Source organism: Zonotrichia leucophrys, chromosome 5 (genome assembly GCF_028769735.1).
Source record: "Zonotrichia leucophrys gambelii isolate GWCS_2022_RI chromosome 5, RI_Zleu_2.0, whole genome shotgun sequence".
NCBI lineage: Eukaryota > Metazoa > Chordata > Aves > Passeriformes > Passerellidae > Zonotrichia > Zonotrichia leucophrys.
In genome coordinates, this window is record NC_088175.1 from 4,540,755 (window position 1) to 4,672,596 (window position 131,842).

General features: G+C 43.5%; 1 protein-coding gene across 3 annotated transcripts; it reads right to left on the reverse strand.

The window, feature by feature from the left end:
• Nucleotides 1-5,146: 5,146 nt before the first annotated feature.
• On the reverse strand, nt 5,147-99,941 carry KIF26A (kinesin family member 26A). Of its 3 annotated transcripts, XM_064714063.1 has the most exons (16): nt 99,691-99,941; nt 99,300-99,533; nt 68,286-68,786; nt 51,975-52,132; nt 33,189-33,372; nt 21,139-21,348; nt 19,078-19,171; nt 18,325-18,587; nt 17,892-18,075; nt 17,438-17,597; nt 15,560-15,722; nt 11,619-15,003; nt 8,017-8,207; nt 7,544-7,564; nt 6,994-7,144; nt 5,147-6,484 (listed from the first exon to the last, which is right to left on the reverse strand). In XM_064714063.1, exons 1-16 carry the CDS (start codon nt 99,742-99,744, stop codon nt 6,309-6,311), a joined length of 6,129 nt encoding a protein of 2,042 aa, XP_064570133.1. In that variant the 5' UTR covers nt 99,745-99,941; the 3' UTR covers nt 5,147-6,308. The 3 variants fall into 3 exon arrangements, with proteins under 3 accessions (XP_064570133.1, XP_064570134.1, XP_064570135.1); XM_064714064.1 differs by lacking the exon at nt 7,544-7,564; XM_064714065.1 differs by lacking the exons at nt 33,189-33,372; nt 51,975-52,132; nt 68,286-68,786; nt 99,300-99,533; nt 99,691-99,941 and adding an exon at nt 24,499-24,564.
• Between the last annotated feature and the right edge of the window lie 31,901 nt (nt 99,942-131,842).

Here is a 131,842-nt window from a genome sequence, read left to right on the forward strand (position 1 = left end):
TCTCTGTATTCAGCAAAGGACATTGGAAGAGACATATTTTTAAGAACTTTTATGAGCTCAATTTGAAGGTAAACACAGTAGTCCACTTTGTCCTTCCCTCTCGTTCCCTGTCTATTTAGGCTAAAAAATTGTGTTTGTACAGCATTTAGCCCCATGAGACTGAAGCCTTTAGGTACAAATGCAACTCATTTAAATGGTAATATACAACAAAATGAGTGGCACTCTTCAAAACAAGCAGCATTTGTAAGTGTATCTCTGCCAGGTGCTGACAAATGGAGGGTCATGCTTGCAGGCAAAGGGAAAGGTCTCAGCGAGACAATATTTAAAAGTCAGTTTTTCCAGTCAAAGGCCAAACTCTAAAATGTCTGCTTATTTCTCTACTGCCTATGCCCTGAAGCACTGTGCCTGCCTCCCAGAGAGCAGCAGACCAGGACTCCAAAGGTATTTCCTATACAAGGTCAGATCAATTAAAATGTGCTTTAAATAGAGTCACGAGAGCCGTGTGCAGGAACTCCAAGCCTGATTAGATCCCTGACACACTGAAGGGCAGAGCCTGAGACAATCTGCTGACCTCAGGTAGGAAAGCCAGATAACAAGGAGGCAGGATCTGCTCTTTGCCTACCCTGGGAATAAAGGCTTTGCTCCTTCTGGTCATCTAATATTGCTTTAACACCAGAGATGCCAGGACTTAAATAGTGACCTGGTTCTTTTCCTACTCAGTCAACAGCAGAACTCCAAAACCTAGTCTTTCTAAAGTCAGGGCTGTCTTTTAGCTGTCCCAGCAAGCCCAAGCAAGAAAGGAGTTGCTGCCATCATTTTCCAGACCTAATAGGAAGCTCCCAAAGAAATGTTTACATTAAAGAAATAAATGAGGCAAAACCTTGGCAGAGTGAATTTGCAATGGTTCATGCCTGAGCTGGGCTGTCCACTTGGAAGACAAAGCAAACAAACAAAACCTGTCTGAGAGAGACCTCCTTACAATCAAGATTTGAAAGGTCCTAGTCTCGAGAGAGAATATTACTATAAAAGTGCAGCAAGTGAATTATGCCTCTGCATAAGTGTTGATGCAGTGGAGAGATGGCAGAAATGTTATTTGTGTCTGCTGTAAGAGCATCCCTTTACTCTCCACGCCCCCAGTGAGATGCAGTGTAGGGTTACCTGCCCTATTGTCTCATATGGGGATCTCAGGAAAATACTAAAACCAGGAATGACCTGTCTCAATCTAAATTCAGAAGCAAAAGACATATAAACAAGGTTAAAGACAGGCTGCTGAGGGAGTGCATCACCTGGAGTCCCTGTGTGGGTTGCTCTGAAATATTCCCCTCCTCTTGGCTCCATGCTGCAGCTGTCCCACCCACCCTCTGTGTGTGGGGAGCTCTTGGGAAGGGAAACAAGGAGTGAAGCCATTGGCTTCCCTGCAAGCCACTCTAAGGTCACAGTCATGCCAAACACACCCTGTCATCCAGCAGCTCCCCTCAGGTGTGATCATAAATCTCTGAGCATTTTCACTGTCAAGGGTTATGTCTTATTCTGTGTATTCCACAAGCATATTTCTGCAAGTCAAATTCTGCGTGAAGCCATGAGATGCTGCATACAGGAGCAGCCTGGAAGGCAGTTTCTGCTTTCTAATTTGCACTTGTGATACCATTGCACACCAATATCCTTCCTTTCTCCTAAATACTACTGATAAATAAAATGTTTTTAGCAGGATTTTCATCTGGTGAAAGTCAGGGTAGCTCTGCTGAACCACTGCTAAAGGAATTTACACCATCTGAAGCCCTGGAGCAAAAAAAAATATCCAAGTCAATGGGATATAAGCCAAAATTGGAGTGTTTTGCTGGATACAGACCAGATTTACTTGCTTGCTTAAACAGGTGCCTAAGTGCTGTAGTGAACTGGGTCCCAAATATAAAAGCATTTTTTATTTATGTCCACTTCTGCCAGCTTGGACATCTGATACAGAGGTCATCTTATAGCGAACATTTTTGTCTTAAACCCTGCCTATAGCCACACTATAGAACAGCTGCCTGTGGAGTTATGTTCCACACATAACTTTAAAAATAAAATGCAAGTGACTGGAAAACGTGGGTTTATAACTAGAAAGAGAATACAAGAGTACCTTGAAATAGAAATAAATGCAACATTTTCTGCGTGCTGAGAAAAGAACTCACAATCTTTTATTTCTACTGCATTCTCTTTTAGTACTGATGTTTCAATTTTGCAGTCACAGTGTCCTAGAACTGCCTTAGCTGGAACTGGTTAGACCAGGAGCACTGCATGGGAAAAGGGTTTACGCATAAATTAAACAAGTTTTTGTCTACAGAACATCTTATTTCTCTATAGGGAATCTGTTTGTACTAACTGCAATTCCAAACACTTAAAACAATGTCCCCAGCTGAAATCCCATCTCCCAGGAGTAGCTTTATGCATTGAACCATGGTCATTGAATGGGAAAAGGCAAAAGTAAGCTTGGAGGCCATGTCCAGAACAAGTTCCTCCTCACTTTCTCCAGTCCCTGGTCACCAGATGAGAGTTTTGCCTTCTCACTTGATTTCTGTCCCAGTCCATACCTCATCTCCTCCTGAAACAGGCCTGGCCATGTGGGAACCTCTCCTCTCCTTGTCCCTCACACACAGGCAAGCTCACCTCTGGCCTCCTTGTGAAACCTAGTGAGATGTGAAGTTTGAGGAACAGGGAATTTGTGTCCCTGAAATTTAATCTTTAAGCTTTGAATCACCATTGCAGTGGTTCCAAAAAACCCAGCAGCTGTTAATACTTTTTTTTTCTGTTGCTGAGAAATAGGTGTGATGTGAGCTGCTTGATAAACTGGGCTATCAAGGGACCTAGAAAGTGTTGCCCCAGCAAAGAGAAGGTGAGGGATTTCATGGGAAGAACTGCAGGCAAAGGAGAAAGAATTCCAGTGTGAACTATCCCTGCCAAAAGTTATTCAGGCTGCTCTCCAAAGCCAGTGGGTTTATAAAGTTTTTTTTTGATACCATAACAAGCTAAACACAATCAGGTGTTTGAGTGTGCAATTTAATGGCTATCTTAAACCATCAAATTTAAATAGACAAGGACTGAAATAACGCATCCAGTTTAATTTTGAAATTATTATGTGTAATCTGATATAATTAAGTCTTTGTAAAATAGACTCAAATAATAAACTAAGTTTATGTAAATTTTGGCTGCAACAAACTGAACTGCAACAGCTGAAATAGTAAGCTAAAATATTATCTCAGATCTTGAAATATGAAAGAAAATTTACTACCCTCAACCACCAATAAAGAATTGTATTTGCACAGGGAAAACTTTGTATTTCATCCATCAGTGCCTCACCTTATTTTGCATCTCAGGCTTGCTTTGTGCCACCAAGCCAGAGGCTAAATGCATTCAATTTGCATATTATTGCCATGTTGACGTGGAACTCAGTAGCCCTGAAATGTCTCATTTGTTTCTTTGTGGCAAACATAACCATAGTTAGAAAAGAAGGAGAAAATAGCAAAGGATGCAAGTCTGATCAGCAAGCACTATACAAGGGAATATTTAAACAAATTTTCAGGTTTATCAAAACTAGGATGGATGATTAGCAGCTTGACTTTTATTTCAGAGGATGGTAATATTTTCGGGTAGGGGAGAAGCAATGAAGACACCCAAGGAGAGGATGAGGTGGCTGGAAAATAAATAGAAGAAACAAAACCCCTTGGGTCCATTCAAGATGCTGTTAGAGGCAGCCTTGAAGAGTGTGTGCCCAGCCTTGCTGTGCCCAGGGCTCAGAGGTCCCACAGGTCACCTCATCCTGCCACAGCCCCACTGAGATGTGCATCTCCAGAGGACAGTGCAATGGCACCAGTGCAGAACCAAATGCCATGTGCAGAGCTCCTCATCAATACATTCTCTTTTTGCCATCATGTTTGTGGAGGTTTTCTCTTTTGCTGATAAATATTTGCTCCTCAGCATGCTGTTCTTTTTTTTTTTTTAATTTTGGTTGTTTTTATTTATCTAATCCTTGCTCTGAAAAGCCCACAATGTATTGAATCACTACATGGTTTTGATTCTATATTTGAAGAACTGTGACTTTCTGCCCACAGAAATTAAATTTAGATGGAATTTACAAGTTAGTAAATATAGCTGGTATTCCAGGGTATCAGCAAAGGGATCCTCCAGAAATTCTAGATGCCATATTCCCTTGCATACAACCAGACACAGTGCCAAATATCAGTAAACAAACACGGTGCACTCTTTTCCAGGGATAAATCAGAGGGACTAAGAAGGGCACTCTTTTTAACCCATACAGTCAAAAAGCTATTTAAGCATCAAACTCCTGCTCTGACTCTCCCAGTTCTCCAGCTGCAGAATGAGGAGGAAGGAATTTACCCCATCTCAGAGGCCTCTTGTGAGGGTAAGCAAACAGGGCATGGATGCCACGCTGTTAGGGCTACCTAAGGAGAGAAAAAGAGGAGGGGAAAACTTCCCACAGATCCACCTTTTGGCCAAATGGCTGGAAAACAGAGATGGTGTCACCAGAGGCACAAGGTTTACATTAACCCTGCCTGGAGGCTCCAGGCAGCACCAGGAGCTGAGGACCAGGCACAGCTGCTGTCCAGCAAACACAGAAGTGCCACAAAGAAATGAATGTAGCAGGTTGCCATGATGGACCTGTGGGGCCCAGGGCTTGATTCCACTTCCTAATATTCTTGTGGTTTCAGACCCATTTTTAATTGCTTTTTCTCATCAGGGAAAACAAGTGTGTGAGCTGCAGGTCTTTGTTCTGTAAACTATCAAGTGCTAAGAGAATATAAGTATTATCACTGCTATTTATTTCACCCTTTGGTGTTTTGTCTCTCTTTCCTGATTGGTTTATGATGACGAATGTCAGAGCTCTGTTCCCAGTTACACACCTTCTGGGCAAAGAGACAATGCAATGTGACATTTAACACAGTGTACCAGAGACCATCCTCCCTCTGCTGAATACTAAAATCACATACACAGCAAAAAGCACTTGTAACAATAGATGTATCTTTTATTCACAGATAAAAACTGAAGCAAGCTGTTATAATACATATTTATACAAAGGATTTGAAAAAACCATAAAAAGGAAGATGATTAGAAAATATGATTCATTATGAAATGTGGTATTACATACACTATTAAACCTTTTCAAAAGTATTTGTTTGGCAACAATTTATCAATAGTTTCCACACTTAAGTGGCCTCCTTCAAAAAAGCACAAATCTCATGCAGCATGTATAAACTTGATCCTGAGGGTTTGCCTTCCTTAGAAAAACTGTAAAAAGATATACTATTTGTCTTAAAAGTTCAAAATGCAAATGCTATATTTATAGTCAAAACTATATAAAAATATGGACCTAACTTAACATTTACAAAAACTTTTTGCTCCTTTTTTTTTTTTTTGCTTGTTTTATGGTTTTGGTAATAAACATAATTCTCAATTCCTGCAGTCAGAGAGGAAAAAAGAAAACCAAAACAAACCACAGTGCCCTTTGTAGACTTCCTCACATTAAGTTTACGACTCCAAAAAAGACCAGGTCTGTGAAAAGTGAGGTTAGTAACCAAGGAAGTAGGTAAGCAGTTAATATATATCTATATATGTATATATAAAATGGAAAACAAACATTTATTTTGATCTGGAAAAGTAATAATACAAAACCTGAAGGTAAAACAATCATTTCAAAATGCCATAATACTCCTTCTCAATAGATAAATGTTCATAAAAATATCTTGAACCCTAACCAAGAAAACAATTATAATACAATTTTAATTCTGCTACATAAAACAGCTTTTCTATGAAACAAGAAGGCAAGTTCAGGTATGAAAACATAATTTACTTATTGCTTTTGCTACAATGTCGTTTGTTTTTACATATAGTCATAAATACACTATACAGTATAAAATATTTCGTAGGAATACATTTTGTGGTCTGCTTAGGTTTGCTGGCTTTAATTCTAGCACCAAATACAAAAATGAAAATCAAATGAACTTTAAAGGCACTTCCATTTCATGTTTGTTTGTTTGTTAATTAAAATCAGGGTTTGTACTAAATTTCTTCACTTCCCTCTGGTAGAAGCAATACTTGTTCCTACTTTTACCTTTGTACAGCTCAGGTCACATTGAGGCACCAAATGATTTATGAACATTCCCCCCTCCTCAGCTGTTTCTTTCTCTTACAACATTCATTGTTGCTTTTTAGTCTTCACCTTTCCTCCTTCACTTCCCAGCTACTTTTTCCTTTTACTTCTTCATGTCAGACGTCCCAGCCTCACTTCCCTCAGTCCCTTGAGAAACCTCTCCTCAAACCTCCACCTCCCGCACCGCATCCTGCGCATCGCTTATCCCGATGTCGAAACACGTCACTATCATGATGTGTGACTTGCACAGGTTAACGCACTGCTCCAGCTCCTCTGTCACTTGTTCCAGTGCCTCCAGGTACTCCTGCGACTCCTTATCAAGATCAGGATCCACTTCAACTGTCAGACAAAAAAAGTACTGAGTAAGAGAAACAGCTTATCATAAAACGTTATTCTATCACAAAGCAGCCAACGTGGTAGAGTAAAATTTAGTTTCTCTTGAACTAAGACTTTTTTCCCCCACTTTGTTCAGCAGATACAAAGCTCTATCTTGAGGCTTCAGTTATGCACAACACTCAATCTGGGAACAAATCTCATGCCTCAGTTTCCCAGATATAACATGGATATATGGAAAGACTTTTTCCTTCTTTGGAAAGAAGAATAATAAAAGAATAATAAAAATAACATTTAATATTAATGGCACCATTTAAATGTTCTCTTCTTGTTTGTTTAGATGGGTTTTTTTTGTTCAAATAGCATATTACAGAAACACAGATTGAGTCACAGAGTATTTTAGGACTCAATTCAGCAAAATATCTTAGCAAGTGATTAAGTTCTTCAGTGGGACTGCTGACAGGCTGCAAATCTGTTAGAGGTTGATCATACTCCTGTTTTTGCAAAATACTTACAGTCTTCTTTCCACTTATTTGGATCCATCATCAACCTGCACTTTGTCTCTTCCAACTCTTCCTTCAAAATTTCGTGCTTTGCCTTTATTTCTCTGATTCTCTGCTGGCGCCTCTCCAGGATCTTCAGCTTGGTATGGAAATACATCAGACCCTTTTAAGACACAGAAAGACCATTCCATGAATTTTCCTGTTGTGAGCCAGCCCATAACACTGACAAAAATTGCTCCCAGCTCACTACTCATAAGATTGAGCAGGTGGGTTGTTTTATTTGGTTGTGAGGTTGGTGGTGTTTTTATGGGTTTTTGGGGGGTCTTTTGATTTGAAGTTTACATTAATGGATTCTAATTTTGAGGAACTGCAAGCTACATCACTTGAGCATTTGTTGCACTTCTCTGAATTAGCAAAGATCTCTTAATACATTCTGAAGTTACTACTGTTTGTAGATAATTCTTTTTCCAGCAGTGAAAATGATAAACACAGCCTAATGATAATGTGAGAGTTAAAGTTAATACTAAAACATGAATTCTTATTTTCTAAAAAGTATTCCTACCTTCTCAACATCCTGGAAAGGCTTTACAAAAGAAAGGGGAAAGAGGCATCAGTAGAACATAGAATTCTGGTCTCTAAAATAGAATTAGCTGAAGTGTTTTCCAATTACAAGTAAGTCAAACTCAGTATATCCCTGATTTAATAGAATCCTATCATTTACATAAAGAGTTAATGACCCTATGGTTGAGGGAGGCTGTAAGGTTCCACCAGCCAGGCTGGGATTATGAAGTCTTCTCATAATGTATTCACTGGTAACTTCCATTTACACCATCACTCATGTTAGACACAATTAATTTTAGACAGTAATAATTTTCATTTTCTGTGTTAAGGGTACCCAAACATATGAATTGCAAAATTAATAATTATAGTACTTTAATTGCACTCAATTTCCTGAACACCATTCTGGCATTCAAGCAAGGAGTTTGTCTGTATATTGTAATTTAAGTTGTCTACAGTTGTAAAATATGTGCTGACCTCGGTTTCCTCTTGTCTGTGTCGCTGTAATCGTTCCACATCATCAATCTCATAAACTTTAATTTCAAATGGCTCTTTCAAAGTGCCTGGCAAAGGTGGCAGATCAACCCATTGGCCAGTGACACTGGGTTTTCTTCCTAAGGATGCAGCATCTGGCAATGGTGCAGGAATCAGTCTGCGACGCTGGAGACCTAAAACACAAAAACAAACATTCCTCAGGCTCCAGGAGACTAACACACTGCAGAACATCCTGCAGTGGATTAAAGAAAGATCTAGGTTCTCAGTATACTTAGGAAGAAATGATCTTCTTGATCTTTTCCTTTTAGTAAAATACCCTCAGGCTGCTAATTGAGTTACTGCCTTGACAAAGTAGGTTTCACTTGCTTCCCAGATGGGAGCAACAGCAGTTCCTCTCCCAAAGCAGATGTCTGAACATCAGTTCTTTATTCTCTCCTTGCAGAAATATTTCTCCTGGATTGATTTTTCTTTGGTGGACTACAATGGTATTCATTACCTTGCAAAGGCAGTGAGATAGTGAATAATCTAAAACTAATACTGATAATGACTTACTTATCTGGAAATCTTCTGCTCCGCCACTTAAAGCCAAGCAAGGCTACCTAAGATCCCTGTCACTGCCCTACATCTTTGCAAAGCTCGAACAGTTCCCTCCAGAACCAACTGCTATTTTAGGGTGCTAAATACCATCAGTTTTCAGTGATTTTGTGGGATTGAGAGGCATCCAGAAGGCATTAACCAAGCTGCAACTTGAGCTCCTCTAACGCTGAGACATCTCACACCTTTGCACCAGCACCCAGAAGCTCAGTGCATAACAAAACTCACCAATTCTGGGAGCCTTCAATAGAATGCTCCCAGGATTTTCCAAGAAAATCCTACTGCTCCATTATCCTTCTGCTAGGGTTCAAGTTTCATGAAGCAGAGACTGACATATCCTTCAGAAATGCTGATGCTTTTGATTGCAAGAGTTGGCACTCTAGTGCCCAGCATTTTTTGTGATTATTCTCTTACTGTTCTCTAAAAATCCGACCTTTACAGTACATGACTCAAGCATGAGTACATGCATAGAGCTGCTCAGGCAACATTAACAAGTCTGCAGCCTAATCCTTAAAAGGAGGGCTGAAGGCCACCAGAAACAAGCTGAAATGACACAAGGCAGCAGTAAATTTAAGCTGGCTTTAGGTGACTGGTGACAATAAATTAAGTAGTTAATTGCCTCCTCTTATTAAAAAATAACTCAGAGGTGAAGATTCTTATAAGGGAACACATCAAACAGACAAGGCAGCTCTGCTCAAAGGACAATGCTGCCAAAATAACTTCTGGGCTAAGACCTCTACAGGAGATGTAAGCACAAATCAAGGCTGTCAGATAAGCCCTGTCATGAACTCCAACACGAAATCAAATGAAGACAAAATCCCAGCAGGCACCCCCAAAGCAAAACACCTCCATTGATATCCCAAAAGTTACCTGCTTTACATATTCTTAAGAAAAACATCTCTCATTCTTAATTGTATCCTTGCTGATTTCTAAGTAACAAGAACAAAAGGGGAATGTTTTCAAAAGAGGAAGCCTTGATTCCACTTCTACAAAACTATTCTCACAACCCCAATCTGTTCAGCCTGAAACAGCATTGCAGTCCTGTTGGACAAAGCCACACACTGTAACCCTGACCCTGTAACTGCTGACAGGAGATCCCTCTGAGGAGGACACCAAACAGATGTGGTCAAACATGCAATAAGCAAGCAAACTTTATCTCCTTCCACTGTACAAGCCAGGGTCAACACAATTTCTCCATTACAGGATAAGGAGACAGGTTTACAGCAACATACATGGGAGTAGGATGTGTCCTTAAATCCAGAGACTCCAACATAGTCTGGTGTTACACAAGTCACTCCAAGAATATCTAATAATGAGCTAAGATTACAATTTTTTTAGAACAATAATAGGTCTGAACCAAACATTTCTCGTAAGAAATATCTGATGCACTTCCTGGCAAGCTGCATTTCATGCATAAAACACATTATTTTCTCAAAGTCTACAGCACTCCAAAAAAGTAATACATAATTTACTGATATAGAGCAATTACAACTGGAAAAAGAAATAGTTTGTCATTTTTAAAGACTTTATAAGTATTTCCTGGGGCAAAAACAAATACAAATCCATCAGTGGGTAATGCCTTCTCAATATGTGTGCAACTTACACAGCTGTTAATATTGATTTGTGGGAAAGGTTTAAGAGGCAGATATGCTATGGAAAGAGAAGAGCAGCAAATGTTACACTAAGTTTCCAAAATGATTTATCACTTGCTGAAGCAACTCAGCTTCCTTGACCAGAAATACCCTTGAGATCAACTTCATTCATTTAGTTTTACTGCAGAACTGAGCCTCGTGGGTATCTACAGGGATTGCAGTAATTGCCACGTACCAACCAGAAGTTCAGACCCAGCACATTGCTGATATTAGTTCCTACTGTATTTCCAGCAGTCAGTATGTCCAGGCTGCTGAAGGAGGCTGCTGGTCATGATGTACATGGCACTCGTTGCCATTGGTTCATTACAATACCCCAGGATCTCAACCTAGATCTGAGAAATGAACGCTGTAACACCAACCACATGAGCCAGATTTTGAAGCTGACTACAAATGCACTTGGACTGCAGCTACACTTACATGAGCACCAGCAGTGAGAGCAATAGGAAAAGGCACCAGAGGGAAGGAAAGGGGACCTGGCCCCCATATGCCCAACTTTACATGGTGTGGTCAGACACAGGGAGCCAGAGTTGCCTCTTCCAAGCAACTCTCCCAGTCAGTTTCCTACTGTGTATAGTATCCACACACACAGCCTAAAACTTCTTAATATAAATACTATTAGAGTGCAATACAATAGTGTTGGGCTTAGCTAGTAGCATTCACCTAAGAGTCACTGCATCTTACACACACACCCTACTGCTCTAAGCCTTACCTTTGGGTAATCTAATGCACATTTAGCAATCCTCATTAATTCACAAACACTTTTCTCCCCTCCCAGCCAATTCCTTTGTTTCTAAATTACAGTCCTAGCCTGTCTCCCTGGCATTCTCTCACAGACACCTAGCAGCTGAGCTCCTCCTCTCCTCACTGCCCTCCTCTCACCAGTTTTCCAGGATCACTCACTTGATCCTCACAAAAACTCATCAGCACTCAGCCAGCACCTCACTTTTCCCAGCCCACCTATAACACCCTCCTATTTCGGCCACCCTGGCCCTGCTGAGAGAGGGAGGAAGGAATGTCCCCCACCTGCCGGCAGCCACCTGCTGCCTCCTCCCTTACAGGGAGGCTGCCGGCACCCCGGGGCACCCACACCTCTCCTGCCCTCTGCACCACAGCACCTGTGTCACACCTGCAGCTTTGAAGTAAAATAAATGACAAGTAGCTGCTGTCACAGCAATACACATGCACACACAAGTGCATGCAGCCAGTCCACCTCCCTGCTTTGAGCTCCCTCCAAGCCTCCTCTCCTCTCTGTCAGAGATGCCACAAAACGCCTCCATACTGGGGATGCAATGCAGCACCAACAAACACCTGGCACCAGTAAACGCCTCCATGTCTCACCTGTTGACCGTTTCTTGGGGGATTTAAGGCTCCTCATGCGGCCCGGGGAGGACATCCCGCTCTCGCTCATGGAGTCGTGTGCCGAGGAGGCGCTGCCGGTGGCCTCGCTGTCCCGGATCATGCTCTCGTAGCCGCTGCTGCCCCCGCTGTGGTAGAAGAGAGCCGTCCTGCCCATGGCTGGCGGCAGCTCCCCGCTCAGCACGCTGCTGTTGTCGCTGCCATGCCCGCTGCTGTAGCGCTGCGGCCGCCGCGGTGCCGTGATCTTGCTGTAGGGGGACGGCAGCACCGGCATCTGCGACTTCTCGTCGCTGAGGTTGATGCCGCTGTCATTGCCGCTGTCAGAGTCGGTGGAGCCTCGGAAGTGTCCCGCCTTGGCAGAGCCGCCCGACACCAGCTCGTTCACGCGGCTGTTGGCCGCCCTCATGGCCTGCTTGGTGCCCATGATGGTGCCGCGGCCGGGCTTGCCGCTGACGGGCTGCACGGAACGGGGGGCTGCCTTCCCACCAGGGGCCAGGCCAGAGCCCTTCCCTGCAGGCTGTGCCAGGGACTTCACAGAGGAGCTGAGAGACTTTGACCCACTGGCAGAGAGGCCCCGGGTTTTACTCCCGTTGGCTTGCACCTTCTGGTTAGCTGTGGGTTTGGCCTGGCTGTTTTTACCAGGTGCAGGGGCGGGGAAGGGCAGTGGTAAACCCATACTGGAAGCAACGGGAGGGACCCCCAGCCTGGGGACAGAGCGCCCTGCACGGCTGCTGCCAGTGCTCCCGCTGTCCCTCACCACGCTTGCTTTGGATCCAACTGATGTCAGGCTGTCACACCTCTCCAGAGACATGTGGCTCCCGTATCGGTGCACAGTTTCACTCTTTGACGCCTTCACCTTTAAGCTGGACGTCATCTTGGGCAAAGAGTGGTCACCCTTCAAGTTCATTTTGCAGCTGGTGCTTTCACTAAAGTAAGAGCCAGCTTTCAACCGCAAATCTGCTTCGTCTTCAGCCTTTGGCGTGGCAGCTCTGGCAAAGTCCAGGCCAGAGGCTTTCCCCCCACCGTTACCCAGACCAACAGGTTTCTGCTCCAGGCTCGATTTACGCACAGGAGGTGTTGGAGGTGTTGGCCCACCTGGTCTGGGCAACATGGTTGATTTCTGTGGTGCGTTCTTCTTTCCCAGGGATGATTTCAAGCTGCCAGTGGCCAGGGGAGCATCTGAATTCCCTCGGGTCACACACTCTGGCAAAGTACTGTTAGCGTGTGACACTGGCGTCACTCCCAATGTGGTGGCTCCTCTCTTCAGCTGTGGCATCTTCATCGCAATTTCTGACTTCTTGGCAGCTCCGCTGGAGGATTTGCAGGCCATTTCACAACCATCCACAACCCTCTGAGAGCAGGCAAGCATAGTCTGTGACTTTGTTGGCCTGGATGCTGTGCCAAAACCCTGGGCAGCTTTTTCTGGCTGCTTCTCAGTACCAAACGTGTGAGGTTTTGGAGACAGCAGCGACTCTGCAGGTTTTGCTTCCAAGTGATAATCGGTGCGTAACAGCCAAGGATCTTCAAATATACCATGTGGATTCTGCAGCTCTTTATAGCTGAGGACAGTATTATTGTGGATTGGAGAAGAGGTAGTTTTTGTTTTCCTAGGAAGACTAGAATGTATTGTTTCTATTACAGGCGCATCACGAGAATTACTAAATTTGATTTTTACTGGCTGATCAGTGACACAAAAAGCACTTTTTATCTGAGATGCTTTGGTAGTTTCAGAGGTTTGAGGGCTTTTACTGATGCCTGAGGAAAGCTTGCTGGAACTCAAGCTCTCACTCTCCAGCTCAGAGAAGCAAAATCCACTGTCATTCAGAGCACTTTTCAGGGGGACACATAAATGGGAGGAGTCCAAGTTGAAGGGTTCCTCGGACTTATTACAATTGTAAGATGACTGTGCGACAAAACTGTCACTAGACTGGGCTCCATCACTTTCAATTGTACAAATGCTGACTTCACTAAGCCACGAACTGATGGAGGAACGTCTGCTGCTGGTAAAGGGATCCTTAGCAAAGGGCACAACAATATCAATATTTACACCAGTAGAAGTCTCCTGTGAGGTATAAGCATCAAACTCATCATTTATGCTGCTGATAATACTGACCGGCCTTGAACCCGATGCAAGGGCCTGAAGGGAGCAGTCACTGTTAAAGCTAATGATACTGGAAGGTCTCCCATTATCCATAATTCCACTGATAGAGAGCTCTTCCACCACTGTGAAAACAAGCTCATCCTCTCCATTCAGCTCAACAGGCTGCTGCAAAGTCACTGTGGTGGTCAGTATATCCCGATCAAAACATTTCCCTCTGAATGCTGACCTGAAGCTGTGTACCTCTATCGCACCTGACTGACTCTGGGTGTTGCTACCAACAAGGAATGTGCTTCCTAAAGGGTTTTGCTCAGGTTTGTTTCCCATCTGTTTGCTCATTCCCACAGGAGGAGTCCGAACTGCATTGCTATTGTCTGGCTCCAAATTCTCAGCTTTGGAGCTTGGGGAGTGTTCTCTCTGCTGTGGAGGGGGAGGCGCTGGGCTTGGCAAGGGTCTCTTCACATACAAAGACTTTTCCTTAGTGACACACTCAGCTGTGCCCTTATTCTGCTCTGGATTCCTCAAAGGGCTACACCTTGAAGTCTGCAGGGAATCCGTGATTGTCTCTCTCTCCCCCTCTAGGATAGAGTCTATTATTTTGTTGTCAGCTCTGCTCTGCTGCTTGGAAAGCTCTGCTTTCAAGTGAGGTGTGCTATTTTCTTGACAGTTGCCATTGCCACCCCTTGGTGCAACAGCCTGGAAAGGAAGGTTATATCCTTTTTTGGGAGATGCAGTTTCTTGTGGAATTAGTTTCTTAAATCCTCCAGAAGGAGAGGATACTTTCTCCTTTATCAACTTAGACTGTGCATTTTCTGTACTTCCAGGAACAGGACTACAATTGGACCCAACAGAGATTTCTCCACAAGCAAATTTCATGGGTTCCTCACTTCCATCAATGCACTCTAACCTTTCCTGCAGTTCAGCAAAAGTGTTGCATTTGAAATGGTCCTTGTCAGAACTCCTACTAATAGCAGAATTGTCTTTGTTTCTCTTCTTATTTAGGGATGGGATAATGGGAACAAACTCTGGTGGACCTTCATTATCTGTCAATTCCCTGTCAGACAAAGCTGCACCGTTGGGACCAACATAGATGACAGTATCACAAGACTGTTCACTGCTGGAGGAATAGTCAGGATCACTGGATATGTTCAGGACAGGAAGGTCAGGGTCAAGGGCAACAGTTCGTGGGTGGAATGGTCGCAAATGGGGCGGTCTCCGGACATGTCCTTCTTCACACGAACTCTCTCCTCCAGACGAGCTGGATGCATACTGCAAATGACAAGTAACAGTAAATTTATTAGTAGCAATTTATAGATAAGCATATACATATACAGAAATTGATTAAAAGGTCAGATTGCAATACAATCTGTGCTTTGTGTATACTATCATAACTACATCTAGTGGGAAAATATTAGAGGGGAGGGAAAACTGAAATAACATGCTACATAGATTTTACTGTATTAGTAATAATATAACAATCACACCTTTTCAGATAATTTCCATTAAATATTATGCATTGTCTTTCTCCTCAATTGTTTTCTGTTCCTCCTCTATTGATTTTCAATTAATACTGACAGAAGCTTTTGAGATAGTTCCACATGTAAGCAAAGAAAGAATACGTGTTTGAAACAAAAAGAAGGGAATTTCAGGATTAAGGATGGGGGGCAGGATGATGGCTCAGTGCCAAGTCATTTGTCAGTTCCTCTCCTGAGATTTTATGCATTTTGTATTACTTCCTACCATTGAGAAATCCCATGTTCCCCTACTGAGAGGTTAGGAAAACTCATTTTCAAATGAATTAATTTCTGCTTGTTTGTGAACCAACCTTGGATTTCTTCTTTCTCATGCGGTGGATTCGCGATGCGAGCTGAACAGTTGTGAGTGTCTCTGCATAATTGGCTGGGGAGTCAGAAATGTGTGCAATCATAGTAGTCCTGCAGTTTATATTCCCAAGTGATTCCCTCAACAACATTGTCAACTTGTTGTCCCTGTGCAAAAAAAATAAAAAAAACCTAGATTATTTAGAGAAACCACCACCTTTTTTTTTTGCAGAATTCTACACCACAAGCTGTGCTTTCACTCTCATGTACTCATGGTACGAGTAGATAAGAAATATGCTCCTGTTATTGACCACACTTAGAATGTGTCTAAATGTACACATACCAAGGTACCAATATTTTAATTTATCTGCCTGTGTATTTACAGTATGGTAAGTCATTCTGTTGCTTAGAAAATTGTAAACCAATTGACTGATAATTAGTTTTCTCAGGTTTAGGTCATACTACCCCAAGAGCTCATGACTGCTGTATTTTCAGCTGAACAGACTTAGTACCTGGATAGTTACACTCTGTGAGTTCTATGCAAACACTTTTAACAATAAGAAATATAAGAAGTCAACAGAAATTGTAAGAAATCTCTAACTGGACGTAACAATGTTAGATATCAGAAATACAAGTGTCACCCCAACTAATCTACTTTCCTTTCTGCCACCTGTGGTCTGCTCTGACACAGCAAAAGGGAAGCAGAACTTCTCTCCAAAGGCTTTCCTGGTGATGTAAAGCCTCCACTGTGGACAGTAAAGCTGACAAGACAAGTGACATTTTGTCCTCCACTGGTCTCCAAGACATCTTTCCCCCCAGCTCCTTGGAGTAGGAAGCTCCCTGCTCCCTGAGCAGTTCCAACCTGAGGGAACTCCTGTCATGTCTGGTCACTAAACCACAGTAGGTGACCAAGTTGAGGATCTGCCCTTCCCTCTTCTAACCCATCCATCCTCTTACTCCATACATAAGCCTAGCAAGTAGCCTGAGGAAAATATCTCTCTGTCTAATACAGAGAAAAGAAGAAAAACCACCTGTTTGAGATGCATCACTAGATAAATATGTGAAATGACATGATTGATAATGCATTATAACTTAGTGCTGTTGTTAAGACAAGCAGCAATTAAATTTAAGGACTGAAGGCCAAGTTCTGGTAAGGGCGCTTACAGTGTGGCTGTTGTGTTTAAGCTGGGGCTCCCCACAGGTGTGTTAGACACAAAATTGTTGTCACAGACACTCCACAAAGGAACACACCTAAACATTCACTTCTGCTAAACTAATGTGCAACATGGTGGTCTTTTTTTTTAATTTAAAAGATGTATCATCCAAAAAGACACACAGAAATAACAACCTTTGATGACCATACTTGATCAATACTCAATTATTTTCCAAAATTTCAGTACAATTTTTACAATTCCAAAAAAAGGATAAAATCCTATGAATTTTGGTTTCAATTATTCACTAAGTCCAGCTGGCTGAGATCAGCCAGAAATTCCAAATCTAGGAAACAAAGAGAGAGAAGGAAAGAAAACATCTTAGCCATTTTTCCCTCACTTTTTCAATAATCAAACCCTCCTCAACACTTCACCCAAATTCAGTAGACCAATATATCATTTTTGACCATCTAACTAAGAATTTCATGTTACCTGAACATTTGAAAACCTGTGTGTATGTTGATATGGACAAATAGACAAAAGATATGTGCATCTCTAGGAGTGGCCTTAAAAGAAGGCAGACCCCTCTCTGCCTTCAACTTCATATTAGGTGAACAGTAAATTGTTCAACTTCAACTTCATATTAGGTGAACAGTAAATTGTTGATGCAATCCATTTCTCAGGTAACACCAGCCGCAAATTTAAGATAATGCAGACTTAGAATCCACTTACTTATATGGCACATGCTTAGCACCATTAATTAAGGCCAAAATGACGTTGCCCAGGGCAGAGAGAGACAGACACAGAGAGCCTCCTCCATCTCGGCTCTTGCTCAGCACTTTTTCACAGCTCCCCAGATCAATGAGATGCAAACGACTGCGTCCTCCAGACACTAAAACAAAAAGGGGAAAGACAGTTGTACATCACGTTCTTGCATGGACTCATGCCAAACCTGGCATTCAAAATGCATTCAGATGAGGAGAATAATGAATACAGCATGGGATAATGGCTAAATTAACATTTAATTGTAAGGAAACCAGATATTAGTCACAGCTACAAAAGTTAAAGGTGACTCAACTGGCTTGAGAGTTCATTTTTTTCTTTTTAAGTTAACTGCAAATTATTATTAAAACTAATGCAAAACCACATCATTTAAAAATAAACAGTAAGGTAAGAACATTCATACTTCCTCCTTTGCCACTCTTCTCCATGCGATACTGGTATATGTGAAGAGTAAAGAGCATGTGTGAATTCCTCCTATCTTCCTCCTCACATTCAGGCTTGCTGGTGCTCCTGGCAGCAATTGCAGCATCAAGGAAAAAGGCAGCTTTCTCTGCTGTTGGGGCCCTTAGCTCGCTTTGGTTTTGAAGCTTGAATATAAACAAGAAAATGACTAATTAGCACAGGGGCATTTTTTTATTATTTTTTGCTGAACATGCTAAATCTCCAGGGCACTAAGAAAAACAAATATGTACACCATGGGAGATGAGCTTATAAATTAAAAGCAATAAATTTTTTTTACTGGCTTAAAAGTTGTCATAATTGTTGTCAGATAAAAGGAAATAAAAAGTAGAAGAAAGTCAGGCTCAGAAAAATCTATGTTGTGCTATTCATTATACCTGGGTTCCACATATTGGATCTTCTCTCAGATAAACCCCAGGAGACTGGCCATCCTGAAGGCTGCCAGTGGCTACTTCAGCTAACAAATCCTTAAGGTTTTCATCTTTGCCACTGATCTCTACAGCAGATACTCTAATAGAGAAACGAGTTCCAGTTTTTTCTTTACGTTCATTGATCAATTTGAAGAGCCAAGAAATTGCACAGGGGATGATACCAAGGCTTTGTGTGGAGTTATCTTTCCCAATCATGGTAAAAGATTTTCCTAGAATGAAAAGACAAACATAAACACAATTAACCTTTCTTGTACAAGGCAGTATGTCTTCATATTGCTACCTGATATCATCATGGTACATTACACATAATGCCATGTGCTGCACAGATAAGGGAAAGAACAGATGAAAAAATTCAAAGTATTTAATTAATAATCCATTACTATTTATTCAATTAGGCTTGCAAGTTTTGCAAGCCAGACCCACAGCAAATTAATGTTAAAAACATCTCTGATCTTTTGATTTTCATCACAATGCACCTACATAAACTTGCTCCTGAATAAGCTAATCTGATGCTACATTTTACCTTTTCAAATTAAAACTTACAATCACAGTGTAGAAATAAACCGTGATAAGTTTGCAAAGCTAATTAAAAAGAAATTCTAATCTATTCATATACTCCAGGTTTATTGTTCCAGGAGCTGACAGCATGTAATTACCAGACTGACATAGTAATTAACTGTAACGAATTTGGGAGCTCACCAAGCTTGACATGACCAAAGCAAAATATGCAACCATCTGCACCATTCACAACAGACTGGATTACTTCTGCTACTGTTCCAGAGCATACCTCAGCCTGAAAGAAAAATTGGAGACAAATAAGTGAAAGAGCATATACTGCTGTGGATTTTACTGTTCTTCTGTAATGAAATGAATGACTCAATATTTTTGAGGCGCAATATTCTCCCCATTTTTATGGCATCAGTCCTATTGTTTTAGTAACTATGCTATCTCAAAAAATAATAAAATATGCTACTACAGCCTAAAATAGTTTTCAATTCTATTAAACCTATTCTCTTGGAATATTGATTCTATGACTAATGTAGCAAACTGAATGCTATCCAACCAGGCTTCCTGCTGGTATAATAGCTTAGCCAAGGCTATTCAGTAACAGTAGCAACTCCACTGAAATTAAGCTACTCAGGAGTGCTCAGAGGAATTAAAAAGACATCCATACTGGAGAAAATGCATTAAGATCCCTGAAAAAGATTTCATAGTATTACATTTTCCTCTTCCAGTGGAAACATCATCATCAATAAAGAAAATTTGCTAAAATACTTGATTGTGCTAAAACCAGTTTATCCACGTCAGGGAAGGTTTCAAATACACAATAAGATGATCTATTAAGTACAGCAACTGGGGGCAGGGGAGGGGGCTGCTGTAAATATGTAACTACAGTGAAATGATAAGGCTGTGTTTGCAGGTGCATGGCAGCAAGCTTCCCTCCAGCAATAACACCACCACAGAAGGGGCTGCAGTGGCCAACGTCACCCAAAAACATCACAACAGGCCACCCAACAGGGCTGCCACAAGGAACTGAAAATGCATCCCAAACCAGGGATAAACAGCCTGAAGGACTGGTGCCAAAACCAGCTGACATGCAGGCTGTGACCAGCCACCTTGCAGCAGGGCTGGCAGCACAAGTAAGAAAATCTCACTTCCAGTTCTGGACTTGTGTTGAGATCACTATTGCATACTTCTGCACAATGACCCTGCTTGAACTTATGCAGGATCTAAAAACAGCTTTTGGATGTGGCCACCTGTGCTTTGGGCCCTGATGTGTGGGGGAAGTTATGCCCCATCTTTAGTGCTTATCTAGAATTTAGACTCAATAGATATTTTCTTATCTACTATCTGGGACCAAAAAAATTAAACAAAACCTTAGGAGAAGATCTGAGGAGGGGATTATGAACTAGACCTTATCATATTTTGTCCACACTAATAGACTTTTTTCACCTTACACTATATTTTTCACCCTAATTTTTTTTCCAGCAGTTCAGACTTGGTGTAGTTCTTCAAATGCTGCTGTATTAGTTCTTTTTGAAAGCTGTTCTAGGATTTTATTTTCTGAACCAAAGATTTTTCACAGAAGGACTTATCAGATGTCCATGAGTGCAACCTCACTGAATATACAGCAGACCCCAATCCTCTCAAAGACCAGCCATCCTGTCTGTGTAGTAGATTTCAGATCTGAGGCTACTACTGAATAAACGCTCCCTTTTGCAGGCCAAAAGACAGACATGCACCTCCATCAGCACAACCATCAACATAAAATAATCAGCCAAACCACAGTATAAATAAACTGGAAAAGGTGCAGATAATATTAAAGCTCCCTGTTCCAATATAACAGGATTAGCTTCATCTTTCCTCCTAACAGCATTTAGTTTAACATTAAGCACATGTTTATTTCCCATTGAAAGCTGTGGGGAAGGACTTTATTTCAGTCCCATCAAATGGGTTAAAACCTAGCTGGATGGAAACTGGATTTCAAGCTGGCTGTGTGCCTTTCTCTAACAAGAGAATACACAAGAAGGTAATTTCATCAGCAGACCCATCTCCCCAGGTATGCTTCCTTAATTTTATATCTCAACTAAACAGAAGATGTAAGAATTTACCCACTTGTCTATTAATTACCATGTTTTCTCCAGACATTAAGGCAACTCATTCAAATAAAATTCCTCAGAAACAGAAGGAACTCCTCAGGCAATCAAATGCAGTGGCCAAGAGAAGACTCAAGAGGTTTTACATGAGTGACTCCAGTACCTGTGAAGCATCCTGGGGGAAAACTGCATCAAAGGCAAACATCTTTGGGACAGCAACAACACCTCTTCTGTGACCTGCGTTGGAGGGCCCAGTCGCTGCTGGATCATAAAATGTGATTTGCTTTTTTCGTGGGTCTACCTTTAGGAAGGACATGGATTCAGATGTTTCGTGTGTCCCTTGAGAGGAACAAATCCTCACCATCACTTTCACCTGCAAGGATTCAGAAGAAAGCAACGACTTGAGTTCCCAGCTACAGATAAACATATGCAAAGCATTCCTCCCAAACCCACTCCCCTTCCCATGATGCGTTTGCTTGTCATGTTTAGGTGTGTCAGAACAACCGTGGGACAAAAACAGAGCCAGATTTTCCAGCCTGGGGTCTTCACTGAACTAATTAGGTTTCAAAGGTGCACTTTGTCTCTTCAGTTGACGCTGTTCCAGTTTTACCAATTCAATTTATAAATGTCTGATCTGCAAGTCTGATCCACTGTAGGTGTAACACGATGCCAAAGAAAAGAAAATTCTATTCTCCTGCCTTTCAAGTACTCAATGTGACCGAAGGGACACTTTGAAAACCAGTCTGAATAACACAAGGCTCAGACAGCTACTGCATTTGAAATAAGTCTAGAAACTTTCAATTTCTCATTCATGTTATTCTAATAAAAAGGTGTCTCTCTTACACCTGTCCCAGGCAGTTGCCTTTATGCTGTCATTGCTAGATTCTTCAGTGCTTAGTTGCAGATTTAATGGGGGGAAAAAAAGAAGGGAAAAGAAACCAAACCACAAACCACTAAAAGGTCAAAAAGCTGGAAAAGAAACCTCTCACAAAGGTACATTTCTATTGCAGCACTACAAATTATGATATCCTACACAGAGGTTTTTAAGACAGTATCTTTAGAAAGCTCCAACTTGTTGGCTGTGATTTCCAAAGCACCTTAAGGGAGCCAAGTGACTGAGTCTCAGGAAAATTCAGCAACAGCGGCACACCTGCTTCTTTTAAGCTTCCTGGAAATCATACTTTTACTTTAAAACCTGTGAAATACTGCCTCACACCCACTTACAACCACCTAGCCTTATGAAATGCTCCCATGTCAGAACCAGCATGTTTTATATACCTTGCACTGAAGCAAATTACTATTACAGGTGCAACTTCAACTCTGAACTGCCCTACAGATCAGACTTCAGAGAAAAGCAATGTTCAGTGAGAATTGCTTTTTCCATGGTGTATGAAATGTTTCAGTAAAAATCTGAACAACAGTACAATCTCCTTATTCAACTACCAGCAACTCTCACAGCAACAGAGTTAACAAGGTGGAGGCTGAAATATGCCACAGCTGGAACAATTTACATATGCACTGTCCACAGCACCTTCATCTTCTGCAGCACAGCTACTGAGCTAGGGACATCCACTCCTGTTAAAGCACATGGGTTAGTGGTGGGCCTGGCAGTACTGGGCTAACAGCTAGGCTTGATTTTGAAGATCCTTTCCAACCTAGACAATTCTGTGGTTCTATGGGTCAGGCTCACTTTTAACCCTCAGCTGGATATTGCATGTAGAAGCTGGGTTTAAAAGCACTTGTCTCTCATGAAGAATGATTCTCCATTTCAGTAAGATTTTTGCTAAATGTAACCTTAAATGTGCCAGAACAATTTGACTCCTACTTACTTCGTTTCAAGAATATTATGTCATTAAAACGGTGTGCACTTACTCCATGAACACATTCTTTGTGTCTTTACCAAAAAATGGACTTTGCAGTCAGCACTTCCCCTTCACTTCTGTGTCCACAGAGATACTGGCAAAGGAAGAACCAAAGCTGAAAATCTCCTTCAGCAGAGCACAGCATGTGAAATGCAGGCAACAAGCAGAGACCAGAGCAGGCTGAGCACCCTCAGGGACTGAGGGACACTCGTACCAGACAAGATGACAAGGTGACAGCAGACACATCTGCACCCAGTGTGTGCAGTGAAATGCAGTGGCCAAGCCAGGATGATCCACAGCAGATGTGGGAGCAGCAGGAAGCACCATGCTGAACTGTCCCTGCCTTTACCAGCTGGGGAGGGCAGGTAATTGAAATATTCAAGTTCTCAACTGTCCCATTCTTCCATCTTCTTTTCTCTATGGGGCTAAGCTGCACACAGGCATCCCTGCACAATTCCTCAAGCACCCTCAAAGGAAATATTTTCCACAAAGCAGCTCTAAAAGCTTTTTCCCAACATTTCTTCTAAACAAAGAGGTTAAGAAACAACCAACCCTTCCCATAAACACTGCAGGAGGCTCCATCAAACATAGAAGCAAATTCTTCTACCTATTGACTAAGCTGTCCCCTGATTCAACACTTTCTTTTCTTTCACCTTTCACAGTAATACAAATATGAAAATACAGTCCCAGAAAACAAGCAAACCTTAGAATAAATGAAACAGCTGCCTCAAAAGCAAAGTGCATCAGAGGTGACACACTCAAGGCTGTTCCCCCATAAAAGCTGCATGAAGCCAGCTTTGTGTATTAGCCTGCTAGCTCAACCTTGACATGCTACCAAGGTGCTCATAAAAAACAACCTCCCTCAGGGCAAAAAAAAAAAAAAGAAACAAACTCTAAATATATAAATATATGTAAGTATAAATGCCCACTTGAGGGTCACTTGATTAAAATGAATTTTACAATATATGCTGTTTTCAAAGCACTTATCTAAACAGTCCTTTCTGTTCTCTCTTCCATCTATTATTAGATTATAGCAGCCAGAGCTTGGATAAGAGGAAAATTGGCTTGCTCCTGACCTAAACAGCAAGTTACCTCCATCAGAGCATTGCTCCCCCTAAACACAGTGATGGCTTCACCCACAGAAAATCCCTGTGTGACAAATTAGCTTTTTTAGACCATCTCTCTGAATCAGAAAGATACTAAAATAGCTTCCCATAATGGATCAGATCCCATAATGAATCAGATCCCAAACTTAGCAGGACTCAAGGGTTATCTTCATGTTTACAATGGAAGTGAGCTTTCAAGACAAATGTGAGGGGGAAGAGAAAAGCAGCTTGAGGGACTTCCCCCTTTAGTGTTTTGTGTATAAAAGCTGGTTTTCAGAGTAGAAAAACAGATTTCACATTTAGTTTTTCTGCCCACTAAATATATCTGTATGTGATATGCATCAGTAATTGCAGAGTTACAATGTGCCACACTCATTCATGATGCTGAGCCAGGCTCATTTCACTCAGAAATAAAGCAGAAATGCTCATGGAAGTGCCATCAAGCACAAAGATTACTCAAACATATCCCCTCACAAAAGCAAAAACTGAGAGCAGGCAGATCCTGGGTGCATGCACATGCTTCTGTGTGTATAAAGGAAAGGTTTGGTGTAATACTGTTTATTCTTCTCACACTTCCTGCATGCCTGTGGTTGAGGACCAATTTAAGTGACAGGTTTATATTCTCAGCTCCGAAGTTCATCCCAGTACTCTTCTGGAGTCAATACTGCAGGGAAACAGTACAGTATGAGTGCCAGAGAGCCAGCAAGGCTCTTGCAATTAAACTGCAGCTTCTCCTGGGTCTCTTTATCTACTCCTCATACAAAAGGCATGCTCACCTGTAGAAACAGCAATATGTGGTACAGGAAATCATCTAGAAACAAGGGCTTGCAGGGAGGGAGGATTCAGGATAACACAGGGCCCATAAACTTGAAAGGAACTTTGGCCCATAACTAGGGAGCAAATCAGCAATGACTGCACTCAAATGCTTTTATTTGCTTATGAAAATGAATTATTAGAATTAGGTAAAATTAATTTCAGGCCCACTCAAAAGCACACCTTTTGTGGGCAATTATTTGACAGCATGTCCAGGTTTCTGGAGTCAACTCCAACTGCAATGGTACCAGCTAGTGCTTACATTTGTACAAAGCAAACAAACACAAGAAAAGAAATTTAGAGGAGAATGAATCAAGAAATGGAAGAATAGGACAGGTCTAAAGGAAAAAGAACAGGTCAGGGGGGTGGGAACCGAAGTGAGCTAAAAGGATTGGGGGTGAGGGGAGAGAGAGGGAGCACAAAAAAGGAAAAGACAATACAAATTTGGTGATTTCAGAAAAGTCATCTCAGACACAGGACACCCCACAACTTTTATATTCCGTAAGGAGAGCTAACACAGACATCCATCCTGTGGTGGGAATGACCCTTTTTGCTAAAATTCAGTATTATTACTTCCTTTTCTCCCCCTTTTGTTGTTTCTTCTTCAATGCAGAGAACAACGCAAAGTAAAAAAGAATTACAAGTGAAAGTTTATAAATCTGAAGTATATAGGACTTTGTACATAGACATTCATGCAGGCATTGAATACTGGATAGAGGCTCTATTTTAATGAGGATGTTGATGGAAGAAGAGAGTAGGTTTGTATTTGAGTTCAATTTCTGTAAATAAAAATAAAATAAACATAAATATCACAATATTTGCACATTATTAACATTTTCTCAGTGCCTGAAGACAGCTTAAGTCATGGAAACAACTGAAGTATCTCATTAATTAATTGACTCTAATCTGGTGGGGTTTCTACACTGAGGGTTCACACTCCATTACTGAACTTTTCCAAATTCCTGTATTTGCAGAAACCAGGAGGTCAGCAGAATTGCTGAAGGAAATCCTATTAAAATCAAAAGTACTTGGGAAAAGAAGATGGTAAATATATCTTGAAAATGTCATTACAAGATAAAAAATTCAAAAAATAAATAAACTAGCATCTAATTTGGAAAAACTCTAGAAATGGGTGGCATAAGGTCAGAGGCTCCTCACACAGCCCAACAATTGGTGTTATTTTAACCTTCACTGGCAAGGGTGAGAGAGAGTTTCCAAGCAATCAAAGAATTTTATTTTTTTTAAAGTTTATCTGTCAGCCTACAGTGGAAGCCAGGGCAAAGAAAGGTGACAAAAGAAAACAGCTACTAGAATTCATCTGCTCCAGCTATGCAAGGGCAAATCTAAGGGATGGATGCTGAAGCATAAGAACAACAATCACCATTTTCATTAAAACATATGGGATTTCAAGGAGACAAATTGGCAAAAGGGTGGATTTAAAAAAAAAAAAAAAAAAAAAGAGGGGAAGAAAGAAAAGTCTTCTGTGTGGAAGACAAGGCTATGAGATCACTAGAGAACCACAGATCCACTCAAATATCAGTAACCTGTTGGAGTCCAGAGACAAAACTCTAGATCTTGAGATCTTTAACCTTTATGAAAGTCAAATTTGGATGGATATTTAACAGTTTTCACCTGAACACCAAAATATCTCAGAAACTGAGGGATGTACATCCTGGCTGGCACCAGCCCTTCCTCCCCTTGCAGCACTCCTCCTCCTCTGATACTGGCTACTCCGTTTCACCCCAAAGGATCACAGGGAGAGACTTTCTGCCCCCCGTCATGTGGAGTCAGTGTTCCCATGCTGTGACCTTCTCCAGCATTGCCATGTGATCCGTTGGTGTGAGTTCATGATTTCCAGATCTCCCCAACACCCTGAACCAGCTGGAGTGGAGGAGAACAGGACAGAGGAGTCACACCAGGCAAAACAATGGGCTGGCTTCAGGACAGTGCAGAGCATCAAGAGTATGTCAGTGCCAGAAAGCAGGTCTGGAAAAAGGAAGAGATAGACCAAAAATCTGTGAAACCCAAAATTTGAAGCAACTGATAGCTGAAGGTGAGATGGATGGTCAGAAGCAAGCTGGCAATTTTATCTAGTAAGGCCCATACAGTTTGGATCCAAAGTGAATGGAGGTATCACAAAGCCACACATCAAAGAATACAAAACTCCAAGACCAGGGAGGCATGTGTTGTCCCAGAAGAATTTGCAGAGAAAAGAGCCACCAAACAACAGAGAGAATGACACAATCCTACATAATTCTAGACAGAAACAGACAGGAGATTGTCAATCAGGTTCTCATAGATTATTAACCCATAAGCAAGAGAGACAGAAAGGCTTTAAACTCTGAGATCAGAGAAAGGGGAAGGATCATCTCACACTTTAAGAACCAGAAGATTTGAATTCTGTTCCTAAGACTATCATGGACCTCTACTACATGTTTTAGGCAGCAAATACAAAAAAAAATTATATATGTATACATATATATGTATATCTTAGAAAATTGGTCATTCATCTTTCAGTGGAGGGTGCCAAACACTCTACACAGTTTAATTAGGGAAAGACAAGTAGACAGAGAAGACTCCACTAATTCACTAGGTAATGACTAGATTCCATGGCATTTTGAATGTTGAGGAAATTAAGAGTCCTGACCCAGCCAAGTATGTTAGCACAGGCATAAGTGTAACATATGGTACCTCCTTCAAAATCAATGGATGTGCAGTGTTTATGTTTTTGTAGTGATGCTTTGTTAGCATCTGATGCTTATAGAGTTGTCAAGTTTCATATTAGACATAATGAGAAGGAAAAAATGAAAAGGAATGGATTAAAAAGCATGTAAAATTTTAAAATACATGTGCTCAAGCCTTTTTTATTAGAATCAACTCAGTCTGTATTTTGGGAAGGTGCTGGCACTATACTGGAATCCATTTTAAAAATTCTGGTCAAATTCTGCATTACAGCGGTATCATAATCCCTAAATGAACAAGCAATTTGGTCTTTAGCAATAAATGTCATTATAACAAATTTGAATGGACACTAAATATTCCCTAGAAACATGTATCTTTGACAGGCATTGTGGAGCCAAGGAAGTTAATTTTGTCCAATGTTCACAAAATGGCGTATAACAGCAGGTTAATTAAATAACTACATTAAGACACCCACCCCTCTGAATTAAGATTTCTCAGCAAGAAATTACAAAGAATTCAGATTCTGTTGAATGAAGACCATTTTCCAATGAAATCACTTATTTTTCAACTATAGTGTAAATTACATTACGAAAGTCCAAGTTCAGAGCCAATATTTTTCATGGATTTAATTGTAACTGACAGATATATAACCCCTGCTAAATTGTTTTACTGTGGGTGGTTCTTACAAGCCTTTCATATACTGCCACTACCAATGGATGGCAAATTTCTATGTAAAACTGCCATACTAGCAGAGACCATCTAGCTCCCCTGAGAGAACCGAAAAAATATTTTTAAAAATCGCTTCTATATAGTACTATGCTAAAAAAGAATTTATTCTGGGCTCTCAGAAGACATGAAGGAAAATTATTTCATTTTTTCAAGGTGAAAACAAAGTACAAGAACCTATGTATTTCTATTTCACTTTTCCACATTTTTGTTTGAGCAGTTCAAGGTGTTTTGGCAGGGCTGCAAGTTCCTTGGATGATGCAGTGGTACCTACATGGATAAGTGAGTGTTTACTGTGATCCATGGCTTATATCAGAAATAATGCTTCAGTCATTAGGGAACAAGGAGCATAAAGATGACAAAATTAAGTACCTATTTGTTATCCATCATAAAACCACCATAAGAACCAGTGAATGGGACACACAGCACGCCTAAGACAACCCTGCACGATCAGTAAATCATATTAGCAGTACCTTAGCTATGGCTTAGCAAAGCATAAATGGAAGTAAATGTCTAAAACTCATAAATGGAGAGCAGTATGCATATACCTGTCCAAGAAACATGTCTGACAATTCAGGCTCTCTCTAAATGCTCCACTTCAATTGTCTCACATAGGAGCATTCTGTCATTCTAACATTAAAAAAATTGACAGAATCCTTGGAAGAGACAAGCACTTAAAGTTGCTGTTGTAAGTGATGCAGTATTATAAAGCATGAGCTGAATAGAACCCCAGAAAATAACATTTTGCATGAAAAAGGCTTCCCACCATGCTAAAGAAAAATAGCCCATTAGAATGCTATACGGCAGCCACTGTAAAAAGGATGTCTTTCTTAATACCACAATATGATAAATTATCTTAAGTAGCACATTAATGTCAGAAATTGAGTATAATCTAACTTCTTTCCAGTGACAATATTAAATGGCTTTCAGACGTCTTTCCTACTATTCTGACATTAAATTTAATAACACCCAGAGAGACCACAAAAATGATTCAGTTACAAGAATCATAGTGCACTGGATCATTGCCTTTTAAGTAGGATTCAACTAAATGGTTTGGACTCTGATGCTTTTGGCACATTCAAGAGAAAGGTATGAATTTGCTACATAACATTTATCGGCCAGTGTGCAAAATCCCTTTCAGTATCCAGTTTGAATTGATAGTGGGATCTTCCTTTGTGCAGGAGTTTGATTACTGTTGATTATATGAAACACAGGTCCAAGGCAGACCTCCTGTTCTAAATTGTTGCTTTTTTTTCAACTTTTCCCTGCTTGGTATTCCTGTGTGTTGACAACCCCAGCAAGGACCTGTGAGAGTGTATAACATTTTGCAGTCTTACTAAAAAAAATTAAGCAAAAGGCTTAATTAAAGATTTGTATCACAGGACAAGTCCACACACTGCTGCTGAAATTATTATAAGCAGAAAAAATTGGTATTTCTGAAATATAAAAGAAATTAATAAGACAGTTATTTTCCACCTTCCAGAAGACCACTTGAAACAGTGAGAAATTATAAATACAAATTGCAAAAGATATTTAAGGGCTCTCTGCCGCAGTAAGTCTCTAATAACAAATGTATTCAACCATAAAAGCTGTATAGCAATTTCACCACAGAAGAACTGGATGATAAGCATGGAGATGATGATGTGAAATTAAGAATAAATTTAGATCTTGGGCTCAAATAATCAATAACTGAGTGCAAGTGCAAGAACTGGCCACCACAATCTCTCCACATTCCTGCCTTGCCCAGCAGTGCTCACAATGCATAGTAACTGCACTTGCTGCAGCCATGGAGCTTATAAAAAGCAAGAGCTCAAGTCTCTTCTTTCTCCCAGATGTGTTCTCAGATGTTCAAGACAAGGTCTCACAACCATTGGCAGGACCTGTTCAGCTCTTGACACCACAGCAGAACACAAGACAGTCCAGATGCTGCTTTCAATCAGTTCCTTAGATTCAACTGTCCCATCACCCAGTTCAGAATAACTTTTATTTCTCTGTTGGCCCAAAAATTATACTATATTTTCCATGTTGCTTCTGTGTCTCTTAAAGTGTATTGAACCAACCCTGAGTATCAGTGGATGAAAAAAATGTTAAAATTACTATTGCAGAGACAATACAGAAAGCTAGTCGTATTTGCCATTGTAAATGCTTCAACATGTATTTTACTCTAAGCTTCCAGTGTATTTATGAGAAATGGGACTGCACAGAATGTGTCAGTACAAACAATAATTAGTCACTGCAGTATTCAGGCACTACTCATGTAGAATAAATAGTATTTTGGCACAGTTGGCATATCATTCATCTCCTCATTTTTTCATAAGGGGAGGCACATTCCTCTCATTGAAGCATCCTGGACACTGCAAGGGTTTCCAGCTTGTTACTTGTATTTTTCATTCTCACACAACAACTTCTCCTCAGAGGTGTGGGAGGGAAAGGCTGCCCCACCAGCTGTTTAACCCCTGTAACCACACAGTGATAGTGAGGGACACTGATGACATGATCACCCAAACCACAACTGAGTACCAAACACAGCCACAGATGCTGGGGTAGGAAAAAGTGACTCCAGAATTCATCACTGATTCTGTTCCATATGGGTATCTTATATTCACTATTGGACAGGCTGCAAGAAGAAGGTGAGGAAAATGACAACCAGGAGGAATTTAAAGTAAAAAGCTGTTAGAAGAGAGACTGATGTTATCAGAGGACCGCAGCACAACTGCCAGTGTTTACTGATTGTCCTCTCCATTTCTGGGATAATTAAAGCAGTGAGGAAGAGAACTAATTGCTTTATTCCTGTCACCCTCATCATGAGACACCAGCTGAGTAAATCTTGATCAGCAGAAGCCAATGAGTAGGAAATAATGGAGAGTGCTAATGCGTAGTGAGCTACATGCCATCAAAAGCTGTTTGGCATTGCTCAGAAAAGATGAAACTATGAAATTTTAGTACTAAACAACACCTGTAGAGGAGTGACACTTCTTGGATCACAAGTTCGAAGAATTCAGACACAGATGAATTTCATCTGTGCTGACTCATAATTTTTAGAAAAAGCTGTAGTGCTGGAGGGTTTTTTTTAAGGCAAACAGTGATATTTATAAAGCTGTAAAAGAGGAATGGGTTAAGGGACATTTAGTAGGTCCTGAACTACACTGTGTTTCAGAGATGGCTGAAACACAGTGGGTTTTGAGGAGCATTAAAACTGGAAACTGGACTACTCCATCACCATTTGGATGCTCTAAATCTCAACTCAAGGACTAAAGGGCTGATTCAATTAACAGAGAACTCTTATCCTCTCCAGCAAAGCACAGGATTCTTCCAAATTGTGGTCAACAAGTACTTGGTGAGAAGGACACAGCTGGAACCCTCACAGAATATGCTGAGTTAGAAGGGACTCAAAAGGATGACTGAGTCCAACTCCTGGCCCTGCAGAGGACCATCCCCAAGGATCACAACAAACAGAATCTTCAATATTCTATGATCCTTGTAGATTTCTTCCAACTCAGGATATTCTGTGATTCTATGTTTTTCATGTTTTCAGTCAAGAGCTAAATAACACACAGTTTGAGGGTCAACAGGCAGACATAACCTGTGCTGGAGGAGAAGCTCCCACAGCTGAGCTGATCAGGCTCCTGCCATATCCTTGGAATTCTGGTGCAGCTTTTCCCTTGCAAAGTTCTCTGCTCTACACACTAATGAAAACAGTAGGCAGAGCACATGACCCAAGGCATATCATCTCCTGTCCTCTGCAATCATGCATTTGATCACAGACTTTGTTTGAAGACACCAGATAAACCAGTGCTTTCCATGAGGTACAAAAGTCATGCTGGGAAGTTCCCCCAGCTGCCCTCAAAGCACAGGAAAAAGGCTGTGGGCTCTTGGCTACACACAGCTGCAGGCACAGAATGCAGAGGCAGTTTTATTGAGCTGTAGGCTCCAGGATATACAATCACACTTTAAAGGAGTTCCGAAGGCAAAGTGCCCCAGAAATGCCAACGCTCCCTTGTTATTCCTGGTGCCAAGTACTGAGTCACACAGAAAAAAAAAAAACAAAAAAAAAAAAAACAAAAAAAAAAAAAAAAAAAAAAAAAAAAACAGGGACAAGAAATGGGTTTGTTAAAACTCATACATAGAAAGGACATTCCTTAGCAAACCCTTCTCTACCTGGGCATGTCTAATTTACTGTGCCAGGTTTACTGTATTCCATCATTACATTCTCTTTTCTAAGACACTGGAAAAGCAGGAGAAAAAAAAACCAATCCATTTTCCTCTGTGACTTTTCACCTTCTTAAAATAGCCCAAATTTCTCCTTTATTTTCCATTAAGCACAAACTCAGTTAGGAAATACAGAGTATTCTCTGTGAGCAAGTGTCAGCTCCAGGTATTTAAGCTGACAAACTCTTCACATTAATGCTGATTTGTACAGTTACTCTAGGTGCATATTTTAGCTCTCCTGTGCACACTACATACTTCAATTCTATCTTCAAACACTAATCTCTTGTACCCTATGTAAATAAGTATTCAGACTCTGTTGTGTGAGTGATTAAACAGCTATAAATATGAATAAAGCTCCAAGTAATTGGGTTGTATTTTAATTAATTTTAGATAAACTTAGCCCAAATTTTTCATTTCAAAGGTGCTGCATTTCCTGAGTTGGTGAGACTGCTACTTCATTTCCATGTGAAGCAGAGGGAAACAAAGCCCTCTCAGCATTCCCCTTTAACCTCAGCAGAGAGACAGCACCAGCGCCTGAGTCCTGCTGGCAGCACAGAGACTGCTTCTTCCGCAGCTGAAGCCTGTGTGGGCACTGGGTTTGGACCACTGGGTTTGGATGTCAAAGTAAATTTTGACTGTTACTCTTTGCAAAGTCCACTGGAGGCAACAGCACCCAGGCACATTCAAGTGGATGAGGCTCTCTCTATCCCCAGACCCTTTTCCTGAGTTGATCCAGCTCTGTTCTGGGCTGGAACCTTCCAGCCCAGTTAAAATTTGTCTAGAAAAATATTTTAAAATATTGAAATCAAAGTTACCTTTCCAATGCCAGGGTTGTCCTTGATTTTGGACACAGCTCTCAGAAGGCAGGGTGGTGCTGGGGGAGGACAGAGCTGCAGGATGCCACTAAAGTTAGTGGCATAAATAGAGAAGTCGTGTGTGTGTGGCAGGGGTGGATGGTATTTCTTTCTCTTCGAAGACAGGTTGAGCTTCTGTGCTGCTCTGTATAAAAGTAACAGCAAGAAAGGACAATGTTACTTAGGTGTTAACAGGAAACTGAACCAGACAAACAGATGCTCATTGTCATCACTGCCTGCTTAACAAATCAAGTCATTGCATTCTAATCTGATTTCAGAAGCACAAGCCATCAGGACACTAATAAAGGAAATATGGGTAGAAAAATTACTGGCAAAATATTCAGTTAATTTCTCCACCAACAAAACGTCAATTATAATCTAACTTGTCTTTCTTTCCCCCAACAGCCTGACATCTGAATCCTAAAAAAACTAACATCTCACTGATGTAATAAAAAAAAAAAAAAATCCCCTTGTCACTGGCAGAACCAGATGGACTTTGCTGGTAATAACATTATGAAAGTGGTTCTTTGTACTCTACAAGTTACTCAAGGCAGAGGATAGCACTCCAAGTAAGCCAAGCTCAAGATCCTCTCCTGTTGGCTGCACAGAAAATCCTTGGATAACAGGAAATTTCCTTCAAGACAGATTGGTTTTGCCTCCCCAATTCCATTCTTTTGCATTAAAATGGAAAGCTATTAAAAAGACACGCTTTAATGTGCTGAATGATAATGATCCTGCTTTTGAAATGTAGAATTTCAAAACATAAAAGATGAAGAAGGAGCAAAAATTAGAACATACAATTAAAATTGTAACATTCTTCCTTGTGAGTACAAATAGGAACATAATCTGGTTTTTCTGCTATTCCCCATCAGCAGCACCAAACAATATAGCAAGAAACCAAAACAGAAACTCTTCCCTACATCAAAACCCACATGAGAAAATAAAATTCACCCTGCAGAGTGATTATTTTAAGCAGAATAAAATACATATGTTGGCAAGCGCATGCTGGGCAGCTGGGCATGGCAATGAGGGTGAAACCTCAGTTCTCTCAAAGTCAAGGAGAGCTTTACCACCTGAAAAGGACACTTGTGATCTGACCCTGAGACTGTCAGTAGACAGTCCCTCCACAGATAAATATCATAAAAGCATCCAAATTGTTACCTTATACCATTCCTTTGAATGGCTGTTGGGGCAGCAGAAGCACAGGGTGTCCCCCTGCCACCATCTGGGGACCTGCTGAGACCACACAGCAGGTCTTTTGGGGACAAACCACTATTCTGCTCCATGCTTGCAGGATAAGGGCTTGTCACTTTGAACAAATTAGTAAGTATCTTTATAAAATGACTACTTTATATTTTCATCATGTCTTTCAGCCCAAGATCTCCAAGTACTTTTCAGTGAGATCAAACTGGCACTAACATCTGTGATGTATTCTAAGCACAGACCCATGGAGAAACCAAGGCAGTGTTTGCTGTCATAATGAATTAAGGGTAAATCTAGAACCCCAACCTTGCCATGTATCTTGTCATCACTGTCAGGCAGCCTCAGGCTTAGTCAGCTTAGTAAGCTGATCAGAGAGGGAAACTGCTCCTTTGCTTATATTCATTGTAGGTGAGAAATTAACACTGAGATTAAATGAAAATATTGACACCAAGAGCAGAAGGGCTGCACAGTTTCTTCCAGATGCACTATTGGCTTCAAGTGAGCAACGGTACAAAAAACTGACTGTGTCTGAGGAGCAAAACTGGGCACTTGAGTACTTGAGTTAAAATTAGACAGCTAGTTAGTACAACAGCAGGACTCTCAGTACAGATCTCCAAAATTCCCAGTCCTTTTCTCTATATTCCAAAACTTGTGTGTGTGTTAAACTCCTGAACCTTTTTATTTCAACTTTTGCAGATGCAGACCCCCTACATGCTTCCTTCTCCCTATATAAACACTACAGTATTTAGAAAAAGACAAAGATTCGTGTGATGAAAAAATGAAGCTCTAGTTCCAAACTCAGAGGGAGCCCAAAGCCACTGTCTTTTGAGGAACAAGCTGGACTTTTGCCTTTGAGGAAAGAAGCAGCTTTTAACTCCTACTGCATCCTGAAACCAGCAGGAACTGCATCCCACAGTGAAGCAAAACACCACAAGCATGGGATTATACAGAACCTCAAGAGTTTGGTGGCAATGAGAACTGATTTAACTGACTAAATCTCAAATCTCCTTGCTAATACTTCATTCAGTAGGAAAACATATGCTGAAATAGGACACCAGGAACACAGTTGCACAGCTTCACTGTGGTTGCAGCTGCACATTAAAGCTGTAATGCCTCCTAAATTATATGCAGCTTTACTGTGCAGAAAAGAGTCTCTACCTGTTGGCACTGTCATTGTGGAACTCAAGACAGTCATTAGCATCTATCTCCAAGTACCAATTAACAATCCTGCTTATTATTTAATTGTCTTGTTGATTAATATGAAAGATAATGTTTATTTTCTTGTTTACATGCTATGATCCCTTGTTGAAATTATAAAAACTCCTCAAGAGAATGTCTTCAAAGTGCAATCAAGATATACATTAAATCCTGATGAAATAATTACTCCTGCAACAGATCTGGCTGAAGGAGCTCCTCTGGGAAACATACATGAAAGAGAATGAGATACAAAGGACAAATTTACTCAGGAATTGTGTGTTCAAGCAGCTAACTGCTGTTAAGCACTACACTCAGTGACTAACTGCACCCAAAAAGGCCAAACTAAGCAAGGCATATAAAAAATGAACAGGAAATGCCAGTTTTTAGAAGTACAGCATTTCTCAAAGTACCTCAGCAGCACATTTGTGAGACATTTTGATAAGCAGATCCAAGATACTGAATCTGTTACTAATTGCCTTAACTTGTGCACCAAGACAGAGCCACTTTCAAACTGGTTCACTGACAGTGTGTGTAACCTTCCTGCACCTTCACTGTTCAAAGGACAGTGGCATATGCTACCTAAAGCAATTAACTCCTGTAGTGCTGATAAATCCTCTTCCTGTGAGTCTGGAGGGCGATGATTTTACTAAGAAATTTGGCAAAGGGACTGTTGATGTCCATGTGAGATAACAGGAAACTGAAAGCAGAGGAACTGGAGTAGCTGCAGTAGAAAATAATCAGCGCTTTGATGGGCAACCAGCCAACTGCACTAATAATCATGTGTGTGGTTCACGCTTAAAAAGCATCTCTTGTCAGGTAACAGTGCACAAAGCTTAATTACAACCTCTCTGTGCTTGGATGCAAGAATGGCTTTGTCTGACATTAAAACAAGGTTATTTCTGGAGTTGGAACACCACAGACAACTTGCAAATGCAGTATCAAACAGCTTGCTGGGTTTGATTTTGTTTGTTGTTTTGAGTTTTTTTTCTAAAAGGAAAAGGGTGAGGATCTAATTGAAAGCAAAGGGCAATTTACGAAAAACAAAACATCACTATCAAACTGCGGACTATGAATATGAATTCAAGTACTAGTCATCCTCAGCTCCTATAAAAAGCACAGTCAGTTCTTTACAGAAAGCCAGTTGGGCAGCCCCTTTCACATGCTCTGCTTGGGCTCCTGGACAGGTCCAGGCAAAGAGCACCACAGAAACACTCATCAATCCCTACGTGCTTCTTGCAGAACAAACAATACACTTGGTGGCATGCCAGCCACCTACTCATTAGGCCAAAATATAGGCCAAGCTGGTCTGGACATGGGCCCAAATGAATCAAGCAAAATCCAACTTCAGAAACCTCTTTACTTCAGTAAAATTCACGAGAGGATGCATTTACATGGAGCCAGTCCTGAGACACTCCAGAGTGCCAGACCTTCTGCAGTCCTTATCCAACAACACATTTCTGAATTTACACTTAAGTTTTCAGTTGTGTCTTTTCTCCAGAATTTCCTTTCCTCAGGGGGTATTTGTTCCATGGAGACAGGGCTGGAAAAGCTCTCCTAAACTGAGCCCTTTTTGCCTAGCACCACAAAGAACTCAGGCTGATACCAGATCACTTTCTGTAGGGAGCCTAGTTTGGTGCCACATCCATTGCCTGACCTGCTTCTTTTTCTCAAATTTAATCTTGCACAGGAGGCTCTCACACACACTTTCAGCACCACAATGGGCTGCCTGACGTTGTTCAGTATCAACTTCTGTTTCCTCCCAGGGTAAATTATGATCTTTAGGGAATTCTACACAAAATGTAAGCATTACAATCATTTGTTTCTACGGGCCTGTGCCAAACATTTGTCATAGCTCTGTTAGAGTTTTACACTTTCCACCTATCTTCTCTCTCCCCATTCAGCCCGCACAACCACTGCTCTACAAAACACTCTTACAAGGGAAACTAAATCCCACACTCTCCTGCTTTTCTTCCAATTAAAGCATGAGAGACATCCATGGATATTGCTTTTGCCTCCAGCTGTGAGATCTACAGTCTGCATTTTGCTTAACTCTTTCCCTCTTTAATAGAAGATGTCTTTTAAGACACTCTGGAGAGTTCTTTCCTCATAGCTAGGCGTCATGGTAGAAAATAAAACTAATATATGGCACATGCAGGGGCACTCAAATATCAAATGACAAGGGACAGTCTCTAACCTGCTCTTTCCCCCACACGATTTACAGATTACTAGGTTTTCTGCCATGCATGGATGAGACCAGTGAGGAAAACCACAGCCAGATCAATTACATAATGCTCAGCACCTAGGGAACAAGGCTGTGCAACAACAGTAGCTACAAAGTCTGCTCGCTGAAAGAGCCATGCCATTTTTAATTTTAAATTCTGCCTATGTTGTTAGCATGACATTTCAGATATTCTGATGTACAGCAAGCTGCTTCTAGCTTACACTCCCTGCACACATTCTGCACATTATAGCTGTGAAAGTAAACAGCACAATTTAAATCCCTCAAGCACTCCTTCTGAGCATAATTTCTCCAAAAAAAAAAAAAGGAAAACTAGATTTGAAACTTTCATAACTATGCAAAGTTATAATTTTTTTTCTTAAAACTTTGTGAATTTTATTAACCTTCAGAAGGAAGAGAACTATGAAATATATTTTGGGACCTACTATAAATCAGTTAATTGAGATAAAGGCAGAGGACTTACTGGACACAGTGCATTTATGGACAAACTGCCACAAGTCAGAAATAGAACTGCAACTCCTGCTTCCCATTATTAAGCTCCACTGACAAGAATAATAAAAGAAAACTTCTGCACATTCACTTCAACATGACTCATTAAATATTAACAGTTTTAGTGTTCTTGGCCAGTCTTATCTTTCAGAGATCACTATCATTATTCACATTGTGAAAATGCTGAAGGGCTTCACTGAAAGGGTCAAGGCCAGACAAGTGCAGAGTCCAAGCCTTAAATATCCTGAACTCTGGACTTTACACAAGAGTATGCTTACTCAAGACTTTTGCTTTGACCTTGACAGACATCATGGAAGTGATTTTTATCCTGATTCTGAGCCATCTCCTAAGTTTGGAAAATTATGGATGCAGGCTTACACTGAGAACCAGTCAGCTTCAAAGCAAAGCTTTCCCAAATTTTCCCAGTTCTCAGCACAACAAGGCATAAATCCCCCCACATAACCAATATCCCAATCTTTTCCTGCTGCCAACCAGCTCCAAAGGAAGCAGTGGGAAAGTCACAGCCTGTCATCCTATCTGCAGTTCCAGTTATTGTTTCCTTAATCACTCATCAAAACAGGCAACAAATAGACGGATGTCCTACAATACATCCCCCAGCACCCTGTCCCAAACCTTCCACAACTCGCAGCATAAACTTGGTTGGCATTATTATTTTATTATTGCTATTGCTATTGTTTGATTTGCAGTTCAAAAACTAGAAAGGTAGCACAATGAAAAAAAAAAATGCAGTTGCTACTCAAAACCGCAAGCAAAATTAAAAACCAACAAGGTATCTGTTTCCACTAACAGCATTCACCTTGGAAAACATAATGAGATCTAAGAGAAAACCAGGAATACCTAAATACATCATGAAGGTTTGGAAAGGACAGGCACCATCTATCTGTTTTTCTAGAGTAAATTTTGTCCAAGAAGCCACTTATAAAGGATATGATAAGCTTTGAGGGTTTGGTCTCTTCTCCCCCAAGCTTACTAGGTTCCTGTGATGGATATCCAATTTCTGGAAGACATAACACTTTCCCCACTTCTTACCATTACACAAGTTCCGCACCAAACCTTTGTTCGCTTAGCTGTCCTAACAATGTTGCTGAGAAGCACTGCCAGGAAGAACAAACAATTAATGTTCCTTATTTCAGTGTTGTGACTTCCTCAATAAATAATTAGTTCATCTGGATCACAATGCACAGCCTCAAACAATGGCATTTTTATAATGGGTGAGGGTAATAAAGTTTCAATAGAAACCCATTATTCTGAAACATTCCAAAATGTCAAACCATATTTAATATTTCAAGGATGTTACCTCACCAACAGTGTGAGAGCAAGTATCTCCAATTTGAGACAAAGTTCATGCCTTGCCTCATGCACATAGCATAATCTTGCAATTCAGACTTGAATTTCAGCCTCTCACTTTGACCTTGTAATTTTCTCTTACTATCTCTTATTAAAATCAGCAAGGCAGAAATAGAAATCAGCAATGTTGACATATGAGGAACATCACCGTCTCACAGTTTTTTACATGACAGTTTTTAACTACTCTTAGAAAATTCACATCTCGTGTCTCCCATTCCTTATTTTCCCCCACCTCACCAGCAGACCTGCAGAGGAGCTTATTTCCACCTCCTGCAGCAGCTGTTACCTGGATGAAAACCACTACCACACCAGAGTCAGTCTTCTCTTTCCAAATTAAGAAGTCCCAATCCTTCCAACCTCTCCTAACAGGTCAGGCTTGATTTCTGACCATCCTTGTTGCCTGTCCCCAGCTCTATTCACACTCCATGAAGTATGGAATAAAGGCTTTGTGCATCAGTGAGCAATAATCAAGGCTCACCTGAATTCAGGCACAGTGCAGGCCAAGCAAAGCCACTTTGGGATAAACTCAAAACAATCTCCAGAAGATGAGAACCTAAAACAAACCTGCAAGGTATTCCTGACATCAGAGGAGCTCCCTCATGCTGTAGAGATCCAAGAGATGGTCCCTCCACTCAGCTGTTTATTAACTTAACAGCAGCAACCAATCTAGCTCATCTTCAAGCATTCAAGCAATTTGCATACAGGTAGCCAAGAAGAAAATTTCACCACACTTCTCTGTAATTTTTCCCCAAGTTTAAGAAACACCAAAGGGCAGATCCTCACAAGCACTGACAATTGCACTCCAGCCATTTTTCCTGCTCTCCCAAACCAGTGGCTTCTGAGGTTGTTGCTACAAAATTGTCACTTACTTCCACGTTCTCTTCAGCTTGTAGATTTAAGACATTTTTCTGGCCAAAGAACATTGCTTCAGCAGCCAGAATCAGTGTTCAGGAACTGACTTATATATATATATAGATATATAAATATATCAGAATAACAGCTAGTCACAGCAGCCTGCCACATACCATTTCCAGCTCTGCTCACTAAGGATGTTAAACAAAGCAAGAGCAGATGAACATATTGCTGCACTTCCACACTTGCTGTTTACAACTGTACCATATGACAAACTGCTGAAAACCTGCGTAGGTTAATCTTTAAGTAAGCAAGACTGTCAGCACTTAATACAGAAATATGTCAGTTCCTGGGCTGCACACTGCATGGATAGCTGTGCACTGAAAATACAACTACCTGAATGTCAGCAATATTTCCCCACTCTGTTTCATGAGCTAACTGAGCTAAAGCAGGCAGAGCCACATCAATCTAAGCTCACTCCTTAGGCAAAAGAAAAAGTTGGGCTTATTTGCCAGCAAGACACAGATGCATGAAATAGTCAGGTTGAGCAAAATAGAATTTCAGTCTCATTTGTATTCTGTCAAGAAAAAGTAAGAAAGACATTTTTAAAACTACAAAGTAATGCAATGAACAAGAAACAATGGTGTTAACTAGGCCTTCACTACTGAAGTAACACTGAAATTGATTACTTAAAATTTTGCTTTGCAGTATCAGCTCCTGGTATACAAAAATCATTCTGCTCATTCAAGCTGCTCCAGGGAAGAGGCAGATGTATTTGCAAGTGGAAAAGATGAGAGACTAAATACATGACATGGCTAACAAGGGCTCACCTGAAACACCAGATTCAGACAAATATCTGACAGGAAAGAGAAGAACCAAAAGAGGGGAAATTCAGTATCTCCATGTTCCTGACTGCATATAGTGGTTTGAACACAAGGTACCATCTGTGAATACAATGCCTTCTTTACAATAAATGCTCTGAGGTGGGTTACATTTTCCTGTTACCTACCTTTGACCCAACACACCATCCCCACAGATATACCTTTCTCATCAATTCCAGATCCCTCAGTTCCATATTTTATTGCACATCTAAAAAATCCACAGAGGATCCATTCCCACTTCAGCTGAGTTTTATTTCAGATGCTTAGTCAAAGGCTTGACACCTATACTGCCAGGCAAATAACTTCTCAGGGGGGCTTTTACTTATTCCTACTGTTAGTGAGTTAAATGGTCACTGACAGCACTAAATGATGCAGTGAAAATCATCCAAGTACAGAAGTGGTATGCCTATAAAATGAGTATTTTTAAACAGAGGAGGGACACATGGGCTTCTAAACCCAGGGTTACTATGATTTATTTAACTGACATCAGTTCTGAAGTGATATTTCTCAGAGGTATAACAGGCTGATACTGCAGGGCCCTTTAAAATAGCACTTAGCAGGAAAATTTGAGATGCATATTTTTCCATCACTGCAGATGGAGAGATCTGACTATTTCTGACCCAAAGATGGTAACTTCAAATTTCAGTAAAAATGAGCAACTCCTAAAGACCTGCTTGAGACACATTATCCAACAATATTCTGAAGCTTGCCCTGAAGTCCAGAAAGCTTCACTAATAGCATTTAGATTAGATTTATTATATGCTGATTAACATCCATTGAGTCCTTTCCTCCAGAGGCCAAGTGCTTCTTAATAAGTGAGCTGCAACACTGAGGACACAAAAAGCCAAACAAAGCAGAAAGCAAACCCAACAGCAGCACTAACTAATGATGAGCGAGACACTGGCTAAGCTTTTTGAAATGTCCTGCCAAAAGAAACATCTTCCATATCCAGCAGGAAGGATGAAGGGAGTTTTAGAAAGCCAAAATTCAGTATGTCATAGAATATAAAAAGTAGCATCAGGGTAATCCTGCAGTTGATCAAGCACTGCAGCTATAGTGCTGGTGCATTGTTTTGGCTTGACATTTTATTTTTGCAATAAATGATAATGTGGGATGTCTCGTTTTGTGACAAGCACAAGCAAGCAAAGCAGCTTAGCTCTGAAAAGAGACAGTGATGCTTCAAAGTCCATCTGCCCTGCAAATCACATCCTGCACACCATAAACTGAATGTTAGAGTGACTCAAAGTTAGCCACAAAAACGAAATCTTCAATTAGCTATCAGTCTGATTTAAAACTATTTCACCTGCTAAGTCTCCCTGTCTTAAAAATGGTATTAAAATAGTTAAATATGCTGTTGGAAGAGTCTGAAAGTCACTAATAAAGTTGTAAAAACAGGTGCAAACTGTCAAATTACATCCCCACAGGAAAGTCACCATTATCATTTTACCTATGGAATGCTCCGTTCCCAGTGCAGAAAAACCACCAGTGCAGCTGCCACTGCTGCCAGGCTGAGGAGCCCCAAATAACGGAGTCAGAGCAAGTGCTGGTGTTCAGGAGTCCAGGAACCAAAAAAGCAGCCAGACTGGGAGGGCTGGGCTGAGGGGGAGGCAGGAGAAGTGCTCCTCTTGACAAGCTAGGAAGGGCAGAAAGAAAGGAAAAAATCCAAGGGGGAAGAGAGACGCTGGTAGCTAGGCAGCAGTGAGATTCCACACACTCAAGAAAACAAAATAATCAAGTGCATTCAGCTAGGAAGGAAGGGGAAAATAAAGGGTCATATAGAAAAAAAAGGAAAAAAAAACAAATAAAATTAAGGAAGAAAATATTAAGTCCAGGTGAACAGAAGATCCAAGAGAGGACAAAGTAAGAAGAAATATCTGCGCGACTTCAGTCAAGTACTTCAGATCTTTTCCTAGTTTAAAATCCACTGACCACCATTTATGCTCACAAATAAATGCAAACCTTGGTAGCTCTTAAGGTATAGATTCTCCTGTACGTGTGGGCACATCTGTTTTAAATAAGTCTTCTTTTCTTTTCCTCATGGGCATCAACAATGCCTCAGTATATAGAGCTAATCCAAGACCCAACCACTGCAACCACTGTCTGCACTGAACCATCTACAGCAGCTCAAAAAGTCACAAAAAGTCACCACATTTCCTGGCAGGGCTGCCTCTGCTGCTCCAGAACCTCTTGTATTATCATTCATCAAGGCACTCAGGGCTGACAAAAATCAGGCTTTCTCAGGTGTGGCCTCAAATTATAAAGATCTTTAAGGTTTTTGGTCAGCAGAAAACACTGGAAGTGCTTTGTGCCCCAATTCTGCTTCTGCTCTCAAGCTGTAGTTAAGACCTAGAGCATCCTCTCCAAACTCCTGACCTCATTACATGGTCCCCACATTACTGGATCCATTTTCCCCTCTCTTTTCTACCTCTTCCTTTTTATATTTCTTGCCGATCTGGTTGGCACCAGGTTCCCTCCTTGCTTTATTCTGCCACCTCCTGCCCAGTCCAGCCTGCTCCCACACAAGTCCTAGAGCCTGTGCCATCCAACAGAGGCTTCCACTTCCAAACGTCTCCCTGACACTGCTGTCTTGCATGATCTCTCCCATGATCCCTAACACTCCATACAGGAGCTCTGTCCTCCAAAGCAATGACTCACAGATGCCCAGTCCTGCTTCACCACCCAGTTCCCTCTGAGACTCTGTCAAACCCTCACCCTGGGCTCTCCACCTTGGCTGATCTTCAGTGCCTCCCCCTTCTAAATCAACAGGCATACCCTGACCCCAGATCTGTTGCTCTTTGGGACCCTTTCGTGCTTTGGATAGTGTTCTAACTCAGCACTATTCATGTCCAAACTCTCCTTTCCCCTCTTCTCTCAGCTGCTCCAGGTTCCTCACCTGTCCCTTTGCTGAAGCCCAGCTCAGTGTCTCATCTCACAGCATCACAGCTGAGCTGTTCCTAGCAGGGAGCCTGGCTCACCACACACCAATAGTGCAGTGTGTAAATGCATGATGCTGTATTAGCAGTGATACCAGTAATGATGTTCTGCTGTTAAACACGCTGTCCTGAGAGTCACTTGTGCTTCCAAGAACAAAGCCTAATAAATTCAGGCTTATCTCCTAATTTATCCTCCTCATGGGCTAACGTGAAATGGGATATACCTAAAGCACACACTCTTTGTTTGTCCTTAATTATAGGCACTATTATGCTGCCACAGCAACTAGGAAAGCTTAAGCTGCCCTAAGTGATACAGGATACTGCACAAAGCCTCACACCCTGCCCCATCCCCTGTCCCCACAGCACACTGGGAGACCTGTGGGTCACATTTGCTCTCTGGGGACAGGGAGCAGCCACATTCCAGCAGCGTGGCACAGCACAGGAGAGACAAGGCCAGCCCTGTGACACCTGCTCCCTCTCCGTTTGCACATCTTGCTCTCCCTGGCTCCATGCAGAGAGCAAAAGGGGGACAGGAGGGCATCCCTCTCCAGCCCCACACATCCCCCTGCAGGGATCAGGCTGCTCCAGTCCTCTACTCTAAATCCAGAGTAAGGACTCATTAAGAAGGAAATATTAATTATGTATTTGGTTGCCCCTGAAACAGCTGGATGCTCCATTTCATCTGAACATCCACAGCTCCAAATTTCTCAGCCACCACTCCTGAGCAGTGACCAAATGGTAGCAAGACAAAGTGGAGCTTTTGGGGCATTCAACAAGGAAGGGATGGTGCACTGAGGGGCTGCTGGGCTGCATTAATGCCATCACATCCCTGAGGAGCCCTGCAGCTCCTATGGCACTGTGAAACAGGGACAAACCATGCACAGGGTTTGAGTGTATCTGCCAGCAAAGCAGCCCTAATCAGGAAGGGCTTGTACCCCACTTTCTGAGGTCACTAGTTCAAATTAAATTTTCCCACATCACATCAACACAGGTTTTCTTGGGTGTGGGCTGTGCTTACTAAGGGAGCTTTAACAAGTGGCTCTGCTTCTTCTCTTGACCCATGATTCATCAAGAATTTACTGTGGTTACCTGCAACTACAGCAGAGATTTCTGTTTCAGCCTCACAGACCAGCTTAACTACCACAGGTCAGCATAAAAATCTCTAACTCAGGATCCAATGAATCACAGATTTTCTTCACCTTTTGATGAACTACTACTTATTCATAACCCAGTTATTCATATTATCTGTCAAAGAGGTTTAATTTGTGCCAGTTCTGCACAAAGCCAGTATACCTGTGCACCCAGCAGGGTACTGAGCAGAAGTTTACAGCTATTAAATCCAGGGAACTGTGAACTACATTATGAGCTTAGAAGAAATATAATTCTTGCTTTTAACAGGACAGAGAATGACAGGCTGAAGTGATTTACCTAGAAACATCTTAAACATGGCAACTTATTAAAAAAAAATATGTTCATCTTTTTTTTTTCTTTTTTACCCTGCATTAAATTCTGAAAGTACCGATAGTCATGGAATAATCAGGTTTAACAGGTTAGCAGTAATATATGCCTCAAGTGTTCCTAATACATCATAATCTTCTTTCACAGAATTTGCATCACTGTCAAACTGAACTACTGATTTTCAGTTGATGCTTTTAACATGTTTCTATGGTTACTTTCCAAGGTCGCATCAGAGAAGCCTGAACAGCAGTTCAGGAAGACAAAAGGCATTTTGCATCTTTCACCATATTAAATAATTTATGAAAGTTAAGGCATCCTCAAGGAAAAAAAAATCATAAAAGAATAGGTTCTGAGGTTATTTTCTTTACAACAGTTTGAAGCACAGCAAAATCAATATCTCTACAAAAGCTTTCAAGATGGGACTATTTGACTAATGTTCCATATGGTACAAAATGCTAAAGAACACATTCTAAGTTTAGATCTATAGGCACAAGCCTACATGAACTGCATGAATGGACTTTAAAGCAAAATGTGGACATCTAATTTGCTGCCAGCAGCTTCATCTTTTAAATCAGGCACTGAAGCATTGTCTCAGTATACTACATTTAAAAGATGCAAAAATAAAACTGAAAAAAATGAAGTAAAACTAGTAATGTCAAGGTTTATTATTTCCACCATTTCTTATTCAAAGCCACACAGATTTCATCTGTCCCCTAAATGTTACAAATTTTGACTAGTATAATGAAAGCTTGTACATAAAATATCTGAATTCTCTGCCTACCACTACACTAGATCAGAGTTTATTGGAACTAATTGAAGTGTCTAAGGCTTGGAACAAAAACACATTAGTCATTTAGTGGTTGTGCTAATATTGCTATGCCTTTCCTGCAGTTTCATTAGATACAAACTGCTTCAATACCCTAATCATATGCTCAGTCACAGCACAATCAGGACACAGAGTACTGACAAGCTGTCCCACCATGCCTAAAGCTGATAAGGTGTCTGCTCTATGAGTAACCTCAATTATTGACTGTATTTTATGGTCAATCTAATGACCAAATGCTTATCAGTGAACCATCAGGTGCCTGTAATAGGATAGTGACCCTTAGTTTATATGTACCATTACTGCTCATTAGTGAATAATTAGATTCTTTAATCCAAATTCACAGGCATTAAAATAGGATGGAATATCCTGACTCCAGTAAAAGACAACTATGCTTATTTTAACTCTTCAGATGTTCAATTACATTACTCAGAGATTGTATATTTTGTTAAGAAAATCTGCTTTCAAAAAGCATATCATGTGCAATGTTTTATATCATGCCTAAATTGACACAGCTTTTCCAAACATGCAGGAAGATGATGAGAGAGGAAAGATAATGGGTGTGATTCACCACTGTGATTCTCTGGATTTATTATTTGAAATGGTTTTAATTCTGCAAAGCCCAGCAACATCGCAAATAATTTAGAAACCTGAAAACTAGTGAGTGCTATGTTTGGAAGATTAACTTTTCAAACCAAAGCAGGTGGATACAAGGGAAAGGAGTTTCAACTATACAGTTATTTCCCTATTTCAAAGGCAGCAGTCCCACAGCAGCAAATGCAAACCAGTTTGAAAAGATCAACATCAAACAAGGTGAGAATTTCAGAAGAGGGACTTAATGCAGTTTGTCTTCTGCTCAGTGCTGCTCAGGGTTGCTAGCTTAGATACATATTTTCTTCTAAACAGTTTTGATTCCTCCTCACTGCCTTGTCACTGCTCAAATCCTCCTTCCAGCTTGTGCACTGAGGGCAGGTAAAAACACCACAAACACCACCCCCCAGCCAGCTGCACAGCCACTGCTGCCACCACTGTCACCAGCACGGAAATGGCACGTTAATGGTGACAGCTTCGATTTATTGGGGGTCTGGATTCTTCTCCCAAGGGAGTGGTATTTTCTCTTTTGTCAGAGAGCCCATTAACCTCTTCCCAAGTGCATGCCCATTCTCCTCCTTGCTGCCCTTCTCCTGCCTGATCTTTTACACCATTTCCTGTCTTCCCCCCATGTTCGCGTGACAAGAAACCCCAACTTTGCTATAAAGCTTATTACAGCTTTATAACAAAATATGCCAATATTTACTTAGCTGCAAGCACAGCCCACAGAAGGGTCCTACAACTATCTCACATATTTTCCCTTAGTAATATAAAGTTTGTTCAGGTTCCTTATACAAAAAACCCACCTGGAAACAGGTGTAAAGTGTGGAGCACTAGGCAAGGCACAGTTCATGCCCCACCAAGGGACAAAGCCAGCTGCATTCTTCTTAAATCTGAAGAATGCAAGAATAAACTTCTCTTAAAATGTAAGGGTGAACTGGGAGTCTCCTCACAGCCATCCATGAACATAAGCTGTGCTTTTTGCCCTGTCTTTCTCGTTCTGCCAGTGACCTACTGAGAATCTCCATTTTCTGCTAAATCCTCTGGCAACACAACCACTGAGTAATGTCTGGCAATTTGCTTGCGTGACACAGTCAGATGTTAATCAAAGCTTTCCTCCTTCTGTGACAGATCACAGTGAGGAAAAAAGCTTAAAACTGATTTAATTTCTTAATACGCTTCTGTCTGCTGTCTTTAATATTTGGCTTTGATTTCGAATACTTAGTGCTTCTCTGCATTTCTTGGTAATGAATAAAATACTTTTTTTTTTTAAAGCAGAACATAATTAAGCTTGAAGAAATTAAATATGACATTCAAATGAGAAAGAGCTTTGGATGAATATGTAGATTTGGGCTGCACACATGCTTAAAAAAATCAGTGCATTCCCTGCAAAGAATATCTTAAAGATACTCATTTTAACCATGGGGGCCTCTTATGCCCAGGTATCCTTTTTGTGGCATCTCTTAGCTAAACTTTTCCAAGTGAGGACATGAACTCTCTGTCCTGTCTTCAGAGTTTGTGACCTTACAAATACAAAACTGATTCTCATCAAGGAACAAACTGGAGAAAAAAAACAAACCAACTAACCAAAAAAGTCCAGCATGGATCTCCCTTCCCAGGCACAAAAGAGTCCACAAGCAAGAGCGTAAGGGTGTTATTTCAGCAAACAGAAACTCCAGTTTTAATGTGAAAAAGGCATTTTTATGTGGCCAGGAAACCATGTCACAACCCAAAAGCTAGTTGTGCTAGGACCTGTACAAACACAGTGAATGTTGTTTCATGAAAAATAAGATTGGAATACTTTATTAATGTGGAAAAAAAAAAACGTATCTAGTGTTGCTGTGGCTCAGGAAATCACAGATGCAGTTTCCACAAGCAGCCTATGAAGTCTTTGTCTTCCAAAGTAACTAACCCTGCACTCAAATACACTGGACATTAACATATAGGCGTATTTTTGCCTAGCAATTTTATTCCTAGGCAAAACAGCCCTTTTAACAAGCCAAAGTTTCAACCACAGCTCCCCTTACAAAAGGAGGATGTAAACAGTTGAAGGTCCTCAGAAGACTTGGTCAAAGAGAGGCCAATGGTTTCCAAAAATTAAATATATGCGTGTCTGTGTGATTATCAATATATTAACTGCATTTATTCCAGTAGAGAACAAGAACAAAATCTGCCAGGCTCTGCATAACGTGAGTAACACACTGGCCTTGCTATGAAGTTCAGATTTCAAGTGGCTGAGGAGTTTCAGTACAGAAAAAAAATCAGCAAATACAATGAATGGGAACTACAGCATGACACTTCAGCCATGACTCTTCCTTCATCTCCAGGTGCTTCTTGAGAGAGGATTAGCTGAACAGAGAGATGGGAGAGACAAGTGAATGCTGCTGCAAAAGAGTCAAGGCAGGGATGACCTTCTTCTTCAACAAGCTCAAGGCTGGATGGTGCAAAGGAAGGAGACAGGAGTGGGAGGGTTGAAGCAAAGGAGCCTGAGAGCCCATTTACTGAACAAAAGCCCCCAAAGTGGGGATATCCTAATATCTGTGGTTCCTGGATAAGTCATTTCTGCCAGTATCTGTGTCATCTCTCACTCATCCTTGAGGATTTCTTCCTCTTCCCTTCCCCTCCTGCTGAGAAAAACTGCATGGCTTGAGGGTGGAAGACTCAGTATGGAGACTTTGATCCATTAAGGTTCCAATGGCAGAAGAGTCAAAAGACAAGGAATAATAGGAACCACTCCTGAGGTTACTGCCAAAGCTGGGGGAGCAGCCTGGCCATGCCCTTGTACTCATCTGAGAATCTGCTCAACCTATCTACAAGTGCCAGGGACCAATGATGGATCTCTCTCCCCCACAAAATCATTGTGAGAAATTCTTTTTCTAGTGTTTCAACAAGAACAGAATAAGAAACAAAAGTGCTTTGTGCACAAAAATTTCCATCAGCTCTGTCCATCAGTTGAAAAATTCAAGAGAATCAATTGTGAATATAGGAAACATGGGTAGGGAATAAGCAATGTACTAATGGGGTTTTAAAATGTTTTAGCTAGCACAGAGCTGCTAAAGCTATAAAATTCTGATTCACTCAAGGCAAAGACAGATTCATGAGAAGCAATTAGGGCCTGATCCAACATACAATGATGTCATTTGCAGTCTTGCTGCTGACTTTAAGAATCTTTGAATTAAGTCAATGATACTCACTTCACAATAAAAACAGAACTGAGTTTTGCTGACCAGTGACAAAAGCATCACTGAGAGAAAATATTTTGGGTCTTATTTTATACTATTAGACACTGTTTTCTTTCTCTCTGTTTCAAGGAAGGTATTTTATTTTCTGGCTTCCCCAGTGAAAGGGAAAAATCTTTGCATTTTCTTATGACATACAAATTAACACTGAAATAAATCCAAAGTAGATTAAGCTAAAATCATACCCACAATATGAAATACAGTAACAAAAGCTGTGCTCCATCCCATCTAAATACTTTGGAAAGGATGCATCCGTCCTTGCTTAGGCAACTAAACAAGAAAAGAGATGTCTGAGCTTCTCCCTTTACCTTTCTTTTCCATTCCCACTGATTATTTCAGATACCTGTGCTTGAATGAAACAAATCATCCTCTGCAGCCACCATTGCTCTGTGTTGATTTAAACCCTCAGCACAGAGACAATCCCCTAACTTACACACAGTGCTCTTGGGGCAGTCATTTCCCAACCTCCAGTGTACAGACAGACTGTGACACTCAGGCATTTGACACTTCAAATCATTGTACTACATTCTTTTAAAAAAACAGAACTTGGAAAGTCAAGCTCTTTCTGAGGTTAGATTGCAACTTATAGTAAACATCATTTATTTAATGGTATAAAACATCTTAAAGACCAATGAAAAGGAAACAATACAATTACCATTGTGATTACATTCTACGAGGGATTCTCAATGCATAAATTTTACTTTAATGCCATTCACAGACATACGCTTTTCAATATTGTCTCAAAATATGTTCAGTTCAGAATTAAAAAGGAGTTGGAATGCAAGTACAAAGCCATGAGTTTTGTTGTTCTAAGTACCATCTGCTTGACAGTGTATTACATTTAATCAACATTGCTAATTACAACAAACATCCAAACAAAACTAACATTTTTTTATAAGACACCAGAAAGGGAAAAAAGAAAAGATTGTTGTGGGCTATGGCTAAAAGAAGAATGTCAAACTGCTTTAACTTCTACCAACCATGGAAAAACTTTTATATGGACACATAGGCCATGCTACTGCATAAAAAAATACCTTTTTTAAATCTAGATCTGAGAGAAAAAAACTTGTTACTTCAGCTTTTGCTCCAAGGAAACCTACAGAATAGCAGACTTGTGGTGAAGAGGGCCATTAAGGACTAGACAAAGCCCAACACAGGTTTCCTTGGGTTTTTGGCCATTAAGGAGTAGACAAAGTCCAACACAGGTTTCCTTGGGTTTTGGCCATTAAGGACTAGAAAAAGCCCAACACAGGTTTCCTTGGGTTTTTGGTCAATAGAGGTTCCAGGTCCCCAGAGAGAGAAGCGGGGTGTCCTCATCCCATCCCTGCTCTCCAGCGGCAGCAGAAAGCCACAGCCATGACCAGGGCACCAACTCCACCCCTCAGCAACCAGCACCTTGACAAAGACTGAATAACATTTCCCAGCTGTCTGAGGACCCACGAGCAGTTGTGGAAAGCAGGAAAAGAGGAACTACCTTATGAAGAAGGAAGCAGCAGCCGAGGTACCTGCCGAGACCGCGGCCGGAGCCACCGCGCTCTGGGGCGCCGCCGGGCCCGCGGGGTCGGAGCTGGGCTGCCCTGGGCCGAGCTGAGCACTGGGAACATCTCGGCCACTTTCTGCTGCTGCTTCTCCCTGATAAAAATAAAAACATATGTACAGGTTAGCACGCTTTAATGCATGGCCAGGACAGGGAAAAATTCCACACAGTGACTCTTTGCAATGGTGAAGGCGAAGATCAGCGGAAGGTGGGGAGTGATACAGGTGGACAAGTGTACCACAGGAGGTTCAGCAACAGAGAAAGCAAAAACCATGGCCACAGAGGAGGAGCAGAAAAACAGAGAACCTTTGTGAGGAGTAATGCACAGTTAAACAGTTTGACAGGCATGAAGAAATGGAAAATGATAAGCAGAACCCTTTTGTCTTACAGTGCTATTTGGGAGCTAGCAGAACTGTTTATCTGGCTCAGTTATGACTGTCAAGAATTATTTCTCAGTGGCACATCACCTACAAGACCTATCTGTTTAAGAGGAACTAACCAAACAGTCACACTTGTAATATGTTTCCACATGAATAACCCCAAGAACTAAATAAAGAAAATTGATTTTTTTAGAAAAATATATACAGCCCTCTTTTTCAGTATTATTTTTCTTAGCAGCACAAGTGTACAGCACTTTTCTCCTGTAAACCATTCCAGTGGAAGAACAGGAGAGACTGGAGATGCATCTTCTCCAGCATAGAGCATTTGCAGTGTCTGAGGCACAGTTTGGAAGGAGGTAATTGTTTTGAGATTTTGCCAAAATTTCAGACATCTGTTTTGTGAAATTGTGTCAGGTTTATATCTTTATGTTTAGGCCACCAACTCTTTCAAGTACTGAGTTCAATTAAGCCCCATCAGTCAAATGCTCATTGACAGTGCTGGGAAGGCTCCTTTTCGGAAGAACCTGCTCTCTGTCTGGGAGTCCTGAGGATTTAATTAAAGATGACACCACAATAAATATTTGTCAAAAGAGTTAATTGCTTCATGTATGATAATATATGATGTTTCTGTCATCTGAAATACTACTTTGACATTTCCAACTAATTAGCTAAAATAGATTCCAGGAAAGGAGACAGCCTTGTAATGAAGTGCAAGCACAATTAGGTACTTCCTAGGATGCCACCAAATTTTAAATTTTGAGCTGCCACAGATCATGTTTTACAACTACAGATATGCAGACATGGCAATAGGGCACTCCCAGTTACATACACGCCCTCAATTTTCTCATACACTGACAATACAAATAGAGATTTTCTCATGAGAACTAAGGCAACCCGGTTATTAGGTACCAAGGAAAAAAACTTTGCCAACCAAGTAGTGCTCAACTGGTGCATGAAAGCCTGTCTGGAGTTTCATCTGGACTCATTCCTACAGGTTGAGTGCTGTATTCCCAGTTCCCAACAAAGTCAACAAGAAAAAAGTGTACCCAGCTCTTTTGAAGGTCTGTTCTTTCAAGATCAGTACTACTATCAGTATTATGGAGTGGCTGAGTAATACTTTAGCATAGCGCGCTACACAAAAAAGTACTTTTATAGAACTGACCGCAGAGATCTGAGGCTGAGACACAAAATTCATTCATGCAGATTGACTTAATCCAAGTGAAGCTACTCATGCTAGAAGCCAACCTGGAAACTTTGAACAGTCCTCTGCAAAACCCTTCACTTTGTAATACAGGAATCTCATGAGATCAGATTTCTCTGTGATGAAAACAGAAAGACCAAGCACTGCTAGAGATCAAGACAGGCACAAAAGAAATGGTGTGGAAGGAAAAAGTACTTTAAAAAAGGAGTTTGTCTGTCCATCCTATCCATGATCTACTGGCAATGACAGCCAGGAACAGAGAAGCTTGGAAAAGGATCAGATCCACTCATGTGGTTAATTGCTTATAACTAAGTGATGGAGTAATGAACCTTGAGGGGGTCGATAAAGCAGGTATTTGATCATTAATGCACTGAAGCAACAAATGTGTGGTCTTGACCTGTGCCAGTCACAGAAAGAATATGGCACGTGGAACAACATGCAGGTGGGTAAAATCCAGCGTGGCATCTGAAATTCAGAGTTACGTGAACTGGCACAAAGTGCTGACAGCAAGATGAGCTTATATGGCTTCAGTAATTTACAAAGTAAAAATCTACCCCACAGCCTCTGGAGGCAGCACACGGAGCCCACAGAGGGCACAGCAGGGACTGCCACGCTCAGTGACAGTGGCATGGTGGCCAGCAAGAGGAAGACCCAACCTGCAACCCCTGGCAGGAGAACACCTGTGTCTGAAAAGTCCCCAGGCTCTGTCAGGGACACAACCACAATCCTCTGCCACAGAAACTGCTGTCTCAGATTCAAAATTACAGGCTCAAGTCGAATTCCCAAGACAAATTTTTTCACTCACTTTCAACAAGGCTTATACTAGACAAGAGACCTTGACATAAAGAAAATTGTGTTCAAGCAACATTTTGAAAAAAAGACAGGGAGAGCAACATGTTTCTAACCAATCACACTAATTAATGTATAATCTAAATGATGGCATGATCTAAAGCTAAATATGAAATCTTTAGAGTTAGCACAAAACTTCATTGCATTTTACAGCAAAGTGTAACAGACTTGTAAGAACTGACTGGAATCTGTTAATAGATCAATTCCTGTAAAAGCTATTCACATTTAAAAATATAAGCCACGTGTAACACACATTCCTTTTACATCACTTTTATTTCTATGAGAAGTTAAAAGCCTACATTTCTAAGAGACTGATGATTGTGGACATATCAGGCATGTAACTTGAAATACCCAAATCAAACCTGCTATTTCAGATGGCAGATGGTTAATATGCTTTCCAAACCAACGTATCTAAGTTGGATAAATTGCTATTCCCACATTAAATACATTTGAAAACTCAAACTGTAATTTCTTTTTCTGTAAGTTTTATTCTCAGTTTTCTGTGAACATAAAAAGAGGATGAGGGGGAGCCAGTAAGAAGGCACTGATTCTTGTAAAGGAACAAAAAGTGAAGGTATACAAGATAAAATCATCAGAAGACTACTGCAGAAGACAACCCATATAATTTTTATTGTCTTCAACTACCCAATTAATATTAAACACAGAGGTAACATCAGTTTTGCTGCAGGATGAGAAGCTGAAAAACAACAAAAGTTCTTCCAAAGTTTAGGATTCATTTCAAGGACTGTTTGCACCATCCAAAGGTGACAGGATTTTCCAGCACAGCCACATGCAGCTCACCATGAGAAGTTACCTCCTCAGGTGATGAGGAAGGCTCAGGTGTGAGGAAATTGGTCAGGTCCAGGTCATTTACCCTGAGGCAAGAAAACTAAAGGCAAGTAATGGGACATCCCTGGGCCTGGACACTCCAGTGTGCCTCACCACAAAAAAAGAAAGAGGAATTTTATTTTTTTTTTTAACTAAATGCACCTCCCTCATCTCAACAAATATTTTTCTGAGGACTGTGTGTGGAAAACAGAATTTTTTAGAGGAATCTGAGCAACTTTTGACTTTTCCAAGTGTTCAGTTCAGCACAGAGAGAAGGCTCCAGACTGCAGCTGAGAGGGAGCTGTGCTTCTCCATCTAATGAATTTTCATAAATCATTAATGATCAAATACAGAAAGCACAACCTTGTCACTACAAAATGTTACTGACTGCACTGAATATTTAAAATGTCATAGGGCTCCACATCCAGAGAGTAATGTTTGTTTCAATTCGCTACGAAAATATTTGCTGGACAAAAGCCATTGGAAAAAACCAAAAACCCTTTGGAAAGATGCTAATCTCAAAAGGAAGGTTTTCCAAAACTGCTCTATAGGACCCCTTCCCTCTACTCTGTCCAAAGCCACATGAAAATTGGCACCAGTAAGAGCACAGCAAGGATGACATTTGGAAATGTCACACCAAGCATTCTGCACGTGCAGGAATGAGCAATGTCTTGGTGCTTCATGTCACTGCCTGTGCCATGGACAGGAGGGTTTTGGGACCCAGTCCCAGCACCATCCTGAGGACAAGGGGCAAGTCAGCCACACTGCATTCCCAGCTGGCAGCATCCACACACACAGCTGAAGCTGGCAGGGCCACAACAAGCAGGTACAGCATGAGCTGATCCCAGCTGAGAGGGCCAAAGCTGGGGAAAGGGCAGCATGAGATGGAGGTGACCTGGCATCCCCAGGCTGTGGAGGTGGAAGTGTCCTGGGCACAACAGAGCATCCCCTGTCCCATCCCTGATTCCCAGCACACGAGCTCACTGCTGTGACTAGATGGCAGGAAACATCTGCTCAGGCTGAAGCAAGTCAGACTAGTCCAAAATTACACTATAAAGAAGTTGGCCCCAGATGAAATTTCCAGATCCACAAGACTTTGTCTGGCCATTACCATCCAAAGGACAATTTCAATTCTAACAAGCTCTTTACACATTTGAAGTGCAGAGCCAAAAACTAAGCCATAATGTTTCCAGTTTTCTGAATATTTCCATTCTCTGGACATTGACCTTTGTTCAGAGAATGTCCAGGAATCCAAAAAAGCCAAACAAGGTCTCTGAAATGCATACAAAATATGTGTCTGGTGACAGGAAAGGAAAACACAGGACTATAAAAACCTATAAAAATAGATCAGTCCCAGGATAATACTGTCATGGCAGAAGAAAACCAGAAGGTTGGATAGAGCTGCAAAAGAGTATTGAGAACAGAATCACTAATGAAGGAATGAAGAAAATTACATGAGCCTCTATGAATCTAACACACATCTGTTTATCAGAATCACAACTGAATGTAATTTATTTTAATTCAAAAAATTGGTCCCATAATGAAAGCATTTAACAGGGCAGTGCAGGTGAAGCACTAAATGCTTTGGGACAGCCTGAGCCTGTACTGGTGATTTTTCCCCCTAACTAATTTTTTCTAACTTTTTTTACCCGTTTCTGACTAGCAGGCAGACAGAGGATTTTGAGAATTTGCTCTAACTTCCTATTTTCCCCTTTCTGCCTAGAACATCACAGTCAATTAAACTGTAAAAACTGCCTGATGTAACGATTTTGCAAAATATTAAACCTACTGTTTATATATGATAAAACAATAATTTTCCACCTAAATGATTCATGTAAAAAAAGGCTCTTATGACCTACTAGCACTGACTGGAACAAATGTGACGTAAATCTGGAGCTGGGTAATGCTCACACTATAAACCCTTCTTTCCCATAAGCGTGGGCAAGTCCTGCATGCATCTCCTGTGAGAAAAGTCTCCTCCTGACTGACGAGCACCACATAAAGTTAACAGGGCAGCATATGCCAGGCTGAACTGAAACGTGTTCTGGATAAACTTTTTACTGCCACTTGGCATTGCTTCTGCCAGGGCTCATTACAAAATAAGCAGGGCATTTTATAACTACAATACACTGCTGTAGTCATTTATAACCTGCAGCTGGGATGTGGTAACAGGAATGCCTCAACCTGTAGTTTCAGACTTTTATATTCATCTCGTGTTCAAAGTAAATCAATTGCAAAGCACGATGTCCCTTCTCTCAAACAAGATTTTTCAGCTACAAGAGTTGCTAATGCCTGGCTTATGATCAATCTCTGAAGATGAGACAGAAGGAGAAAAATTGTAGAGAAGTAGAATTAAATAGAAAGAGGAGGCCCATCTGCTGTCATAGACTGGAAAGTAATATAGGCAATCCAAAGGCAACCTTGGAGCGCTTGCTTTTTGAAATAATTAAAGCAGGTTCAAGGTTTGGCTCTTCACCACCAAAAATCATTAGCAGTCAGTGTTCCATGAAGAAAGAAGATAACTCAACATTTTGGGCAGGGCACACACCCAGCTCCATCGAGCACAAGCATCCTTGGCAGTACCAGGATGGAGAATCAGCAGCTTCTCCCTTCTGACAAGGGCTTTTGATTTCAATCTGACCCAGATCTCTCCTAAACCATGCTGTCTGCTCCTTGAAAAACTTATTAGTGTTCTGGGCAGGCCTCAATCTACAAAATGAAACATACTTCTTTCCTTCCTTCCTTCAGATTGAGAATGTGGGCAATCCCTGCAGGCAGGGCTCTGCTAGTGCAAAGATGTCAGCAGCCAGTGACAGACCAATTCCTTCACATTTCAGCCATTCAGGACACCCATACCAAAGACACAGCAAGAAATGCTCTTTTTTCTTTCCCTTTTCACAGAAACCTGACCACCAGTCACATGAACAACACCCTCCTATCTGCACATGCAAACCCACTGCCTGGAAAGTCAGGAGGGCATGAAATGAGCTACCACAAGGACACTGATCCTGCTGCACATTAACACTCTCAAACCAGGACTTTTCATGTGCAGTGCATTTAAAACAGCCAGGCTAGAGGGAACTGTTTCTTCTAATGCCTCTAGGCAAGCATCAGAAAGTGTTGCCCAGAGCCCTCCCTGTTGACTTCTATTACAATAGCTACAGCCTCCAAAGCCAAGAAATCTAGCTGTGTACTTCCCTAGGTATTGCTTCAAATGGACAAATATACAGTAAAAATCCCTGCTTTTTGTCAAAGGCTGATACCAGCAAGCAAAGGAATTCATTAACAGGTTCATAATAATGCAAATTTCTGTCATTTCAGGATTGGGCTTCCTACAACAAGACAAATGCTTTTCCATTAGGACTGACTTCCATGGGCCAGATGTGTTTCTAGCAGCCACTAAACACAGGAGACATGCAGAGCTTTGAAATGGGAGAACTTGTTTCACCTTCCTGACTCCACAACAGCATTTCTCAATGATCTGGGCAACTCAACAAAAATGTCACCATATCTTGATCACTCTCTATTCAGCAAAAGAAATTACCATGTTCCCAATTTCATTAAAATCACTGTATTGTTACAATGATTGACATACAATGTCACCAAATAAAGCAAAGGTGGACGGAGATTGTCATACATAATTTCTATCTCAATCACACTTGAGCTGCTTATATATTAGATGGAGCTGCTTTAAAAAGAACATCCCTTGGGATCAATTTGCCTGACAGCTACCACATGGAAGGCACCCACTGACTAGCAGCTCTCTTGAAGAGGTACAAGCCCTCATTATCTGAAGGGAAAACTGGCTCTTTATTACACCCATATTTAGAGACAAGGCTCAGTTACAGGCAAGCTCATGAGGCAGCATTAAGTTTGCAAAGACAAGGACAGCTGTGATCATTGGGATCATTGCTGAAGGACACCAAGGTCCCAAATTAGGGATAGAGCTGTGCAGATGACACTCGCCTTGTGGGTGGGTGTTCCTGCTGACCCCGCTGTTTGCTCCCAGTGCTGGGGCCATGTAACCCAGACATGATTCACCATGACCAGAGTGAAATCTGCAAGCCTGCAGATGTCCCAAGGCTCTTTCAAGTAACAAAATGCCAATAAGAAGGAATTCCAGAAGGAATTCCCAAGTGTGACTGTGCAAAGCAGCTGCCCCAGGAGGAGAGATAAAAGAGGCTGGGAGTCTTCTCTTGCTTGGAGAAGGGAAGATTGAGGACAGCCTGAGGTTAACAAAGTCATGGAGGTACTGAATAAATGGAATGAAAGCCAATACTTCTTTGCACTGGGGTAGTGAACTCATGGAACCTGCTGGCTACAGAAGGCTGCGGAGCTAGAGAGTGTTTCAGGGTCAGAGAGGGTTTGGATAAATTCCTGAACAGCAACTCCCTAAACAGATCCTAAAGGGAACAGACAGCTATGTGTCCCTGTGAATTGTCCAACTGGGCATGCTGGGGAGTGTGAGCAGACTGCAGAAAGCAGCCAGGCTCCACAGCTCCCCCTAAATACCATTTCCAGCTTCACTGCTGGAGACAGCCCTGGGCTAGACAGGCTGCAGCTGAGACCCAGCAGGATATTACTAGTGTTCTTATCATTCCCATTCTATCTTTTCAAGAGAATCTTAGCATAACTAGCAACAGGAGGTTGTGCTATTCCCACATCCCCCATCAGCACCTCAGAGTCATAGGGAGAGGCTGACGGGACTCAAGGGGATGTCCACACAGCTACCTTGCATTAACAACCTAAACCTAGACTTTCTCAAGGCATCTCAAGGGCCACTCTCCCCTTCTTTATCCTTCCACTGCCACCTGACCCCTAAAATAGACTTGTACAACTTCATCACCTTGCACAACTTCATCACACAACAGAGACAGTTCTGAATGGCAGATCCATTACCTAACACCACCAAAAACACAGCAATAGACTCATGCCTATAGCACCTTTCAAATTCTTCCTTTGCATAAGGTATCACAAAAGAACAAACTCATCCAGATTTGAAATAGCAGCAGCCATGCAAATTCAGAGGAATTAACTCAGTCGTCTCTTTTCCAGGCTAACAGGCCCAGCTCCCTTTTCTCTTAAAAGAGATGTTCCAGTCCCCTCACCATCTTCACAGCCCCGCCACAGACCCTCCCCAGGAGCTCTTTCTGGAACAGAGGAGCCCAGAACTGGACACAGCACTCCAGATGTGGTCTCACCCAGGGCTGAGCAGAGGTCACCCCTCCCTTGATCTGCTGGCAGTGCTCTTCTTGATGCAGCCCTCAATACCATTGGCCTTCTTGTTCACAAGGGCAGTGCTGGCTCGTGGTTAACTTGCTGTCTACCAGGACTCCCAGAGCTGTTTCCTGTGGTCAGCCCCCAGTCTGTATTGGTGCATGGGGTTAAACCTCCCCAGCTGCAGAACCCTGCATTTGCTTTGGTTGAATTTAATTGTATTCCTCTCTATCCACATCTGTCCAGGTTTTGCTGGATGGCACAGCTGGCACTTTGTGGTACCAGCCATTCCTCCTCAGCAAGCTTCCCAAGGCTGAGCACTGTCCCTCCATCCAGGGCACTGATGAATATGACAAACTAAACTGGAATCAGCAGAGATCCCTGGGGAACATCACTGGCTACAGGGCTCCAGGTAGACTCTGCATCACTGATCACAACCAAGGTCCAGCACAGCACCTCTCCTCACCGGCTCTTCTGTCATTTGAAGAAGAAAATTATCATTAACACATTCCAGGAACCCTCTACATTGCTTATGCCCTGCTGTGTTGTCCCGCTTGAGGACCAGGATTTCTGAACATGAGGTTGTTCCTGCCTGTCTTGGGAGGACCTCACCCACTCATTCTTCCTGGTTGGGCAGATTACTCTCTATAATGTCACTGTGAAATTATCTCATCGTAGTTTTAAAGTTCTATTTATAAGTCTAGTAATCCCATCATTGATTATAGTCACTGTATTCAAATTATAAATCCATTAGCTGCTCAACAATGAAATAAAATCAATAATGCACGTAAATGGGAAAAAAAGAATTTAAATGCATACATTAATGTCACTTGAAGTAGTGCTATTTTATGCACCATCTCTAACAAAACTGTGTCACATCATTAGCAATAATGTGAAAAATCTTTTTCAATTAACAGAGCTGATTTGATGCTATGTTCACTAAAGTGGCAATCCATTTCATTTAACACACACATATGAAATGCTTGAAATATCTATGAACTCTATCCATACATCATAAATTCTCTCCTAAGTGCTGAAACACAAAAATAGATACATCATTACATCAATAGATACATTCTATTTATGCTTTTTAAACGTCCTGTCAGAAGCTGCCAGGCAGGGCACCTCAGTGACTCTAGCAAGTAACAAAGAGAACCAATTTTTGCCCCATGCTCAGACACAAAACAAGAGGAGATGCTTTCACCAATGCTTGTACTGTGCACATCTCTCAACCTCTGAAGGTCCACACCCTCAACATGCCATCATTCCAGTAAACAGCCTGCTGAGGAAATGTCAAATTCAAAGCACTTCCCAAAAAAAAAAAAAATAGATGATGTTCAAATACTAATCTACACAAGCAGGACAATCCTACCTGCACACAGCTGTACAAATCAGTTCCTTTCATGTACTATACAGACACCACTGCAAGACTGTCCCCTCCACCCTCCTGCATACTTAACTAAGGTCTGAGCTCAGCCTGAATTTATTTGGTTTCTCTGCTGCATTAACTTCTGAAGCCAAAGGGCATTTATTGTTCATCTGCAGCCCACCCTTAACCCATGTAGCCCAAGCAACACTAGCCTTTTAAAAGCTGCTCTTTCTCAAATCTTGGATGACACCATGTCTGAGCTTCAGCCAAAAAGCATGAACCTTCCCTGTATGGCAGCTTCTAGTGCTGGGGTGGCATGGGATGCACTGATTATCAGTTCACCAGGGGATTTGTAGTGGAGCAAATTCAGAGTATAAATGGACCATCAGGAAGCAAGAGAAGCTGAAGGGAGCAAAGTGAACAGAAAAGGCCCAAGAAACAAGTTGAAGGGCAAGAGCAGAAAATTTAAGTATTTGGGATATTTAGTGTAGCTTATGATACAATTGCCAGATGAGATAATGCACTGTAGGCCAAAGGTAAATCCACTGGATTATCATTTCCACATAATCTCTAAAGTCTGCTTGTCTTACATCTATCTCTGATGAGTTAAGGTGAAGTCTGGGCAAACATTCCTTATTATTGCCTGTTGACTCCAGTTGCCAACAGAGGCAAGTATGGACTTGTTTCCTCATGAGAGCTGTAATAACAACTGCTTAGCCTGGAGGGGTGAAAGATCAAAAGAACTGCTTTCAGGTGGTAATTTGAGCCACAAGAGGGTCTGAGTCCTCAAATAGTTACCCTGTCCCACAACTGTAAAACTAACACTATGGTGGAAGTGTCAAACACAATAAAAAGAAATGCAATCCACACCCTCACCCAAGAAAGGTTATTGGTTACAAGGTGGAAATGAGCCTGTTAACTCTTAGTATTTTTCCTGTATCACTCTGATACCTGGAACTATGTTAAAAAGTAACCTCATTTTCACCTCATCACCCTACACTGGGGACAATCTAGAATAAGAGAGCACAAAGGTGCCATCAACAAAGCAGAGGGCTGTGCCTCCAGCTGCACGTTTGAGGCTGAATTCCCAACCCACTCCTTCCAAGGCAGTCTGCTCCCTGGCTGCTGGGGCAGGGTCTCACTGGCAGTGGCAGCGTGTCCTCACACATCTCCCCTCCCTCCTCTGCATGTGCCAAGGCAGCCAAGCCCAAAGCAAGGCATGACTGCCCCGCTGACATGCAGCAGCCACAGCACAGGTGTTTTCTATGGGAACATAAATTAGGTAAGTATGAGAAAGCATTTAGTAACCTGGACCAAAAGGTTTCCTTCTGCTGCTGAGACTCGTTATGGAGGGTGACCAACACTGACTTTGAAAGTCACTATTTTTTGCCACTCTCTTTTCCTTTATTTATTTACTTCCTCTGCAAAAGCAGTGAGACCAGCACTACTGGAGCTAAAGACAAAACAGGAGAGCCTCTGTGCAGTCCCTGCCTCACCATCTGTCTGACATTGACTTCTTGAGGATCAAGATGTTTTACGTGGAGTCTGAGGAATGTCCCAAAGCTCAAAGACATCCATATGTCTCTCGGACAAGATTTATGGTCAATGCACTGTATTTTAATTGTTTCATTACAAAATATATTTCCCACATTGTATTAATAAAAGGTCACTGAGAAAGCTATCAAGTAGGGTTTTAAAAATTAATTTAAAAATCCATTTGGCATGACATTTATCAAAGTAAAAAAAGTAAATGCTGAAAAGTAAATCTTGTCATTGTTCTGTTTTCCACAGTCAGCTTTTATTGCATCTTTTAAACAAAATGTAAGTCACCCTTGCTATAAACAAACAAAGAGGCTTTAAGGAAAGTCAACAGAGGCTGAACTACTCTCAGACAAAACCATCTGGTTTAGATTAGGGTAAGCAGAAGACTTACTCAAACTACAGGAAAGCTTGAAATGTGACTAAAATAACTCAGAGGTTTTTCAAACAAGACAAATAAACACAACTTCTTTAACTTCAGAGTCTGTGCACCCATTTATATGTGCTGTGTTGTGGGTGAATCCTCCCTCTCTGAACTTCACAGACCCAAGCAATAAGCTCATACCTAAATTTAAATTTTTGAATACTCTCAGGAACATGCATTTGATAATTTGGCATATATATGCTTTAGAAGTTTTACTTAAGGCTCTTCAAATTTTTTAGTGCTCCAACTTTTTCAATTTCTTAATGGTGCCTTTTTTAATATATTTTTAAATCCACTTACAAATTGGTAAGTGTTCAAGGAGCCACAATGCTTTGCCTCATAACCAGTGCCAACTGTACATATTCAAGTAAGAATTACAGTGTGATGAGGATCTCATTTTGTGTAAGATGAAAGAAAAAGCAATTTGCAAATAAGCCCTATTTCACTGAGATGTCTTTATAGCACATGGCATGGCTACTTAAGCACTTTTATGCAGCACATAACACTGCATAATAATAACACAGTCAATTTTAAATATACAGCAAGACTCTTTCTTTCTACAATACACAATAAATGCAGATATTTCTAATAGGCATACAAGGTATTTTCAGAGGTTTTAATGTTCTACCTCTCAGCCAGATTCCAACACATATGGGAAGCCTAAATTCCTCTCAGTCCTCTCCTTTTGCATTAAACTGGGTGGCAGTGCTTAGCACTGCTAATGGGCTTTTTTGATTTGAGTAGTAACCTTATAGTCACTTGTCAGGTCAAGAACTGAAAACATCAATATAAAACTATTTATTAATTACAGTTGTCAGGTGTCCAGCACAAATCAGCTGCTTTACCCAGAGTTATACCAGCTCCCTCCCTGCACTGTGTTCACTGTCTGCTCAGACAACTTATCACTGCTGCTGGTGATTATTTTTTGCAATTTTTCACAACAGGCCACTTGGGTAAAGCAGCTGATTACATCTTCACCTTTTGCACCTTGGTTGCAATCCTAGTCTTCCCCTCCCTGAACCTTCCTCCAGATCCTTAATTACTGTTCCTCTTTACAGCTCCCAAAGCCCATGGTTATTATTTTCATTTGAGCAGCACCCACACTACGCTTCAAACACACGTTCCTGTTCAAAAAATTTATAATCTATATAATGGATTTTTCACACTTGAACTCCAAACACATATTAAAAATTTACGATGTCCTGCACTTCTGACCCCCAGCGTTCAGCCCAGAAGTGTTTTCACAACTGTAAGTGACGTAACAAGGTAATACACGCGAGTCTGGGGAGGGAGATGAGAGGAGAAATCAAATCTTTTTATTTTTCTCTCCACAGACAATTTCACTGCAGCCACTATTAGAACTAACTATGAATAAAAAATACAGATCCTGGAGAAATGTGTGCAGCTGCAAGGTCCCCCTGAGCTTTGGCAGATGTACACTGGGGTGTGTTTGCACACCCAGAAGGCACTGGGGACACAGAAGGCTGTGTCCAAAATAGGATTCACTCCACATGACCTACCTGGGCTCCACCAGCACCAGCTGGAAGCCATAGGCACCCTTGGTGGACAGGGCAGGCCAACACAGACATCCAAGATGAGAAGGACAAAGCATCTCTTTGAAGTGCCTGTTGGTCTTCCACAGCCCCAAAGGAAGCCTCAGTAATTATGTTATAATAAATACCTGGGGTTTTGACAATTAAAAATACTTGAGATGAACCCCAGCCTTTACTTTTGTCTTCCCAGATTTGCAAAATTAATCATGCCCACTTCATATGCAGCAGTGAGTTAAATCACTGGGAGGGTAGGCATTGCGTAGAAGCCTCCCACCAGGGAGTTCAGCACCTGTTTCAAGTACCCTTTGGTAAGGAAAAAAGGTGTAAGTAAATACAGATCTCCCCAGTGAAACAGGACTATTTACAGAGTGGTCAAAATAAATGGTGTCACAACCAAGAGTGGAAACTCCCTGAGAAAAGAGCCATCTTTTACTTCTGCTTTTGTGCAGTATGTTGCCTAAATGGGGGCTGAAGTCTTCAAAATCCAGTCATACTTATTAAAAAGTACATTCAGTGCTGTTCTTTCTACTGCAGGAGTCTTGCTCCAGAATTCCTCTAGCCAGACCAGCTTTGCTCCCCAAGACAGGAAGTATTACTAAAGACAGACATCACTAAAAGTATGTATATGAACAGTTCTCTTTTGGGTTAATCTGAAACTTAAACCCTGCCTCTAACTTTAGAAAAGACAAAATTATCTCTCTAACCAATTAAAAAAAAAGTAAATAAACCAAATAAACTTTTCTAATAGGGAAGGAAGTTCAGATGTGAGAATCCATAGAACTGGGAAAACCCCAGTCTTTGAAAAATTGTGGAATTATGTAACACAAGCATTGGACAAGAATGTCCTGCAGTGGATACTATCCTAGACAAGGGCCAGACTAGCTGTTTCCTGAAATCTCTCCAGTCCTGTTTCCTTCAACACCTGTGATTCCTCAAGGGAAGAGCGTAGGGGAAGCACTTTCTGCCTCACCCACCCAAACAACTTCATCAGACACAAGGCCCTTAACAATACACAAAGCAGTGGAAGAAATTCCAACAGACACAAGAAGCACCATCTGGAAAGAGATGCACTCACAGTCTGCAGTCACTACATTTGGGTTTAAATGAATAAAATAAATAAAGAGAGAGGAGAGATAAAACAACTGAAGACTAGCTTCTCTCCAAAAACTGCTTATAAATCTAAATGATCCTTGCAGATGACTGGATCACATCCAAGCTGCCTCCAACACTCACAGTGTTTGTCCTTTCCTTAAAGGTCACTGTTTTCCAGGCTACTGAGTTTCTTTGCACATTTCTAAATCACACTTAAGCTCTGCTGCATTATACACATTTTTCCTTCACAGGGGTTAAATGAGGCAACAGTTTTATCTTAGAATAGCATAGTGGTTAGGGAAGACCACGTCTATCAGTCAGCATGGTTAAGCAGGAAGAAATCTGCAGCTGGCTGTTACTGAATTATTTAGGACAAGAATAAGGGCAGACAAAGAATGAGTAGACAAATGGAAATACTTCTGCTTTCAGAGTGCTGGCTTCTTAGCCCAGCAGCCTTCCCATTTTTCCTTCCCTATTTCTGTGATATACAATGAACATAGAAGGCAATTTAAAGTTAACATCAGATACCATACATGACCAAATTGATCCCTAATGCATGGAGCAGCATTTTAGAGAAAAGCTCTCATAGCAGAAGTTCCTTATAAACTGTGAAGAGCTGAATGGGCCATTTTCGCTTCTCTTAGTGAGTGACCTGATGTCAGTAGAGATTCACTGGATTTTAGTCCCTCAGAGGTGGAATTTATGTGAATTCATAAATTTCCTTAAGAGAGAAAAGTATGGGAGGGAGGAATCAAGTCTCCAAACCTTTTCTGGAAGGAAACACAAGTCAGCCTGAAAAAGTAATGTTACACAGCAGCACTCAAATATTTATCTGTGATGATCTTGGAGCTCAACCAGCTGAAGCTACCAAGCAATATTAGGTAGTGTTTACATACAACAGCACATAAGGCATCATGTTAAATTTAAAGCTCCTTGGCACCAAAATACCTGATCTCACAAGATCTGTTATGTCATCTTGAAGTGAAAACCTTTACTTCAAATTGTGCACATCTCATTATTACATACACTCCCCCATTCACTACCTGAAAACTGGTCAGGAATAAATCTCAGTCAAAACCAGCCATGCACTGTATCCTTCTTCTTAGCACAGTCCCATAGATAGCCACTAAAGAATTTCCTTTTAAAGGTAATGTGCACCTCTACAAAGCTTTCCCATTTCCCACAAGAGGTCTTACAATGCACAGAGAATACAGGGAAACAACATCAAGGCTGAAAATCCAAGTGCAGTGACATTTACAGGCATGTGGCTCTGAAGCAACCTCCTGAGCCCCTTCCTCAGCAGCAAACTGTTCTGCAACACATCTAAGCTGCAGATTAATGCTGTGCATCACAGTCCATCAACAGCAACTGCTGAACTGCACACAGAGTTAGAAGCTCTGCACTAGACTTGAGGGTCAAGTTCACCTTTGATACAATCCCATGAAGCTCCCAGAGCCTCATGTGTGACAAACTTGGCCTTTTGTGTTTTTCTAAAGAAGTTACCAGGTATGTGACAGACAAATAACATCACCTGCATACATGAAGCTGAAATAGGTGCAAAAACATCTGAGGAAAGGATCCCACCATGTGAGATAAGAAAGCAAATTCCTTGTGACATGTGATAGAACATCTTCCAAAGCTCTTTAACTCTTCAGCTCTTGAAAAAAATGGATTAGAATATCATGAGCTGATCTCCACAAAGATAAATATGTATAGATCTCAAATTTTATCTGGATCTCTCTGTATGTCCACACACATGCAAACAAAACCCAAGCAGCTGAATTATCAGTACTTACTAGACAAGCCTGAGGCAGGAAGCTGTTCACTCTGGAGATACTCCACATGCCCTCGAGGTACTGCTGAGCTTGGATGGTGACAGAGCTCAGGGCACCACTGAGGCCGCTGGGGGCCACCGTCACTTGAACGCTGGAGTTGGGAAAGCCGCCCACGCCTTGAGACCATCCCAGTCCTTTCTTCCTCTCTGCCGCAGAGAAGAGACTGGGAGACTTCCCAGGCTGCCTGCCCACCTGCCCAGCAAGGAGGGGCAGGTCCCTCTGGGAAGAGACAGTGACCATCCTGGGTACCATGCTGGTCACCGCCGCGGCGCCAGGCGGGAGGTCGGGCATCTCCGGGTAGCTGGCTTGGCTGAGGGTGTGCATCATCTGGATGGCTTCCTGCTTCAGCTGGTTCAAGTGAGTGGCACAGGTTTCACATCTGCTCTCTCCCTCATTCCTGTTCTTCTGTAAGTAGTCAGGCACTTGAAGCTTGTCAAAAATTAAAGCTGATAATCGTGGGTCCTAAAGAAGTGAAGAAACGGGGGGAAAACATGGTCAGTTAAAGATAAAAATGAGAGGAAAAAACAAAGTTCTCTGATTTGCTCTCCACTCACGGAAGTACTTTAAATCTGTTCTGTAACTCTCAGCATTTTTCCTGCTGAATACCCTAACAGGCCCACAGTGGATTAATAAACCAAAAGTGAATTCATTTGTATTAGACCCAGCATGAAAATTATCATCAGAATTAAACAGTGGAGCTGCGGTGTTCCTGATAACTGCTCATTCTTCTAATTAACTCTCCTTTGGAGACATCTATAGCACCCGTGTTTCCCATGCTCAGGAACAATGTTAGTTGAGATGCTGAACCTACAAATATCATAACTTGATTCAAAGGCATATCACCATCAGAAACCAAGGGAAATTAGACTTGAAAGTATTTTGAAAAATTAATGTGTGACCTGGTAAATGTCCTGCTGCCCTTACCTATGGAAATGATGAATCAAGGGGCATAAAAGCCAGTTTACATGGTGCTGCCCACAGGACTGTTATTTCTGATCTTTGCAACCCAGATGGTTGCAATATTCCCTTCTGCTACAGTTGCTTTAATGAGAAATAGATTTGAGCCTACAGCCATGTGTGAAGGTGTGACAATGTGCACACTAAGACGCTGATTTAAAAGCAGCACCTATTTTGTTTGAACAGAGCAATTCCCCACCAGCCCTTGGCTAGTTCATTTTAAGGCTGCTAAGACATTTTAAAACCCAGCACTGTGTTTCCACTTCAGAGATAGAGTTACCTATCTCCTGCAACACACAAACGCCCTCCCATCCCAGGCCTGCTACTGTAAAGATTAGTCAAGAGATTAAATCCAGCCCTGTCGTAAATCTGCTATCGAGCCTAACACCAGGCAGTAAAACTGACCCAACTTCACACACCCTCACAGAGCTCTCTAAACAATTAAGGTTTTAATGAAATCACAGCACAGCCAAAGGTTTATTTGTATAATTATTTCAAATGAAAATATTTAATTTTCTTGTTAATAAGTAGGACACACATAGCTGGTAAATCAGCCATCCAACATATGCTGGGGATATCCCCAGATTGGCACTTGTTTTTAAAAATGTATTACTTTATGCCAAGCTGCAATTGCTCTCTAGGAAATGAATGTCCTATTAGAAAACTCATTCTGGTTTTAATTACAATGCACATCAATAAAACTCTTTAAAGAAGTCTTGGCACTGGTACTTTGGCTTTGCTCTGAATTCAGAAAGCACTAAAATACTGCTTAACTTCTGCAGCAGTAGCACAGAATTTATCTTGTGTTCAGCTGTTGGACTACTCCTGCAATGGTTTTAATCTCTCACAAGACACAGTGCTGTGTGGATAGAAACCACTGTAAGTATATCTAGCATCACATTATTCCACAGCCAAAACCCATTGATCAAAGTTGCTCTCTCTGCAATAATCTAAATTATTGTTTATTGACTTAAAATTAAAAATACTTCTGAGGCTAAGAAAAGCTTCTCCTGCCACTGGCTGAACAATAAATTGATTCACAACAGTGAATCAGCATAAAAAGGGAAGTGAAAGACACTGTTTCATTTTTGTCTCTTCTCTTTATTGAGGTTTAGATCCTGCTAAAAATGCCTTTGAAGTTGCACCATTTGCTTACCCTCACGAGGAGCAAATTCTTTCCCACCAAATTTCCCAGAAGATAGTAATACTAAATTAAAACACATTAGTCAGAAAAAAAAAGTAATTAATATTTTACAAACTTTTTTCTATCCCTTCAGCAGAAAGTGCTATTGGTTAGATCTAAAAAAAAAAAAAAAAAAAAAAACCAAAAAAAAACGGAGACTGAGTGCTGCAAGCTCTATTTAGCCTCGGGTAAAACAAAGGCCATGCAGTCTATCTCCCAAGAAAAACAAACAGCACCGTGCTCAGTGCTCCTCAGAAACTTCTCCAAGGGAGGAGAGCCCTCTGAGCAAATACTTGCTGAGGCTGACACACAGCATCTATTCACAGAGCCCCAAAACACAGCACCTTCCAGCACTGGGTGCCCCATCTGCAGCAGGCACATCCCTGGGCTCACTCCTTTGATCCAAGCTGGGCACACAAGGAAGCACCTGCACGTCCCAACTGCAGGAGCCTCATCTGGCAATGTTTAAATTGCTATCAAATGTCAAAAGTTTCAAATAAGCAATTAAAGCGAATTACTAGGTGAAACAGGCTTCTCATTTAAAAGAAATTACTTCTTTTGATGTAAAGAAAATTAATGACCCCAATTCTAGCTCCATAAACACAGTTTACAGCATAAGGCAGATCAGAGTCAGGCCTGTCTCGCAGTTACAAAGAAATCAAGTCGATGTCATATTAAAGGGGGGAACAAAAATAAATTTTAAAAATATATATTTAGAAAATTACACAGAGCAAAGCTGATAGGCACATAGCATGCCAAATTTAAACCTCTTAAGTTATTTATAGTAAAAGAAAAAGGCCTCTCATTTCCAATGCTTATATTCTGCCAAGCTTTACAAGGAGCCTCTTAACCCACCCATCCAGCCTCTGTGACCCCCAGCTGGCATTGTGGCCAACCTTCTCCAGTTGGGGAGAACCTTCTCCACCTCAGAAAGGGCCCAGCTGGACAGTTAGATTACTTTTATTTTTCCACTCTGAGAGACAAAAACACCTGGCTAATGGTTGGGCGTGAAGGCCAGAGGAAACACAAGTTACTGTTAAAAACATTAACCATGACTTAAAAGTTTAGCCAGCCTCATTAAAGAGGTTTTCCTGCCTGGTGACAACGCCTGGTCCTGGGGAGCCCCTGCTCCAGCAGCTCACACCCTAACAAGGCTGGGCTGGGAGTTACACTCTCGTGTTTAACAGAGGGAAGAAATAAAACCTGAGTGACCAAATGTGTGACACACACGTGGGAGGGGTGAGGCAGCCAAAGCCATCCTTGCTGCAGCTCCACCAGCACACAGGCCAACCAAACAAAGGGGGTGTGCAAACTGCTGAGGGCAATGGCACAAAAATTAAACACACAAAACACAAGCCTCTGTTCCAAACACTGCTCCAAAACCTCTTTAGTCTGCTGTGCTACAAAGAACATGACTCTTTTGTTCCTCCACACCATAAATAAACTATGCTGTCTTTGTCACACCTACTTTCCAAATGCTCTTCTTTCCCCTGAACAAGCAGGATAAGCAGAACACTGTGATGCTGTAACATTCACAGCTTCCCCTCCCAAAACCCTCATTTCAGACTCAGGTTGTTAACTTTTACATACAAATTTTAGATATTCAAACATCACAGACTGTTAGAACTGTAAAATAAATGGTCCCACTAGGAACTGAGGAGCCCAGCAGCCCCCAGCAAGGTGAGGGCATGAGATAATTACATGTCCTTATATGAGGACAAATTTCCTGAATGCTTGAACTTGCCACTGCTTTTCAGCAAGCAGTTCTTACAGACACAAGCCAGCTGCCAACTGCTGCTGGGAGCTTAGAGACACACAGGCAAACTGCCCACAGGAGAGGGGCTCACAGAAATGGGCTGCAAATTCAGGATGACAAATTTGGAAAACCAGGATTGTGCTCCCGCTAGAACACACTGGCAAAACACCCATTTCCTTCAGCACTGGAACATTCAGCCCAAAGCCTGCCTTCAGGCTTTACCTCTGAAACCAGGAGCAGGGAAAAGCAGCACAGACTTGAAAGCACATCAGAAGTTGCTACTTGCAACAGTGAGAAGGGAACAGTCTGTGTAATTGAGGTTTCCCTGTCTGATGTAAGAGCTCAGCCCTGCTGCCTCCACATGAGAGCAAGGAGGACCCAGCAGGGTCTCAGCTGTGGGGTAACACCACGTGCTGCATGTGGGGCACACAAACAAAACCCACATTTCACAACTGTAAAACACCACATCCCCAGACCACTGCCCTTGAAACTGCAGACATAACTCACAGCAACTGGGACATGGCCAGAGGCCAATATCACCAAAAATCCCTGCTACAGCTTAGACACCAAAGTCACAGCCAGGTTTTCAAAGCATGAAACACCAAATTACCTTCCTGGACCTGAACTATTCTGAGAACTTGAAGCAGTTTGTAAGTGATAACTGCACTTAAATTGAATTATTTTGAAATTATAGCTCAAGCTGTAATTTCCCATGTACTCCAAGTTAGCAGTTAGATATTCTGTTCAACTAACAAGAAAGAATGGAGGTTTTTCCCACTGAAAAAGAGAAACAAAGATACAAGCTTTGAATCTTACCTGCAGCTACTGACTTCTAACTCCCAAACTAAGCAAGAGAAGAGGAGGCAGCACAGCATCTGGATTCTCACTTAAGAAGTCCCTGCAGTAATACCCACCCATCTGTAACCTAATCCTTTCAGAGAGGAACTATGCACAGAGTGTGAACAAACGATGACGAACAAATGATGAAAAGTCAAATTGCCAACAACCACCCTCAGTAATTACCCACAATTTGCCTGGCACTGCTTTCTGCAGTGAGAGTGTATCCAGAGCAGTATTCTGAATTGAATTAAATTAAAGTCTTGATATAAATATAATTTAAGAGAAAGAAGAATCATTGAATGTCACATTGAAATATATAATTAAATACAGATTGAGGTGAACAACATTTTTAAAAGATGCTTTTGGAGAAAGGAATGTACTATCCCAGTGCACAAGAATCAATGTTAATGATTTTTTGTCTTAATTGTCCTTCCAGATCTCTGCCGTGCTGCTTACAAATTAGTTTTTATCTTACAAGACATTGTGAAATATTCCCTTGTATCTTCTATATTGACAAATACCTTGAAGGCTGATGCCTGCTTTCAACTATATAGCAGTCATTGTGAAAACAAACAAACAAAAAAAAGCAAGCACTATATTCAGCAAACCCAGAGAGTGTTCCATGCAATCAAGGGAAAAAAAAAACAACTCTAATGATTTTTTTTAGAGAAGTTTCCAACTATCTGACTAATCTCAAGGGAGTGAAAATATGAGCTTTAAGTCTCCAAGTAACCCGTGTTGTTAATTCATTCAGTCACTGACCTCATCTTATCAGAATATAAACAATCAAGGAAAAACAAACACATGAAGCTTTCACAAAAACAGAATTCACCTGAAGTCCCATCTCCTGGGAGTTAAGGGTATCTGGAACCTGCAGTGTAACTTCACTGTCCTTGAAAGCATTCCTCTGAACAAGCAGGAAAGCAATCCACATTTCCAAAGGGAGCAATATGTGCAGGAATTAGGAAAAACGTAGATACATTTTTAAGGCCTAATTCCATTTGGCCTCTTTGCAGTAATGTCTCACTACCTTTAGGTGGAAGGTTAATTTAAGCCAGTGGGCTGTGGCCCTCCTCCCATTCTATCTCCTAGCAGGATTTCTTCAAATCTCACTCCCATTATTCTGTTTCCAGCCACAACCTGAGGTTGTGCACACAGACATATCCCCCTGACTCTACCCAACTGAGACTCAACCCAATTTCTCTTCATCTCTGCCATCCCAAAGAGTTTGGAAGAAAAATTAAAAAATCCAAGCACATTTTTTTACTTATGTAAAAAAATCACAGGGTATCTCTTGTAAACAGGGCCCATCTTTCTAACAAAAGCCAGGCAATAGGATAAATCTGCTCCAAACCACGTGACCCCGCACTAAAAACGACTGCACCGTGTTCAGATATTGGGCAGTTCCACTGAACTCTATTTATTTCCATTTCCTGCCCACTTTAATGTACTTCAGTGGCCTGCAGTAAAGTTAAAGCAATAGGTGTCTGTCATAAAGATGAATGGTGCTATTGGAATGCATAATACAGTGGAAAGAGGAAATGAGAGCAATCTGGTTTATTTACATCTCAGGCTCCCATCAGCACCTCAGCCCACCTCCCAGTGGCCTCAGCTGCCTTTCCTGTTATCTTGCTGGATAGTCCCCTGCAATGAGCTGGCTTTTAACCTCTCAGAACCAGAGGGGATGAGCTGATCTCCCAGATTTGCTTTCATGAGCTGGCAGAGTGGTGGAGCAAACAGCCATGCAGTGTGTTCAGTGCAAAGAAAACAAAATAAAGGTAGTGGTTGCCATTTAAATTAATTAAAAGACACAAGCAAAACAAAAGACCCCAAAGAGATCTGCTATCACCGGTAAATTTAGATCAACACACAGGAACCTGACTACTTCTGAAAAACAGTAATTACTGTTACACAAAATATTACTTTTAATCTTCTTTCTTTACAATCTAATTAAACAGATATTTTACTTGCCTTTGCAAAATGTTTTTCTTAATTTCATCCAATTTTAACATTTGGTGTGTTCTATAAACTACACATCCAAACTAGTATGCAATTTTATGCTTATTTTTAATAGTGTATGGCTTCATTTAAAATTTATGACTTTTAATTTGCATGTTTATTGTTGGTTTTAAGTAATCTTTTAATTTTCCCTCTTGGCTCTGAGGCTTACTATAACTTCACAATGTAAATTCTGTACTAATTTTGTTCATGTGAAAACACCATCTTCCAACACACGTTGTGTCTTTTTTAACTTCCCTCTTATTTCTTTTATAAACCTTCAGAAAGGTATTATCACTTGGAACAGCAGCAAGTATGTGTAGAAACAGTTGCATATCTATCACCACACAATACTTGGTGTCTAAAAGCCTTTGTTTGATTCTACTTTCAGAAATAACCACTTGGATGAAGCTGACTTTCAGAAATTCAGACAAAATCCTCTTACAGAAATTAGACACTTTAGTTTAAAAGATAGAGGTTTCCATCCCTAATTATTTTTTCTTTGAAACCAGGGAATAAATTTTGGTCAGCCTATGAGCACAGTAAATCAGATTATAAAAACTCTGCTTATTAGAGTCACAACTGCATAAAAAGTCACAGTTTCTCTTTCCTCTTCAAAGCAAGCCAAGGGCTCATGGGTTAGAACAGCTACTTGGGAAAATGATGCTGATTTCATCACACTGAATGCCACCAACCCCCACATACAGTTTGAGTTCAGTGAGGCTGCCCAGATAATAGAATAGCTCTGAATTTCAGCATAGGGATGAAAATCAGAGCACAGCACCACTACACAGAAACATGCTGCCTTGTCAAAATGCCTCAGAAACACCAACTCTTAATATCATTTTATGGGAAACAAAAGGCTCTTCCCGCTATTAGAATTCAGTCAACACATTCTGTGTTTCCAGAATTACAAATTGCACTGTGAGCCTGGTGAAGAGAATTCCCTCGCTGATGAACTCTGACCAGCAACGCAGCCCAGCCAGCCCAATGCCCTGGGAGAGGAGTCACGCCCCAGATGAGATCTTCAGCATCTCTAAATGATCATAACTTCATTTGTCCCAGGAGAACCATGCCCATTTGTATCAGACAGACCTCTGACGAGGGAGGTCGAGAACAGCTGGACACCAGCCACAGTGAAAGCAACTCTAACTTAGAAAGACTGCATAGGAAAAAGAAAAAATTGCTTGGAACACCCCTCTGTGTACGAACCCTACCACTGCTTCAGCCCAACCATCTGAATCCAATTAACAGAACACTGAGCGGCAGAAGTTAGGGAGTGGACACATTTTCCAAATGAACATCATTAGCATAATGGAGATTTAAAATCAACTATGGAAACCAGCACTTGGCATTGGATCACACTCTCTTAGTGTCTCATTCACTTGCTCATTTTATCAATTATTTGGTAAATGAATACTTGAAGACCATACAGAAACGATTTAGCCTTCACAACCAAAAGGCTGCCTCATTGTGCACTCCTTGCAAGCTACAAATTACTGCACACAGTGCACAGTTAGCACACCAGGCAGTTTTTATTATTACAAAATTGGATTGCACTTATTCTTCACCTTAATTAAGTTTCACTGCCTCAGTCTGACTGCTTCACAAAAAAAAAATTCTTGCTGAAAAATTTTGGGTCTACATTTTGAATTTAGGAAGTACAGCAGTGGAGTTGAGTTTTAACTTTTTCTCCTTGACTGGAATTAAGCAAGGGAAAAAAAGGAAAAAAAAAAAACCTAACAGTAATGAATAGTTAAGGAATGATGAAGAGCATCTGTAACTCCTCAACCACAAGTTGGCCACACTGTGCCTGAAGAGTCTGCTTCAGTTCCTTTGCTTACTAGGTGGCATGTATGAGACACTACTTCCCTGTCCAAGTTGTTCATCCAGCCTGGTAAAAAATTGCCTTCTAGATTCACTTGGGTAAGAAATACAGGAAATCATTCTACTTTTAAGCAAAGGTAACTGAAAAATTATCAAAGGTGAGTGAGCACTGGCAATTGCTACAGAATGGTGTTGAGAAATCTTCTTTTGAGAATTTCTAAAGAGCAGGGACAAAACATCTATAGGAGGTGATCAAGAGATAGATGAGCCCATTCCAGTGGAGAAAGCTGGACTACTTTTTAAAGATCTGAAGATCATTCCCCAGCCCTGTGATACTAGTTTTGGAAAGATGGGCGACATATCTGTGCACAGACTTGCTGCTTGGGTCCAAGTGCCACGGAGTTCAAACTACTGCTCTACTTAGATGACTGTTAGTTACTATTAGTAACCTACACTATCTTTCTTACAGCAAGTTTTCCAACTTGCATCATTCCTACATTAATTTCATACCTCTTGTCCTAGTTGTGACCCTCTATACACTTTGAAAAATTCTTCTGTCAAATACAGCGCACCATCACCACACCCAAAACCATCTTTTATCATTAATTATGCTACATTTATATCCCACTTTCAATCTTCCTTTACAAACTATAGTATTGCTACATTTTGTTCCCTACAATTTCAGGGAGCAGCTTTCTAGAGCTGCTTAAATGAGATGCCCAAATTAGAAGGTGCAAGCCCAGCTACTCCCATCTGTCAGGTGCAATTGGGTGTCCCTCAAGGTCTGTATTGGGACCAGTGTTCTTTAACATCATTAAGGCTGGTTGAGGGCAGCCTCAGAGGTTTGCAGATGACACCAAGCTGAGTGGTGCAGCTGACACACCTGAAGGATGGGATGCCATCCAGAGAGAGCTCCACAAGCTCCATTCAATGGGAATCTCACAAGATTTAACAAGACCAAGTGCTGGCGCTGCACCTGGGTCAGGATAAGCCCCAGTGCCAATCCAGGCGGGGATGAACAGACTGAGGGCAGCTCTCAGAAGGGCTTGGGTAAGAATTGCCTCTATCAGCCCAACAAATCACACTCACGTGAGTGGAATGACAACGGTCTGGTGATCAATATCCACCTGTAACCCTCTTGTCAGGAAGTCTTGCAGTGGTCCTGTGAACACTGCAAGATGTGGAACCTCTCACCATGCACAGGACTGGTGTAATCAAAGAGGAGCAGCTCCCTTTGCCCAAGGTCTGTATTCTACAAACATCAATCCATGGGGCTATGCCCCCAGGCAGACAAAAACCCACTCTGCCCATGCTCAAAGCATCTCAAAAGCCTTGGTAATAGGGTTTATAAACTCTGCTAAGGCACGGGATATAAACATATTAAACCCAAGGGCAAAGTGAGCTTATGTCTGCCTGTAACACATGCACACGTAGACATGCCTACGGATGATTGGCAAAAACACCTCTGCAAACTCTCTCAGGCTCTTCACACACACACACAAAACAAGCCTTGTCTCCTGAGACACAAAAGCAATCAAATACCTGGCAACAACTTTCAAAACCCTTCAAGCCAGATCCTATTAAAACCAGCAGCTAAGAGATGAAAGGCTCTAGCTCTCCTACCAGTCACACTTAACAAGGCTCTTAAACATTTACGGTATCTTACATTACCTCTATAGAAATTCCACAACTGTAGACAATGCCTAACATCATAGGATACATTTATGTTTCCGTTCAATTGAAGGTACAACATAAAAGGATGTTTTTATTTTAATTTGTGTTCTGGGACCTTGGAAAAGAAGCTGCCTCATCACCTGCTGGAAAAGGCCAAGTACAGAGGAAGAAAGGGTTCTTTTAAGAATAGAAATTACAGCCCCAGAGTGAGACCTGGGCCCTAAAGAAATCCATGGCAACATTCACACTGAATGCAAAGTCATTAAATCTCCCTCTAAATTGAAACATCCCCATTCCTAATTTCAAATTAGCAGTGAACTCTTTCACCAGCCTGCCTCTCTATTTCATAAAATGCCCATGAAATGCGTGTTTATAGTTGATGGGTGATGACTTAAGTTAAATCTTGGTGTGAAAACTTCCCCATTCTTTTTAAAAGAAGGTTTTCTGGCATTTCTAAACCATTAAAAAAACCCTGCCACCCAAGTTGCCTTAGTATTATCATTACAGATGTAAATACACATTTAAAACCAGGTGTGTAATCTTTGCTAACATCCTTGTAAAATCTTGCAGTTTGTCAAATAGCCCCCATAGTGGACAGCACTGAAGCAGTTCTAGAGATCACCAGAGTTAAAGGGCAGTGAAGAAAAGTACCTTGTCCCACCTCCTGCACATCATAGCTTTGCTAATTTCAATCATGAGAAGTAGTGAACCTGATAGGCTTCTTTAATGAAAATAGATGCTTTAATATTTTAAGAAACACTCACTTTTATTTAAGCCCATGTGTCTTTCAGACCCACAGTACTTCTGAAAAAAATAATGTTTTTAAAGTACATGGTACATGAATAAAAAACACAATCAAGCAGGTGGGGACAGCAATTGAGGATATAAATCCAGAACTGACACACACTACTCTTTGCTCCTGTGACAGTTTATATCAGCCAGGCCAGAAACCCTGCTCCCAATGGTCAGCTTGAAAAATCCAAGTGGCTGATTCCAGGACTCTCAGCACCATTCCAGGCACTGACTGTGCTCTGTTAATATTTGATGTATGCTTGCAGCTCCAGTCTCAGAGAAAGCCATTATGCAGGATATGCTCAAAGATGTGTGTTTTACACCACATGCCTGATGCTGCGATTCGCAGGAAAAACCTGCACAAAAGGCACAGGCTGGGATGTTACTGCTCCAAGCTCCATCAGCAAAGAGTCACTGAAATAAATTAACATCAGCATCTCATAGAAGTTCCTGCATGAGAGTGTTAGGCAAGATTTATTCAAGACTACAGTCTCAGGAGCAATTCATCAGAATCAAAGGAAAGCCAAAAACTAAATAAATGAAAATGGGACCAGCTAGAATAACAAAGAAGCCCAGCCAAAGCAGCAGCCACGTGACAGCCAGAGGCATCTCCAGAGTGGTCAAAACAACTGTCCACAGAGCTTGCCAATGAGCCAGATGCTGCTGCTGGAAGAAGGGTAGTGCTGATATAAACTCAGATATACGAGATGCTTAACACCAAGAGTAATCAATCTTGATGATTCCCACACGGCTGCCAAGCTTTGCTTTTATGCCACAAGGAGATGAAACCAAACTTCATAAAGCACATGTAGATCCTACATGAGAAACTCCCTCCACCCTCCCCTTACTACTCAGAAACAAACCCACAATTTGGGTGTAGCTGTAAATGACCTGATGCTTTTCCTGAGTTAACAACAGAACGAGGAAAGAATATGGTTGGCTAAACAGAGCACTGTACACACCCTGCCAGAGAACCAATGAACTTATCATACTTTATAGGAAATTCCTATCTTCCACATCAATTAGTGACCCAAGAGTGATTGATTTTATAATCCCAAACTTGACTTACAAAGTGGCTTCCTCTGGGGCCAGTTTTCCATTACCCAGCATGTGGAAAATTGCATATGGTCAGTGCACTATGAAAACCAAGGAAAAATAAGTGCTATTTAAACCCCAATTCCACCATGCCTCCACATTCTTGCTTTCCTGAGGGAGATGCACTTTTGACAGTTACTTCCTTTCCCTGCCCCAACATCCTATCTGCACCACACACCAGCTGGGCACTCAATCAAAACAGAAACAACAACAGGAACTAGCAGCTATTCATTACAATAGGATCAAAACATTTCTAGGCACTAGTGCTTTGCCAAGTTACCAGCCTTGAAGACCTGCCACAATCCTCCTCCTCCTCCCTCCCATCACAGACACCATAGCTGAAAGTGGCGCCACTTTAACATGAAGCACCACATTTTGAAGATCACAGCTTTTGAGTCAGAAGCCACATCTCAGAACTGCAGGAGGCAATGGAACTGGGCAGCAGAAAGGTGAGAAAATTACCTGGTCAACAGCACAGGACTCTGTTTGCCCTTTATTCCAATCAAGTTAGCATTAGCTCCATCTCTAAAACCAGGATTGCACTGCACACCAACTACCAGGCTAATCACAATCACAGAAACAGCACCACAACATGATTACTGGTGCTAATTATATCTTATAAAGAGTTAAAGACAATCAAGTGCATGTAATAAAGATTTATATGCAGGTTTTCACTGACCTGAAACAGCTTCATACATTAGTAGGTTAACATTATTGCAGGAACAAAGCAAACAGTTATGTCCACATGATAAAATACATGAAACCCAAGAGCCAGATGTTGGGTCCTTTCATCCAGGAGGCAATTATTTAATTCCTGGGAAAAGATGATGTCTCTCATTGTTTCATCAATACATAATATATCTCAGAACCAATCCTGGCACTCTGGCCTGCACAGGGTACAAATCTGCAGGACTGCACAGGGTCATGAATCAAGGGTCTCCTTTTCCTGCACTGCCATTGCTTCTGGGCAGTGAACACAGAGCAACTGGAGGTATCCTCAGTCCATATCTCTATCTCCCCATTGATGCACAACAGCACAGATCCCAAGGAGGCTGTAAAGAAAGATTCTGCTTCCCCTCACAGCCCTCCAGCAAGGCCCGTTGTCCATGGGTGAGCACAACAGGGAATGCCAAGGAGCTGCCCACCCTCTCCACCACAGTTGCTGGTTTAGGGTCCTGTGTAATCAAGTACTCTGTGATCTTTGGGTGGGTGCTAGCGGTGGCTGTTTCAGGTCAGTTGCTGACCTCCAGCTCTGAGACACAAAGGGTTCCTCAGCTACCAACTAATGGCTCCCTGCTCCAAGCACCATTAAGAACTGCTGACCTTTGGTGAGTCATTTTGGCCACACCATCCTCATCCTCCTTGTCCATCCTCCCAGATAACAACACTCCCAGATCAGCACCTCTGGAGAGGTGGACACTCATCAGCCACCACCAGCACCCACCCAGAGATCAGAGTACCTGATCACACAGGACCCTACACCACCAGCAACTCAGCACTTTAGCTAACTACACCACAAACAACAAAACTGACAAAGCACATCCCTCTGCAAGGTTACTCCAAGGCTGTCACTGGATAAACCAGCCTGAGCACACCACATGTAAGGTACACCCCTGAACAAGGCACAACAGATAGGAGCACTTAAACACAACCATTAACTAGGAAACATCCCTGCAGCAATTAAAAGTTTGCAAAGTACTACAACGTACACCTGGTTATTGCTCTGACATCTGCTTAGGTTTTCTGTGTGTTTATAAGTGGGACCAAACAGGAAGATAATTGAGTTTATGAGCATTTCATGACAAAAATGACAACAAGGTACTGTTAATTGTTCATGAAAAATGGCATTAAAAACTCAAATCAAGCACATGTAGTGCTTGAAATGCTCAAAAGTTACCACATTTTATAATGAACCATATATGACCAAATGGTGTTTCTCCTACTAAAGAATAAAATTATTCTAAACTAAGGATTTCATCATAAAATGAGAGGAAATTCACAGTCTGAACAATTGCAGTTGTGCTGAGCACATTTTAAGACATATGGCAACTTTATACTGCTCATCGGGGATGAAGAGCTAGAATTCTGTTGCAGATTTTGAATTTAAGACATTTCACATAAAATTGCATATCTCAGGAAACAAATTAATTGTTAAGTGTGCATCCTTATGTTGCAGACAATATTTGGCATATGTAAATATGACTACCTCAAAATATGAATGCTATTTTCAGTACAATTACCCAATTGTTTTAGAAAGCCTCCAAATAAGTTTTTTAAAATGGTGTGAAGGTATCATTCAAAGTAAACAAATATAACAAGAGCTACTTGTTAACTTTATACAGAATTGCTGCAATATTATTCAGCTACAATACGTTATCCAGTGTTCTCAAGCAAATGCCCCAATTACTATTGTAAGTCTGTCACTTAAATAGTTCCTTCCTGTTTAAAATGTAGAGAGCCAAATGCATTTTCCCACCACTAGGTATTGTGTAAGACTTCTTTCTCTTCCAGCAAGCTGGCTGAAGATGGATGAGCTTCCAAACTGATATCATTTTTAATTACGTGTTTTTCTCTCATTACTAATTTCCTAAACACGTCTCTAATCTCGCAGAGAAATCTCTGAGCACAGTAGGTGTATCCACATACATCATGCTCTTGAAAATTAAAATGAGATAATGATCAGGACTGCCATCACAACATAACCTGAAACAAGCAAGATACATGAGAGGTGATACACACTCATAAGACTCTGATCTCGAGTGTTTCTGGAAAGCAGCAGCAGTTGGATGCTTTCCATCCTTCCTGCAGCCCCTCTTGGAGCCAGCACACAGTCAGTGGGGTCTGGGAGAGGGAGATGCTTCAAGTCACCTCCCGCCTTGCACGTTCCACCAGGCATCTCCACCAAGCTCATGATGCCAAATGTCAAAATTCAGGACATCCCTCTGGCTGTCCTGCATTGCCAGGACCCCTGCCAGGGGGCTCAGAGACCTTGGTACAGAGCCCAAGATGCCTGTGGTTTTGATTATGACCCATGGACCAAATTACCAACCTTCTATGAAGATCTGCAAGCCACAAAAGTTTAAGTAGAATGATAGTGAATTTATCACAGGGTGAAAAAAAAATAGATTTTTGGGGTTTTTAGAATGGGGTTCAGGGGGCAAAATGGAGGAATCTGGGCTTGTCCAGCCTTTCTCCTTCCTCTTTTTGGCCTCCATCTTCTGCTGTGATGTTGGCACTTTTAGATTGGTTTAGAGTAGAAGCTCACTGTCTAACATAGGTGATAGGTATTAGGAAGTAATTGTAAATATTGTACACGGAGTTTTTAGTATAAAAAGATAACACCGTCCAGAGGTGGGTAGAGTGCCTCTGACTGTCATGCTGAGCGGACCTCGGCTGGACAGGAGCAAGAATTTTATAGGTAAGATACAATAAACAACCTTGAGACCAAAATAAAGAGCTCTGACTCCTTCTTCGACTGCTGGGCTGGGAAAAGAGACTTTCTAACTTATCTCAGGGTCACTCTGACCAGTTAGAGACCCTGAGAGCCAAATGCCTTCCCAGCCTTTCCCTCCCTTTCCCTAAACACTGCACCAAGGAGCACTGTGTGCATAAGGGAGCCAGATCAGCTGGCTCCTCTAGAGAATATGGGCTCAGGTACCTGTCCTAGGGCGATGTTATGATGCTTGTATCCCCATCTGTGTGTTCTGTTTATGCTGGATATCGTGTTCTGTGCCTTCACAACTGGCTCTGAAGAGCGAATGTTTTGTTTTGGTTTGGAGTCTGCTCCCCTACATCTGGTGGGACACACAGAGGGGACAGTGCATAGTGCTGCTTTGGCTTTGCTTTTCACTTTGCTCTTGCTTTTTGCTTCTGCTCATTAGTTAGCTTAGCTAAGCAGTCTGAATTTTTCCCTGGACTGTTTTCTTTTCCTTTTTTTGGATCTACGCGAGCCTGCTCTGGGCTGGGCCCTGGCAAACCCCGAGAGTTTGCACCTTGTGGCCCAGCGGGGCCTACTCTGGGCAGCAGCTGCCCCAGTGCCGGAGGGACTGAGAACAGAGCGAGCACCCCCAGAGAGACTTTCTGAATTTGTCATCTTTTTCAGAGCGGTGACAGAGTGGTGTCATCTGGTATTGTTCATTTTGTGTGCTGGGGATGCTGTGCCTGTTAAATAAACAGGTTCTTTCCACTTCTCTCTGAGGAATCTTTCCTAAACCAGTTGAGGGGAGGGGCTGTGTGGGTTTGCTTTCTGGAGAGGTCCCTTTTGGAGGTTTTCTCCCAAATTTACCCTAAACCAGGACAGTACCCCAGTTCCCTCCTGCCATTGGGGCTCCAACAGCTCCTTCCACTTAGGCCAGGTTCTCCTGAAGGAGCTGCCCTTTCCAGGAGCACAGGAGAGCAAAGAGCTGGAGGCAGCCTCACCCAGCAGGCAGGTAGGGAGCTCATGCCCACGCAGCAGAAGGGCTCGCACCTCAGCAGCTGCTCCCTTGGTAGGAACTGGAACTATGTATAGACCAGATTAGGTCAACCAAGTGCCAGCCAGGCATTCCCATGGGATCCCTGTCATTCCTCAGATACCTCTCACTACCTGAAAGGCACTGCACAGCTGAGCTGCAGCATTCTTTAACCATTAAACCAGCAGGGCAAAACCGAAGCTTTTTAGGGGCTGGGGGGAAAGCAAAGAAAACAAAAACAAAAGGGTAATTGTCACAAGGCTTTCTTCCCAGCTAAACACTTCACACACCAAATTCCTAAGGGAGTGATGCTTTCAGCACATCAGCTGCCTTCTCATCAACTGACACTTCCCAAATAAAGGAGGAAAATCCTAGAGCTGCTCAGAGTGGCTGACATTTAAGAAATCAAATAAAGCAAAACCAGATAAATCACAAGCGCTTAAATAAGTTTATATCTTCTAAGCAGTCTTAAAATATGTCACAAGTATGATTCTGCCTACTCACTCAAAGAAACGGGATCTCTGTGGTTTTGCAGCAAAAAAATGAAGATAGAGAGGGACTCAAAATTGGCTTGAAGTGCACACACCAGATTAATGCTAATAAAACCAGTGCATGTCTAAGGAACACCAACACCAGGGCCCTGGTACACAAGCATGCAAGCCACCAGCCTGTAATCTCAGGCTGATCAAAATGCATGTGCTAAATGGGGTAAGCTTATCTAAAAATGTAATGCTAGCTGAATTGCCCCAGGCCCCTAGGGAGGCCTGCAGCACAGCGTGAGTGGGCTGGAGCTCAGATGTTTTGCTGTATTCACACATGCTGCTGTGGAAGCTGGATGATGGAAAAACGACAATTTCACATATTCTTCTCAAAAAAAAAACCAGTTCACAAAATTTTATCCTGTTTTTTTTTAAACCTGCTATCCATCCACTGACCAGGATCAGAAGCTCTACATCCAGCCTTAACTTCCTCAAGAACTTGATGAAGAAATTCCTAGAAGAACCCTGGTTCCTCTTAAAAACAAACACTTGTCCTAAACTTCCCTCAGCAAAGGGAAGGAAAAGCTGGGGGATGCTGTGGGATTGTTTCTCCTTCCCACAGCATCTTGGGAGGACCATGAAGAAGACACCTACAGACCCAAGCTCCAGCAGACCTCTGCTCTGCACCACTGGAAGCAGAGCCCACCTGGCAGTCAGGGCAGGGCTGAATGCACAACACAACCCCAACCTCAGGTGGGAGCTCACTGACCACTGAGGGCAGGGCGAGCCTTTCCTGTGACTCTGCTGGGCTCCTGCTGAACATTTGCTGACACCTCCTTTGCAACCAGAGGGACAGGTTCTTTATGAGGAGCCGTTTCACCTTCCCCAGTTAATGTCTTAATCCACAGACTGAGGCAGGTCACATTATCTACACTTATCAAAGACAACATTATGCTTCATAAGCTATTTTTCTGCTTCAGTAAGGAACAAGCACGTTTTATTTCTTGCTATGTTTACCCATTACCTCACTGAGCTGCCTTATTGTTAAGTCTTTCTGGGGCTCTCCTGAAATAGGAACACATAAAACAGGATTTCCTCCAGCTCTGCATACCTACTTACTCCACAGTCATTAGTGACATAGGACTGGATTGAACAAAGACTTAACATCAAATGAGCATTCAAAACAGCTGGGAACAAAAATATATCTGCCTGGAACACTGCATCTGTGTTTTGTCTTTTGAAAAATGCCAATGGGGCGAAAATTCGCTTTCAAGACCACTTTTACAGGGATGTCTTCCTGAGAAAAAAAGGACTTGCAAAACACTTGCATGTGGGATGTGCATCCCAGTGGGCTCCAAATTAAGTTTATAGCTGTTTTTATACATAAATCTGCAAATCATGTTGTCCTCTTTCTGGAGATCAGATGTAACTTAACTGCTGTCAAAAGGAATTCTGCAGAAAAGACTCTGGAGCTGCCCAAGAATCCTCCAAAAACCTACATCCAAATTTCTTCCATGTGATAACAAGCAATAGCTGAAATACCCAAGAGTAGGTGACTATCCTCATAACTCATCTTTGAGGTTTTTAAAGTACCTATATAACCATTATTTTAAGGAAAACTTGGAGGTTTTCCTATGTGTGAGAAAAATACAACAGTGATACTGTTCCGGGATTTATAGAAAATAAGGATACTGCTTGGGTTCAGTGTTTAGCACCCAAAATAACCTTGGCAATCTCTTAAAGACCTCTGTATGGGTGGAGTACACAGAAGCAGTGGCAGCCAGCAGGTTGGGAGGCAATGCAGGGATGCGGGAGGAGAAACACCACGGGCTCTCTGCAGTGCTGTCAGCTCCCACCTGCCCCAGGACATTCCTACCTCTGCCTACAAACACAGAGATTCCCCAGCCACTGAGTAAACAGCCTTTGAAGATAACAAAGCTTATTCCAATCCCTCACTGATGTCACTCCTGCATTGTGCTCAGCTGAGCTGCAAAACTCCTGGGTTAACTCACTGGACAGACCACTCCAAGAATCACTCCTGGGTTAACTCACTCTGTAAGATCAGGATTACCTTAATTCTATGTTGTTGCACAGATTTCAGAAATTCTGTTCAGGTACAGAAAGAAGTATGTTTTGCACTCAGTGAATCTATGTTTTTTCTTGTTGAATAACCAGACATTTTTCAGCTCACTTCCTTAGCAGCAGGTGGACCATTTCTTACCATTATGCTTAGTGACACAGCTTTCCCAAAGGAAGCACAAGCACAGCCTCCTGGAAGGACAGAATGCCATGGGCAATTTTCTAACACTAGCAAACAGGACTGTTGATCCAGTCACAAGAAGGTAAAATCAGACTGAGCCTGGACCAGTGTAGTATGATTCTTGGAGTGCTCCTGTCCAGGGCCAGGAGTTGGGACTTGTGAGTCCCTTCCAACTCAGGATATTCTATGATCCTAGCAAGAGAAATTAAAATAAAAATTGTAAAAATAAAACAAAAAAGCAGAGACTTCCAATGAATCACCTCAGAGGACAATGTCTTTGTGTTCACTTACCAGAGTTAAGTGTTCTGCATTTCAGTTCTTTAACTATCTACTCCACACTTCTCACTGCACCCAATCCTCCAAGAGCCAAACCCTCCCACAGGAATAAAACACTCAGTGAAGAACTCAGGGTGAGTCAGGAAAGCCAACCCTGTATATAACACATCTTTCATGTCATCAAAAGACTCTGCAATAAGAAGCTTAAACCCAACTAAATTCTTACAGCATAAATAGAGCTATTTTACTTTTGAGCTGCATGTGCTTATGAGCAGCCATGACCAGAATAATAAAAGAACACAGAGCACAAATCTGAGAACAGGAGCTCAAGTTGTGTCTGAATGTTCACACTCCCTGTCAGTCCCAAAGGCAAGTTTCTTTTGGAAAGCCTGAATATTGTCAGCCAGGGGTTTTTGCCTCTTCAGTGAGCTGCATCTTAGTTACAACAAATAGATCCTGGCACTATTTCCACACACATAGACATAAACAGGTAATTATGTTCCCACTGAACAGAAAAATGAAGAGGACGTGCTGGAGAAAAGCAGACAGAGGTAATGATACCAACACAGAGAGATGGATTGGGAACACAGGCATTGACCAGTTCTGCAGTCTGGCTTCCTCTGCAATTCACCCATGTAAATCAACTGGAACTGCACAGAGCAAACAGGCTTCATTTTCCACCTGTTAACACAGGTTATTGATTCCTCTGTCAATAAAAGAACCACGATGCAAACTGCTATGAAATGAAAATCCAGTGTCGCATGCAACCGGAGACAGGAGTTGGGAGATGTACGTTCAGGATGATGTATTGCTGGAAATACTCTTCCCTAAAACCAGCCACGGCTCCCCAAAGGGTTGTTACCAAAGACACGACCACTTCCACTGCCAAACTGCCCTCAGGGACCCAGTAAGACTCAGCCAGGGTGTTGCTCCTCGTGACCAACTGAGCAAATGCTGAGCGCAAACTCCACCTTCCACACAAAAATCAGAGAAACCCATTCACAGCCTGTGTTTCACAACATGTCAGCACGAGAAACTCTCTCAACCACACAAATATTCTTCTAATCACTTAGCTCTTTGTGGATGTCTCAGATTTTAAACTTGAATAACAAGCAACTTCAGCAGAGGTCAGTCAAGCAGCAGTAAGGCTGCTCGAGGTGGCAGGTTTAAAGCATCTCATGTGTACAAGAGTACAAGTATGAAATTCAGAAAGAGCCCCCAGGGATCCCAATGCAAGACATGAAGATGTAATTAAAAACCATAAATCCATCAAACGAAAAATATGTAAACTTAATGTATTAACTCATATATTTTTCTTCCTTGAACACATTTGTCTTGCTCTACACTCATTTGGAGCCTACAAATAAAAAATTAAAAGTATCAGAAGAAATATTTCTTAATATGTAAAAAGCGAGTATCAATAATAAATGTTTTTTACTTTATTCTTACAGGTAATTGCTGAAAGAAGCTCTCTCAGCAGTCTGCTCAGATTCTGTGCATATTATGAATTATTTCAGCTGTATCTCCTCTTTACAAAATCCACAAAAGGACGGTATCTTACAGTGTTTCCATGCCACTTAATCATCCACACAAAATTACCCTTGTGAGAGCTTGTTGGAGGAATGTCAAATGTATTTGCCTGCCTTTGCAACAAAATCTTCAGAGAAAGACAAATAGTTCACAGCTTACAGTTACACAAGTTACACTAACACCTGAATATTTTAACTGCAGATTCTGGGTTCAACTTTGAATTTCAAGCTACAGGCAAAATAGTCATAGGCCAAATCCTGCCCCATGTCTGGCCCACAGCAGAGTTTTCAAGATATCTTACAAAAGTTCTGCAGTGCCTGTGGGTCATACTAGGTCTAAGGAACATCTTCCAGAAAGGGTATTTGGGACAAGCCAGCCCTTCCATCTTCTGCTCACTGACCAGAAGCAGCACCCAGAAATGACAAAGGTAAAGATATTTGTCCCTCACCTCCATCCTTCAAAGGCCAAATTTTGTAGAGCAAATTTGTCTCTTGTCATTAATGAGTGTTTCCTTGGAACCAGGTTTCCCAGGGCAGCACTATGGGAACACCATGGGTGACCAAAAGGAGCAGAGGGATTGAAACAAGGATGGCCACATTTCCTGTCATACAAGCCACTTGTTAGTCCTCAAGTTTCTGACAATTGTAAAGGCTGTCACATTACACAGAGTCTCTGGAGACAGCTCCTGCTGCCCTGTTTTGGGGTGGGAATTGGACATGTGCCACCAGGCTGGCACAGTGCCATTGATCTCAGCCACTTCAGCAGTGTCACCTCCTCCAAAACACTCAGCAGCAGCACTCCTGCTGAAGGCCATGTGATGTGCCCTGGGCATAGACACCATTCCTGAACTCCTCAGGAGCCACATAAAAGCCATGCAAAAGCACCAGGCAACCCCTAGAAATAAATTTTTACTTGATAAAGCCATATGCAAGCTGCAGGAAACTGCCCCAGTCTGAGATCAAGGAGAAAAAGAGCAATGCCAAAAGGAGTAAATACATGCTACAACACACAATACAGTGAGAACAACATAAGGCAATAAAAACAGAATACAATACAAACTGAGTAGATTTAACATCCCAGATGAGTTCAAACACAAAGCCAAACGCTGCCCACTTACAGTACAATCAGCACTGATCAATTTATACACACGGACAGCAACAAAAACCATATTGTAACAAATTATTTGTTGCAATAAAACAGGAAACACATTTAAACATAACCTTTTGACTGCTGTGAGAACCAGGACTAATGCTTCTCTTTCACCTTTCATGCTGAAAGCCAACTCAATGCCCAGCCTAGGCAGAAGTACCACATTTCAGTTTTGCACAGAAAGCCCCCAACCCATTCACCCAGCAGTGTAAAATCCCTCAGCAACATCAGGGGAAGATTTGCTAAGAGCAAAATGAAAATTTATCATCTTCCCACAGCTGTCCAGTGTTCCAGTCAATCCTGCCCAGGTATTGATGTTTGGTAATAGCAGCCCAGCCCCAGCCAAAACTCTGAGCAGCTTGTGAGTTCCAGGAATGCTGATCAAGGACAAATTGTAAGACTTGACTCAAAGAAGGAGGTTGTGCTCACCTAAGCCTCTTTTTGTGAGCAAGAGCTGAGACTTCTCTGATTCACTATACAGCAGTCCAACTCTTGGTGATAAAACAAGCACACAACAATGGCATTATGCTGCCTAAAATAGGTGGATATATTTATACTAAACATTTTTTTTCCAACATGAGAATGAACATCTGCCAGCTATGTCTTAAAGGCTCAAGCAGCTTCAAAGCAAAGTCAGTCCAAAGAACTAAATGCCAAAGATGTACATTCCCTTTAGCCTATCCTAGAGAAGAATACATTACTCCTGCTAAGTGACATATTCCCACCATATTCCAAATGATAGCAATAATAATTTGAAGCTTTGCTCTTAAGTTCCTCTATAAAATTTAGCTTTTTTTCCATTTAAAAGTGAAACTTTTTTAATACAAAACTAATAACTAATACACCTTGGCATAAACTTCAACAGCAGTAGGAGGGACTGAAGCCACTGAGAGCCCCCAGTTTGCAAGGCCACATCACATTTCCACAAGGCAGCTTTCCAGTTCCATCACAGGAGGCATTGTGCAGCAGGCAGATAAAACCATTTTAGGCACAGCTCTAACCCCTGCTCCCTGAGCTGATCTGACACCTGCTGCTTACTGAAGCTCCATTTCAACTGAACATACACCACAGACCTTCAGTCTCCTTCCACAGCCTCACCACTCCTCTCTTGGTGAACTAGCAGATTTTCAGGACTACCTGTTACTGCCTTGGCAGTTCACCTGAAGTCCCTGTGTTTTTTAGCTCTTTCTGCTGTTGCAGTGACCCCAGTTCCAGAAACCCCTCCCCAACACCTGACCTCAAAGCTCAGCTGGAAGTCAGAGATTCCACAATTTTCTGTGTCCCTGTGCTATATATTCTTATTATGCACATTACAGGAGCAGTCAGCTGTACTAACAGCAGCTGATGATACTCAATGCCATACAAGCAAGAGAGAGTCCCCACCACAAAAAAAAATTTACTGCAAGTGAACAAAAGATGGAAGCATTTTCTCTTTGCTGAGCAAAGGAGAAATTAAGCCTTAAACTGCTTGCCCAGATTCACAAACTCAGTGACAGATGCAGGGATTAATTCAGATTTTGCATCCCTGCAGGGGGACAGTTCCTGTTAACAGTGGCACCAGGAGGTATGATTGTCCTTGAAGTAAGGCCCCAGTTTTTTCCCATAAGTCACTATACAAAATTAGTGGACACTTGTAAAAGAAGCCAGGCCGGTCCCAATCACAAGGCCAGTCAGCAATAGACAAGATTCCCACCTTTCCAATGATGTCTTCTACCTGGGGATGTACTGGACATGTAAATACAAAATAACTATTCCAGTGCTGCAGGTTTGTGGTCAGAGGACAAGGAGACAAATCCAGACAAGTTAAATTCCACTGATTTCCAGTAAATAATAATGAGCAGATACAGTACTTCCAACTGGACAGCTGCCTATACTTAGTGTGACCAATATCCAAATAGATCTAGTACCTGAAGGTAATCCAATGCTGAGAAAGGAAACAGCACTGGCATGGAAAAATATTCCATAAGATATGCAGACACTTTCGGAGAGGTTCTCCCTGTCTAAGCAAGGTGAAGCAAAATCTCTGCTCACTTTTCATGACAAAATGTTCATCTGCCAGCTGAAAACCCAAAAACTAGCTGGCTGTTCCCTACATCAGCATCTTCACTGTGGCAAGGACAACTCAGGCCCAAAGAGTGCAGCTATTTTGGGGTACCTGAGCAGCAGGAGACACGTGCAGCAGCTGTGAACATTGTGGGTAATCCTGGTCATGGAAGGGGAAAAAAAAAAGGAAAGAAAATCCTGGTGGTTCCAGTCATCCCCACTCCTATACCCTGCAGTGCCAGGTCCACAGCAGCAGCCACCATCAGCTGCTGTGAGCCAGGGATGAGGAGGAGGATGACTACTGCCTCCAACAACCTCATTGTTAACAAGTCAGAGGTTGGGATCACTGTAGGTGGAAACTCTTGGCAAAAACAATAAAGCAGCTACTACATATTTCAACAGGTTCAAAGTAACCTCAGATGTTAGCAGCAGATGCTCTTTTCCACCCCCTGGGATTTTGAAATGGTTCATGTGTTTCCTCCCTTTCCCCTAATAGGGCAGGGTGCTGAAGGAATTAGCCAGAGAGAGAGCCAGAGAAGCACTAATTACCCTCAGCTCCTGGGGAGACCACAGCACCTTCAGCTAATTGTGCAATCCCCACTCCCCCACTCCAGATCCCCCAGAGAGAAGGTCTCTTGCCTCCAGCATCCAAACTGCAAGATAATCCCTCTCACCTGTACTTTAAAAGGGCATGCTTGAAAATCCTGAGTATCTCAAGCCAACTGATTGCAATTGGTTTCCGCAGCCTGTGCTGTCACACCGGGAACAACTGCACTGAGCCAGAGAGGGGAACTGCTCGTGTCAACACATCTGACACAGGGCTGTCACTAACCCTGTTATTAGACTGCACACCTACCTGAAATCCACATCTGAGCTCATTGCCTGGAGCACTCCACGGCCAAGTCTCTGCAAGAGTCTCTCTCACAAAATTAAATATTAAATGCGCGTCTTAAAAAAATGCCCCGTAGTTTCATATTTATTAGCTAAGACACTGCTTTTCCACTTACACATTTTTCAAATGTTAAATATAGAACATTTTAAGGGTGCATTTAGTGCTTGTGAAGAGCCATGAAAATTGGATTCCTCTAGAGAGCAATCTTTAAAAGACAGCTCTCCCACTCTATTCCCCTTATCCATATCAACCCAGATGCAGAGAGACCTCCCATAAAAATAAAAGAGCCCCTAAGGAACAGAGGACCCAAACTTAGCCAAGACTCAGCTGTGTCACCACTGTGACTCCCAAATTCCAGGCAGTAAGGGCTACCCCAGCAGTGAGGGTTGACACACTAACAGAAAACAATGAGCACAGGCAGGAAAACTCAGCAGGGACTGCTGCTAAAAGCTTAGACCAATTCCTAAGACCTTCATACACCTCAAGTGCTGCAAGAAGCCCCCATATGCTCTGAATCCTTGTTCTTTCAGGGAAGCACGGCCCTGCAGGCAAACACAGGACACAGAGCCCTCTCCCAGGGTCCTCCACATGCAGCACAGGCTCCTGGAGCACCCAACAGTGCACAGTGAGGAGACAGGTACTGCAGCCAGGGACCACATGAGCTCTCCTTGCCTCAATTCCTGCTGATACCAGGCCATCAGAGTGGCCATGGTAGGAATTACAAAGCATCCCTGACTCTCTCACAGCAAGACTGAAGCCCTCAAGCCTGTCCTCTCATCCTGGTTTTCCAAAGCACTAAGAACTATGCACAGTCCTTCTTTCCATCCTTCTTACTTAGAGCCTTTCTTAACAGCTTTTGAACCTGCCAAACGATCTAAAATTGAGGTAGAAGGCTCAGAACAAGTTCCTACAACTTCCACAAACTATGAGAGAAACTGGGCAGCATCCATGTGTTATTAGTTGCTTGGCAGAAGCCAGATGTCCAAGCATCAGCTTACTGTCACCCAAACAGTGTGTGCAACTACAGAGAAGATGCTGCCTCTTATGGAGTCAGCTGGGACAAGGAGGAAACAGATGGGATTAATGCAGAAGGATTAATGCAGTGAACATCCATCCTACCCAACCCTCCTTCCCTAGTTCTGCTGCTGGTGGGAACAGGGGGGAGTTATTTAGCACACAGGAGAAACCCATAACAAAGAGCCTGCCCATCCCAAAACTGTTCTTCATCTCCCCTCCAGGTGATGCACTCAGCAGCACACACAGCTGTGCCACCAAGAGACCAACACTTTGACAGAAGGAGGAGCGATGGGGGCTCAGTCCAGCACTGCCTGGCACGTGCACAGGTAAGACACATCCATGCAAACAGCTCATCTAAAGCCACTGCCATCTTCCTTTCTTTCCAATAGCACCAGCTCTTGTAAAAGCTCTTCCTCCAGCTCTGGCTGGTGTAACACCGAGCCCCGACATGGATACAGCAGGCTAGGACTTGCTTAGCTCCCTCCAATGATTCATGGTTCATCAGCAACAAAGGCTTAACCTGTCCTGGTCACTGAGGCTCCCTGCACACCAGAGCTGGCAGATCCTTTGTACCCAACTGCATTTACTGGGCAGCTGGGAATACAGGACTTTTGAGGTATTGAGGAACAAAAAACTGCAAACCCCACCAGCAATAGAGCCACAGTCTCTCTTCTTTGTCCTTCAGGCCCTTGGAAGCTGTTCAGTGGTGTGCCCCACATAACACACACAGTGCAGGTAATGCAATGGGGGTAAAAATTTAAAACAAAACAGAACAGGAAGAAAAGAAGTGCCTAAAAACTAAGACATCAAGAACTTCCTGAACTCAAGCTGTAATACAAAATTAATGTTTCTGCCCTGTTTAATGCTGCCTCTAGCACCTGCTTGCACTGGCAGTAGGTACAGCATAAACTGCTCAGATTGGGGGTGAGAGTGGATAGGAGCAAATGAAATGTGGTGTCTGAATCCCTGGGCTGGGAGAAACACGATCAAAGCTAACCCCTTTCAAAGTGAACTTCTGCTGGTCTTGGCCTCCTTTCAATACCAATAAAAAATTCTTCCAATACAGTATACCTGGGCACAAGCACTACTTTTCTACAACCAAAATATTTACATCAGTATAAATCCCTTCTGTGGGTGTAGTTGCATCCATGTGTGTATTCCTAACACCAGGAGAGCTTTTTTCCTCTGCTCACAAGGGATTAGCTAAAACCATTTTACAGTAGCTGTATGTCCTTAAGGCTAGTGCCTGTGCCAGAGGCACAGAGTTTACCTCCAGAAATGCAGCTACAGGAGCACATTTCTCATATTGAACAATCCCTGCCTCTCCAGTTCCTTGTGGAAACACACACCTCAGCCTGACATCACCTCTGCAGAAATGACAGCATGTCTGGCTTTTACCTAACAGGGGCAATCACACAGATTGATTAATTAGCATTTGTGAAACACAACGAAGAATTTAGGTGCTAAGAAATATTATTACTAATTTAATTTACATCCCATTCAGCCCTCATTGTCTCCCTGAAACTGCCAACAATGATGCCAATTAGTGGTAATTGTGGTTTGTGACAAGGCTATTTGCCAGCTGGGAGTGAAACACAGACCACCAACCCATTTCCCATGGATTGTCCCACAGCTGCCAACAGCAACAACTTCCAGCACAGCAGCCTGCTCCCCTCCAACTCTCCAAGGACACAGCCTGCAAAACTTTCAATTAGGGATAAACCAAGACACCTTATTTTTCCCTCCTACATTAGTTCAGTACATGACCCAGTAACCAATGCCAACACTGCAATACCAAAATGTTAATCTGGGATAATTTCAGATTAAACTTTACTTGGCCCCATCCACACTTAATGAAAATCACATTTTGATTCACACACAGGCCTCTCTGTGGTAGAAAACTGTAAAGGCAGCAGCAGTAAACTGAAAGGAATTGAGAGTGTAGGATGCAGTAAATCTTTTGCTTGGGAGACTGTTTAAAGAGTTTTAACACAAGCAAAGAGGTGTATCTTTTTATCAGCTGTCCACAGAGATTTATAGGACTTTAAAGAGACACAAACAACTAACAGTATTCTGTAATCAATGCACATCATCTGAGCACTGAAACTTTAAATTATTTATATATTTTAAATACGTCTAATTGAAAGGATAGCAACACAAACTGTATGAATCATAGCCCTCTCAAGTAATTAGATTTGTTATCCCTGCAGACTGCAAACAGTACGTTGGTTTTCTATTCTAATGTGAATTCAATCCCTTGTCAGCTGCCCCACGCATGAGAATACACCTCCACTCTTTCATCAGGAAAGATATCAACAGCAGGAAACTAGCCCTTCTTTCATCTCTGAGGCACCCACCCACCTTTCCAAAGGGTTTTCAACCAGGTGTGGAAGCCTTTCTGAATCTGTGCTGAAAGATCTCTTAATTATTATGGCAAAGGAGGCAAATCCTTTGAGAGCAGCATGCTCCAAGCAGTAGCCTTCTGCTGTTTACACATCCAGTAGCTGCTTAGTTTGACAGTGCATTAGAAGAGCCTGTAGGAAACTTTGGACTTGCATTGTATGGGCATGAAACTCTAATAGAGAGGAACTGCTTTTTCAGATGTCTTGTTATATAATTAAACAAGAAGGGGGAGGGGGGGGGAATCGAGCAAGCTGCCTTTTTGGCACAAACATTACACAGCGCTCACCCTGCCAGCATATTGCATCAGATTCCCCCTGCAAGGCCAATCCACAGCAGCTGAGTAGCCGAACCCCTGCCTATTATCTCCCCCTAAGCTACTTCACACTCACACGGCAGCAAGGACAACTGTTTATTGCATCTTCCTTCCTGAGGAGCTGCTCACCACACCAGCATTAGAGGCAATCTGAGCTTGCAATTAGGCTCCAGCTCTCACAAGTGTCAGAGAGTGCAGTTTTCAAGAGATTTCAACCACCAAGCCTTCCTGCATGCTGCACAGTGAGTAAACTCCAGGTATCTGTAACTCTGTGCTCAGGTCTGCTGAGGGTCTGACACTGTGATGATTCCTATTTTATTACGTTCCTGGGCATGCTTTGAAACCCTGCAGAAAAGGGGATTCATTTACCCATCATCGAGTGCTTATCAAGGAAGTCCCCGGAGAGCTGCAGGAAGGAGACCACACAAACAGGCCTTTGCTCACAGCTCTGCTCACCTGCACACCTGGCTGAGGCCCCTCACTCTCCTGCACTGGGAATGCTTTTTTCCCATGGCAGAGATCCGCTCACAGATAGGACCCAATTCTTTATGGCAGAGGCCCACCCCAAGACAGGAACAGGGGTTTCTGTGCCCCTCATTGAAGGAGCCTATCTCAGGCACTTCACAAGGGAAATTAAACTTATTTCCACCATCTGCAGCAATCCAGAAAACAAAAGGTCCAACAGTCCTGAATCCAATGAGATAAGATATGTGACCTTTTACAGCACAGAAATAAGAGCCTACTCCTATAGCCCAGCAAGCCAAAAGAGAGACTCCTGTCGATTTCAAAAGGCTTTGGATCTGGCCTGAAAATGCAAACCTCACTGTGCATTCGGACACTGCTGCACAATGCACTTCCAAACAAAACTATATTTAGATTCAATGGGAATTCTGTAGATCATACAGGAACTCTTTGAATGAAAACGAAGGTCAGTAGGGTTTGGCTTCCTCTTCAGACCCTCCCCCCCCATTCTTGCAAACATCCAGATAAGCATTGTTTAGAAAACAATACATTACTTCCAAATGTTATCAAACCCCCAACACAGGTTTTGTGTGTGAAACACAATCTCAGGGCCTTCTAGAAGTTGCATTTTGCCCTATCAGCTAATTCTCAGGATCTCTTCAGATGTCTGTGTCAAGACTGTCTGTTTTCACCTTTCAAAATCTTTGGTGCCTGCTCTGACAAAGGAAAAGCAACAAGGGTAATAAAGGCTTTTGATAGAAAAAAAAAAACAAACACGGAAAGGAAAAAACTCTGCAGACAATTACAATACATGCTAATAAAGCTGCACCTGTGTAAGAGGGAAACTCTTGGCATCCTCATGCACTTTCTCCATTCCCTACCAGGTATTAAGTCCTGCAGCACAAACTGGAGGAAAATGACACAGGCAGTGCTTGCCCGAGGGACATTAAGGACAGGAGTCAGCCCATCAGCCAGGCAGGCACGTTCAACACCCAGAGGGCAAAAGCACAGCCCACTCAAAAATCATCCAGCCCACTCAAAGTTTCCTCCAGCGCCACAGACACAACTGTTTGATTCTCAGCTGCACTTTGTGGGCTTCTCGGAAGGAGGAGCTGAGCGCCTGCCACCGGCAGCTTCTCTCGGGAAGGACGAAGCCAAATCCCAGCCGGAGCACCGAGCCGGCATCCCCGGGGCGGTGTCAGCAGGGCTGGGCAGCCCGGGGAGCTGCAGACCGACACGGGGAGCTCCTGTGCGAACCGGACGGCACCTGCACAGCCGCTCCTCTTCCCAAAATTAGAACCTCCTCTTCCCAAAGTCCCTATTTCATTTTTAACTGTTCCTAGTGGCTGTAGCAGCGGCTGACCGTCCAGCCGCACAGTTTCGCTTTTTGATAAAAGTCCGAGACGGAAAATCCTTGAACTTTTGAAGAACCCTCCCGGGTTGGAAATCTCCGGCTTTGCCGCCACGCTCCCCTCCCAAATCCTTTGGGGATGTACCTGTGACCCCGTGCGGGCCGCGGCCACGCTCCAGCCCCCCGCCCTCTCCCCCGGCGTTGCTGGGCGCTGCAGCGGCACTTACCGGCGGGGCGTTGGGCGGGCAGCCGCCGGCAGCCAGCCGGGCCGCCTGCCTCCTCAGCTCGGCCAGCTGCGCCTGGCAGCTCCGGCACCAGCCCCGCTCCAGCGGCCGCGGCTCGGCGCCCGCGGCGGCTCCCGCTCCCTCGGGCGGCGGGCGGCTGGCGCAGCGCTCCTCCTCGGCCGCGGCCGGCGGCCTCTTCCGCGGGGAGAGCTCCCGCACCCCGCTCCCCTCCGCCACCTGCGGAGACAGCACAGCTCAGCAACGCGGGAGGACGCGGAGGCAACGCTGCTGCTGCTCCCACCCTCCTCGCGAGGGAAAAGAAAAAAAAAAAAAAAAGGAAAAAACTAAGGAAAAGCTCAACCGCGGGGAGGAGATGAGTGTTGTAGGAACTTACCCCCGGCGCCCGGGGATCAGGTCCCAGAGCCTTCCTGCCGGCGGCCGCGATCATGGTAGCGGGGGATGCTGCCCTGCCCCGCTCCGTTAGTGCGGGCGGCGCGGGGCCCGGCGGCGCGGCCGGCCCGGGGCGCCCATCGCGGGCCGGGGACAGCAGTGCCAACAGTGATCGCGCCGGGTCCCCGCCGCCCGGGCTGCCGCTCTAGGTGATGCTGCCTCCCATAGTGAGACGGGAACGAAGTTTGGGATGGGAGAGGGCGGAGTGAGCTCCCCACGGCAGCACGGGGAACGACCCAGAGCAGGGGAGCACGCCGGCAAAAAAAGCTGGAAAAGTGCTCCGAGGGCAGGGGAGGAGGGACTGGGCTGGGCCGGGCTGGGCGGGGGCGGGTGGGGTGGGGTGAGCGGGGCGGGTTGAGGTTCGGGTTTAGGTTTGGGATAGCGGCGGGGGTAAAAAGATGCCATTTCATATTGACCCTATGGGACAGTGTCAAAATCAGTGTGACTTAAGTCGTTGCTTCCTTCACACCCTAAGACCCAAGTTCCTCGGGAGTCGGAAAAAGGGCTGGGCGCGGAGTGCGGTCCCGCCGCAGGGCGCGGAGTCAGAGAAGCGGCGCTGGGGCCGCGCACCAGGCTGGGGGTCAGGGGTCCGGCCGGGGCCGCTCCCCTCTCTCCGCGCCGCGGCTGCCCGGGCTGGGATGCGGTGCCCCCGCTCCGCGGGCAGATGCGCGGTGCCGCGGGGCGCGGGCCCCCCGGGACCGACTCTCCCGCCGCTCGGCGGGCGCGACGGGATGCTCCTACACGCGTAAATTGACCTGACAGATGGAGAAATTAACGTTCGCAGCTAATTGTCTACTTGGCTGCCGCTCCGGCTCGTATATTTAGCACTTTTCTCCTTTTTTTAGTTTTACCCCCCGAGAGCGGAGTGCGCGCCGCTGGCTGTCAGGGGCCGGGCCCGGGCCGTGCCCGCGCTCGGCGCCTCCGCCGTCCCTGTGACCAGAGCGCCCCCTGCCGGCGCCGCCGGGACGGAGCGGCCCGAGCCGAGCCCGAGCCCCGCGGGGCCGCGCCGGGTGACGCCGCCGCTTCCCCGGAGATGCCAACGCGGCTCCTGGGCCCCTTCCCCGCCACCCCGGAGTGGGTGCTGCTGGTGGCGCCTGGGGTGGGGTCTGTGGTGAAGTGGGCATCGCCGAGCACAAAGAGTGAGGAAACACATCTATAGGGGGGGAAAAATAATCCCGCCCCAGGAGACACCTTTCCGCCACCGCTTAAACTTTTCTGGCTCTCCCGGCACGCGTGTGAAGCGCCCCACCGGCCCCACCCCTAAAGGAGCATGTCCTGGGGCCGTGGGCGACAAGCACAGCCCCGCACCGCGGGCAGAGAGACCCCCCTGCGCTGTGATCGCTGTCCCCGCCCGTCCGGACCGCCCGCCGGCACCCCGGGGAAAGTTGGGGTGCGGGAGTAAAGGGGGACACGGGCTGGTACCCGGGGGCTGCCGTGTGCCCCTCTTGGGGCTGGCGGGGAACCGGGACTGGCACAGACACACGCACCAGGCGCCGCGCCCCAGCTCCCTTCTCCCGCCCGCCCGCTCGGGGTAATGATGCTGCTGCTCTCCGGGAAGTTGCTCCGAAATTTCCTGTGCCCAAACAACGCCTGCAAAACTCTCCCGCGGCTCCAAGGCTCGGGTTGGACGGGACGGGGGGTAAAGGGGTGGGCTCCCCGGCCGACGCTGGGTTGAGCAATTTCCTTTTCTTAGGAAGTACAAAACCCTCCCAGAAATAGCGGGACGCGGTGCCGCCACTCGCCATCTGAAAGCGGGGTCACGCAAGGTGCCGCGGTCCCCACGGGGCTGCCCCAGGCGGGGTCCGGCAGCGCGGTGCTCCCGCGCCGCTCCGCGGAGCCGCCAGGACTGTTCGTGGTGCTGAAACCTGCCCGGCACCGCCGCCCGCAACTGCGCACCGCCAAGTTTGACACCCCCTTCCCGTGAGCCGGCCCTCGACCCCTCCCGGGCCCCAGCAAGATGCCCTTACCCTGGCTTTCCTCCGCAGGAGGTGGCTGGTGAAGCCGAAGATGATCTCCGAGTCCAAGCACAAGGCTCCTATCTCCAAGAGGCTGGGATTTTTCCTCGTGGCGTTGGAAGCATCGGGCGATTTTTGAAAAGCCATAGTTTGGGGTTTGAAATATTCCTGCTCCCTGAGCGGAGGCGATGTATTTGTATACACACACGCGCACGGAGGGAAAGGAAAAAAAAAAAAAGGGATAAAATAGCAAACACCTCCCACCCCTTAAAAAAAAAAAAAAAAAAAAAAAAGCCAGGCGCGGGTGAGTTACTCCGTCATCTGCCAGGATGAGGTAGCCGGTAGCCAGCAGCCGGGCAGACCCGCCACTCTCCCTGCCGCTCTCCGCCGCTCTCCCTCCTCCCGTTTTATCCCCCTCTCTGAGCGCACCTTGCCTGACGAGCGAGCGCGGGCGCGGAGCCCTCAGCGCCCCGCAGGCGCCGGGGCCGCGGCCGGGGCCGCCGCTGCGCGGGGTGCGCGGGGCCGGCAGCGCGCTGCTCCCCCGCCGCCGGCCATCAGCGAGGGGGCTCGCACCGCCCGCTGGCCAGCAACCCGCGCTGCGAGCCTCCCGCCTGCCCCCATCCACTGCTGGGTGGGTTTAGTGCCTGGGTTGGTGGGTTGTTGTTTCCCTCCTCCTTCTCCTCCTCCTCCTCCGGGGTGAGCGCAAGGAGGGAAAAGCTGCCAGTGAAAGTCAGTTTAGGAGGGAAGAGAGACACGCACAAAAATAAAGGAAAAAAATAAGGGAAGGTAAAAAATAAGGAAAGCCTGAGGGAGCAGAGTAAAGCACTTTCCGGAAGGGACGCGGTCTTTCCCCCTCTTTTCTCCCCACTGCTTAATTGTATTGGCAGTGGGGGCGGACGGCAGGAGGGAGCGAGCTCCTCCTCATCGCGGGGCCGGGACACAGGTGCCCGATGGCTGCTCCCGGATCGGGCAGCCCTCCCTGCAGGCCGTCTCTCCCAGCCTGGGGGCCGGGCAGGGCTCGGGGGTCCCCGCCGAGGCGCGGCCCATCCCGGCGGGCGGGATGGATGGATGGAAACGGGGAGGGGGCTCCGGGCAAAGCGCTAATCCCTTCCCGCGTACTTTCCCGCTAAACAAATAATCCCCCCTTGACAAAAGCATTATCCCGCTTCATATGGCCCGCAGTGAAAGGGAGTGAATAATCCATTTATCCCGGCTCCGCGCCGCCCGCCCCGCCCGGACACCGGCTGCTGCTGGGCGGGGGGCTGAGGGAAGGAGGAAAGGAGGGCTGAGCTCCTGCCCCGCAACCTGGCCAGAGCCCGGCACATTGGGAGGGAGCTACGGGACCTAGCGGCTGCTGGGGATTGGGGAGGGAAGGAGGAAAGGAGGGATAGAAATGAAGAAGGGGACTGGGAATTGAGGGAAGGGAGGAGGGGGGTAGGGAGAACAAGGAAATAGAGGAGGAGAAGAGAAGAGACAAAAGAGAGAAGTCTTGAGTCTCTATGGCCATGAAAGGAAACCATAGTTTATTCTGAATTTGCTCAGTTGTCTGTTCTGGGCTTCCCAGCTCATGATGATTCTGTGTGTTAGATGAAGAAAGTGGGTTAATGGGTGTCTCTGTAGGATGGAGTGTACAGATGTAACAGGCACTAAAGCAGTGCTGGGAGGGAGGAGGGTGGGAGTGGTGAGATGCTTACAGCAAAGGTGCAAGGATTTGTTTGGCTCCTCACTGCATTCCTTCCTGATATCCAGCTATCAGACCAGAGACATGCCAGTGTGTTAGCTGGTCCCTGAATCCATCTGGGAATGGTGTTTGCAAGGACTCAATCCCTGGGCCACCTTGTCCAGACTCACCCTCTCAACCCCCACCAACCCTGCCTCAGCCTCCTGTCTTGCTGTGCACCACTATGCATTGTCTTCCACCACCCTCCCCTGCACAAGTGGGATGTTCCCTGGCCACAGAAGATCCCCATGCTTGGAAGGTCTCACATTGCCAAGGGAGTAGGAATAAGTGGGTGCAGAGTAGTCCAGAAGGGAAACCTATTCAAGCAAAATGGTGGTATGGACATCAACAGTCCAGGTAAAAAGTGCCCCCACCCAGGTACTCAGTTCAGGTGTTCAGCATGAGGTAGAACAGTGCCCATCACCAGAAGCATGAAATGGCATTTCCCAGTCACTGGAGTCTTTCCCACCTTGGCTTGGAAACTTTCAACAGCAGAGAAAAACTCAGGTCAGGAAGGCTTGTTGCCTGCTCTGGAGAAGGCCTGAGGCATCTGTCTCCATCCCCCACATTTTCAGACCAACCAAACTTAAGCACTTACACCATGCTCAAAGGCAGCCCAGGCCTTCCCTGTCCTCATGCCACCTACAGCCCACCATGACTTCCTTCCCCAATACAGTTTATCCCTCTTCCCTGACTCTTGGCAAAGTTCCTAGGAAGGTCTGGGTCTAAATATGCCCTGAATGTCAGGCACTGAGGGTCCCTGTGCAACCCCAACCTCTCCCCTAATCCTGGAGAGTCTCCCTTTAATCACCCCTATTAAAGCAAATATCTGCCCACCTTACTGCCCTCAGGTGTCTTGCCGATAAACAAGCTGAAGGGAAAGTTATTACCTTTTATTCATGGTGTCTAAACTAAAGTAAAACATCAACAGGGTGACTGTACATAATAATATACTAGATAAAGTCCATTTTTCTTGGGCCCTCTGAAAGCGATCCCAGAGCATTAAAATGGGTCTCTTAATAAATATCTTATCTCCCCGCCACAGAGCCCTGGCTGCAGATAACCAGACAGCCATTACTGTACCTCTGAAATAACCCCATTTCCATCAGGGCCACTTCAAACAGGCTTCTCTTTAAAGACCCCCTCCTCTTCCCCCAGGGGAGCTGGGAAAAGGCTTGAACCTCCCTGGGTGGGGAATTTCATCCAAGTCCCCAAGCATGGTGTGGGGTTACTGCATTGCAATGCATTCCCTTCCACAAATAACCATGGAGCATGAACCTGCTAGCCTAAATCCATCCACTTGTGCCCTGCTTTGGGGTGAGCAGTGCTGGGCTCCCACAGTTCTGCTCCCCTGGGCCTGCTCTGCAAGCAGAGAGAAGGCTGGGCAGGAGAGGAGGGATGTGGCAGGCAGCTCCCACCTCGAGGGAAACTGCCTTCCCTGTGTGTGCATCCCAGGCTGCAAGGTGATGCTGTACAGGTTGCACTGGAGCCCTTTATTAATACACCATACAGGTGATAGAGGATTTATTAAGTATATTGCTGTGATTTCACATTTAATTTACTAAGAATACAATGGTTTGGGCTAGAGGACCCAAGGGAAATCTAGGCAAGAGTGAGCAAAAATCCATGAAATTCAATGTAGCACACTAATCATGGAGGCATTATAGTATTAATTGCTATAATGATATACTTCTAATCCTATCTTACACTGCACCACATAATTTCATTGGGTAAGAGAGGAAAGGAATTAAATTTAGTTCAATACAGGCAAGCGTGTAACTTAATAGAGTAGTTTGACTCCAGCACACTCTGGGGTTTAGGGCTGATGTCACATAACATGGTCAGCAGCAGGGGAGAAGGATGGCACAAGACTTTTGACACCCTCACTGAAATCTGGAAGCAATATGGAAAATGTTAGATATCGGCTTTTTGAGAGGCAACCTGGCCATATAAAGGATAATTAGAATTCCTTGCAAAGATGATTTATCATGTCTATCATTGTGCTTGAAAAGGCTAGGTCACCCATGAATGCTGATGAAATTTCAAAGATCTATTCCCCAAGGACTTTCTGCATCTGCTGCCCTCTGAGATGGGGAAATAGCCCAGGGCAAGCTTCTCATTAATACAGCAGCAAAATATAAGCATTTTGTCCAACATAACATTTTTCTTCAGTATTATACCTGACACGATCAGACCTTTAAATAACGTGGTAACAGGGCTCACTTTAAAGTTCATGTACTTGATGTTGTGCCCCCCCTTTCCCGTTCTCCCCTCCCTCCCCCCGGTTTCAGCTGGGTAGTACCTCTCTCTAACAAGCCAGCGTTCTGACCCGAAACACACTTTCTCCCGTAACAAATATTGTATGAGGTGGGCGGAGGTGGTAAAAGTAGCTTTTGATCTTGTTTGTATAATATGCAAGAGGACATCAAAGCGAGGGAAGAGGAGGAGGGAGAGAAAGGAAAGCAGAGCAGGAATAACCCTAGTCAGTGTAACACCAAATAGCTCATGAATAGCTAAATAAAACATCATTAGGAAAACACGATAAATGAGTGGTTCTTTAAAGAGACCGATGGCGAAGCGGGCTGGGACGGTGGCCAGGGGAGGCGGGCACAGCCCGATTCAAAGCCGGCCCCGAGGCAAACAAGCGGGAATTTGGAGGGGGCAGCAGGACCGCTCGGGGACCCCCTTCCCTCCGCCCCGGGGGGGCTTCCCCCGGCCCCGTCCCTCTCGGGGATCCCGGGGGGCTCCGGGGGTGCCCGGCTCCACTCCCGGCGGCTAAAGGGGCGCTGTTTCCCCGCGGGGCGCTGCAGGTTTCGGGGCGTTCCCGGGGGAACCCTGGGAGCCGCGGGGGCGCCCGTTTGTTTTGGGTTGGTTTGTTTGTTTGCTGTGTGGCCTCCCCTTTATGTTGATCAGGCCGGCTCTGGGTTTAATTGATCTGCGGGGCGGGCGGCCGAGACCATCAAGGGAAGCTTCAGCCCTTGCAGACTGCGGAGAAAATAAGGATGGTATCGGTGAAACCGGCGTGAGAGGCAGATACAGCCCCCCGCCTTCCCCCGCGAGTGTTCACACCCCGGAGGAGCCGGGGTTGCTCGGCTGAAGCTGCAGGGCTGGACCGACTGCCTGGGACACCCCTGGGCCCGGGGGGAGGGTGTTTGGAGAAGCCCCCGGCTCTATCCCGGTCACCAATTAGGACGATGCCAGCACCAGCTCCGGGGGGACTCTGCAATGGCTCAGCAGTGACTCCGCAGGCGGGATGTGCCTGCACCAGAAGGGGCGGGGGGAACACACGGAGAGGAGTGGCTGAATTCACGCCCAGAGGCAGATTCCCTCTGATTTCCTCTCTGTCCCCGAGGTGAATCGGGCTAGCCAACTCTGTCCTGCCTCTGGGTAGCTCTCCTTCCAGCTCTGCGCTTGGGTGCCTCTTTCTGGAGCTCTGCCCATCTGCTCATCACTGCTCAACAGTGCTTCTCACCACACCTGTTGTCCTGCAGGGCCCAGCCCAGCCTACAGAACCCCTTTTCAGTTCCCACCACAGCAAGGGGCTCCCTGCCACGCCAAGACCATTGTCCTGAATCTAGGGCAATGCAGGCCTCAACGTGGATCTCACAAGTCTGGAGCAAAGCAGGGCCTTTAGTAAGCCCCAGGTCGTGACCTGCATCATAGGCTGGGTAAAACAGCTTGATACAAGGGCCTTCCTGTCACTGCCTGGACTCAGAGCTCTTCTCAGGTCTGCCCTGTCTTGCTCTCTTGCCTCTTCGTGACCCTGCTCTCCAACGGGAGATGGAAAATCCTCCTGTAAACAAGTGCTGAAGGTCAGGGGAAGGAAAGCCTGACACCACTTAATGAAAGACAGTTACAGACAATCTTTTGCTCAGTTGTCCGTGTCTGGGAGGCGTGGGGATCTCTGTGTTCAAGCTTTTTAATTTCCATTCTAATTTGCAAGTCATAAAGAGAGACAGTATGCCATCCATGGTCTCGCATTTAATGTCTTGTCACCCTAATCATGCCAGTTTAACCCTCACTTGCTTGCCTACGCGTTTGTCATGCTCAGCCCTAGCTGCCATCTCCTCTGTGAAACCTCCAGGCACATTAGTAGTGTCCTGCTCACATTGTAGATTTGGGGTTCTAATACTGTTCCAATGACTTCTGCCCAGATCCATTTGAGCAGCCACAGCCCGTAGGAAGAGTGGAAAACAAAGAAACAAAAAACAAAAGTAAACATCCCAAAGCCCACAACTGCCTTCTTTTCAATGTTTGGTTGGGTGTTTTTTAAAGGGGAGGGTAGGAGTGAGGATTACTTTCTCCCTGCTCTGCCTGCCACTTTGGAACCGCCTTTTCCCCCGGTGCGGGACACGCTCAAGGGGAGTCCCCAGCACGGACGTGCAGTACAGGGGGTGAGCACAAAGGCTGGGATCCCCTTTCCGTGCTGCTGGCAGGGACGGGAAGCCCGCGGCGGCTCCCGGGGCTGGAGCGGGGCCGGAGCGGGGTTCAGCACCCTGGAGAGCGGCCCCGCTCCGGCCCTGCGCCGCGGCCGCTCCCCCTGCAGGGAGCCGAGGAGATGCGAGCACCGCTCCGCCTCGGCGAGGGACAGGTGTCCAAGGGAAAAGAGGCTTTGACAGCAGCTGGGCGCTGTGGCTCAGTGTCCTTGTGGCTTTGGCAGAGGGATCGCGGGACTGCGAGGGGTTGGTGGTGAGGGAAACTCCCGCAGATGTGGAGCTCAGAGGATTGTTCTGCTCTGCCCCATGACAGGTTTGTGTTACCGAGCCCGCACCAACAGCGAGAGAAGAAAGGAAAGTCACCTGTTCCTTAAACAAGGAAGCAGCCCCGCGATGCCCAGCTCCAGGGTGCCACGGGCTAACTCGGCTTTGCTGCAGGGATGTGAACTGGCATTGACCAAGCGTCCTCCTCTTCCTCACATTAGCAGAGTAACTCTGGATGGCCAGGAGACTCTCCCGTGGGGCTGTGAGAATCCTGGGCAGCAAACCGAAACTAGAGAAGTTCTCATGCAGGGGGGGAAGCAAAGAAAAAGGGAACGAACCAGCGCTGACTTCTGGCCTTAATCAAAGAGTTCCCCATGTCCCCAGTAGGGCACACATAGAGGCATTCCCAGGGACAGTCTGCTTTGTGCCAAAGACTCCCTTTAAAAGGGAGCATCTACACAACCATATTTCCATCAAAGGTAAAACAGCATCACAACAAACATAAGAATATCCAAGGAGCTGCAGAAGAAAGATTCAGTTTTGCTGGCCAAGCATAGCCTGGAAGTGAAGCTTCCTCCCCTCCCTTATCCTCTCCTACACAATAAATATTATATTCCAAGCCACAAAGTCAAAAAATGTGCTACAGAGAGCTCGGTGTGGCCTTACCTTCTATCTCTTCTCAGGTCACATTGGTGGAGCTTACTTACTGGAGAAATTGCTGGTTTTATTTCCTACACCACATCAAGTCTTGAGTGCATTTTTCTGACAGGCCCAACCAAAGACAAGTACCTTATTAATCCTTTAGCCAAGCAGAGAGACTCAGTTTTCTAAAGAGAATTTTAAAATATATTTATTTGAAAAGAGAAAATTGTGTCTCTCAGCCAAAAAGAGGCTGGTTTGCCAGTGAGAGGCACAGAACAGGGCAGGTGATTATATTTCATCAACCGAGTGGCTCCTCAGAGCAGATACCACTCACTGCAACAGGCAGAAACTTTTTGATTGAAAGAGAGTTGTTATTATGATATTTTGCGAAAAATCTCTTCGCCAGATTTTTCTCCTGGAAAGATGAGAAGCTTCAGTTTCTCCTTGTTTTGTTATTTTGGAATGTGATTTGGAAAATTGTTTATTTAGTATGTGAATTGTTTTTAATTAATAGCCAATCACAGCCAGCTCTGTCGGATTCTCTGAGTCAGTCACGGATTTTTATTATTTATTTTTGTCTCACTTTCTGTTGTATTTTTTTCTTTCTTTCTTTAGTATGATTTTAGTGTATAATTTCATAATAAAAGAAAATAAGATACAAGATATAATATATGGCGTATAATAATATAAAATCAGCTGTCTGAGAACATGAAGTCAAATTCTCATCTCTCACCTCGTCCAGAGGGCCCAACAACACCACAGACAGTGGTAATCCTGAGACTTACACCGGAGGCACTGGATTCCCAAACCCAGGGAAAGACACATACCAGCGAATATCCATCCATCCATCTGTCCGTCCGTCCGTCCGCCCGCGGCCGCTGCGGGGCGCTCCCGGCAGGTGGCGCTGCCCCGCCAGGAACCGGCGGGAGGCGCCGAGCGGGGCGCGAGCGCTCCGGGACGCCGGGAATGCCGGCATGGGAACGGGAAACGCAGCCGTGAGCTCTGCCCGTTAGAAAAGGTCCTCACAAAAAGCACATTTCGCAGAACCACAGAACGGTTTGGCCAGCGGAGGCCATCTGGTCCAACCTCCCTGACCAGGCAGGTTTCCTTGGAGCAAGTTACTCAGGATTGTGTCCAGACAGCTTTTGAGTATTTCCAGTGAGGGGGATTCCACAACCTTTCTCAGAAGCCTGTTCCAGTGCTCAGTCACTTGCACAGTAAGGAAGTTATTCCTCAAGTTCAGGTGGCAGCTCCTGCATTCCAGTTTCTGATCACTGCACCTCCATCCTATGGCTCAGCAGTACCAAGAAGAGCCTGGCTACGTCCTCTTGGTACCCTCCCTTCAGATATTTACATACACTGGTGAGGTCCCTTCTCAGTCATTCCTTCTTGAAGCTAAACAAGCCCAGCTCCCTCAGCCTTTTCTCATAAGAGAGATGCTCCAGTCCTTTAAACATTTTTATTGCCCTCCATTGGACTCACTCCAGGAGCTCCATGGCTCCCCCGTACTAAGGAACCCAGAACTGGACACAGCAGCACATTCTGTGCCACTGATCACAATCCTCTGAGACCTGCCATTCAGCCAATCAATGGCACAATAAATAAACAATTCAATCCACAACAAATAAACAATTCAATCCACAATGGCACGATAAATAAACAGCAGATCATCAATTGTTCTTTCCCTACCCACCTCACCGCACCCCATCCTGCGTGAAGGTGCTTTGCAAAGGAAATTTTAAAATCAAGTGGCTAGATTAATTAGTTAATCAATTAATTGATTGATCTTCTTCAGAAAAACCTAATTTTTCTAGTTATTAATCTTTGGCACTGAATTTTTGGTCTTTTCACTGTCCTAGGATAGAAAGGGTGAAGACCTGAATCACTGTCAGGGTGCTGACAGCCTGAGAAAGAAAAGGAGAATCGATGCAGTTTTCTGTGAAACAAGGCAGAAAGGGGGTGTGAGAGAATCAGTCTTGCACATGGAAAACATTGCTGGAGAGCCTATGACACAAAAAGTGATGACAGGTTCTTGCAAAATATGGCAGTTAAACTACAAATGGTTCCCTAAACTGGAAAAGCACTCCCTCTGCACCCATTCTGACCCAGACATTTTCAGGCTAGAAATACTCTGCTGGCACATGAGGCTCCTATGGCCTTACCAATGTATCTCTGGGCCACCTGAGCCAGGAGTCAGCACACATGGGGGAATGAAGAGCAGGGCCAGCTACAGCCACTGGCAAAGCAAGCAGTTATCTAGAGCAGCAGGCAACCAGACATGGCCAAATGACCACGAGCTCCAGTGCCTCTATTCCTTTGCCAAAGCTCTAGAAAGCCAGGCCAGAAGGTAAGGACCCTGCTGTGGAAAAAAGGATCTTTTTGGCCCTCATACAGGGCCACCACAACTGTAGGGACACTAAGCCAGAATCTCCTCACCCATATTTTTCTTTCCTATTGCAGAAGACACCTGGCCGATATCCTTATTTATAGGACAACGTGTCAAATTTTGGTTCTTTTTCCCTGCATAGCTGAGAAGCTTTCAGCCAGCTCTGCTAAACACATCGAGACAAAACAGTCCATCACATAACAGATGCAAATTGATGATTCAAACAAAGGAAAAGTTTGTTTCCAGTGGGGAAGGACAGAATTCAGACACATCTCCAAAACCTAAAACAATAACTGGGAGAGGCAATCTCCCTGGTTCACTGATTCTTCTAACTAAACTATAACTGGGTCTAACCTGGAAAATCTAGTAAGATATTTGAGCAACAAAGGTTACCTTCTCCTCTGGTGATCCCTCTGGCAGGTGGGAATGGAGGAAGAGGTTAGAGTGGAATGGGATTTGGGGAATGCAATCATAGGAGGAAGAGGCATGAAGATGAAAGGAGACAAGAGGGAAAAGAGAAAGAAACAGCAAGCAAAGACAAAGGGCAAAAAGTTAGCATTCTCAAACAGAGGAAGATGCCTCACTGGGGGAGAGAGATAAATCTTTGTTGGAAAAGACCCCAAAATAAATGAATACCTAAGACACTTTCTTTTCTACCCCTTTGCTAACAGATTCATCCTAAATCCCATACCAGGGCATCCATCCCCTTCCTTTCACCTCTCTTATCAAGCACGAGCTGAGTACAGCACACTAAACACATTGCCTGGCTGCTTTCCTAGGCCAGCACCTCCCCACACCAATCCTGCAGTGAGATACCCACCCACCCACTGCCAGGCCACCATTTATCTGCTCCACAAACAGCAAGAGCTTTCAGCTGCTTTGGCAACACAGCAGCTCTCCTGGCCCCAGAGTAACCTATTATTTTCAGCTCCTTAATAGATCTTGCTCAATTTCCAGTACAGAGTCAGGAACAAGCCCAGTTTACACAAGGGTGCACATGCTCTCCCAGACTCCCAACCACTCAGGAGTCATTCACACCTATCGGGATGGTCACAACAGTTGAAGTCTTTGGTTATACTATATATATTTATATTTATATATAAATATACTATATATATTTACCTTGGCAAAGATGATGATAGTTTCCATTTTATCAACATCAGGGACCCAAAGGTCATGACCGAAAGCACTCAAATGAAAGATCTCAGGCATCCAGATAGGAGCCTACAGCACTGGGACTTCAATGTTTCCATCTTCTCTCCAGCTTGAACAAATAGGGCGACACAGCATATGCTACCACCAAATGGCCATTTGCTACTTCCTTTTTTAACTAACAACCCACATATGAGTAGGAGAGGCACAGGAGTGCATGGTTTGCCATTACAATTAGGTCAGCTCATAGTCTGGGATTTTTTTTACCTGAACTGCCTCAGTTCTATGGCTGCTGGCACAGCTGAATGTGGCAAAGCAGCTACAGGGACACAGGGCACAAGGTGTCTCCTCCTGTCTCTGAGTGAACTTCTGTCCCAGGACAGAGCAGCTGCTGCCAGCAGCAAAGGGTGTCTCTTGCACAGTGCTCAGCCACGCTGAAAAGTCAGCTCTTAAAGGAAGATGGGCAGCAACTTATTATTCTTTCCATTATATTTAGAGGGTTTCTCAAGAGACATTATTTAAAGAGCTGACTATAATCTTTTTGCTCTTTCTGGAACTTGTGGTACATGGAAGATTATTGATAGGTGCTCTCAGTAGAAAGCCACCTGAAGCCAGATTAGTTCTCTCTTTCTGTCAAAGAAAATACACTTTTATACAAACACATTCTGGATTTGTTTCTATTGATCAATAAATAATAAGCAATAATAATAAATAACTTCATGGAGCCTTGTCCACAGGCTGTGTGACAGCAACACTTCACTGATCACTATTGCATCACTAAATAGCATCTAAAGTCACAGTTGTATGGTTCAGACTGACTCCAGCCTAGATGCGATGAGTATTGGACAGCCCATGAATACTGGAAATGCCTGTGTTCCTGCATGCTGACATCAGCTCCTGGAGGCTGAAAGATGCAGTATCTTCCATGTTGACTTTCTAGACCACTTAAAATTAAGTCTAAATACTAATTTGGGAGCTTAGTTTAGTCTTTGGGTCTGGAAAGGCAGAGGCTGGCCTCTCCTGGAATATTAGGTCCTTAATACACAGTCTGCACAAACATTAAAATCCAGTGCTTGTCTTCAAAGTAGTGTGGTCACTCTGTTTTTTTCTTTAAACCCTCATTACCAAATGGAATGCATAAGAAGAGCCAGGAAAAATATGTTTGTATTTACTAGGGAAAGAAAAATAGAGAGGGAAGACGTGAACAACATTATTATATGTGATGAATCTCCTGTTTATTTTAGAGAGTCTGGAAATTGCCTCATTTTTTTCAATTGGGCCACATGTCCTTGTAAAGATGTGTTCCACCCTAAACCATAAATATTCCAAGGGCATCCTATTAGCAGTGTCATGAAAGAGAAGGAACTAGTTTGTCCCAATGGAAGGCATTCACACTGCCTCCTGACATGCGTTTGATCTAAGCAGATCTTCTACATTCCCTCCATAGTAAAGGAGATTCTGTGCAGGAGCCTCCCTGCAAGCCCTGTGTCCTCCCTTTGGAGATGCCTGGGAAGATAAGCCTCTCACACATGCCATCTAAAATTGGTGTCATGTGACTATCCTCTTCTGGCCTTACAAACTTTGAGTCCATGAAAACAATAAAACACTATTCTTTAATTTGACATGAGCACAAAACAGCCTTTTATGACTGTGCATCTGAATCTGGTTAGAGGAAGCCTGGGATGCTTTGGCCTTTAGAACTGGCACTGTGCTGCTCAGGTACAAAGCCAAAAGTGGTCCCAAAGAAACCTGCACGGCTCTGCTGAGTCCACAGCAAGCTTGTGAATGTGGCACAGCAGAGTATGGCCTGATGAGGCAAGGTTACATACAGACTGCAGTGAGGGGGGAAGGATCAAACTGAAATAAAAACCCTGTCTGACCTCCTCTTAATTCTAAATCACCTTTTGGATCTTATCCTTCTATTGGGGAGATTAAAGGGAACATGATTCACAAAAGTCATCATACTCCTGAGGAAGCTGATCTTCAGGGAAGAAAAATCCAGAAGGAAGCTCTAGACATTGGAAAGAGAAAGGCTGTGGTGCACAGAGCCCTTTATTCCTGCTACAAATCCACCTTTGCCTGGAGCCAGGTACTTACAAATTCTGTGCCCAGGCAACAGAGCCATCAAAGGAACCCCTTTTCCTATCTCTTGCTGCCAGAATTTACACTGCCCTTCTCAACAGCTCACCAAAAGTAATTTTTCCATGTGTCAATTGAACTTCACAAGCCTTCTGACCTGGTAATAGATCAGCAAAACACAGACTGGGCAAGACAGAATTTGGGATATGGAATTCCTGGTTTCACCTGAAAATGACAAATGCACGGATCACTGTAGCATTTTAGCTTCTTCTGTCTGTTTATTCTGTTCCATCAGTGTACACAAATAACTGGTGTTTTTCTGGGTTTAAGCCCATGTGAAAGAGAAAAGATTTGGCTTTCTGTTTGGATGTCATAATATTAATAGAGAACATCTTTAGAGGCTTGTTACAATGCAATATTGCTGATTCCAAGTGTTAGGAAAATGAAAGAAAAAAAGAGGACATAATGAATCATTCATCCCCACCCTTCAACAAAAATCACGAGAGTAAAAATGGCTTTAATTCCATTTGTTTACCAGTTTCTGAGCATTTTTGTGTCGTCAGATTACTATTTCAGACTCTTCTGCCACAATGGGAGCTAGGAACTGTCTTAAATAAAGATTCTCATTGTCTTTAAATCACACAAATACTGAAGCTGCAGTCTTTGGGGAAAAAACATCTAACAAAATAGGCTAAGAAGGTAGTTGGGATGAAAATATCAGTGCAATTAATGAACTATCAACACTGAGCAGGTTCATAAGGTTGGCTGTGCTGTAATACCCAGAAAAGATGGCAGTTGCTAGAAGAGATTTTAAATGCCTGAAGTGAAAAAAGGGGCAACATTTTGGGTATTAACCCAAAATGGGTTATGGGCATATTAACCCTAAATGGGTTATGGGTATGGGCAATGTTCCTAGGGGGAAAAAAAATTATCAGACAAAACCCACTCCCAAAAAACCAGTTGGGGCTTTTATGCCAGCTCTCCCAGTCCAGATATCTCATGGAGTCAGGAAAAAAGCTACAGGCAGGAAGAGCTCTGTGTAAGGCTCTCAAAATGTGGTAACTAAACATTATTGTAAATTTATTTCATCTTGACACCAAAGCCAGCTCTACAGCTGTTTTATGATACTGTGAAAGTTAAACTACTATGGAACAAGTACTCCTGCATGTGGCTACTATAAAAGTGTCACTGAATTATTTCTAATTTTAGTGCCTGTTGTTCTAAAAATTGCTTCCTGCTGCACTCCAAGAAGCAAGAAAAAAGGTGATTCACATAAACCTAGGCAGCTGAGGATACTAGATGGACATAACTGATGGAGCAGAGCAGCTACAGGGTTCATACTGGACTAAGGCTGAGGAGGGACTCTTCGCGGGTTTAAGCTGCCATGACCCCCAATGTGTAAATCTTGATTTAGTGATGCTGCCACACTTTCTGGCAAACTAAGAGAAACAGGTACTTTTAGGGCAGAATGAGACTCCCATAGTTCAGCCACCCAGCTTAGGATGATGAGTTGAAGCACACCTGAGAATAGCCATTTGTCTGCACCAACCATGTAATTCGTTTGGGCAACTAGAAATTGTATTTACTTTTTTTTTTCAAGTACTATTCAAGTGTCCAATAATGGGTAAATTGGCAGAACACTACTCCAGCTACAAACACAGCTACACCTTCACCTCAGGGGACTCAGGTATGTCACCAAGAAAGGAGGGGAAGAAAACAAGCTCAAACAGCAGATATTATACCTTGCCAATACGCTTGGCAGAAATTAGTGCTCTCAAAAGCCATTTCCTTTACTGGTATTCCCAAATACCATTAAAAAAAAGCCCAAAAAAAATCAACCCAAAAAAAAAACCAACCAACTCTAAAAACCATTGTCTGTGAGCTGGATTTATCTAAGACATAAAATGCCACAAAGCCATGGAAGCTAAAGGGAGATGTCAATCACTGGTCTCTGTCAGAGAGATGATCACCAGCACTCACAACATCACAGAATTGTTTAGGATGGAAAAGACTTTGAGGCCATTAAGTCCAACTGTTAACCCAGCACCACCTCTCTCATTCTGGACTCCCACAAACGCTGCAGCAACTGAAAAATTTTATTCTCAGAAATTGCTGGATACCATGAATAGCCTTTAAATGGGCATCATGTGAATTCTAAATCACAGGTTTTCAGTTTTTAGTAAAGAAAAGAACCAAAACCAAACCAGTTAGCAAAGAATTCATGCCTTCATTGTTACCAAGCACAGACTTTGTCACCCCATTTATCTTATGGGGATGCTATTACTGTTGATATGGGCAATTAACTGTATTTGGAAAATACATTTTTCAAAAATTATCTGCATTTTCCATCATCAGTTTTGAGCAGAAAATTACTCACAGGGAGAAATAATTTCAAGACCTGCACCTGAGTTAGGGTAAGCTGTTACAGCTAAACAGAAACAGAAGATCATACACCAATTTATACAGGGTGAAAGAATGGTCATTAATTCATGCCTAGAGGATTGGAAGCTTCCAGCATTGAGTGAGCTTTTTGTGTCCCCCAGGTCAATAAAGCAAATGGCGAGATCAGGCCTAAGAATGTTTGATACTTAAAAGTAGTAGATGTGTGGTCTCTCAGCATGAAAATTATTGTGTGAACAACACTGCAAATACAATCCCAGAAGTTAAGCAAAAAGCCCCCTACCCCCTGTGAATGCTTCCTACTGATATCTATATACACTGCTTATTTGGTATCAGTTTTTCATAGAGCTTTTACTGTTATTTTTAAAGAGCTCTAGAAATGCAACTACCTTGTTCAAAGATGCAACTCTTCTTGCTCAAGAGTGTAAGTATGATACCTAAGCATGGTGCCTAGGACACCCTGATTACTGCATTACTCAACAGCTGGTAGCACCAGTATCTAGATTGCTTCTGTGCAGAAGGGCATTCTTCAGTAGATTACCAGGGAAGGTGTGTTCCAGGTTGCCCTTTCTTAATTCAAATGTGCATTTGATTTGAATGTGTACTTTACTCGGTGTTGCTACCTGAATCTCTGACCAATCAGCATCCCACCCAATGTATTTGTGTGTGCACTGAAACTCCTGGATGCTGCCAAAGCATTAAGCAGGCTACAGAAAAGGGTGGGGAGGGAGGAATGTGCTTCTACTTCCTCTTCTTGGGTAGAGCAGACAGCAAGAAAGACATCCTTAGTCCAGAGGTTAGTCCAAAACCAGAAGGTTTAATCCACCTATCCTTCCAGTCTGGTCATAATACCTTTGCTAGTCATTTTAAAAGAGAGTAAAAAAATTAAATGTTATTATCCAAAGGCCAAGATTTCAGTGATAAGCAACTGAAATTTTGTCTGGGACTTTAATAGTAAGCGCTAAGAGCATGCTCTGCAACTGCGGGGCAACATTTTACTAAGTTTGGCAGAAAAGTCTCCTCCCTTCATCCCCTCAGGCTCCTGCTTAGCTTAGACAATATCACAAGGAAGGGCTGTTTGCCCAGAGGTTTTCATTGCGAATTTGTTGGGGATTTTTGTTTATTTGTTTGTTCATCCACATGGCTTACTGCCAGCTTATGAAAACTACAAGCCTGTCATCAGAAGTTCACCCAGTCTGAGAGAGGAAAAACAATGGTCAGAAGTCAACCTGATACCATACCTTAAAAATGTCACAGAATAAAACACACGTGGAAGAGACATTTCAGTAATGTTGTGACACTCCCCAGTTTCAGCAATGGACTACAGTGAAACATCAGTTTGTGTAAGCAGTCAGGAGAGGTTTGACATGGACAACCCAGCACAAGACATCAAGATCTTGTCTTTGTGTAAGCACAACCTCCCCCACACGTTTGCATGATCAACAATATCCTTAAGAAACAAAACTCTTTTCTTATCAAACGGGTTTCTCCCAAACTTTTCCACGGCACATTGCACTCAGACACAGGAAGAAAAAAACTTGAATCACGTTGAGCTGTGCTAAGAAGAGCGAAGAGGAATCCCTCAAAAGAGGAAATTCTACCTTGTACAGCTAGTACTCCTGCTGAAGCCAGTGGACAACTTGGATAGAGCCAGCTGAGGGGATCAGACTTATCAACTGCAGATAGGCAGGAGAGAAAAACCACTGGGTCAAATCCCAGCTAGGGTAAATCAGTGTAACTCCACGGAAGTTAAGAGGGCTGTGCCGATTCAAGCCAGCTGTGGATCTAACTCAGTGTGTTTTGCAAGTCCATTTTCAACTCTTCAGGGCTCTGCTCTGTTTAAACATCCACAACACCCTCTGAAATTAATGAGAACTGTGTGTGCAGAACACTAGTATTACTTTTTAACTATTTGGGAGGTGCTCAGACACTGTGATAATGAGCACCATATATTAGAGCCCAGACAGAATGGTATTGAATCATCAGACCCTTAAGTGGGACAGGTCATTAATCTTTTCCTTGGGAGAGCATTTCAATTTTTGCCTTGGCAAATGAGGATTCATCATTAATAGATGTGGGGGTTCTACGTTTGCCAAGTCCCAGACAAAGTGTGTTTTTCCATTTGCCTTGGGCTTGTGTAAGCTTGCCTAAGGAGGCCAGCCTTGCAGTTTGAGAAACACTGCTAGCAGCCACCATACCCTCATTCCCAGCTAAATTAAACCCTATTATGCTGTAATTAACCTTGCCTAACTTGTTCTGAGTTACAGCAGCAGGTAAAAATCACGCTTTTACTAGGCTGTACCCAAGAAGTATTTTTACGTATCAGACTTGCCTACTCTTCAAGTATTTCCAGCTACTCTTGGAAGCTCTTCTCCTGATGATCACAGCTCAACTGCAGACATCAGAACTCTTCTTGACTTCAGTGAGGGCAGAATCCCCTGCAAATTTACTCGTGCACCTCATGTTCATGCCAGATGGCACGTTTCTGGAGGACACGGGAATTCCACAGAAGCGATGGCGAGAATACATGTATACAAATCTTTAGGTTTAAAGGTTTAAAACATACACATAGGCAAGCCACTAAGTTTTCTTGGTCAAATTTAAAGCAGTAAAATTCCATTTTATGAATTAGTCTATTGCCCTTTTTATTTAACTGCAAGTTAAGAAAAATAAAAAGAAACCTGTTACATTTCTAGTTTCAATTTGATACTTGGGATATGGGTGAGAAGAATGAGCACAAGGTAAGAAGAACCTCTTATTTACCAAGCTAAAGTACCTGCTACACTTCTATAAGAAAAATAAATTGTTGGAAGAATTGCAGTTTTCAGACTTCTTTGTTTCCCCTCCTCTTTTTAAAAAATCAAATTCTTCAGCTGTATTTTGAAAGATCCAGTATTTTCTCTAATGTCGATTTGATTAAGTCCACAGACCTTCAAGCCAGGCCATCATTGCCACAGTCCTACGAGCAGACATCCTCTGAAGTTATTCAACCAAGCTAGGACAGAAAGTCAAGTTAGGACAGAAAGTCCAGATGTCCTTTAGCTGCCTGCAGTAAGTGTACCTACAGAAAATACAGTATAAAACAGCACAAGAGAAAGGCTATGCTGCCCTAAGTAAAAAGGCACTCAAAGACAAAGAAGTGCTATCACTGAATACATCTTGCATATTATTACCAGTGGAAAGGTGGGAAGCCTCTGGAGAATGCAGCCTGGAGAGTCAATCTGATTTTTTTTTTTAATCTGTGCATCTGAGTGTATGGTGCAGATAAAGGAGAGAACAGATGGTTATGCAGTAAGTGTATCAGCCTGCCTCTAGCACAGCCAGATGACAGCAGCTGCAGCAGCAGCCGTATTTATCCTACCTGTTCCTTTTAAGTTATTAAACTCCTCAGTTCCCACAGGACACGCAATAATATTTTTTTTTTCTTTTTAAGCACTTGCCCTGTCTTTGCTCACTCCGCCATCCCCGGAGCGGGACCAGCGGCCGGCGGTGGGTGCTGGTCCGGCCCTGCCTCTCCTCGCCGCCCGTCCCAGGGGCTGCGGGGCCGGGCCGGGCCAGGCCGTTCCCGCCGGCTCCCGGCCCTGGCTCCGGCTCCGGCTCCTCCTCCCGGGGCCGGCCCGGCGGCTCCCTCGCTCCGCCGCGGGCGCTGCAGGTCTCCGCCGCTGCCGGCCGATGCCCGGGCCTCGCTGGTCAAGTGGTCCTAAACATTTCACAATTATGCTAGAGAACTGTTGAACTGTTAAGAACCACTGCACCAACGAGGCTGAGGGTCCGCGGGGAGCGCAGCGGGGCGGGGGCGCGCTCCCCGCCCGCTCCTGCCCCGGGCTTGGCTCTTCCTTTCGCCGCGGCGGACCTGGGGACGAGACAGAACACACGGGACTGGCGGGCGGGCGGCGACAGCGCCCGGGGACAGCGCCCGGCCCGGCCCGGCCCCGCACGCCCGCCCCGCACTCCTCGCTCAGCGCCGCCACTTACTGATGGCCACCGTCCCGCGAGCATCCCCGGCCTTGCGCTGGGGCTGGGAGAGCTTGACGGCAACACGCTGTCTTTACAACGTGGAAAGAAAAAGAAAACAAACCAAAAACCAAAAAAAAAAAAAAAAAATTATAAACCCAAAACAACCAACCAACCAAGAAACAAAAAAAGAAAAAAAAAAAAGTTTAAAAAGAACAAACGAAACTAAACCAGCCGTTCTCCTGAGGGGCCGCAGCTCGGCGGCAGCCCGGGCCGGGCGCCCGCGGCCGCTCCCCGCCACCCATGTGCCGCGGCCGCCCCTCTCTCTGCCGCGCCTGGCCGTGCGGGGCCCTTTTATACCCGCGCGGTACCTCGCGGTGATGAGCCGTCCCCTGCGCGGCAGCCAGGAATGCTGCCCTCGCCCCTCACACGACCAGTTTTTCCAGGCTGCCTTCGCACTGACGGGGCGGTTTTGTTTCCAGCCATCATCTGGGGCGGCCGAACGTCAGCAGGTAGAGAAGGACAAACCTGTTCCGAGGCGGCGCGTTTCCTCCCTCCCTCTCTCCTCCCGCCGCCCTCCTGCCCTCCGCCCTGCCACCGGGGGAAACTGCTCGACAGGTTTCGCCGAAGCTGGAGGTGGCTCCGGGGGTGAGTAAGAGACTCCACCCTGCGCCCTCCCGACAGGCGCTGCCGCTGACGGGCCGCCTGCCCTCGCACCCTTGCCGGCCCCCCTCGCCTGGCTGGCAGCCCTGAAAAACAAAACAACAAAACAAAACAAAAAAGCCTTAAACCGGCACGTCACGTTCTCCGGGGGATTTCACCGCCGCAGTGTGAACGCCCGGCCTGGCCCGGGATCCGTGCTTGTGGCGTCGCGCCTGGCGAGCGTGGCCGCTTCCCGCCCGGCCGGCTCCCCCTCAGGCCCGAGCTCTGCTCTCCTGCCCGCCCTCCGCGGCATTCTGAGCCGGGTTTCTCCTCTTTCCCGCTGGCCAATATTCTCTGAGATGGGAAGGAAATCTGTAAAAGCTGTCAGACACCCCTGGGTGAGCTGGCAACGTTGCCATGTGCTGCCCAGCCCTCCTGAAAGGTAGCACAGGTACCCATTTCTAATCTGGGATGTTCGTTGTCAGATTGATTGTCTTTAATGTAGTTTGAGGGAGTTTTTTGTAAATGACACGAGAAAACACTTGCTGTACCTGAGTGACTGGGTTTGCCCTATTTTCCCCCAGTATCCCCACAGCAATGCTGCTGTTTCCTCTGGAAAACAGAGCCACCACTGGAAAGCACCAGACCTTTCCAGTGGTCACTTTCTGCTCCACTTTCTGAATGTCCCTGACCTTGGTTTCAGAAAGGAAGGACTAAGAAGCCAGAACTGAAAAATGTGGAAAAGGTTCTGATGTTCAGAGGTGTTGGACAGCCAACAGGAAAGGAGGACACCCTGAACTTTGACAGGCTAGCAGTGAAACCCAATTCACGAAGGTTTTGAGCCATATTGTTGGGGTGAGTGCAACGCCCTGTAACCTTAGGGTGGGGATTAATGTAACCCCACAGCTGGCTTCCCCATGGTGGCAGTGGGGATGCTGGTTGCTGGTGGTGCCAGGCTGCCTGCACTGCCTGACCGCATGCTGCTCTCTCCAGCCAGCCCAGGACACACCATTTCAAAAAGATGCGGATGGTAAACCTTGCTCTGCCAGTGACTCAGCCTCTGGCCTCAGCCAAGTCGCTTTACCACACCTTGAGAGGGAGATAATGCTTACCTACCTCATCTTATGAGGCTTCACTAATGTTTATATAGTGCTTTGAATGTTTAAAGAACTGAGTGCTGTTTATGCATTTTGGTGCTCCAGATCCTATGATCTTTGGCCCTTTAAAAATACATAGGAGACTGAAGCGGTCCCAGAAGAAATGCCCGTGCAGGAGGCATCCCAGAGCAGCAGAGCAGGGAGGAGGCCTTGTGGCTGTGCGCAGCTCGTGTGAACGTGGTGCTGCACCAGAAGCTGGAGTGCTGGAACCAGAACAGGTTGCTCTAGAGCCTATGCAAACCTCATGCTGAGGAAGCTCCCTGGATCTAGGCTGGAGGCATTTCAGTCTGCTTTGGTAAAGCCAGCTCCTGCTCTTCTGCTCTGCCCTCTCACACTCAAACCCAGAGCTTAATTTTGTGCTTTCTTCCAGATAGCCAAGACCATAGGGGATTTCTGGACCTTCTCTTTCTCCCAAAAGGATATTTGCTTGCCTTGGATAAAGGAGAGTGCACTATTTGTGTGTTCACTCAAAGGACACCTCTGTCCTTGGCATCCATGGAGATCTGTGGAAGCAAGACTCTCTTTACACCCATTTGTGCTGTGACACAGTGTTCTAGGTCGTCCACCCCTGCCAGGGATGTGTACAGCATGTGCAGCATGACTGCATGGGCTGTATTTTATGTATAATCCTTCATGGACTGCACTGGCAACTCTCAGCTCCCTCTGACAAACACAAGCTCACACCCACACCCACAGCTCCACAATACCACCCAGCTAAATAATAACCTGACTGTCCATACTGGCTTGGTTCAAGAGTCTTTTCCAGCCAAACCAGTCAGAGCCTGCTCCTGCACTGGTGAGATGTATAATCCTCATTGCTGTTATGGTCCTGGGTCAGGCACACGTGGCAAATGGCCCCTAAAGGGCTCTGAGCAATAAGGGGGGACCTGTCTGAGGCAGCCAGGCTTCTCTGAGGTACCAGAACCTGTATGGTCTTTAGGCAGGATGAACCATCTCCTGCTTTCAACTTCTTTTTAATAAGTGTCAGTGGTTTTACAGTGAATGGGTAAACATTTAATTATATAAGCATTTAGTAGGTTCTGTTTCTCACCCATCTACCCTCAATTATGGAAGTAAGAAAGTTAACATCCTGCTTTCTCCCTTCACTAGGTAGAGTCTCAGAGAACAGGCTGAAGGGTTTGAAAGGTAGAAGAGTAGAGGTGCCCAAAAGTGGAAATGGACAGGCAGCACTAGCCAAGGCATGAGCAATGTGGTGTTCTTCCTCTGTGAAAGGTGATTGAAGCATTAAAGTAATGGAATTGGTTCTGAAATTAGATAGGGGGGAAATGAGGAGTATTAGAAGGAATAGTAATTAGTCCATTGTTTGTAGTGATGGTTAAACTAAATATTGTTCATATCAGTGGGACCCGACTGAAAAGGACAGTGGTACCTCCCAGCATGGCCTCCCACCCTGGGTACTGAGAGCTCTCTGACTGCACCAACACTCCTGAAACCTGGAGGAGCAGCACATGTAACGTGGAACATGATGGCTTGAGCCCCTTGGACAGAATTTTCTTGGATGGGGAAAGCAAATACCAGTCACCTTATGGTGTCAAAGAGAGAGGGCAGCACAAAAGGAGACATAACGCCAGGGGTGGTTGCAGGAGACAAAGAGCTGGTCTGGGAGGAAGTGAAGATGAAGGGCAAGCTTGTGGGAGGACATAAAAGGCTGTGCTCTTTGCATGGCAGAATATGGAAGATCATGAATGCTTGGTAATGAGAGGAGGATTATATTTCAGGGAGGTTCTGCTTTGAAAAAATAGAGTTATGAAAAATGACTGGAAGGTGCTATCATTATTACCAGTCAATATACCCACACTTGTTTGGTAAAAGCTCCCAATATTTCCCTGCTAGTTCCTTATTCCACAGGTAACATTATGGAAGGGCATAGGACAACCCAAAGTATTATTCCGTGTATGTTTTATCTGACAATTCTGGACTTAAATCCAGCACTAAAACTAAGCATGGTCATTGAGCTTGTCTCTGCTTATTGTTTCTATGTTCCTCGTTATTTCCCCACCAATTTCCTACTCTTACTCATTAATGTTCACCTAAAATTAGGCTGGAAGTTTCTTAAAGAAAGACCCAGAATCTGACACATCTTGGAAAGTACTTTTAATATTTTTGGGTCTGGTAAACAGGGGAAAAAAATAAATATCTGCAAGTGGATTTTCTCCCACCCTGGGAAATCAGCATTCCATATGTTCATAGCAAACAGTGATGGGGCAACTTCATGTTTACTTTAGTTGGTTTAAACTCATTTGTCAATGCAGCAGCCCACTGTGTGTCACATGTGAGCATAATAATAGCTTGATACTAACTTGATTTGCAGTAATAAACACCCTGAGAGATGGCCTAATGCTTCCTCATATAAATAGGAAGCCTTTTGAGATTACTGCCTAAATAACAGCAAGTGATTTATAGATAAATGGATGAGGTGGGATGTTTTTCCAACCAAGAACTTTTAGAAAGATTGTGGGTTTGCCATTCAGTGGGTAGATTAATAAAGAAGTGTTAGAAATTAAAATATGGCTAGCAGCTTCTTACGAGGCCAAGAATTCACATTTCATTGGAAATGCCACTATTGTGTGCACAAAATTTTGATTAAATCCAAAGTTACCAATTTAGCAGGAGAGAGATTTGTATCTCAAATGCTTTATCTAAGCATGGATTTCAGTGTCCCTGTGCACTACAGAGGTTACATACCAATTTAATGTGTAATACTGCTTTTCACCATTTTCCTTATTCTGACTTAACATATTGTTCATTCCAGAAGCTAACTGTGTAAATTACATTATACAAATAAATGTAGTTTTTCCCTTTTTGGGAGAATTTTTCAAGTCGATCTCTGTCTGTATTCAGTGGCACAATAGCAAGCAGCAGATTACCAATTTTCTGGTTTCTATTTCAAATTTTCAGTTTAACTGTTAAACACATCAGTTCTTCTAATAACAATTTTAGAATAAGGAGACCTTAAGGCTTTGCACAGTTCCAGGCTGGTTCTGTGGGTACAATTTCCTGTGCTTCAGCAGCTACAAAAAGGAAAATATGTGAAGAGCAATGGTTGTGCTGCAGAGATGGTGTGTGAGCTGTCAAGCAGATGTGTCCTGGGAGATCCATCAATGCATCAATCCATCTCTGCATTGAGACCCTGATAGGAAGGAGAAGCTTCAACTCTGGCCCAAAAAACATCAGGAAAAGCTCATTGGAAACAACAAGGAGGTACTTCTGCAGCTCTGGTGTAGATTATACTTTGCCATGACTTTCCACTGTCAGTTCAGGGGTCCCAGAAGTGTGCTGAGATAACAGCTGGAGATCAGATGATCACAGAATAGTCAGGGCTGGAAGGGACATCTGGAGATCATCCAGTCCAACCCCCTGCCAAGGCAGGGTCACCTGGAGCAGGTGACAGAGGAACATATCCAGGTGAGTTTGAATGTCTCCAGACAGGGAGACCTCTCTGGGCAGCTGTTCTGGTGCTCTGCCATCTTCACCATAAAGTTCTTCCCCATGTTGAGGTGAAACTTTTTGTGTTTTAGTTTGTGGCCTTTGCTCCTGTTGCTGGGTACCATGAAAGAGAGTCTGGCACCATCCTCTGACACTCACCTTTGAGACATTGGTATGGATTAATGAAATCTCCTCTGAGTTTTCTCTAAACTAAACATAAGCAGCTTCCTCAGTCTACTCATGGAAGAGATGCTCCAGTCTTCTGCTGGACCCTCTGCAGTAGCTCCTTGTCTGTCTCCTTCTGTGGAGTCCAGAACTGGACACAGAGTTGTGTGCATGAGAAACGAGTCCACCGAGTCCTCTTTTGAAATCTGCTCTCCCTGTAGTATTTCAAACTTCAGGAGAGCATGGTCTCATGGTTACTTTTTTATCTCCTCACAATCAATTCTCCTTTCTCTCTCTCTCCCTGTTTTTAGCTGACTTTTATTAAATGCTAGCCACCTTTTACTCTACCATGAAGTTTCAGGCTAAACCCTGGAAGCTAACACTCGAAATCACTCACTTTTTCTGAACATTTCAGCCAAGCAGTTCATATTTAAGATTAGCTGCTATGCATTAAGTCTGCTTCAATAACTTTATAATTGATTGCAATGCTTAATTGTGATAGCCATCAGAAACCTTGTAGCAACTTGATTTTTCATGTTCACCAACCAGCTGTTTTTTCAGAGTTGGCAGGATTACGTGTCCTGGCCCATAAAACCATGAGAAAGGAAGTGATTACTAATTATTTGACCATCTATCAAGATTTCCTAGGCTTTTGCTGGTTCAGGCTACTGAACATACAGAGTCAGAGTGTGACTTTGCACTGACGTAGCATGGTCATTTTTAGCAACATCTCATATTTCCGGTTTTCTGTCCTTGGAATATAGAACTTTCCAAACAACAGTGGGGAATGGTGACATAGTTGTGGGCAGAGAGCTTGGTCAAAGTGGTCCAAGTAAATAAACTGACTTATTTCACATCACACTCTTGTCAGACAGAGAGATAACAGGCCAATTGTCTATGCCCTCAAGCCCTGGAGCTCTACAGGATTCAACAAAGATCTTTGCTGGGTGCCTCAAGGGTGCTGGAATCCTGTCATCCCAATCTGACCCTTCAGTGGGAATAAGAAATTCACATTTGCCACAGAAAGAATTGAATGCATTGAAATCCCAACTTTACTGGGCCCCGGTCACAAAGATCCATTCCAAAACATACCCAGGAAGGAAGGAAGCCACACCCCCTGGGAGATGCAAGTGTAATTATTCATGCACAGACAATCCTCATCACAGACTGTCCCCAGCACAGCAGCTTCCTGCATGGCAGGATTAATTGACAACTGCCTGTTCTAATTGTGATAACTTCATATCTCTCAGCAAATGATTGCCAATAAGATTCCTTTTTTCTCACCCTGAAATTCTTTTCTTTCTACTGAATTGCCAGGATTGTCATTTCCCTTCTATGCTAATAATTAATCATTTCATGTAGAAATAATCAGCTGGCATAAACAAACATAATTGTCATTCTCTTGCCCCTTTCTTAGCACCTTTTACTGCGTGGAGTCTCATCTAATTTCACTTTTAAGTGCTTTAAACCAGGATTTGGGACTGTTGAACACCAAGCACAGGAGCCTAATGGGATCTGCAACAGTGGCAGTAGAGGAGAAGCACATTAATTATGCACATAAACATGTAATAATGAGGCTTATCTGTACTCAGAAGTGCCGCTGACGATACTTAGCAGGCAGCTTTGGCCAGGCAATATCTCCCCTGGCCACCATTCTTCTGATCCCATGTGGAAGCTGAGGAGATGTGAAGGAATACTGTGGCTTGAGAGAGTGGTTATTTATTGCTGTGGTGTTTAGTGCTGCTGCAAGACAGGGAATGATATCTCAGCCTTTTCCTGCCTCGTTGTGCAACGTGCCCCGCATCAGGTCGCGCAACGCCAAGGCCTGGCAGGGCCTGCCTACGGAGGAGGCTGCGGAGCAGGGCTGCAGGATGTTGTTGGTTGGCACCTTCCCATGGGTTCCCTGTGATGTGCAGCATCCTGGAGTGGGAGGGAGGTGCTGGTGTGAAGCTCCCAACGCCAGTGGGAGTGCGCGAGATATGCACGGGCTGAGCGTGTCCCGACAGGAGAGCCCTGGCAGGGCAGGCTGAGGGGGAAAGGGGCACAGCCTCTGCCCTGCCAGCCTCTGAGAGCTGGGCCCCACTTGTTACAACCTCCTGGAGTATCAGGGGCAGATTTGGACATCAAGGACCAAATCTTTTGCCCCTGAGATTTGAATCAACTCTTCCCAAATGGAGCCACGTTAAGTAGTGCTGTGTGGTTCACACTAAACGTTTTGCTGCCATGGTTCAGAATTCATGTCTCAGCTACACTTTCAAGACACAGGCTTCTGCCTCTTCCCATTCAGCTGATCACAGGTAAACAAATGTATGTATAATGAAGTCTCTAAAGTAATTTCCAGATAGACACTTTGCAAAATAATAAATCTGGTAGTACGAGATTTTATTCTGACTCATGGACTATCTAAGATGGCAACGTTTGAGTCCCACAGATTCATTTGTATGGGACTTTACATATCTTATAAGCATTCTACATTAGTAGCTTTTCCAAAAGAGCCAGTAAAATTAAAGTGCTGCTAGAAACATGCAATCAAACACCACTGTGTCATAAAACATTGTTAAAGAATCATGGAAGACTAGTCTTACTAGTCTAGAAGATGATTATACTGCTGATAGAGTCCACTTGGAAGACACAAACATATCAGCCGTGCTTCTGATAATATATGCTGCACACATTTGATCAGTTCTTTATAAATTTCTTGTTTTCACCCACCATGCAATTACTTCAGGTTTATCTCAGTGATCTAACAAATTGCGTTGCTGGGAACTGAAAGGATTTTGTTTCTTAACTGCTGTAATAGGTCCTATGGAGGGATGAGCATTGGTGCCTGGAGAAGGTGATTACCCCTGTGGGTGCATTTGATCACTCTGTGGGTCCCTTAGTGCTTTGTGTAAGTGGAACTGGGCTCACTTTGTCTTCTGTGCACCAGGGATGCATTTACCTCCCTCCTTATCTCACTACTTGAACAAGCCTTAAAAATGGAGGAATCTTCCAACTAGATCACAATCCTTTTGGAAGAGTTCCAGTTGATCACACTGTTCAGAAGACTGCAAATAAAGGAACTCTGATGCAAGGAGGGGTTTAATTTCAGATGAGGGACTTCATTATCACTCACTGCTGAACAGCAAAATCCCTGTATGAGGCAACTGAGACATGCTACAGGATAGTAATTCTAAGTTAAGATGTGCAAAACTGGAGATACTTACCTTTTTAAGTAGAAGGAACAGATACTTAAACCTTGTTGGACATGATTAATTCAGCAAGTACTGATCAGACACAGTCAGTCTGTCCGGGGGTCAGGCAGCCTTGTCAGATGTCAACAGTTTATTATGTCAACATTCAGTAGGAGAGCAAGCACATGCTGATTTTTCAAATAATTAACAGTGCCCTTCCATGACAAAAGTTTTAGAAGAGACTCTCCAAACAGAAACTTCATATTTTCAGCCACCAGTAGAAAAGACAGTGATTGCATTCAGGAAATAAAAGCTGTAGCTCAAATCAGACAGGAACTTGGACATGTTATTTGTGCAAATCTCTGCTTTCTGCAGTGTTAAGAGAAGTGCTGACATAGGCCAAGTAGTCCCTATCCCTTGGCAGTATTAGCTGGATCATCAGGAAAAAGAAACAAAGTGGAAGCTGGGTGTTGTCTTTCAAGTGAGGAAAGCTGTAGAATTGATGTAATGTTTGACTTTTAGAGGAGGCATTCAGTGTCTCCTCCGTGGAGAGGAGCAGAGCTTCCAGCACCAGCATTCATTCCCAGAACGTCGCTGCAACTTAAAACATTCAACACTGGAAATAAATCCAACATTTGTGCAGCAGTTACAAGTGTCACATTATTGATTGTGCCTTTATGCTGTTCTATGGTCACTGCTGGAACTTTGTACAACAGGATGGTCCAGACCCTCCGGATCCTCCCTGACACTCAGGTGCAGGCTGGGAGCTTGTGCACTTTTTGCTGTGGCATTTGACCCAGTGGTGATTCTGCAGGGCAAGGAAAACTACAGCCTGAACCCTTGCATTATTACACTGAGGCTGGAAAAGAATGGGAGCCACTTCCATTTCCTAGCACAAAATAAAATGCCACTTTATATTCTAATTAAAAACTGATAGTAAATAATATCACAAGCTTTTCTGCACAAAAAACCACAAACAAAAAAACACCAAAAAACAAAAAGCCCAAACCAAAACCCAAAAATAACTTTATGCAGCTTTCCACCATGCCATTTTGATGTGTACTGTGTATAAAATACCAAGCACAGATCTGCAGCTGCTCCTCCCAGGCCAGATCTCCCAAACTGCAGCTGGATGTAGCTGTGGAAGGGTACATGCACATCATGGGTGTCTGGAGCTGCTTGAGGAGAAGTGAGCTGTACCCACAGTTAGTGCTGGCAGAGGAATGAGTGTGTTTGCAGTACCCACAGCCCTGTATGGCTGCTTAATCTGCAACCCTTTACTGAGCAGAAGATTGCTGGATAAAAAGAAGAGTGTATGGGATCTTTTCAGGAATGATCTGAAGGAGAAAAATTAGGATCTTTCAAAAAACTAAGCTGCCTCTGGGATGTCTAGCATACTTCAACTAATGAAAGACACTGTCTGCTGCTTTTAGTAACCGAAACAAATAGGTAGAAACAAATAGGATCAATTTTATTCCTTACTAATATTTAGATTTTACTTTTGAGCAATAACTATGCAAAACTGAAGAGTTACTACACACAAATAGATTCATCATAAGACTGGGAGTTATCACAGAGAGTATAATTATGATTATTAAATCCAGCATGAAGCAAAGGGTGTAGTAGACGAACAAGACAACACAGGATCTCCAAAGTGTTACTGAAGTTCATCTCCAGCATTGAGTCAAGAGCTGAAGTTTCTGGCCTTGGTTGGGTGATTTTTGCCACAGCACCCTCTACATTTAAGTTATGTCAAGTTTCTGTTAACACTTAGAGACTGTTAACAGTTCCTGAATTAAATTCTGATGTATATAAAAGAGATCCAGTTCTTTCTCAGATAAACATTAAATTTGCATTTATATGTCTGCCATTAAAACACACCGGTTTATTTATAAGGCAAACCACAAATTTTCTAAAAAGTTGCAAGAACATTCTTAGGTAAGATGATATATTAACAGGATATATATATATTTCTGTAAAGATTCATCCGAAAGTAGCTAATACTGCTTTATTCTTAATTTAAACATGACCCAAACCATTTCATTTTAGCTTTATGAGCTTCTAACTCAAAGTCTTCTTACTGGATAACATCTCAAAATGTTGTACTTAGTGTCTTTAACTGGCTTATATGCAGGACCAAAATGGTTGGCTATTTTCTTCCCTCTCCTTCAGTTTTGCTATTGAGATCTATTATTTTAGTAGTTCACATTAGAATATAATTTTTTGTTCAAAAGAAAAAGTATTTTTGTACCACAGATAGATATTTTAGAAATATAAGATGTTTTATTTAGAAATTTTTCTGTAAATCAAATGGGCCTTTATTGAAAAGTATGAAGAAAATATTAATGCTTCTGTCTGTGCTGCAGTCAGTCATTTTGGTATAGAAATAAAGAATGGGTGCTGCTGTGAACAAATGATGGCATTTGAGAATAATTAAAAAATAGAAAGTATTCTAATGCCAAGAAAGTCAGTTGTGGAGAAGTTTATCAAGGGATTTCCTGGTTTGGTGCATCAACACTTAGAC

Coding starts and splice junctions, on each gene's coding strand:
- KIF26A (XM_064714063.1), bottom strand. CDS start 99,744: ATGATCGCGGCCGCCGGCAGGAAGGCTCTGGGACCTGATCCCCGGGCG. Junction 19,172..21,138: donor TCCCCCAGGATGCTTCACAG/GTACTGGAGTCA, acceptor TTTTTCTTTCAG/GCTGAGGTATGCTCTGGAAC. Junction 18,076..18,324: donor ATCCAATATGTGGAACCCAG/GTATAATGAATA, acceptor TTTATATTCAAG/CTTCAAAACCAAAGCGAGCT.